This window comes from Hippopotamus amphibius, chromosome 3, assembly GCF_030028045.1.
Source record: "Hippopotamus amphibius kiboko isolate mHipAmp2 chromosome 3, mHipAmp2.hap2, whole genome shotgun sequence".
Lineage (NCBI taxonomy): Eukaryota > Metazoa > Chordata > Mammalia > Artiodactyla > Hippopotamidae > Hippopotamus > Hippopotamus amphibius.
Window position 1 is genome coordinate 139,205,166 of NC_080188.1, and position 107,970 is coordinate 139,313,135.

At 39.9% G+C, this 107,970-nt stretch overlaps 3 protein-coding genes across 8 annotated transcripts; 2 read left to right on the plus strand and 1 right to left on the minus strand.

The window, feature by feature from the left end:
- The first annotated feature begins 1,203 nt into the window (after positions 1–1,203).
- On the plus strand, positions 1,204–40,577 carry TIPRL (TOR signaling pathway regulator). 6 transcript variants are annotated; one of them, XR_009052641.1, is made up of 7 exons: positions 1,204–1,483; positions 9,149–9,328; positions 9,977–10,076; positions 17,252–17,383; positions 18,942–19,041; positions 34,607–34,702; positions 37,046–37,082. XR_009052641.1 is itself a non-coding variant. In XM_057727446.1 (7 exons), the coding sequence occupies exons 1-7, from the start codon at positions 1,380–1,382 to the stop codon at positions 38,378–38,380; spliced, it is 819 nt and encodes a 272-aa protein (XP_057583429.1). In that variant the 5' UTR covers positions 1,204–1,379; the 3' UTR covers positions 38,381–40,577. The 6 variants fall into 6 exon arrangements, 5 of the variants coding, with proteins under 5 accessions (XP_057583429.1, XP_057583430.1, XP_057583431.1 ...); XM_057727446.1 differs by lacking the exon at positions 18,942–19,041 and adding an exon at positions 38,237–40,577 and having other exon boundaries at positions 37,046–37,108; XM_057727447.1 differs by lacking the exons at positions 18,942–19,041; positions 34,607–34,702 and adding an exon at positions 38,237–40,577 and having other exon boundaries at positions 37,046–37,108.
- Positions 4,097–4,764, minus strand: LOC130848967 (RNA-binding protein 3-like). Its single transcript, XM_057727451.1, has one exon. It carries the CDS (start codon positions 4,753–4,755, stop codon positions 4,279–4,281), a length of 477 nt encoding a protein of 158 aa, XP_057583434.1. The 5' UTR covers positions 4,756–4,764; the 3' UTR covers positions 4,097–4,278.
- A 19,070-nt stretch (positions 40,578–59,647) lies between the features above and the next one.
- On the plus strand, positions 59,648–75,374 carry SFT2D2 (SFT2 domain containing 2). Its single transcript, XM_057726128.1, has 8 exons — positions 59,648–59,762; positions 64,785–64,871; positions 65,121–65,206; positions 68,862–68,943; positions 70,509–70,544; positions 70,632–70,690; positions 73,194–73,223; positions 75,032–75,374. Exons 1-8 carry the CDS (start codon positions 59,700–59,702, stop codon positions 75,069–75,071), a joined length of 483 nt encoding a protein of 160 aa, XP_057582111.1. The 5' UTR covers positions 59,648–59,699; the 3' UTR covers positions 75,072–75,374.
- The last annotated feature ends 32,596 nt before the right edge of the window (positions 75,375–107,970 follow it).

The following is a 107,970-nucleotide window of genomic DNA, read 5'->3' on the forward strand; positions in this document are numbered from 1 at the left end:
GAAACAACTGAAATTTTAAGTGAAATTGGAGAGATGGATAACACACATTTTGAGGCCCAGGTAGTCCTGCCTTTATCACTGAAAGCACGTCTTGGGATTCCGCTGTCAATCTCTGTTTAAAGAAAGGGTGTGAGTGCTGTTTTGCAGTAAAACGAACGCTTGGCAAATAGCAGGTACTCAAAATTTGACATTCACTTGGATGAATGAATAAACAGTGATAACTGGAATGAGTGAAGTTAACTTAAATCAACATGGTGCAGAGGAAGAAGTGACTATATCCAGTTCCAGGGATCAGGAGAAGCCTTTTGAAGATATACTGTTCCAAGGCAGATCATTCCAGTCTAGGGAAAGGCACCGGGGCTGGAGAATCTATATTTTTAAAAGGTGCCAGGTTGAGTCTGAAATGAGACAGGTTTGACTATGACAGTTTCAAGCAGATAGAACAGCAAGAGTAAAGGCTCAGAGGCAGGGCTGAGCGGGAGTTGCTGGAAACGTGGCCAGAAAGAGATCTGGGAGGTGCCCTAATATCAAAGGATATCCTTTTGAGGCAGCTGAAGTCAAATCATTAGTTGAGTGGTTTGCCAAGAATGCACAAAACAGCCTTGCAAAAGAGGATGTAGCACCAGATCTCCAGTGTTGTTTCCACTATAACAGGTGCTTAGGTAATATCTAAACCAGAAAAGTCTTGAAATGTCTGAAGGATGACATTTTTGATAGGAGTCTTCGTCAATAGTAGCTAGACGTCCACTTGTCATGCAGCACTTGATGCTGAACCTCCTAAACTTTAAGTGATTTTAACATTTTGTCCTCAACGGAAAAACGCAGGCATTTTCTCTCTACACCAATTCGCCAACACGCGAGGTAATTCATGCTTTGCAAGGTCTGCAAGGATCACGTTGGTTTATTTCTTATTTTTTAATTAACTTTCTTTTTTCTTATTATATTCTTCAGCAAGAATCACGTTGGGTTCGTCTTTTCCAACACTGGGCTTCCTTGAAATACCCCAACGACGTCAACCAATGGGTTCAGGGGGCAGTGCGCCCTTGACTACACCCCCTGCGGCCGGAGCCCCGCCCCTCAGCATTTTCTCCCCTCCTCTTTCCAGGAGCGTCGTGACGTAAGACGTGGGTTACACAACCTTGGCAACTAGTTCCGGAAGCAAAATCCAAGGGGCGGAGACGAAGGCGGAAAGGAGGGCCAGCGTCCGGGTCGGCCGGCAGGGGGCGGGGCGGGGCGGAGCCGGGCATGGTAACGGCTCTGAGGCCGAGCGGGCTGGGCAAGAGCGAGGCGGAGGGACCGGTGTCGGTCGCCGCTGCCGCCGCTGCCGCCGCCGCTGCTCGAGCCTGTTCCGTGTGGCCCACGCGGGCCCCGCCGCGGCCATGATGATCCACGGCTTCCAAAGCAGCCACCAGGACTTCTCCTTCGGGCCCTGGAAGCTGACAGCGTCCAAGACCCACATCATGAAGTCAGCGGATGTGGAGAAGTGAGGCTCCGGGGCTGGGATGTGGGCGCGGGCCAGGGAGCTGGGCCTGGGCGGGAGGCAGGGCGAGCTCCGCTCAGCCCTGATCCTCCTCTGGGGCGGAGGCTCGGGTCCCTCCGGACGGGAGGGACCTTTGAATTGACGACACCAGGAAATACTCCCATCCCCACCTCCTGTCCTTCGGTTCGGGCTCGCCAGGTGCTGCCTTCGTGAAACTGTCACTCCGCCTGGGCTTGCGCAGAGCATGACTGTTCCGGTGGACTTTCCCCTCCCGTAGGTCTATACCTGCCCCAGCCTGCGCCACCTTTAGACTGTTCCTTTCTGGGTGGCTCTGACCTGTTTTCTTGAGGGTTGATAACGGGGATGATGTATATGCTTGGTTTTTAGCATGTCAGGTGCTGTGCCAGACATTGGAGATACAAAAGATGAAAGACAGCCTCTGCCTTGAGGATTTCAGTCTTGTGAGAGAGACAGACGATTATAATACATCGTGAATTGATAGAGGTGTATATGCAGGGTTATTTGAGATTGTTTAAGGGAACAAGGCACCCGGGAAATTGGGATGCCTGAACTGAATCTTGTTAAAGTCGGTGGGATGACGTGGGGCTGGGGGCATGTGTAAAGCCGGAAGGCCAGGGAGAGTGACAGCTATGATGCGTTTGTGATGCCTGAACTGAATCTTGACATAGTTTGGGATTGTCCAGGGGCACGTGGAAAGCCAGGAGGTCAGAGAGAGTGGGAGCGGTGAAGAACTGTTTCTGTGTGATTGGAGCGTGAGGTATCAGAGGGGGGAGTACTGTAGTGAGAAGCCGGAGGCAGGTAGGCCCCTGGGCAGTGGAGATGCCACTGAGAGAACTTTTATACCAGACTAAGGAGTTTTGAATTTTATGTGACTACCACTGGGTGTCATTTTATACAAAGGAACGGCCTTATCAGATGTATACTCTGAAAGATTTCTCAGGAAGTGATGTGGAGGATTGATTGGAGGGCTAAAGTACTAGGTAAAGAGACCAGTTAGAAAGGGAGAGAGGAGAGGAGAGGTTTTGGAAGATTAAGTACCTGAATTTGATGACCACTTGATAGGAGGAGGAAGGAAAAAGGAGGAATCTATACCCTTGGCAAGATTTCTGGCCTGGAAGCACTGCCATTGGACAAGGTGAGAAACAGAGAAGGAAGAGCAGATTGGGGGCAGGTGTTGTATAGAGGATGAGTTTGGTTTGTTGAAATATGAGTTGTGTGTGGGTTATAAAGTGTAGATGTCTTAGGTGTTTATCTTGGAGCTTAAAAAAGATGACTTGTTCATGGATTTAGGTTTGGGAATCATCAGTTTATAGTTGATACCTGGAGCCTTGGGAGTGAATTAAGATCGTTTAGAAGTCATCCAGAAAAAAAGGAAAAGGTAATGAGATGGAATTCTAGGGAGCACTGACATTTTAAGATTTAGGCAGAGGAAAGTGACCAGGGAAGAGAGGAAAATCATGAAGGGATGTTTAGCTTCCTAATTTAAAAAAAAAGAAAAAAAAAAAGTAACATTCTTGTAGAGTCACCAAGAAAAATTGAGAAAATACAGAAAAGAAAGGGAAAAACTTCCCTTCATCCTACCACAGATTGATTTACTCTCTGAGTTTTCCTCTCCATAACTTTCTCTGTTGCATATTGCACCATATATATAATTGTGGTATATATAAAGCAATCAGCTTCAAATTGTGGTTACCCATATAATTTACTTGCAGACTCTCTAAGAGATGCTGGATGCATGGAGAGTTTTAAGAGAATCAAATTCCAGATCTTTAATCTCCTTGTTTATTATTTCTAAAACAGATCTGCCTGGGTATGCTTAGTCCTTTTTCCTTATGACAAAAGAAGGGCTTATCTGCTCCCATCCTAAATTTTTCTGTGATGCCTTGCCCTATGGTGTAGATACCTCTTGGATCCCATATAAATGAATTAGGGGAAATTTTGGATTAATGAAACTTCCTTTAATGAATTAAGGCACCTTAATCCCATAGAGGCTTCCTGTCTTCCTTGTCTTATGAATGGTCATACTTATTTGTTAAGAGTGAAGCTTGATGTTAGAAATGAGGTTAAGATACTCTGTGTTTAAGATACTCTGAATTTAGGACATATGAAGAAGTGTAAGTTAGTGGCAGTGATTCTTTTTTTTGTTTTGCTTTTTGTTTTTTGTTTGTTTTCCGGTTTCAACTTTTTAATCAACTCAGTGAAAGACATCCTAAACACTTCATGAAACACAACAGAATATTTTTTTCTTCCAGTATTAAAAAAAAATGACATACACAAATATCTTTAAGAAACTTCTATATAATCAAGGCAGAGATCTGGAGTAAAAAACACCTCTAAGTAATCATGTCCTTGAGTTCTTATAGTTACAGTCGGAAATTGCTTCTAATCACGATGAAACATTGTGTACAGGTTTTTAAAATGTTCCTAGATGGACATTATTAAAAAAAAAATTAGTCCGGCCATTTTTTGCCAGAACCAATAATCCCGAGAGCCTGAACTAAAAAACCGGTAAAAAAGGAAAAAATATTCAGACTCTACAAATGTCTCAGAATTTGCCTTTAAATGGAAGAAAAATTTAAAAAAAACACACGGAACTTTCTGAAAGGTCTTTAATAAGCTACCTTGGGAGCTCAATTCAAAAAGAGGTTGATATAACTAGAACAGATGTTTCAGTGCAGCTCCAAAAATCTTTATAAATACAGCCATTTGGAGGGATGGTCCTGGATCAGAAGAAGTTTTATTCCTTGTGTATCTGCATTTGGTGTGCATGCCTCATCTCAGTTGTCATAATTGTCCCTGTAATTTCCTCCTGAGTAGCGCTCATAACCACCCTGGCTTCTGCCGCCATAATCTCTGGACCTTCCATATCCATATCCATATCCATATCCTCCAGGTCGACTGTCATACCGGCCACTTCCATAGCCCTGGTCCCCACCACCTCTAGAGTAGCTGCGACCACGCCCATAGGACCCGAAGGCACCCCTTCTTGTTCCCCAGGCCGACTTGCCCGCGTGGTCTACACGGATCTGACGACCATCCAGAGACTCTCCATTCATGGCTCTCATGGCATCTGAGGCATGCTCTGGATTGGTGAAGGTGATGAAGCCAAAACCCCGGGATCGCTGAGTCTCCAGGTCCTTGACAACGACCACCTCAGAAATAGGTCCGAAGCTGCTGAAGTGGTCTTCCAGAGCCTGTTCATCAGTGTTGAAGTTGAGCCCTCCCACGAAGAGCTTCCCTTCTTCAGAGGACATGGCAGTAAATTCAAGTACTGGAAATTAAGAAGTAAAAAGGCTGAAGAGACAGCTACGGCCAAGAAGCCGAGCGACTGGGAAGGCCGGTGCAGGGGAAGACTGGCAGTGATTCTTTTACATGTATAACTGGAGTGTTTCATGGGGCTACCAGATTTTTCCAGATATGTTGGGGAAAACACACAGAATCACATCTTATATTAGTTCATATTTGGTATTCATTATCCAGTAAAGTAGTTAAAATGTATTTTTTAAAAAACATTTTTATTTTAATTTTTTAAAATTTTTTAAGTGTTTATTGGCTGCGTTGGGTCTTCGTTGCTGCGCACAGGCTTTCTCTAGTTGCAGTGAGCAGGGGCTACTCTGTTGATGCATGGGCTTCTCATTGCTGTGGCTTCCCTTGTTGCAGAGCACAGGCTCTAGGCACGTGGGCTTCAGTAGTTGTGGCACGTGGGCTCAATAGTTATGGCTCATGGGCTCTAGAGCACAGGCTCAGTAGTTGTGGCGCATGGGTTTAGTTGCTCTGTGGCTTGTGGGATCTTCCCGGCCCAGGGATTGAACCTGTGTCACCTGCATTGGCAGGCGGATTCTCAACCACTGTGCCACCAGGGAAGCCCCAAGACACATTTTTAATCTAATCTTTTCATGGACTGTTTATTCTAATTATAATCAATCTTATTTAATCTTTTAAGTATTTAATATTTTCCTTTTTTAAAATTGTGTTTTATTGTAGTAAGAACACTTAATATGAAAATTTGTAGGTGTACAAGACATTATTATTGGCTACAGGGACAGTGTTGTGCAGCAGATCTCTAGAGCTTATTCATCTTGCTTGACTGAAACTTTATACCTGTTGATTAGCAACTCATTTCCCTCTTCTCCTAGCCCTTGGCAACCACCATTTCACTCTTTGATTCTATGAATTTGACTGTTTTAGATACCTTGTATAAGCGGAATCACGTAGTATCTGTCTTTCTGTGACTGGTTTATTTTACTTAGCATTACGTCCTTAAGGTTCATCCACGTTGTCACATATTGCAGAATTTCCTTCTTTTTAAAGGCTGCATAGTATTCCATTGTATGTATAAACCACATTTTCTTTTTCTTTTTTTTTTTAAGCCACATTTTCTTTATCCATTCATGTGTCTATGGACATTTGCACAGGAGTGTTGATCTCTCTAATATTTAATATTTTCTATTTCCTAACAACACAAGAATAAATTTTATGTAAATTTATGATGAAAAACTAATGTTATTATTGATGGATATCATCCTAAAGATGTGCAACTTAAAATGTTAGATCACTGATGTGCACGTGTACTTAAACACAGAGATGTAATAAACATACAGTATGTCTGTTTTTTTTCCTTACTGTTGTATCATAAACATTTTTCTACATTATTATATTCTCCTTTTAAATATTTTTAATGATTCCATAATATTTTATCATATGGATATACTATAGTTTACATAACCATTTCTTTCCTTATGATTAGAGTATTTCTTTTTTTTCCTATTAAAAATAAGATGATTATGAGTATTAATGTGTATAGTTTTGTTTTGTTTTGTTTTTTCTGCATTGGGGATTATTTCTTTATTACAGATTTCCCAAAGCTGATATTTTGAGTCAAAGAATATAAATTTAAATAAGCTTGTGGTACTTTTTTCTTAATTTTTGCCTCAAGGAGGAACGTAAATTGACACAGTTCTGAAAATCCAGGTGAGCAAGTGCTGGTTTCCCTCAGTGGGTGCTTTTGCTTTTTCATCATCACCTTTTAAAGCTTGCAACGAGTTGAGAATTTTACTGGTGAAAGCGTTTTCCTACAAAAAACAAGATCTTTAATTGCTGTGTTTTCTTCATAGCCAAAATTGATAGAATTTTTGTGTAAAAACAGAAAGTTCACCAGAGATAGGACGCTTATGGAAACATGGGACTATGGTGCATTAAGTCCTTTCCTGGGCAGTCATGGTGGAATTAAAAGCCATCTTTATTCTTGAAAGTGGTGGGGCTTTGATGATCCAAGACTGAGGTAGATGTTTCTAATAAGAATCAGTATTTTTTCCATTTAAAGCTTAAATATTTTGATTTGTTTATGCAGGGCTTTTGCTTGTTTGTTTTTAATACATATACAAGGTTTGATTGGTGTGTCTGGAAAGAGATTTAAAACAATTGGAAAGAGGGTAATTGTGGTCTTGGGATATGCATAGATCCTTTGTTAGCTTTAGGTAAGAATATATTCTTTAATATAGTATTATTTTGCCTTACCTAACAAGTGTAGCTATGTAGCTGTTCAATAATCTGGAAGTCTTAAAAAAGAAAAAAGAAAAGAAAGCCTTCTGCTAAAGTAGCTATCATAGAACACTTGCACTAAAACCCTGTGCTTTGTTCAGCATCCCTTGGAACTTCATTCAAAGCATATGTAACCTTTTGTCTCTATTGCATATTTTATAATTATAACCATATTGGAAAGGTAAGGAAGGAAAAAAGTTCCCTACAGTCTCTTTGTTCTAATAAATGAATTGTTATTATTTTTCATGTCCTCTTTTTATTTGTTACTCAGTTTTAAGAAGTGTGATTGCTGCTTTACCTGCCTTTGATAGATTAGAAACCAAATAAAAAGGGGTGAGTGTGCTTCAGGGGAAGATACCTACATTTTAGAGCAGCTAGAGGTGTACACACTCAATTGAACTTCAGGGGCCGATACCTACATTTTAGAGCAGCTAAAGGTGTACACACTCAATTGAACTTGAGGACGTGGTCTTACAGGATTGTTGAATATGATGATCTCTGATCAGCAAGAAAAGGTAAAATAACATTTTATGTTTTTTGTTTAAGAACAAAGAGAAGTCTATAATACATTTTGGAAAATTTCCCCAAATAAATAAAATTTAGAAAATTGGTACATAAGATAACTAGAAAATCACTTCCATGGAACTTCTGTGTTAGTTATACTTTCAGGTTGCAAGGAACGTAGATCTACCCTCCACCCCTCAGGTTGCCTCAAGTGATGAGAATTTAATAGTACATGAGGAAATAAATAAACACAGGAATTAGCTTAGAAAATGAACGGCAGTCCTGGTGTCCCCAACAACTACAAATGTCTCTACTCTTCTTGTTACCCTTATTTCTCAGTCTCTGCTTTGCTATGTCTGCTTCTCTTGCTGTTGCTTAAAATTTTCTGTCTCCCCTCCTCTCTACCTCATGGCTTTGTGTCATGCCATGCCCCTTGGTCTGTGCTTCATTTAACTGTCATTTGGCCTTATGAAAAGAGGGATCAGAGTAAGTTTAATTGGCCATTACTCACTTCAGCATGAGTATATTGGGCAGAGTTCTCAGGCTAAAATTCAGGGGTACCTGCCAGCCCATAGATAATTGCCTTTGGTTGAGAAGGCGAACTTTCATCCCTAAATTGAAAGTGCTGGTTGTAACTGAGGTGATGGGCTCATAAGGCATGATAACTTATACATAGAGCTACTTTTTTCAGAAGTAACTAGTAACCACTTAAAAATCTTTATAACAGGGCTTACAAACTCAGCTTTCTAAAGGGCCAAGGGGACTGGTGAGCCAGAAAGCTCATGCCCCACTTAAAGGGGGCAGCCTCTACTTGATTCTAGCTAGTTGGTGTCATGTGGAAATACAGGTCCAGTGTTGCCAAGTCTATTTATTTATTTATTTATTTATTTATTTATTTATTTATTTATTTATAAAAAGAGAAACCAGAAGTCCAGATTTCTCAAAAATCTTTCAATTTTTATTGGCAACTCAATAATTTTGCTAGTTATTTCAAATATTAAAAAATACCTTGTGTAGGTTAATCAAAATAGGTCTTTGGGTTAATAATTTGTGATCCTGGCCTTATAGTATGTCTAACATAACTTTTTGTGTAATGAGGCTATCCAGATTAGGTCCAAGTATTTATAAAGCAGTTTAGTATAATGAAAAGAGGCCTGCTGTTACCACTTACCAGCTCTGTGATTTGAGTTAGCTGCTTAAACTCTCTGAGCCTTTCTTAGCTCACAGAGTAGTTTTGAGGCTTAAATTCAACTATCTCAAATGTGATCTCTGATCATCCTAGCTAAAATGGCACCCCCCTCCCCATTACCTTGCTTTAACTTTTGTATATCACTTAGTACTAGCTGACATTATATTATGTATTTATTTGTATATTTGTTTATTATCTGTCTCATTTAGCTTACTACCTAGTACAGTGCCAAAAAGATATACACAGAGAGAATGGGTGATGAAAGCATTTATAAACTTTACACATATATCATTTTATTAAATCATATGTTATTTAATTCATTTAGGAGTAGAAGGTATTCTTTGGGGATCAAAAGGAAACAAAAATACCAACAGCGATTTAAAATAATCCTGCTGACTTTTGGTTGTGCATAGGTTAGCTGATGAATTGCATATGCCATCTCTCCCTGAAATGATGTTTGGAGACAACGTTTTAAGAATCCAGCATGGCTCTGGCTTTGGGATTGAGTTCAATGCTACAGATGCATTAAGATGTGTGAACAACTACCAAGGAATGCTTAAGGTAGCCTGTGCTGAAGAGTGGCAGGAGAGCAGGTGAGAATCTGGGCAGTTGTGGGTTAAACAAAAAAGAAAAGGGTTGAAAAAATATTCACTGTGATATGTGTATTTTAATAGAGTAAAGGGCTAACATTATTAAATTTGATAGTTGAATCATTCTAGAGTTCATTTTCTCATCTGTAAAAGAGATTAATTACCTCACTCTTGAATACTTCTTGAGTTGAATTACAATTGGGCTGAGCTATGTGGGTTTACTTTTTTGAGCTTTCAGGGTTCTTTAGTGAAGAGGCGTTACACTGTGTACTTTAACGTACCTGTTTTTGAAGGAAAATGTTTACTTATGGTTTGCGTTGAAAATTTGAGGAGCATTGAAATTAAGAAAACTGTATTTTCTTTCATAATCAAATCAGCAGGTTCTTTGAAAAAAATATAAGCCTTTAAACCATGTCCTCAGGCAGTGTACAGATTAATTGGAGAGAATACATTATCAGTATGTAACAAGTTAAATAACAACAAATGTGCAGAAAAACTAAGAAAGACCTGGTATTAGTGAATTATGACAAGTATATATATTTAGTAGGATATTTTGTATTATCTGTAGAATGCAATTTGGTGTGATATATGAGTACAGATGATCTATATTCTACATCACTGAATCTGATCCTTCTCATTTTGGTATTTGAGGACGGAAGGTGAACACTCTAAGGAGGTTATTAAACCATATGATTGGACCTATACAACAGATTATAAGGGAACATTACTTGGAGAATCACTTAAATTAAAGGTAAACCTTATTGTTTGCTTTTATGAGTTGTTGATTCCCTTGGACAATCTCAACGTTAGAACTTTCTAGTAGTGGGTTATTTTATGCTGCTACTTTCAACTACTTACTTTCTATTGTGGGAAGTTTCAGAATCTAATGTGAAGGGATTTTGCTTGTTGATTATCAGCACAGAATAAAAGAAGGCCATGGTGGAACAATTTTTATTAAAAATGTGGTTGGTAGCAATGGCAGACTGCCTTAATGTTATCGTTGTCAAGAAGCATTAAAATGTATCTGTCCTTGGTGTAATGTATTAGGTGATTTAGACAGAACCTGCTAGCTAGTGGCTTACAATTTTACAAATGAACAGATATATGGGCAAATAGGAATTTTGGTCAGACAACTTGGGTTATTGTTCTGCCTACACTGTGTGAACCTGGTATAACTTGAGGCAAGTTATTTACTCTATCTGATTCTGTTTTATCAGTAAATTGGATAAACAGAAATATCTACCTTACAGCAGAGTTTTGATATAAGATAATCTATGGGAAAGCTCTCAATGAATTCTAAAGCTCTACATATATTGTTAAGTTGCTTCAGTGTAAGTCCTGCTTAAGAAGAGATTCACTTCATGGTAAGTGACACTAGGAAGGTGGAATTGGTAGCTTAGCTATGTGAAGCCACGGATACAGCAGAGAACAGACAGAAAAAATCCCTCCATTACAGTCTAATGGGGGAGGAAGGTTATTCTAGTCCATTAATACTTCATAGATTAATATTCTCTTTTCACTTCTGATTGAAAAACTTTGCAGAGTGTGTAGGCCGTTTGATATTTCATTGCAAGGGGTGAGGAAATGAGAGCTTGTATTAACCCTGTGCAATAATGATGATGACTTACTTTGTGGGCTGGCTTAAAAAAGCCTCCTGGAGGCTATGAAGCAGCATTAGCTGTGATCAAGGAGCAAGACCCACGGCAGTAGAGACAAGGAGTGTGAGAGTAGTAGGAGGTGAAAGGCATGTGGTCAGTACTCTTTATTGGCACTTCGCCCTGTCATGTGATTTGTTCTAAGGTGTTGCTGACAAATGTCAAAATGATCAACCACTTACTAGTGGTAAGGAGCTCAGGCTTTGGCAGACCTGAGTTCATATCCCAGCACCATCACTTAACAGCTTGGAAAAGCAATTTAATCCCTGCTAAGCCTTAGTTCTCACTTTGGTAAACTAGGGATAATAGCAGCTTTGAGGTAGTAAATAAGATTATATGTGTTAAGTGTTTATGGCACAGTGGCTGTTAATACAGTAAGATCTTAATAAATGGCAGCTGCTGCTGTTATGATAATATCTCATCTCAAATGTCAAGGCAACTAAGTTAATATTATTGAAATACCAAGAATAAAAGTAGATGTATTGTCTAAATAGTATTTACTCTTGCTTTATGGTCTAAACAGAGTTGATGAATGTGTTCCTTTATTGCCTTAAAAAATAGAGTGACTATTTTCCAGGTAAAATTGTCAGGACTTTGTTGCCTAATTCTCAAAATCTTGTAGGATAGGCATTATTATCCTTATTTTGTAGATGAAGAAATGGGTTCAAGATCTTAAAGTATGTGTTTCTTAGTATAACGCCGATGTTAGAGCTTACTGTTAAGAACATTTGTTATATATGGAAGATCACTTTCATAGGAATATTTTTTGCATTTAACTTTGTTTTAATACTTCAGGATTTTTTGACCTATGGTATTATTTGGGATTTTAAATTATTTAATCTTTCAGCTCTTCCTTAAAACACTATTCAGAAGCCCTGGTATGTATAGGAAGTGTATGCCTGTGTAGGAGAAGGTATTTTATATGTACAGTAAGAATATCAGAGAATGAGGCATTAGAATGAAGCCTTTCCTTTGCCCTTAAATTCTTGGTTTTTAGTTGCTGGGGGCTGCTGGGGTGTGTGTGTGTGCGTGTGTGTGGTTAATGTTTTCTCACTCTTTAGGTTGTGTAACCTATTACTCTGAGTTGTAGCATGGTTTAAGAGGAGAGAGCCAGTCACAGAGTTGTACTGACCTGGCTGGATTCATATCCAGCCTTGTCATTTGTTGTCTGGGCTACCATAAGCACTTCCCTTAGATTATGGTGTGAGAATGTTATGAAAAAAACAGGTCGAGTGCCTAATGTGTACCTGGCCTATGGTAACCTATCAATGTTTGGCTGTTTTCTTCTTTCCTATTAAATAAGTAAATTGGATATGCAGGAAAATATAAGTAGAAGACTACCTCTTCTATCGACAGTGCCTTTTAGGAATAAAACATGCTTAATGTCCATACATTTAAAAACCTTTTTTTTTAAAGCACATTGGAACATTTGCCCAACTTAGTGCAATTCAGTATCTTGAGCTTTTTCTTTTTTCCTCTTTCTTTCATTGTCATAAAAATACTTAACATAAAGTCTACTATCTTTGTTATTTCTAAGTGTATTAAATCGTATTAAGTATATTCATGTTATTGCACAACTAATCTCCAGAAGTTCTTCCTCTTGAAAAACTGGAACTCTATACCTATTGAACAGAAACTCCCCATTTCTTCCTTCTCCTAGCACCTAGTAGTTGCTATTCTACTTTCTATTTCTGTGAATTTGACTATTCTAGTTACCTCATATAAGTGGAATCATATATTATTTGTCTTTTTGTGACTGGTGTATATCACTTAGCATAATGTCCTCAAGGTTTAATCCATGTTGTGGCATGTATCAGACTTCCCATCCTTTTTAGTGCTGAGTAATATTCCATTGTATGTATATCCCACATTTTGTTTTTCCATTCATTTGTCAGTAAGCATTTGGGTTGCTTCTACCTCTTGGCTATTGTGAATAGCGCTGCTATGGACCTAGGTGTGCAAATATCTCTTCAGAATTCTGGCTTCATTTTTTGAGGGTATAATCCCAGAAGTGAAATTGCTGGATCATATGGTAATTCTATTTTTACTTTAGTGAGGAACCTCTGTACTGTTTTCCACAGTGGCTGTACCATTTTACATTCCCACCAGCCGCGTATGAGAGGTTTTGATTTGCATTTCCCTAATGACTAGTGATGTTGAGCATCACTATGCTTATTGGCCATTTATATATTATCTTTAATATCTTGAGCTTTTAAAAGTAAATTTGCGGGGTGGGGGTGGGGATGTGGTGACAGAAACATTGGAAATGAATGGAGTTTGTAAGACAAAAGGCAAAAAAGAACTATGTATGAGTGCTGTATGCTTGTTGATAGTTATTTTCCACAGAGGCATGAGTTAACAATTCTGGTATTGTTTTAGTTTTGCAAGATGAAAAAGTTTTAGAGATCTGTCTTACAACAGTGTGAATATAGTTAACACTACTGAACTGTACACTTAAAAATGGTTAAGATAGTAGATTTCTTGTTCTGCACTTTTTTTTTGCCAGCAATTAAAAAAAAAGTTAAACATGATTACCATGTAACCCAGGAATTCCAATCCTAGGTATATACGCAAGAGAATTGAAAACTGTATATCCACATAAAAACCTGTACATGAATGTTCATAGCTGCATTACTCATAATAGCTAAAATGTGAAAACTACCCAGATGTTCATCAGTGGATAAATAGAACTGGTATATCTAGACAGTGGAATATTATTTAGTCTTGAAGAAGGAATGAAACACTGATACATGCTACAACCTTGGAAACATTATGCTAAGTGAAAGAAGCCAGACACAAAGGGTACACGTATATGATTCCAGAATGATTTGGTGAACAGACAAATCTATAGAAACAAAAATTAGAGTAGTGGCTTTCAGGGACTGGGGGAATGGGAGAATGCAGAGTGACTGCTAATGGGTATGGCGGTTTCTTTTGGAGGTGATGATATGTTCTGGGTTAGATAATAGTGATGACTACATAGTCTTGTGAATATACTAAAAACCACTGAACTGTATACTTTGAAAGAGTGAATTGTATAGCGTTTGAGTTATATCTCCATTTTTTTTTTGAAAAGAAAGACATCATTATAAAACATACCAATTTCACTGTATGTTGCTGATGGGATGTACACACACACACACGCACACATGTACACTATTTTCAGTAGTTTTTAAAAAGGGAATTTAACATAGGGTTCTTAGCATTGCTGTTAATTAACTTTATATGATAAATTTAAAATATTTATGTTAAGTAATTTCCTTATTATAAGCCTCCATCTGATGTGATTCCACTTAAAGATGTGTCCAGGACTTATTTTTCTTGTAAGGTATCAAGAATATTTGTAGTACTCCATTTGTTTTTTAGCCTTTTAAAAATTGTGAAATAACTTAGAAAAGTCCATAAAACATGAAGGTACAGTTTAATGAATTGTAAAATATAACCACCGAGGAAAAGAAATAGAACGTTGTGAGTACCCCCTAGCAGGACTCTTCCTGATCATAGTTCTTTTAAAAACATATTTCCTAGTATCTTGTAAAATTTTCCACCTTAGCTTTTATTTCCTTGAAGCTAGTGTGCATTGTTGTTTTACAGCTTGGGCCTCATATTTTCAACATCGAAAGTCCCTAGTGTCTTTTATTGTCTTGTTATTTCTGTTGGTTCCAGCTTATGGTGTCTAGACTCCTAATATGCCTTCCTATTTTTCTTTGAATCCTAGGATGATGATGTTTTCCTCCACAGAGGATTTTTGTTTATTTCTGACAGGCAGCTGAGGGCATTCATAGTCAAGGGCATGGGTCTGCAAACTGTTTCTGTAAAGGACCAGATAGTAAATATTGCAGGCTTTGAGGACCATAGAGTTTATATTGCAGTTACTCAGCTGTGCTGTTGAAGTTGAAAGCAGCCATAGACAATATGCAAATGAATGGGCACGGCTGTGTTTCAGTAAAATTTTATTTATGGACATGGGAATTTGAATTTCACATAATTTTTGTATCATGAAATATTCTTTAAAAACAATTTCCCCCAATCACTTGAAAAATGTGAGAATGATTCTCAGCTTGCAGTTCATACAGAAATAGGTGGCAGGCCACATTGTCCTGAAAGTCTTAATTTGCTCACCTGCGGTATGGGGCCAGAGTCCGAGGTTTACTGGGTATATAATATAAGAAGCTTTCAAACCAGTGTAGCACTTTGAGATGTCATCCCAGAATTGGGAGCGGGGCAAGGAATTCTCCAAGGCCTCTGCCCTTTGTAAACACTGAGCAGTGATGGCGCCAGCAGGGCTCAACCTGTCCTCTGGTCCAGCCATTGCTGATGCCTCAAGGCCAAAGCCAGCCAACTGTAGGCTCACTTTCACTTTTCTGGGTTCCAGTCCTCTTCCACATCTCAGTCCAGTCATTCTTCACTGCATTCACCGTATAATGCTTTTAAGAAGCTTTTGTTTTTTCATCTAGCTTTTTAAATTGTCTTTGATAAGAGGGTTTGTCCAGGTTACTTATTTTGACAATGCTAGAAGCCAAAAATGTTCAATATGTCTTAAGTTCAGCTGTTTTACCTTTTATTTTCAGATGCTTGAGTTCAGGGAGGAGATAAGTAGAGTTGAGGAAGAGAAAAGGCTGAGAAATATAAAGTTTTACATACATATTTGTCCTTATGAATGAAGAAGATAGCATATAGATAAGTTAAATATAATGAATTTCCCTAATCCACGTGTTACCCAGTTATTTTTTGTCTTTCTCTTTCAAACATTTTATAAGAACAAATAAATGGCAAAACTGATGGATTCACATTCACCAGTTACTTACTGAAGGCATATATGAAATATTAGTAAAGTAGCCATTTACTAATGAGAAAATTCATGTAATGATTAATTTTTTGGAAGTCAGATGTATCTATAAGGAGGACCTTTCAAATGTGTTCCTTAGAACCAAAACTAAATAAAAAGTAAGGAATTTAGAAGTTGTGTTTATTTCATACTAACTAAAATTTTATGCTCTTAGGCAGGCCTAGAGGCACCAGCGTTTGTCTTAAATAGATCACAAACATGCAAGTGATGCAAAGGACTGGTTATATGCTGCCCCATCCCTACCCCTCACTTTCCTTCTCCCCTCCCAATTTCACCTTCACATGTGGTCTCATGCCTGCTCTAGACACATATTGGAATAAAATTGCAGAGGGCTGAAATGTTATGTGTAGGTAAACATGGAAGAACTATAGACATATATATATTTTTTTACCTCTTGGGAATCACATATGAACTGCTAGTTTCTTTCATAGCAATCTTTTCCCCCTCTGCATACTTAATACTCCCTAAGACCATTTTCCCACAAAATCTGTGTAATCTCTTGGACATCCATTTTCATAATTTTCTAATTCTTGTCCAGTTTTCTATAACTACTCTTCATTTCTTTATTCTATCCATGAGTCAAACAAATGACTTATTCACAGCTACTAAGTAAAGTAAAATAATAGCTACCATTTACTGAATACTTATGGTTTGACTAGCATTGTTGTGTTTATTTATGATACAGCTGTGTCAAAGAATTGAAAAGCTGGACATTTTGTAGTGAAATTGAATGTAGTTAAGAATGGTATCACAAGTCACACTTTCATGCTACTATTAGGAGACACTTGGATTTATTGAGCTACTGATATGACCATGTGACCCGCCTTGAGATTGTTGGTGCTTTTGTTGAGTTATGTATGTTTGTGTCTGGTGGCTGCAAAATAATACTTTGAAAAAATTGTCAGTATCTGCTAAAGCCCTTTAGAATGCTAGGAGTTTCCCTTAGAATTTCCCTAAATGTTCTCATTTGCCTCAGTATTTAAAACACTTTTGTTTGTACGTTTGGGGATCTAAAGCAGATAACATCATTCTAATGGGAAAAAAATGTTTTTCAGTTTCAAATAAATGTCTTAAAAGTAGACTTTTACAGCACAAAACTGCTTTGAACTTCTGTGATAGCAGTAGTTCCTCACATTGACTACGTTTCAGGTGGTTAGTTTTCTTGTAGTCACATTAGAGCACTTGATTTTAATGTGTTCTTTTTAATGATTTTAATATGAAAGATGATGAATTTTGACTCTCTGTGATATATGTGAATATCAGACATCTTAGATTTTTCAGGGACAAAGCATGTATCTCGTTTTTTGTGTCTACTGGTAACTTCCAAATTTAGAACCATGTGCTCTGGCTATGCAGAAAATACCAGTAGGAAAACTGCTAAAAATTTTTTTTGTGTGTCCCTTCTTAAATTTTTTCTTTCAGGTTGTACCTACAACAGATCATATAGATACAGAGAAATTGAAAGCCAGAGAACAGATTAAGTTTTTTGAAGAAGTTCTCCTGTTTGAGGATGAACTTCATGATCATGGAGTTTCAAGCCTGAGTGTGAAAATTGTGAGTATTGTGAATTTGTTTAAAGTTAACTTCTTCCATTTTTACCATTGGTCAGAAATACAAGACTAACTTTGAATCACACCATGTTAACATGATGTCATGTAAGGTTTCACTTGGGTCGAGAATACATCTTCTTAATGTCCATCATAAAAGTCACAAAATCTTAGTATATTGTTAAGACTTTAGCAAAGCATTTTTTGATAGACCTGTCTGGCTACTTTGTAGTTTATTATTTAATTTAAAGGAAAACTATGGCTTAATTTTCACATTTCTGAATTAAAAATGATATTGAAATGATCTGCAGACAGCACAGTAGATGTCATTGTTAAAAGTCACCCATGTGTCAGAATTTCAGTGCACCATTAAACTACACTTTAGTCTCCAGCATAGAAGTGGAAAACAGAAATGACAAGTGTTCATTCCCTTTTTTTTTTTTTTTTTTTGGTATTCTTTTCTGTCAGCGGAGGACAAACTACTTCCATTAACAGTGTTATTGGTGGAACATACTTAAAAAGAATAATAAATAGACCCCTATTTGTTTACTATTAGGTTATAATTGGGTTTCTAACACTTTCCAGAGAAACTTCAACTGAAACTTTTAACTGAATGCCTTATCCTTAAGATCCATCTAAAATGTCACCTCCTCTGTAAGGCCTTCCACAGCTCCAGTAGGCAGAGTCAAATATCCCTTTACCATACTCCTATAAGTACTTTTGTTTTAACCCCTCAATTATAGCACTTATCATGAGGACTGCCAAAGATAAGGGCCCCAGCATCAAACATTGTTCTTCGAGCATGATTATGGATATTGTGATTTAAATGATAATAAAGAATGAAAGCAATAAGTCAAAAGCAGCAATAAATGTGTTTTAAAGCTGAGTTTTTCTGTAGAATCATAGGATTTTGGAATTGTAGTGAATTTTTAGGGGATCATTTAGTCTAGCCTCTATAGATGAGGCCCAAAAAGTTTATCTAAGGTTGTGACACTAATTAATGACAGTTTTCTTTGTACGATCTATCTAACATATGTCATTATTCTAACATTGGGTAATTGTTCCATGTTCACCTGTAACTTCCCCCCAGTTTATCTCTTGTCATTTAGATTTGTTCATTCTCCAACTCATGCAGTCATGTACCTTTCCACTTGTCTACCTACCTATGGAATTGACTGTGTTGAATGTTCATTATGAATTTGCATATCTGGATGTGCATTTGTATCCAAGTGGGTAAATAGGATGTATACAAGTGGGTAGGTATGTGGGGAGCACTATGTGTTTTTTCCAGTTGAAGTTGGAGAGGGTATGGGCATAAATTTATTTGTGTACCAGAGTAAATAGTAAGTCTAAAATTGAAGAGTAGTGTCATCTTAAAATGTTTTCTTCTTACGTAGTGTAACTTTTTAAAAGTTATGTAATAGGATTTCATTTTAAGAATGCCTGGAAGGATTTCATTAGAATAGTGAATTTCCTTTCTGGGTTGGTTTCTGTAAATAAAATAAATGCCATAATTTCTGGCTTAGAGGCAATAGGGTATGGACAAATGAAATTCTCTTCTCTAGAAGCAAAGACTTGCCTGGTAAATATGGATGTAGGTGAGAAAGCAGGAACGTGATACCTGGAAAGTGAAGGAGTAGAACTTTTCAAGAAGTATGGATGGAGGTCAGTATCATGCTGAAAATAGACCTTAATAAGCTTAGAATGGAATGGTGTCCACTAGACTGAAACATTTGTTTACTGGTTTTAGCAATTAGGATATTGTTCACCTTGGCAAGATCAATGTAAGTTACACAGTTAGGGGGTAAATGAAAGATGTGGAGGTGAGACAAAGTGTAGATGTGGACCAAACTTTCCTAAAGCTTACTGGTATAGGAGGAGAAACAGACGTGGCTAGAGAGAACATGGGGTTGACAGAAGAGCGTGTGTGTGTGTGCGAGTGTGCGTGCACATGCTTAAATATGGGGAAGATTTTACCATGTTTAGGTACAGGAAGATGTCACTTGTAGACTTGTAGAGAAAGGGGTAAAAATAGATGGAATGAGGTTTCTGAGGATGAGTATGGGAGGAAGAGGAATGCTTTGAGCCTTTGCTGTATGTGAGACTGACTGGAAAAACTCCAGTCTTCTCCTGTGTTTCTTCTTTACTCTCACACTACTATCAAACTCACAATACTTCTGACACCAGATGTGTGAGTGTTTTCCCAACACCTAGCAATTCTGTGACACCAGCTGGATGTCCTACAATTTAACCCAGTTCTGACATTATCTACCTGGAAATAGCGTCAGGTCCTGCAGGTTAAGGGCTCAGTCCCATGAGACTGCCCACCTTCTTTCAGTTGTCAATAGCAGGTAGTAGGTCCCCAGGCTACCCACAGCCGCTGTGGGACTTGGCTACGAACTGAAAGTTCCCATGACATTTTCCTCCTTGGATTTGATTATTTGCTAGATCGTAGAACTCAGGAAAACACATATGTTTACCAGTTTATTAAAGGATTTGTTAGAGAATACAGATGAAGAGATACATAGGGTGAAGTCTGGGAGGGTCCTAAGCCTAGGAGCATCTGTCCCTGTGGAGTTGGGGTACATTGTCCTTCCAGTATGTGGGTGTTCACCAGCCTGGAAGCTTTCTGAATCCCATGCTGTTGGGAATTTATGGAGACTTCTTCACATTGGCATGATCAATTATTAATTCCATTTCCAGCCCCTCTCCCTTCTCTGAAAAATGGAGGTGGGTCTGGAAATTTCAAGCTCATAATCATGACTTGGCCTTTCTGGGGACCAGCTCCCATCCAGGAGCCCACCCAGAATCACCTCATTAGAACAAAAGCTTCTAGTGCTCTCATTGGTTAGGAATTTACAAGGGTTTCAGAAGTCCTGTGTTGGGAACCAGGGATAGAGACCAATGTATGATTCTCTGTTATCGCACAGATACCATGCCAGATAATTATCTATATTATCTCATTTAATCCTCATGAAAATTCTGTGTGGTGAATACTTATCTTTATTTTCAGAGATATTAAGTAACTTGCCCCACATCAGTCACACAATGGAGAAGTTTGTCTCTCTGCCTTTGTTCATAATCTTCTAGTATCTAGATCATGAGTAGAAGGACTAGCTTTAGGAGAGAGAGATGCTTCTTCCATAGTGATAGGAGGAAAGGGGAACAGGATGTAGATAAGTCAACCTCTATGCCAGTGATTCCTAAACCTGGAGTTTTATCAGAATACCTAGGCACATTAGAGATTTTTTTTTAACACTATAGGACAAAGAATATTTCTTATTTGACAATACATTGTACATTTGCTGTGTGTTTGTTGACTGGGTTTGATCTGAGTTTGAGGTGTATACGTTTCTCCAGCTAGACCAAAGAGGGGTCTGGTGGTAGAACACAGTGACATTGATGTATTTTCTTAGCTAATTGCTTCAGGCTGTCCTATTACTGGCTGCTACCAGAAAATGAAGTATGATGATCATTTCCAAAGTCCTTGCTAGGTTCTTTCCACTTAAAGCTCACTTAAGAAGGTTGTTTAATTGGCCTTTTTCTGTAGCGCTTTTCCTGACTTAAAATCTACATTTTTTTTCCCAATCATTTTCAAATAAAATGTGAACCATCACAGATTATTTTTAGTTTGGCAAAGCTTTCCAAAAAACTTCTAAGGACTACCTTATGTCTATTCTTATTGCCAAGTGTTTGATTGGGTATATGGAATATATAAATACCTCACTTTCAAAATATTCTTAGAATCATCTAGGGCAGTGGCAGTAGCATTCATTGCTTTTGTTTGGTGTTTTAACCTTGGCAGGAAAACTGCCAAAAAGTTATTCTTTTAGAATTGCGAAACTAGTTGATTATGAATGTTTGTTTTTCCAGTTTCCATAATAACTGTAAAACACTCTGAAAAGAAATGCTATTGAAATGTGGAAGATGCTTACATAAACAAAGTAACGTACTTTAGATTCTTGATATTTTTGGATTGAGCCTTTTAGATTGCTCTTAATTTAGTTGATTGTTTCAGGTTTTAAAGTGTGTTTTCCACTTTACATTTTCAACTCTAAACCTAGACAACTTTTATTGAAAAATAATCATAATTTCCTTGTGGTACAGTTCCCCAGTGAGAAAGAGTGGATTTAGAGCTCCGTGCACTGAGGCCTGAGATATTTTGGATTTGCTTCATTGAGTTTATTACAAGTTTTGATAACTTTGTGTGAATGGCATTACCTATATCTAATGAGGAGATAGTTGTTTCAGAAATTACTTTTCTTTTGTATTTCTAACCTAGCTTCTCTCAGCAATGTTTGTTTTTAAGTTAGGATTTTGTGTTTTAACCTACTTCCTTGTTAGGGCTTACAGCTTGTAGGACTGTGCTCTAACAGAGATCTGAAGAGAAGCTCTTTTCGTGCTAATATTAGTTTTTAACTTTCAAAGTAAATTAATTTTCTGTCTACCAGATACTGGCAGCGCTGTGATGTTCTGTAATGGCTTTTGCAGCTAATGGTTAGCTCCATTCTGAGTAGAGTCAAGAGTGAATGTTGTCTACCTTCTGCTCCTGTGTTTTATTTCGAATCCAAGTCTACTGGGCAGGGACATATCTTTCATTGCCGTGTACAAAGAATTCTAAAATGCCTGTGCAGGGGTAGCTTTTGTTGGACACATAGTCCCATAGAATTGTCATATTTTATAGACACAGGGCCCAAGAGACTGTTTCTTTACACCCCCTATTTTTGTAGGTGAAAGAGACGACTTTGCGTGGTTCAGTAACTTGCTCTGTGTTGGTAGTTCTCAACCTTATTGGACCCACTACTCCATTTTTTTTTTCTTTTTTACCAAATACTTTAAGCACGCTCTCCCTTTTACTATCCTGAAAGAAATTCATACATAGTATAAGCCACCTTCTTTCTAAAAAATCAACATAATGTCCTAATTATAAGATAAAAGGAAAATTTAAAAATTGATTTACAGTAAAATGATAGATATTTCAATATGTAAATGCATAGTAAGACTGCATAAGTAGTCAGATACTTAATTTGCATATTGAATCACTGTAAATGTGACAGCTACAAGTGTAGGCTGACAGAGATGCCAGGTATCATCAATCGGTGACTCAGGTAACCCAATCAAGACTGTCATCAGTGATGTGATTTTTCAAAATGGTGAACAACTCTTAGTGAAGTGTCAAATAAAACAAAGTGTAATCTTCTCTTGATTTACAAGGTAATTGCCTTCCTGAAGATTGAGTGAATTTTATATTTATATGTAAAATGGGATTAGGTTCAAATGTCAGATGATTATAAATCACTTTTTTTTCACCCACCTGAATGCCATGTGAGATACTTGGCAGTTTTGTGGGATGCAGGATTGGACTTTGTTGTAAAGGATCATCCCAGGCACTGTAGAACATCTAATGTCTCTGGTCTTTAATGGTTAAATGTTAGTATTGGCTGCTCATCTCTGTGACAAGGAAAAAATACCCTCGGAAATTTCCACACATCCCTTTGGAGAGAACTACTGCCTTAAAAATAGACAGCTGGACTTCCTAGGTGGCACAGTGGTTAAGAATCCGCCTGCCTATGCAGGAGACATGGGTTTGATCCTTGCCCTGGAAGGATACCACATGCCTTGGAGCAACTAAGCCCGTGTGCCACAACTGTTGAGCCTGCACTTTGGAGCTGGTGAGCCACAACTGTTGTGCTCATGTGCCGCAACTACTGAGGCCCATGCGCCTAGAGCCCGTGCTCTACAACGAGAAGCCACCACAGTGAGGAGCCTGCACACCACAATGAAGAGTAGCCCCTGCTTGCTGCAACTAGAGAAAGCCCATGTGCAGCAACAAAGACCCAACACTGCCAATAAATAAATAAATAAATAAATAAATAAATAAATTTATTTTAAAAAAATAGCTGAATTGTAGAATTGGGACTAGAACTCGGTCCCTTATTCTTAGTCTCACCACTGTGCCCGGATGAAATGATACATCAGCTTGCCTCATGTGTTGTGCCCAGTATGACTGTTAATAATTAATTTTGAAACTTGAAGAAATGTTGCAAATGTCTTTCCGATAATTACAAACAGCACTCTGTCAGGTAATGATGTGCTTCTCAATCAGTTTGTTGTGATACAAAGTTATAAGTCAGTTTCTTCCTCCAGCTCTTCATTACTGTAAGTCTTGCTCTTAAGTCTGTTGTTGTTACCCTGCAGAATACAGTTTGGCTCAGAGCCTTTTCTCCACCAGAGAGCTTCTGGCCTCTATTTCATTGAGCCAATAGTGAATGAGCACCTGCAGTGTGCTAGGGACTTTTTTAGGCAATAGGGACACAGTGATGAACAAAGCAGATATTCCTGCTGTTAGATCCTACAGCCAAGTGGAGGAGAGATAGGCTTTAAACAAGTAAACACATAAATGAATATAGTTACAGAACTGTTCATTTGTAATGGAGAACTATGAGAGAGACTAACAAGAGGAATTTCTATGATTATGGAACAGTAGGAAAGGCCTGTCTGTGGAAGTTACATTTGTTTTGAGGTCTGAACGACAAATAAGTGTTTGCCAGGAGAACCACTCCAGGTCAGGGAATAGGTTGAAAGGCCCTAGGGCAGGAGAGCTTGGCCTGTGGCTGGTGACTCTCCAGGCAATAAAGCTACTTTTGATGCTGGATTTTCTTGTTATTTTTTCTTTCTTCATTAACATTGCCCTGTGCTCATCTGGAATTACAGGCAGTTCTGTGACTGTTTCTTACCATTTCGTGCCTCAGTACTTTTTTTTTTCTTTTGTACATGCTATTTCCTCTTTCTAGAATTCTTCTTCCCACCCCAGCTTTTCTTTTCATGCTCAACTCAAAGACTGCCTCCTCTTTCTTCAGCAGGCTTCTCTGCTTCTTCTTTGAGTGCTTATTGAACCTTGTATATACCTCTGTTATAGCAGCTACCACTTAATTTTGTCTGTCTGAGTGTTTCCCTTTTTGATAAACTTCTTGAGAATTGAGATTGTATTTCATTTATATAAATCCAAGACCTGGTGGGGCGCCGCTGGAGGCCGAGGGAGTGTGACTGTGCTGCGCAGGGCGCTAGGAGGCGTTGTCGCCGTACAGGTCCTTTTATGAGCAGCAGACCAGCCTGGTGGCTGGCAGCAGGACAGTCACGTCTGCATGCTGAGGAAGATGGGTGAGGCCATGGCCAGAGTTGCAAGAAAGGTCAACGAGATGGTAGAGAGCGGCTCTGACACCCTGGGTAACAGTAAAACCACATCAGAGGGAGAAGAATCAAGATGGCGGAGTAGGAGGACGTGTGCTCACTCCCTCTTGCAAGAGCACCAGAGTTACAACTAACTGCTGAACAACCATCGACAGAAAGACACTGGAAGTCACCAAAAATAACCACCGCACATCCAGACAAAGGAGAAGCCTCAGTGAGACGGTAGGAGTGGTGCAATCGCGTTAAAATCAAATCCCATAAATTCTGGGTGGGTGACTCACAAGCTGGAGAACAGTTATACCACAGAAGTCCTGAGGGTTCTGAGCCCCACGTCAGGCTTCCTAACCTGGGGGTCCAGAAATGGGAGGAGGAATCCCCAGAGAATCAGACTTTGAAAGCCAGCGGGATTTGATTGCAGGACCTCCATAGGACTAGGGGAAATGGAGACTCCACTCTTGGAGGGCACACAAAAAAGTGTGATCACCAGCACCCAGGGGGAAGGAGCAGTGACCCCATAGGAGACTGAACCAGACCTACCTGCTGCTGTTGGAGGGTTGCCTGCAGAGGTGGGGGGCAGCTGTGGCTCACTGAGGAGACAGGGGCACTGGCAGCAGGGGTTCTGAGACGTGCTCGTTGGCGTGAGCCCTCCCAGAGTCCACCATTAGCTCCACTAAAGAGCCTGTAAGCTCCAGTGCTGGGTTGCCTCATGCCAAACGACCACCAGTGTGGGAACACAGCCCCACCCATTGGCAGACAAGCAGATTAAAGTGTCACTGAGCTCCACCCACCAAATCAGATTAAAGTTTTACTGAGCTCCACCCACCCAGTCCAACCCACCATGTCCCTCCCATCAGGAAGCACCCATGAGCCTCCTAGACAGCTTCCTCCACAAGAGGGCAGACAGCAGAATCAAGCAGTATCAGCAGTATTTCATCTTGTGGAAATGAAAATCACAGCCACAGAAAGGCAGAGAAAATGAAAAGGCAAAAGACTTTGTACCAGTTGAAGGGACAAGATAAAACACCAGAAAAACAACTAAATGAAGAGGAGATAGACACTCTTCCAGGAAAAGGACTCAGAATAATGATGGTGAAGATGATCCAGGACTTTGAAAAAAGATTGGATGCAAAGATCGAAAAGTTGCAAGAAAAGTTTACCAAAGACCTAGAAGAATTAAAGAACAAACAAACAGAGATATGCAACACAATAACTGAAATGAAAAACACACTAGAAGGAACCAATAGCAGATTAACTGAAGCAGAAGGATGAATAAGTGAGCTGGAAGACAGAATGGTGATAATCACTGATGCAGAAAAGAATAAAGAAAAAAGAATGCAAAGAACTGAAGACAGCCTAAGAGACTTCGGGGACAGTGTTAAATGCACCAACATTCACATTATAGGGGCCCCAGAAGGAGAAGAGAGAGAGAAAGGACCTGAGAAAATATTGGAAGAGATTAAAGTTGAAAACTTCCTTAACATGAGAAAGGAAATAGCTACCCAAGTGCAGGAAGCACAGAGAGTCCCAGGCAGGATAAACCCAAGGAGAAACACACCAAGACATATATTAGTCAAATTGACAAAAATTAAAGACAGAGAAAAGTTATTAAAAGCAACAAGGGAAAAATGACAAATAACATACAAGGGAACTCCCATAAGGGTAACAGCTGATTTCTCAGCAGAAACTATGCAAGCCAGAAGGGAGTGGCATGATATATTTAAAGTAATGACAGGGAAGAACCTACAACCTAGAATACTCTACCCAGCAAGGATCTCATTCAGATTCGATGGAGAAATCAAAAGCTTTACAGAACAAGCAAGAGCTAAGACAATTCAGCACCACCAAACCAGCCTTACAACAAATGCTAAAGGAACTTCTCTAAGTGGGAAACATAAGAGAAGAAAAGGACCTACAGAAACAAAAACAAAACAATTAAGAAAATGGGAATAGGAACATGCATATCGATAATTACCTTGAATGTAAATGGACTAAATGCACCAACCAGAAGACACAGACTGGCTGAATGGATACAAAAACAAGACCCATATATATGCTGTCTACAAGAGACCCACTTCAGTCCTAGGGACACATACAGACTGAAAGTGAGGGGATGGAAAAAGATATTCCATGCAAAGGGAAATCAAAAGAAAGCTGGAGTAGCAATACTCATATCAGATAAAATAGACTTTAAAATAAAAAATGTTACAAGAGACAAAAAAGGACACTACATAAAGATTGAGAGATGAATCCAAGAAGAAGAGATAACAATTATAAATATATATGCACCCAATACAGGAGCACCTCCATACATAAGGCAAATGCTAACAACTATAAAAGAGGAAATCGACAGTAACACAATCATAGTGAGGAACTTTAACACCCCACTTACACCAATGGACAGATCATCCACACAGAAAATTAATAAGGAAACACAAGCTTTAAATGACACAATAAATCAGCTTGATTTAATAGATATCTATAGGACATTACATCCAAAAAGAGCAGATTACACATTCTTCTCAAGTGCACATGGAACATTCTCCAGGATAGATCACATTTTGGGTCATAAATCAAGCCTTGGTAAATTCAAGAAAATTGAAATCGTATCAAGCATCTTTTCTGACCACAATGCTATGAGATTAGAAATCAATTACAGGAAAAAAAACTGTAAAAAACACAAACACATGGAGGCTAAACAACATGCTACTAAATAACCAACAGATTACTGAAGAAATCAAAGAGGAAATCAAAAAATACCTAGAGACAAATGACAATGAAAACACAACGATCCAAAACCTATGGGATACAGCAAAGACAGTTCTAAGAGGGAAGTTTATAGCCATACAATCCTACCTCAAGAAACAAAAATCCCAAATAAACAATCTAACCTTACACCTAAAGAAACTAGAGAAAGAAGAGCAAACAAAACCCAAAGTGGGTAGACAGAGAGAAATCATGAAGATCAGAGCAGAAATACATGAAATAGAAACAAAGAAGACAGTAGCAAAAATCAATAAAACTAAAAGCTGGTTCTTTGAGAAGATAAATAAAATTGATAAACCTCTAGCAAAACTCATCAAGAAAAAGAGGGAGAGGACTCAGATCAATAAAATTAGAAATGAAACAGGAGAACTTACAATGGACACCGCAGAAATAAAAAGCACCATAAGAGATTACTACAAGCAACTATATGCCAAAAAAATGGACCACCTGGATGAAATGGACAGATTCTTAGAAAGGTATAATCTTCCAAGACTGAATCAGGAAGACACAGAAAATATGAACAGACCAATCACAAGTAATGAAATTGAAACTGTGATTAAAAATCTCCCAACAAACAGAAGTCCAGGACCAGATGGATTCACAGGTGAATTTTATCAAACATTTAGAGAAGAGCTAACACCCATCCTTCTCAAACTCTTCCAAACAATTGCAGAGGAAGGAACACTCCCAAACTCATTTTATGAGGCCACCATCACCCTGATACCAAAACCGGACAAAGATACTAGAAAAAAAGAAAACTACACACCAATATCACTGATGAATTTAGATGCAAAAATCCTCAACAAAATACAAGCCAGCAGAATCCAACAACACATTAAAAGGATCATACACAATGATCAAGTGGGGTTTATCCCTGGAATGCAAGGATTCTTCAATATAAGCAAATCAATCAATGTGATACACCATATTAACAAACTGAAGGATAAAAACCACATGATCATCTCAATAGATGCAGAAAAAGCTTTTGACAAAGTTCAACACCCATTTATGATAAAAACTCTCCAGAAGGTGGGCATAGAGGGAACCTACCTCAACATAATAAAGGCCATATGTGACAAACCCACAGCAAACATCATTCTCAATGGTGAAAACCTGGAAGCATTCCCTCTAAGATCAGGAACAAGACAAGGATGTCCACTCTCGCCACTACTATTCAACATAGTTTTGGAAGTCCTTGCCACAGCAATCAGAGAAGAAAAAGAAATAAAAGGAATCCATATTGGAAAAGAAGATGTAAAACTGTCACTGTTTGCAGATGACATGATACTATACATAGAAAATCCTAAAGATGCCACCAGAAAACTATTCGAGCTAATCAATGAATTTGGTAAAGTTGCAGGATACAAAATTAACACACAGAAATCTCTTGCATTTCTATACACCAACAATGAAAGATCAGAAAGAGAAATTAAGGAAACAATCCCATTCACCATTGCAACAAAAAGAATAAAATACCTAGGAATAAACCTAACCAAGGAGGTAAAAGACCTGTACTCAGAAAACTATAAGGCACTAATGAAAGAAATCAAAGAAGACACAAACAGATGGAGGGACATACCATGTTCTTGGATTGGAAGAATCAACATAGTGAAAATGACTATATTACCGAAAGCAATTTACAGATTCAATGCAATCCCTATCAAATTACCAATGGCATTTTTCACAGAACTAGAACAAGAAATTTTACGATTTGTATGGAAACGCAAAAGACCCTGAATAGCCAAAGCAATCTTGAGAAGGAAAGACGGAGTTAGTGGAATCAGGCTTCCCGACTTCAGGCTATACTACAAGGCTACAGTGATCAAGACAGTATGGTACTGGCACAAACACAGAAATATAGATCAATGGAACACGATAGAAAGCCCAGAGATAAACTACGGTCAACTAATCTATGACAAAGGAGGCAAGGATATACAATGGAGAAAAGGCAGCCTCTTCAATAAGTGGTGCTGGGAAAACTGGACAGCTACATGTAAAAGAATGAAATGAGAACACTTCCTAACACCATACACAAAAATAAACTCAAAATGGATTAAAGACCTAAATGTAAGGCCAGAGACTATAAAACTCCTGGAGGAAAAGATAGGAAGAACACTCTTTGACGTAAATAACAGCAAGATCTTTTCTGATCCACCCCCTAGAATAATGGAAATAAAAACAAAAATAAATAAGTGGGACCTAATGAAACTTCAAAGCTTCTGCACAGCAAAGGAAATTATAAGCAAGACGAAAAGACAACCCTCAGAATGGGAAAAAATATTTGCAAACGAATCAACAAAGGATTAATCTCCAAAATATATAAAGAGTTTATCCAGCACAATATCAAAAAAACAAACAACCAAATCCAAAAATGGGCAGAAGACCTAAACAGGCATTTCTCCAAGGAAGACATATGGTTGGCCAAGAAGCACATGAAAAGCTGCTCAACAGCACTAATTATTAGAGAAATGCAAATCAAAACTACAGTGAGGTATCACCTCACACCAGTTAGAATGGGCATCATCAGAAAATCTACAAACATTAAATGCTGGAGAGGGTGTGGAGAAAAAGGAATGCTCTTACACATTGCTGCTGGGAATGTCAATTGATACAGCCACTGTGGAGAACAGTATGGCAGTTACTTGCAAAACTAAAAATAGAACTACCATATGACCCAGCAATCCCACTACTGGGCATATACCCAGAGAATGCCATAATTCAAAAAGACACATGCACTCCAATGTTCATTGCAGCACTATTTACAATAGCCAGGACATGGAAGCAACCTAAATGTCCATCAACAGATGAATGGATAAAGAAGATGTGGCATATACATATGATGGAATATTACTCAGCTGTAAAAAGCAATGAAACTGGGACATTTGTAGAGACATGGATGGACCTAGAGACTGTCATACAGAGTGAAGTGAGTCAGAAAGAGAAAAAAAAAATTGTATATTAACACATATATGTGGACTATAGAAAAATGGTACAAATCAACCAGTTTGCAAGGCAGAAATAGAGACACAGATGTAGAGAACAAACATATGGACACCAAGTTGGGAAAGCCAGGAACAGGGGGACGGTTGGGGGGGAATGAATTGGGAGATTGGGATTGCCGTATATACATTACTAATAAGAAAAAAATATCAAATTGTACACTTTAAATATATACAGTTTATTGTATGTATATCAATTCTATCTCAATAAAAGTTCTTAAAGGAAAAAAAATTTGTCTATTTCTTTTAGATATCCTATTAGTGTATAGCTGTTCATAATATTCTGTTATAGTCCTTTGTATTTCTGTGGTATCCATTGTTATTTCTCCTCTTTCATTTCTGATTTTATTTATCAGGGCCTTCTCTCTCTTTTTTTTTAGTGAGTCTAGCTAACAGTTTGTCACTTTTGTTTATCTTTTCAAAGAACCAGCTCTTAGTTTCATCGATCTTTTTTGTTGACTTTTTAGTTTTTATTTCGTTTATTTCTGCTCTGCTCTTTTTATTACTTCCTTCCTTCTACTAACTCTGGGCTTTGTTTTTCTTTATCCAGTTCCTTTACGTGTAAGGTTAAATTGCTGAGATTTTTCTTGTTTCTTGAGGTAGATCCATATTGCTATAAACTTCCCTCTTCCCAGCTACTTTTGCTGTATCCCAGAGATTTTGGTATGTTGTATTTTCATTTGTCTTCAGGTAATTTTTTATTTCTACTTTGATTTCTTCATTGACCTAGTATAATAGTTCACTAGTATGTTGTTCAATCTACACATTGTGATTTTTTCCAGTTTTTTTCATATAGTTGGTTTGTAGTTTCAGTTTGCTATGATTGGAAAAGATGCTTGGTATAATTTGCCTTTTTAAATTTATTGAGACTTGTTTTGTGTCCCAACATATGGTCTATGCTTGAGAAAATTTCATGCGCACTTGCGAAGAATGTGTATTCTGCTGCATTTGGATGGAATGTTCTGTATAATTCTATCAAATCTATACGGCCTAATGTTTTATTTAAGGCTGCTAATAGTAGGGGTGTTAAAGCCCCCTACTCTTATAGTGTTGCTGTCAATTTCTCCCTTTAGGGCTGTTAATTGTTTCATATATTTTGATACTTAGGTGCATATGTGTTAATCACTATTAAATCTTCTTGATGAATTGTCCCCTTTATGACTATATACTGTCCATTTTTGTCTCCTGTTACTTTTTTGGCTTGAAGTTTATTTTGTATGATATGAGTATGGCTATATCTACTTTCTTTTTGCTCCATTTGCATCGAGTATCTTCCATTCCTTTGCTTTTAGTCTGTTTCTCTTTAGAGCGAAGGTGTGTCTCCTGGAGGCAGCATATAGTTGGGTCTTGTTTTTTAATCCATCTAGCCACTTTTTGTCTTTCAATTGGTAAATTCAATCCATTTACATTTAGTGTGGTTATTGATAGATGAGGATATAGTCCTGCCACTTTATCTTTTGTGTTATGGTTGCTCTATATCACCATTGTTTTTCCTTGTGTTTCTGTTTGCCATTTTGGGTTGATGATTTTCTATGATATCTTTCTCAGTTTCCTCTTTTTTTGTTCTGTACCTCTGCTCAATGTTTATATTTTGCGGGTACCCCAAGGTTTTTATAAAACTTCTCATAGAGAAAAGAGTCCTTTTCCTGCTTATAGCATCTTATCCTCTTTTACCTGTATAAATTCTGCCCATTTCCTCTTTCCTCTTTATGTCTTTGTCTCAGATTATCCCTTTTTATGTTGTGAGTTTACCAAACTGAGGTAGCTATAGTTATTTTTCTGCTTTCTTTATTTCTCCCTTTAACCTTTGTGCTATAATAAAGTATTTAAAAATCTATTCTTATAAAGAGTTGCAATTCTCTGGTTCTGTCCATTTATCACCTTGCTCAAAGTTTTGTATATTTTTGCCATTTTGTTTCTAGTAAAAGAGCTCCTTTTAACATATCTTATAAGGCAGGTCTAGTGTTGATGAACTCCCTCATCATTTGTTTGTCTGGGAAAGTATTTCTCCTTCATATCTGAATGATAACTTTGCTGAGTAGAGTATTCTTGGGTGACAGTTTTTATCTTTCAGTATTTTGAGAGTGTCATTCCACTCCCTGCTGGCATGTAGTGTTTCTGCTGAGAGATCTGCTGATAGCCTAATAGGGGATCATTTGTAGTTACTATCCTCTTTTCCATGGCTGTCTTTAAAAGTGTTTCTTTGTCATTGACTTTCAACAGTTTTAATATTACGTATTGAATAAGGTCTTTTGCATTGAGGTGATTAGGTGTTCTCTGAGCCTCATGAACTTGTATGTCCAATACCTTCTCCAGATTTGGGAAGTTCTCTGCTGTTATTTCTTTAAATAATCTCTCTGCTCCCTTCTCCCTCTCCTCTTCTTTTAAGATACCCATTATCCTAATGTTGCCCTTTGTAAAAGAGTTACATAGCTCTTGTAGAATTTTCTCATTTTTTAAAATATCTTATTTCTCTTTCCTCTTCTACTTGTATCATCTCTAGATTTCTACCATTGAGCTCACCAATACCCTCTTTCACATGTTCTACTCTATTTCCAGTGTCTTCTAATGCATTCTTCATCTTGTTTATTGAGTTCTTCAGCTCCAGAATTTCTGTTTGATTCTTTAGAGTTTCAGTCTCTTTGGTAAAGTGTTCTTTCTGCTCATTAATTTTTTTCAGAGCTCCTTAAACTGCTTTTCTGAGTTTTCTTGTATCTTGTTAAGTTTCTTCATGATAGCTACTTTGAATTCTCTATCATTTAGATTGAAATATTTTGTGACTTTAAGTTTGGTTTCTGGAGATTTGTCATTTTCCTTTTGTAGTATTGTATTACTCTGGTTCTTCACAGTGCTTGATGAAATGTTCCTCTGCTGGTACATTTGAAATTAAATGACAGGTTAGAAGTGAGAGTGCTTTCTTTTGTTTTCTGGTAGGTGGCGCTATAACACAAGTTTTTGGTTTCTCTTATCTGCTGCCTCTGGTTCTATTTGAGAATTGGCATTTTTCAGTCTCTGCTGTCTTTGTAAGAAGTGTGGCTTTGTGCCTTCTTTGTCACTTCATGTGCCTCTGGGGTAGTTGCTGCTTTGCTTCTGCCAGAGCTGCTGTATCATGGGGATGGTGGGCTCTTCCCTTGTGTCTGGGATCCCCTGAGACACAGGCTATGCTGTAGGGAGAGGAGGATAATTGGAGGGGGGAGCAGGGTTGTGCAGGTGCCTCCACCATGTTGGGTGTTGGGCTCTGCTATTGCAGATGGGGGCACATGGCTGTAGGTGCCTCAGCAACTGGAGGGACAGGGTCCCAGGTCCTACTGCCATTATTTCCCTGTGGCCATGGGTACTCCCACAGTCAGGAGATCAAAGTCATAAGTGCTGCTTCTCCTGCTGCTACTGGTTTTTCTGAAGCTGTGGGCTCAGCTGCCTCGGACATAGTGCAGGGATTACAGGCACTGATTCCACTGTTCCCTTGGTTCTGCCTCCTCCATGGGTTCCAGTACACTCACCCTTAGATGTAGAGATGTGTGGAGTTCTCCAGTGTACTACTGAGTTGGGCAGAGGTATACCTTTGTTGAGTTGTGGATGTTTTGCTGGCTGTAGATTGAAGGGGAGAGACAAAGGTAGCCACGTTTCTGATGGCACTTCCATGAGGTATATTCTTTTGCAAGACCCGAAGACCCCATACCTCATCCGTACCCTCCCTCCCTGCCACCAGGACCTACTCTCCATTAACTCTGACTTTCTTCAGTGGTAGTACTTGGGAAACAGAAATGTGTAGGTGTGACATAGACCAAAGATATTAAGAACGTGTTATAATGATCTCATAAACCAGACTTTGGCAGTATGAAATAGTACTTAATTGGTTGCACAGAATTAGAACATACCATTAAAGGCCGCTTGTCTTTATGTAAATTGAATAAAAGATGAGTAGCGACAAAGAACTAGGGTGTTCTTTCATTTAAATAGTACTGGTATTGACATTTACTATAAGTACTATTATTTTTTTCACATTATTTAGGTACGTTTTAAGTCTTTTTAACCTCATTGTCGTCTGACCTAGAAAAAAATATTTTTCTGTTGTAGGAAAGTGAAACCAGTGTGTTACATAATATAAACAAAGTTTTGAGCCTTGATTGGAGCTAGGTCAAAAACCTCTAGTTCACAGATTTTTATGTAGTGCCAATTCAGCCTTCCTCCAATGCCTTAAAAAATTTTTTTCTTTTAGCAAAGTAATAAAATATTTAATTTTCATTAAAAATTGGTGTACTTTTTTTCTTTTCCAGAGAGTAATGCCTTCTAGTTTTTTCTTGCTGTTGCGGTTTTTCTTGAGAATTGATGGGGTACTTATTAGAATGAATGACACAAGACTTTACCATGAGGTATCTATTCTCATTTAATGAATATGCTAATTGATATTGGGCTTGTTAATGTTGTTACATTGTCAATCTGAGAGTTTGAAATTCAATAATGGTTTATATTATATGGCTATCTTATGTAACCTTTACGATTGGGTGTTTTACTGTTGATTGCACAGTTATCAAAACATTACATCTTTTCCAAAAGTTCTAGTAGCTGAAAATGTTTTCTAAAAGACACTCCCCAATAAAGGAGAGTCTGATGCTTTTCTAAAAATGTCGTGTGTACTCAATCTGTTTAAGAAAATTGTCCCTTAACTTTTACTTTTTTTATAGTATGTGTTGTTTATGTAATGCCCTGGTATTAGAAATACCAATCACATGGGGTCCAGAAATTTGTATGGAACAGTTATTTTGATAGTTGTTTTAATGTTTGAAAGCTCTGTGCTCCATTTCAAGGAACTGTTAACATACAAAATTTTTAAAAAATAGGTGAAAAGAGTAGCGGTGGGGAGGCTTAAATTGAGTCATGAAAATTCTTCCAGTAGCTTTATAGCAGCGTATCCTTTTTGAGTGAATATTTAACGTCATATTTGTGATCATACAGAATAACGAATGAGAGAAGAGACCACCAGTATCAGTCAGTAATAGTTAACTCTCCTAACAACCCTTTGAAATAAATGCTGTTATTATCTCTGTTTTATAGTTAAGGCAACTGAGGCAAAGAGTGATTAAGTAACTTGCCCAAGTTATACAGACATTTGGCAGAACTGGAATATGAGCCCAGTAAGATGTGATTGAATTGGTATTTTCCTAAATCCTGCAGTTTTTTTTCCTTTGAAATAACATGGTCACTGTGATGGATCTTTTTCTTTTTAAAAAATGATAGTAAAGTACTAGAAATAAGCTGCATTTTACTCCCTCAGAAAAAAAAATGAAATCTAAATTTTTAGAAATGTTTTAACTCAACAATATTGATTTTTTTCAGAATTTATCCTCAAAAGATTCTTACATACAGTAACCCACAAATATTAACCAGGCAGCTGTATAGAGTTGTATATATATAAATATTTGTGGAAATGCTATTGTTTATAATAGCTAAAAGGAAAGAAAGAAGGTGCTTTAATGCCCATTGAATGAGCATTGATTTAAATGGCCATTTATATCCTGTTGACCTACAACAAATAGACTGCCAGATATTTCTCCAGCAAAATTGGATTTATTCAGGATCAGCAGAAAATTGCAGTTTGGGGTCTGTAACCATGGTGAGCCATGTGCAGGTCCCCACGTGGCAAGGGAAGGAGAGTGCTTTTATAGAGAGGAAAAGGAAGGTGGCAGGGCTGCAGTAAACAGGGAATCCATGGCTCTCCATTGACTGAGTCCCTGCCAGGAAATAAGAGGAGTCTTTCTTTTTTCTCTTGGGCTCTGCTACGGTTGCAGTGTGTGAGAGCTCCCTGCTCTAGTCTCCCAACTCTATTTAATTGAGGTTTCTGTTTATTAATTTTTTACATTCCATATAGTAGAAAACCATGCAACCATTAAAATTAATGGCAGAAAGTTATTTAACTGATTTGGAAAGATGTGCATATTAATGTTGACTTTTAAAATGCAAGTATGAATCTATATAAGATTTTATGTAGAGAGTTCTAAATGTTAAGGATAGTGTTATCCGTAGACACTGTGATGCTGATGATTTATACTCTTCTATACATCTTTATTATTTGATTGTCTTTTACAATGAGCATTAATCTGTTTTTGTTGATATAAAAGATTGAAACTTTAAGGGAGCATAATCTTGTGATTCGTCTTTTATTAAATAATGTTTTACCAAAAAAACAAATTGTAATAAATTGCTTTCTAAAACCTCACTTTAAAAAGTCTTAAATGGGAAAACTGAAGTACCAAAAAAGCGGCTGTAAATAAGCAATTTGACAGGAATTTTTTAGAAATGGGAAAGAATACAATTTGTTTAAACTTTTTTTCTGGAACATAAGAACAGCCACAATTACGTAGGTAGATGGTAATTAAGATGTAGTTCCAAACTTGAAGTAATATTAAAATCTCTTGCATATCTCATTTACTAACATACACATTTTCTTTCAAAGTAAAAACCTTTGTTTGTGTTTCTCTTACATGATAATTATTAAATCTGTTTACATATGTGTATCTGATATTACTGTGATTTGTAGAGATTGGAATTAATTCAGAACTCTTAAATTTGTTATCTCACTTTAGAATTAGATGTTCTTATCTGACAATGCTACTTTTACAATCTGTTTTAAGATGTAGGCAGTTCTGTTTAATAGAAAGGATTTTGTAAATCAATATAAATAAATTTATTGCAATTTAAAAAATTTTTAAACACAGGCTGACAAGACCTACATGTTGCGAGAATATACATCACGAGAGAGCAAAATTGCTAATTTAATGGTACAGTACTAATTTATTTATTTGTTTATTTTTAAGCTCTTTATTGGAATATAATTGCTTTACACTGTTGTGCCAGTTTTTGCTGTACACCATAGTGAATCAGCTGTATTTATACATATATCCCCATATCCCCTCCCTCCCGCGACTCTTCCCACCTTCCCTATCCCAGCCATCTAAGTCGTCACCCATCATCGAGTTGAACTCCTTGTGTTATGTAGCAGCTTCCCACTAGCTATCTGTTTTACATTTGGTAGTGTATATATGTCAGTGCTACTATGGTGCAGTATTTAAATATCAGTTTTTAGAAGTTAAATTTTAATGTTTTAAGTATGGTATCCCCCTCCTGCCCCACCCATCCACCAAATCTACATCCCTAAATCCATTCATTTACCTAATAGGGCTCAATAGGATAAATCCTACTGGAGCCTATTTTTTCTGGAACTTACCTCAATTATAGTTACAATTGTTAGATTCCTTAGCCATCATCTGGTTCAATTGTCACATTTTATTCTGGAAAAACTGAGATCCAGAGATGTGACTTACTCCAAGTCACACAGCTGGTTGGTGGTAGAGCTGCAATAGGATGTTCTTTCCATGACTTATTTTTGGGGGGCATAATTTCCCCCGCTTCTTTTTTTTCTCCCCTGGGACCTGTAAAGGGCTTCTACAAGTCTATAGGATTCAATAATGGGTGTTTAAAAAGTGATACCTTCCTGCTAACTTGGTATTTTTTTTTTCACCCTTATTGCTTATTTCTGTCTATATATAGGATATACATGGGTTAGAAAACTTATTTAGAGTCTATTTTAGAGCACATATTGGTGTTTAACTGATGGCTAGTGCTTTCAAGGTACAAAAATAATAGGAAAGGGGGATTGGATTAAGATGTATTAAATTCTTAGGACATTTATGGGAGCATTATAAATGACATATCCCTATGATCTTGAAGGAAACTAGTAACAGAGCTGAATGAGTCAGTAACAAGAGATCCTGTTATTATTAGGAATACCTAATGATGCTCCTTATATTTATATATGGTACCTCATTTTAAAATTGTCATGCTTTAGGAATGCAAAACTATCAGTGCAGTAACTTAATATATGCTAATGTGATTTATGTATTTCCTAGCATGTTTCACCTTCTCTCTTCACGGAACCTAATGAAATATCACAGTATTTACCAATAAAGGAGGCAGTTTGTGAGAAGCTAGTATTTCCAGAAAGAATTGATCCTAACCCTGCAGATTCAAAAGAACGTACACCTGTGGAATAGAATGTGTTACAACATATACTCACCTTGGAATCTGACTGGAGACCTTGGGGCTATTTGGAGGGGGGTATTTTTATTATGAGAATTAATTGCCTTGTCTGTGTGCAGATTTTCTGTAGCATTAAAGGAAAAAATGAAATAAAAGATTGTTGCAGGCAGGTTCCACTCAACTGCTGTTTGTACTCTGTGTCTTCAAATTCATATTCCAGAAATTTATATTTCTGGAGTTAAATTCAAATTTCTAAATTGTCACAAAGTGGGGTCTCACCAGTAGGGGGTGATGTGTGTACAGCTCAGAAACAGTGGGCATAATCTGCATCTATCATGAAACACTGTCTTCTACCATGAGGAAGTTCTTTTAAATGACTGAATCGTAACACCTTGTGACTTTCATAGGATTCCTAATTGTGCACATTGGTATAGTGGCTCTTTACCTTGGGTTTTTGATGTTTACTCACTCTTCTGGAGAATCATGACTTGCCTCCTAGGAAATTGATCTCAAATGATCTGTACCCAGAAATAAAAAAAAAAATTACCTCCCTAAATTTTAATTGGCTTTTGAAGTTTAAAGAAAGTTTCAGACATAGAATCAAATAAACTAGGTTTTTGGAGAACTTTAAGTGTTATGTCCGTGGAAACACAAGAACATGGTTTGCCACTGATGGTCAGAGCTGTCTCTCCTCCATCTTTAGGTGCTTTTTCTTATGTGTGGTTCTATTTGTACTGACATTTTTTTACTTCCATCCTCCATGCACCCTCAAAGTGAATAAATCCATTGGATATTGAACTTGATATTGGTCCTAAAAAGTTTTGAAGAATTAATATGGATTGTTTTAAGCAAAAATTACATCAACTCCTAAAGTAACCAGATTAATTTTTTGCTTAAAATATTTGAAGGGTAGCTGTGGAGGAGGAGGGGGCCTATTTTAAAATCTAAAAGCCAGTTTTTCTTTAAGATTAATGTTTTTGGGAATTCCCTGGCAGTCCAGTGGTTAGGACTCCAAGCTTTCACTGCCAAGGGCGTGGGTTTAGTCCCTGGTCGGGGAACTAAGATCCTGCAAGCCATGCAGCATGGCCAGAAAAAAAAAAAGATTCATGTTTTTAACATTACAGGGGATCCAATAAAGTGTAATTAATTAGTGCAAGACCTAGGTAGTACAGAAAGTTTACAAAAGTAAATTTAAAATCCATTTGGTTACTTTGATGACGACCCTTTAAACATTTTATATTCTGCCTTTTTAAATGGTCTCCATAAAGTAGAAAGTGGTTATAAAGCACCAAGTAAGAAATTACTTTAAATAGATTTAAAAATATATTTTATTTATAGGGCAGGGGAAAAGAATTACTCCCATTTTTTCTGGTTTGAAACAGCTATTGTACATATTCCCACTTGCATAAATCATTAAAGAAGAATATTTAATTGTAAGTATTAGCAAAACTCTTCAGGTATTAGCCTGAAGATAAATTTTAGTGAAACAAATACAATTGGATATTCATCATTGTGCAGACTCTGGTGTGTTGTTATATGTATTTTTTTTTTTTTAGCTAATTTTATTGCTAAATTTGGTTGCAAATGATTTGGGTATTTGCCTTCTGCTGCTTATCTGCAAGGTGTAGGAAATAAGGATTTTGTTGGCTGTAAGAAAATACATGGCATGTTCACTGTATGATAAATATACCTGTACTTAATGTTTTCTCTTAGGACAGAAAAGTGTATATATTGTACTCTGCTTTCTGTTTATTTTATTTCCCATGCAGATTTGAACAGAACAGACTCTTTAGTCATACAAATTATAAAAAATGAAAAACTTGTAAGAATATTCATTAGTTGAATTAGTTGGGGTTTCTGGGCAGCATCATATTATACATATCTGTTAACTTGATTCAGATGTCTTAGCCCCTGAATCAGTCTTAGATTACTTATTTTGAGAATCCATTGTTAAAACTGTAGAATTGACCATTTTATAGAAGGTGGAAGGTGAATAGAATGAGGGTACTTCTGAAGACTTCATCAGTTTATTCCTGTGGAGAATACCGAGAAAACTTGTATTTGCCCATTGCTAAACAAGACATACACCATTTTGTATTTATTTGTTCCAAGTGTCTTTTTGTAAGAGGAGAATAAATAAGTAATTACTGATCTGTGTTTTGCTATTTCATTTAATTTCGTTTTTCTTGAAGCTTAATTAAAAAAAGGTTTGGTATACCTTTCTTGTTTGTGCTTTATGTTTTGATTTTGGCCAACATTATAGCCAGGTTCTCCAGGCAGTTATAAATGAAAATCTAATGGATAGTCCAGAATGTAATCCTCCAGTTTAGCTACTGGGCTCTTGTTCTTCCTCTCCCTCTTGTCCCCTAGTGTGGGTTGGCCATAAAGTTCATTTGGGGTTTTCCATAACATCTTACGGAAAATACTTCTGTGGATGTTTTAATTAGCCATTGTTTTATGTATGATAGGGTAAGCTTTCTGTTTTTGAAAATACAAACACTTGTGGTATATCATCCCATTTAGTTTTTTTTGTTTGTTTGTTTGTTTGTTTGTTTTTTTTGGCACACGGGCTTAGTTGCTCCACGGCATGTGGGATCTTCCTGGAGCTGGGATCAAACCCATGACCTCTGTATTGGCAGGCGGATTCTTAACTACTGCGCCACCTAGGAAGCCCCATCCCATTTAGTTTTAAGTACTGTGTGTCCAGTATGGTGCTAGGTACACGGATTACGTTAATGAAGAGTTTATTCAATCGGCCCTCCACATCCGCGGGTTCTGCATCTGTGGGTTCAACCAATCATGGATGGAAAATATTGAAAAACAAATTCTGTGGGACTTCCCTGGTGGTCCAGTGGTTAAGACTTCGTGCTCTCAAAGCAGAGGGCATGGATTTGATCCCTGGTCAGGGAACTAAGATCCTGGCATGCCTCTCGGCATGACCAAAAAAAATATCCAAAAAGCAAAACTTGAATTTGCTGTGTACCTGGCAGCTATTTACATAGCATTTACATTCTATTTACAACTATCTACATAGCCTTTACAGTGTATTAAGTATTATAAGTAGTTTAGAGGTGATTTAAAGTATATGGGAGGATATGTGTAGGTTATATGCAAATATACCATTTTATATGAGGGACATGACCATCGTTAGATTTTGGTGGGGGGAGGGGACTGGAATTAATCCTCTGTGGATACTGAAGGATGACTTTACTATCTGTCTTTGTGGAGTTAAAGTCTTCGTGGAGGCAAAGTAAAAATAATTATAAATTTTAGTAATTGCAGTGATGGAAATAATACTGACTTAAGAGAATTAAAAAATCACCTTTGGTAGGGGTAGTCAGAGTTCTACCTGGAGAAGGATGTAGAAAGCCTCAAGAGAATGTCACTCCTAACTTAACCAGGAGGAAAAGCTGGGTAATCTATACAATTATAGCTTTTCTATATCAGAGAGTGGAGGTTGCAAAGCAAAGTAAACTGAATCCCAAAGAGTGATAAGCCCTCCAGCAAGAGGTGGGACCTACCAATTGTTTCATCTTAGAGCATGAGAGAAAGAGATGGCCACTGTACAAGCAGGTAAGAAAAAAAGCAACTAAAATTTTAACAAATCCTGAAAGGCTCAGTATGGGCTAGTGTGTCAGTTTGGAAGAGGTGAGAGTCTCAAATAAGAGGACTTCATACACTCACACACGTGTTTTCCCAAGGGCCCATGCCAGTGCTCATAAGAAACATGGGCAGGTGGAGCAGTTAAGCCCGTGAGCCACAACTACTGAGCCCACGTGCTGCAACTACTGAAGCCTGTGCACCTAGAGCCCGTGCTCCGCAACAAGAGAAACCACTGCAATGAGAAGCCCGTGCACCACAAGAAAGAGTAGCCCCTGCTCTCCACAACTAGAGAAAGCCTGCACACAGCAACAAAGACCCAACACAGCCAATAAAAATAAATAAATAAATAATAAATAAATATTAAAAAAAAGAAAGAAACACGGGCAAGGGCAGGAGACCAGAAGGTCCCTGTCAGTGGTTCAGGCAGGCAGGAGGTAACTGTCCAGTGCTGAGGGATTGGTATGAAACCCTGCCCATTTACCTTAGACCCTTCTTTTGAAGGATGCAAAAACTTAAGCTGCTGGGGGAAGAACAACAAATCATACACCTTCAGGGCCCCAGCAAAAGCCATTATTTTCTTTTTCTTTTTAGAACTTTTATTGAGATACAGTTAACATACAATAAACTGCATATATTTAGAGTGTACAATTTGGTATTTTTTTTCTTATTAGTAATGTGTGGCAATCCAAATCTCCCAATAAGAGCCATTATTTCTGGGGGAGGAATAAAAGCAAAACCCATCTGCTTCTGGGAGAAGAAATAGGAAATACTCTGTCTTCCGGACACAAAGGACCATTACTGCTGGAGAAGGAGTATAAGCAAGTAATCTCTGATCTTGGAGGAGGAACAGAAAAACCTGGGCCCAGTGTACTACATGGAAAGCAAAAAGAGAAGTCTGCTACCACTGGGAGAAGGACATGAAATTCACACAACAGTATAATGCACGTTGTTTTCAAGTACATCTAGAACGTTCACCAAGATAGAGAATATTCTAGGCCATAAAACCAACCTCAACAAAGAAAACGCTTGACATTATGTGTATTATGTTCTCTGACCATAACAGAATTAAACTAGTAAAAACCAGTTACAGAAGATATCTGGGAAATACCCAAATAACCTCTGGTGAGAGAAGGACATACAGGGAGACAAATACCAGGCTCATAGAATGAAAGACTCAAGATGTTAATATGCTGGTTCTCCGCAGGTGATCTACAGAAGCAACGTAATCCCATTCAAAATCCTAGCAGACTTTTTCGTTAGACATGTATAAGATGATTCTAAAATGTGTGGAAATCCAAAGAATCTAGAATAGCCAAAACGATTTTGAAAAACAATAAAGTTGGAGGACTCAAATTCCCTGATTTCAAAACTTATTCTAGAGCCACAGTGGTCAAGACTATATGACAATTGTTTTAGGATAGACATATAGATCAATGGAACAGAATAGTAAATCAAGAAAGAGACCTACAGGAACTTCCCTGGTGGCGCAGTAGTTAAAGAATCCACTTGCCAATGCAGGGGGCACGGGTTTGAGCCCTAGTCCAGGAAGATCCCACGTGCTGTGGAGCAACTAATCCCCTGCACCACAACTACTGAGACTGCACTCTAGAGCCCACAAGCCACAACTACTGAGCGCGCATGCCTGGAGCTTGTGCTCTGCAGCAAGAGAAGCCACCGTACTCAGAAGCCCGCATACCATAATGAAGAGTAGCCCCCGCTGACCACAAATAGAGAAAGCCCAAGTTCAACAATGAAGACCCAATGCATCTGATAAATAAAGAAATAAATTTATTAAAAAAAAAAAGAAAGAAAAGAAATAGACCTACAGATCTACCTTGAACAAAAATGCAAAGGTAATTCAACAGGGAAACGATAGTGTTTTTTTGACATTAAAAAAAATTTATTGAAGTATAGTTGATTTACTATGTTGTGTTAGTTGCAGGTGTACAGCAAAGTGATTCAGTTATATGTATACTTTTTCAGGTTCTTTTCCCTTACAGATTATTACAAAATATTGAGTATATAGTTCCCTGTGCTATACAGTAGGTCCTTGTTCTTTATTTTATAGGAAATGGTAGTCTTTTCAACAAATGATACTGGAACAATTAGACATTCACATGCAAAAAAAAAAATTGAACCTTATCTCACATCATGCACAAAAATTAAAATAAATCATAGACCTGAATGTAAAACCTAAAATTTTGAAAGTTGTGGAAATAAACAAAAATCTTAGTGACTTTAGGTAGGCAAAGATTTCTTCAATAAAACAAAAAGCATTGAACTTAAAGAGAAAAAAATGATAAATTGGCCCTCATTAAAATGAGAAACTACTCTTTGAAAGATATTGTTAAGGATATCAATAGATAACCCACATTCTGGGAGAAAATATTTATAAGATACATATGTGATAAAGGACTTATACCCAGAATATATAAAGAAGTAAACTCAATAACAGAAATAATCCAATTAAAAAAGTTGTGGATGGTAAATAAGCATATAAAGAGATGCTCAAAAATCATTGGTTATTAGGCAAATACAAATGGAAACTTTAATGAGATATCACTACACCTATTATAAGAGCTAAAATTTAAAATCTGACAGTACCAATTGGCAGTGAAGATATGAAACAGCTGCAGTCTCACACATTGCCAGGGAGAATGTGAAATGGTTCAATCACTTTGGAAAACAGTTTGGCAGTTTCTGAAAAACTTTCACTTACCAGTCAACCCAACAATCCTACTCCTAGAGAAATAAAACCTGTCAGCACAAAGGCCTGCATACAAATATTTGTAACAACTGTATTCACGATTGCTAAAAACGGAAAACAATCCGAATGTCCAGATAAACAAATTGTGGTACATCTTTACTACTCACCACTAAAATGGAACTAACTACTAATATATGTAACCACATGGGTAAATCTCAAAACCATCATGCTAAGTGAAAGCAGCCAGGCATGAAAGACTATTCACTGCATAATTTCATTTATACAGCTGTGTCAGGGCTCTCCAGAGAAACAGAACCAATAGGAGATATATACATATATAAAAGAGATTTATTATACGAAATTGGTTCACGCAATGATGGAGGCTGAAAACTCCCAAGATCTATAGTCAGCAAGCTGGAGACCCAGGAGACCCAATGGTGCAAATTCCAGTCTGAAAGCCACCCCCAAGAAGAGCCTATGTTTCAGTTTGTGTCCAAAGGTAGGAAAAGACCTTTGTCCCAGCTCAAGGTAGTCAAGGAGGAGGAGTCCATTTTTACTCAGCCTTTTTGTTCCTTTCAGGTCTTCAACTGACTGAATGAGGCCCACCAACATTAGGAGGACAATGGGCTTTACTCAGTCTACCAATTCACATGTTAATCTCTTCCAGAAACATCCTCACAGACATACCCAGGGTAATGTCTAAACAAATGTCTGGGCACCCTTCTGGCTCATAGAAGTCAATATGTAGAATTAACCGTCACGATGGCATTCTGGAAAAGGCAAACGTATTGGGCAGGAATCAGATCAGTGGTTGCAAGAGGAGGGGAGATTACTGAACACAGAGGGATGTGAGGGGAATTTGGGGGAGGTGATGGAATATGCCATATTCTTATGTGGTGGTAGTTACATGACCACATAGGTCTGTCAGAACTCATTGACTTGTACACATAAAAAGGGTGAATTTTCTTATATGTAATTATACCTCTTAAATAAACACGAGTTTAAAAACAAAAAGAATTTGAGGAGCAATTTAAAAACCAAGAGGAAGTTGGCTGGGAACTATTCTGAGGACATGACATTTAAACAAAACCTGAAGGATGAAAATAATTAGCCATACGATTTGTTTGGGGGTGGAAAGAGCTTTCTAAGAGAGGAACAGTATGAGAAAAGTCCTCGAGGTAGGAGAGACTGGCAAATTCATGGAAGTGGAGAGACCTGGGTTGCTTGAACACAAAGTGAGGTTGAAGAAACTAGTTAAGGCCAGATAATTTAGGGTTTTATAGTTCATGTTTAAGGAGGATAGATTTTGGTGCGATGGAAACAATGAGAAGTATGGAGGCAAGTGATCTGACTTATATGTTACATTCACTGTAGCTGTGACGTGGGGATGGATTGAAGGTAGGACGAGGCAAAGCAGAGACTCAATTAAGGAGGCTGTAGCAGGAGGCCAGGTGAGGGGTGATGCCATTTGAACTAAGGATGCAGCAGTGCATATGAAGAAAACTGGACTCAAAGTATACTTTTAAAGTTGAATGTATTGTGTTTTCTGATAAATTCAACATGAAGAATGGAGGAAATGGAGGAATGAAGGAGGATGTTTAAGTTTTTTCTTGACCAAGGAGGGAGATATTGACGCTGTGCAAGGTGATGGGGACAGAAAGGAGAGACAAACTTAGAGGAATGAAAGTTCTGTTTGACCACGTGAGGTCTGGAATGCCTCTGAGAGGTCCAAATGGAAATGTTTAATGTGTAGCGTGATGGGTAATGAAATCCGTAGCTCAAAAGATGTCTTGAGCTAAAAATTGGGGTTATCGCCAATATAGATAACATTTAAAGTCATAGCAATGAATGAGATCACTTTGAAAATTTTTTAAGGAAATGAAGAAGGCCTTGGAGGGATCCCTGAGCAACACTTGGACATCAGAGAGGGGAGAAAGAACAGCCAGCGAGTAGATAGAAACCAGGGGAGAGTAGTAGAAGCCAAGGGAAGAGCAGAATGTTCAAAGGAAGGAGTTGTCATCTGTGGGGAGTGCTGCAACAGAACTAGTGAGGGGACTGGGGTTTCTAAGGGCAACATGGAGGTATAGCTAGTTTTGATACAGTTTGGGGGCAGTGGTGATGGCAGTAGTGCCAGACTGGACTATGAGATTCAAATATAGAGATGATAGAGCTTTCAGCAAAACTGCTTTCACAGAAATAGGCTGGGAGCTGCGGTGTTGTGGGGACAGTCACGTCTGTGGGAATAGTCGGTAATCAGAATGGTGATTCAGGAGAGGGTATAACCAATGGAGCAATCGGTATTATTGTAAATGAGGCGATTGAAAGCTTCATGGTTTATACTTGTTTATCATCCATTTCTCATAGTAACTTCGTGAAGAATTATTATTAAGTCAATCAAAATAAGGTTCCAGATAACACTGGTTCCAGAAACCAGAAAGCATCTAGTTTCTTTCCTTACATGGTTAACCACATAGCTTCCCTCAGGCATTTACAGAACATCAAAGGCTTTCCTTAATCTTTCCTAGGAGCACACACTTAGCAGTCCCTAGGATGTAATTCTCCTGTAAACATGAGGCCTGGTCTTGCTTTGGGGCTTTACTGAGTTGCTTTGTCACTATTAGGCTAGATAGTGCTTATGGGAAGTCTGTCTGCACTGGTATCACTTCCAGTAAACATCTTTAGGTGGGTGGGTTTTTCCTACTCAGCGTGTATTTAGGGCATTGGCAGAGAAACACCTGTGAGGTTTTGAAGGCTGGACTAGTGTTGTGTGAGTATGAGATCTGATTCTGTCAGAGACAGAAATAAAAGCTCATTACAGCAAATATCACCCCACTCTTGGTTTGGGTTTTCTCCAAAGCATAGCCTGAGACCAGCACTAAGATGGGGGTAAGTTGGGAGGTGATCTCAGGAAGAACAAACAAGCGAGAACGTGGAGAAAGGGAGATAATGGCGGCAAGGCAAAATGGAGTGTAAGGAATGCGCAGGTTACCTCTTGCTGGAGACTTCTGAGATGCTTTGTGGAACGTGCCTTGGATTGTCCCAGCAGAGGAGGAGGGCCTGGCTCCAAGTGATAGCTCCCCTAACTCCCACACGCCAGTGCACACATGCGTGCATGCACACACACACACACACAGTCTCACACACTCACTCACACACACACACACACACACACAAATGCAAGAAAGGGCTTGGGGAGAGATGCTATCTGCATGCCAGGATGTCTGCCACGGGTGCAGGAGGATTCAGGTGGGTGAAGGAATATGGGGGGGGGCATCCACAACCTTTGCTAAAACCCCCCAATTTCAGGTATTGCAAACTTACTCCCCTGCAGTGATGATGAGAAGTCTTGTTCTAATTGTCCCCACTTCTGTGCACTCCTGAACTGAAGTGGTTTCTTTGGCCTCTGCCCCCATAACTGTTCCTTTACCAGCCCGGTTTGTAATTGATCAAGGGGCTGCTGGGTGGTGAGAATCCCTGAGGAGTGATGATAAGATGTCAAACAATTTCGCTTCGTTCTTTTTCCTCCTTTAAACGATCATGCCTCTCCCCAAAGGGACTTTGAAAAAATATATCTGAACTCTCACACCACCATTAAAATCAATCTAGGACTTGTAGAAAAAGAAAGCTGGTGTCTGTTTCCCTGCTAAGCCTGGGTTCTTAACCAGGTACCCACAGGCAACGGCTGAACTTCTGCTCCACATAACTTTTCTGCACATGGGCCTGTAGAGAGAGGCTCTATGACAATTATATTCTCAGAAAGGTCTATGACACCAAAATAGAATAAGAACCACTATCCTCATTGGCTCATCAAGGCTCCTTTTCTACTTCACTTATTTACCTTATGTGAAGGATTCAAGAAGGGGCAAGAATACCCATTGCATGGAGAGAGGAAGTCTGGCTGCCCAGGCAAATCCTCAAAGGGTGCCATGACCCTGAAGAGGTCTCCCTAGTCCAGCCTTTTGGCTTCACAGGTTCAAGGTCTGACTTGTGACCACACAGAGGGCTGATGTTCTGCTGGGAGCAGCAGGTTATAATGGAGAAGGCTGCTTGGTAAGCAAGCAATCAGAGAAAAAGAATAAAGTTCAGGATTTGCACAGTCAGCGGTCCCAGGTTCTCACAAATATGATGGGGATGTCCCTGGTTTGGGCAGAATTCATGCACCAGAACCACACCGTACCTGCCCTGTGAGTAAATGGACTTTGCCAGCGTTGGCTTAGACTCTTCTTTCTTTAGCCTCTAGGATGAATCAGTCTGAGGAATCGGCTTTCCTTCCCCTTTATCCTCTCCAGATATATGACATTCAATCTCGATATCCTAATATCTTTTAGGTCTTTTTCTTTAAGATCACCAGGCATGCATATCTCAGCTCCGATGGTCCCTGTCTTAATCTCATGCATTAATGCTCAGAGGTCTGTCTTGTTTTCTATTTCCTCAGGGCTACCTCCGTAGAGAGCACTGAACACAGATTTCTTGGACACTCTCTGAAAGCTGTTTTCTTTTTAGCTCTTGCTGAGGGGAGGATGAAATTCAACAAGGCATATGTAAACTTTCACCTGAAAGCTGCTTGCTTGTCCACCCTGGCAAGACAGACGTACAGAGAGGCTGTGCAGCAGGAGGGTACCACGCAGTCTGGAGGAGCTGGTTGCCTCCGCATTGTGCAGTGGGGAGTAAGGAGAATGGCCAATAGAAAGCCAAATGGGCAGTGGTGCAGTAGGTTCCTTAACACCTACTCTGGTGCTAAACTTATTCATTCGTTTAGCACTTACTGTGTGTCCCCGCACTGTGCTTGGCGCTGGAGATGCGAAGGCAAACAAGACAGGGTCCGTGCCCTGTAAGGACCCTTATGTGAGTGCGAGAAATAGCGTATGGACAACTAGAGCATATTGTGGTAAGTGTTAAGACAGAGGTAAGAATCAGGTGACTTGGGAGCACTGTATGTTGGGAGAGAGAAGGGGACAAGGATGGGAAAGAGAGCAGGTATTTTCCCGGAGGACAAGGTGGGGAACTCAACGAGCTCAGGAACTTCTGTCCCTTATGTTTGGGGCCCGGGTATGTCAGAGAAAGGGGAGAAATGAGTCCATAAAGGAAGGTGTGTGCTACTGAGTCAGCCATAGTTTACTTGTAGGTGGTGGGGACCCATGTGCATTAGTTCCCTGGGGAATGCTGCAACAAATTAGTACAAATGTGATGGCTTAAAACAGCAGAAATTTATTCTCTCACACTTCTGGAGGCCAGAAAGGCGCCAGTCAAGGTGTTAGCAGGGCTTTGCTCCCTCTGGAGGCTCGAGGGGAGAATCCTTTCTTTGCCTCTTCCAGGTTCAGGTGGCCTCTGGCATTCCTTGGCTTGCGGCTCTGTCCCTCCAATCTTTGGTCGCTCTGCCTTCTCCTCTTCCATCTGTGTCAAATCATCTGCCTTCCTTTTCCGGGGATACATATGACTGCATTTAGGGCCCACCTGGATAAACGAGGATAATCTATCTCAATATTCTTAAAATAATTGCATCTGCATAATACACTCTGCCCCTGCCCACACACACACTTTTTTTGCCATATAAGATAACATTCCCAGATTGTAGCAATTCAGACATGGATATCTCGTAGGGGACATTTTTCAGTTTACCACACTGTGGGAGATTTTAAGCAAGGCAGCACCTAAGTCAGAGTTAGGTTTACAAAGATCCTTCAGGGGATGGTGTGACCCAGTCAGAGAGAACCCTCTGAAGACATTTATTAAACCTAACATGAAATAGCATGGTGGAACAGTGGGTTGAAGGAAGTTACAGCAAATTCACTGTACCTACCCTGGGTAGCATCCTGGAGGTTGGTTAGAAAAGGGGCTTAGGACTTAGGCTGGTTTATATGGAACTCAGAAACCCAGAGGTAGTTATTTAACCTTTCTAAGCCTCAATTTTCTCATCTGTGAAAACTGGATTATAATAATAGTATCTACCTTTTGGGGTTGTGGAGAGGAGTAAACTAAATCTGATACATGCAAGGGGACTGGCTCATGAGTAGGACTCAACAAAGCACATCCTGGTGATGACTAATGTTCAGGAATCGGGTTCCTGAGCAGAGATGGCTGGAAACCCATGAGATGGGGCACAGTTCACCCAATGGCCTCTGACCAACTTGTTGAACCAGTCCACTAAAAGATATCGTCTGTGTGCAGCACTGAAAGAATTCCTGGTTCTTAGTGGAATGGTTTAGCCGTATTTAAATGCAGAAATCACCTGCAAGTAATAATGTTCTCCTAGCCTATCAGAGTCTGCCCGTGACTGGACACCCTACATCTGATAAACATTTAGCAGGAATAGTGCATTTTTAATCTTAATGTGTAGTGTTTAAAGTCAGTCAGTATATATTGTGCAGAGCATGAGGCTTAAATCGCTGTGTTTGGAGACCAGTCTGGAAAGTCAGTTTGGGGCCATTTAAAGGGGCCCTGAATGGTGGGTAAGACCTTCAACTTGATGGTGAAAATAGGGGGAAGCAGGTGCAGGCCTTGGAGTAAGAGGCATGACCTGATGTAAAAGGTACACGAAGGTGATAAAACGTGCTTTGATGGCAGGAGGGATGTGAGACAGAAGCAAGGAAAAGACAAGGAGCCCATCGGAAGCTAGTGCAGTTTCCCACATGTGAGGTGACTGGGACCCGACTGGGAGGGAAGCAGGGGGAATGGAGGGGAGAGGAAAACTTGAAGGACGTCCTCCTTCAAATAATTGTGTTGATAAGGATAGGTTCAAATGACAGGTAGTAGATAGAGTAGTAACAATACAAGGGCAGGGATAGAGAGATTAGCAGGTATGCAGAGTGATAACTGTGCAGTGGGAAACAGATTTTTTTAAAAAATAAATTTATTTATTTATTGGCTGCACTGAGTCTTTGTTGCTGCACGCGTGGCAAGCGGGGGCTCCTCTCCATTGCAGTACACAGGCTTCTCAGGGCAATGGCTTCTCTTGTTGCGGAGCACGGGCTCTAGGTGTGCAGACTTCAGTAGTTGTGGCGCACAGGCTTAGTTGTTCCACCGCATGTGGGATCCTCCCACACCAGGGATCAACCTCGTGTCCCCTGCATTGGTAGGCAGATCCTTAACCACTGCACCACCAGGGAAGTCCCAGCCACTGAGATTTTTTGCTTGAGCTCTTGGGGAGGTGTCGGAACTGCTTTGCTCACCTTGGGAAGAGTGGATCACCACTGAGGAGGACAGAATGAAGTTTGTATGGAGGGGAAGTTCTGGGAGGCCTTGGAGAGGATCAGACTCTACCCCTACTATCCTGGGAGAATCCGCTGTTTGTATGAAATTTTAAAAGGAGACGTTGCCTGGCCATGATGGGGGCCACAGCCATCTAGGCAACCAGATGGGAGTGGCCCTACGTGCAGAGAGGCTGGAAGTGGGTGGTTCTGACGAGGTGGGGGAGGGGGTGGCAAGCAGGAGCATCCGGTTCTCTGGGTCCTCACGATGGTGGGTGGGTGGTGGGGGCCGGAGCAGATTTCAACTGCTGTGTGGGTAGTTAAAAGACACACCCTGAACAGCATGGTGGAGGGCCCAGCAGGCAGAAGGAAGCGTGCCCGGCTGTGCTCTGGCGCTGATCCCACGGCCTGATCCTCTCACGGGTACCTCCCTGGTCTCTGTGTCAATTGTTTCCTCCCTCGTTTCCCTTCTTAGTTCTGACAACTCCATGCCAGGCTGTTTGCTCAACCCCTCTTCAAGTCCGTTGCCTCAGTTTCATGATGGAACTTCTGCACCCTCCCCTTCCTCTCTCCTTCCTTTTCTCTCTTTCTCTCTCTTTCCCTTCCCTCTCCATCTTTCTTGCTTTTAAAAAATAATTTATTGAGGTGAAATTTGCATTAACAACTTCAAACTGAACAATTCAGTTGCATTTAGCGTGTTCTCAGTATTAGGCAGCCACCTCCTCTGTTGAGTTTCCAAATCTTTTCATCACTCTGAGGTAAAACCCTTTATCCAGGAAGCAGTTTCTCCCCAGCCTCCACCCCTCCCCCCAGCTCCTAGCAACCACCACCCTGCTTTCTGTCTCTGTGGATTTATCTATTCTGGATATTTCGTGTAAGTGGAATCATACAATCTGTGACCTTTTGTGTCTATATTTTTGAATAGCAGGCACATTCACAAGGTTCATAATTGAAAAGTCAGTGAAAGATATATAGTGATGTGGTCTCTGGCCCATGGTCACTTAATTCCTTCCCTGGAGGTAAAGAATAATCTCAGTATTTTTTGTTTTTTATTGTTTTAGTCCTTCCAGATATATTTCATGCATATAAAAGCAAATATACATATATATATGTATACACATACATATGTCTATCATCTATCTATGTAGTCATCATCTATTTATCTTCTCCTACACTGTTTGGACCTGATTTTTTCTTTTTCTCCTAACAGTGTATCTTGGAAACAGTTTCATATCGGCATATTAAAAACTCCCTCATTCTTCTTTTAATAGTCTTTTAGTGACTATTTTGTATTCTTGTGACTGAGTATATCATAATTTATTTAACCATTCCCCACATAAAGGACTTTCAGGTTGTTTCCAATCTTTTGCTATTGTAGACAATGCCACAATGAATTACCTTCTACACAGTCCATTTTGCACATGTGCGCATGTATCTGCAGATAAATTAGTTCAATATTCTGAGTTCAAACTTGGACACATTTAGGGCAAGATAAGGGTGGACACCTGTTACATTGCAGAATAAATAACATTCATGGATTGGGAAACATGTACTAGGCACTGTACTAAGCATTTTTTAAGCAAATTTATTGCAGTGTAATTCGTATCCCATAAAACTCACTCAGAGTACACTTCAATAGTTTTTAAATTTTAGTATACTCACAGTTTGTGCAACCATCACCACAACTGATTTTAGAACATTTTCACCCCAAAAGACCCCTGTACCTGTTAGCCATCACTCTCCATTCCCCTCTGCCCCAACTCCTGGCAACAACTAATCTACTTTTTGTCTCTTTGAATTTGCCCATTCTGGACATTTCATATGAATTGTCATATAACATGTGATCTTTTATGTCTGGCTTCTTTCACTTAGCATATTTTCAAGGTTCATCCATTTTGTAGCATGTATCATTTTTCAATTCCCTTTTTATTGCAGAATAATATTCCATTGTGTGGATATATCACAGTTTATTTATTTAGAGTTGTTTCCACTTTTTGGTAACTATGAATAATGCTGCTGTGGACATTTGTGTACAAGTGTCTGTGTAAACATATGGTTTCATTTTTCTTGGGTATATGCCTGGGAGTAGAATTGCTAGGTCAGGTGGTAACTTTATTTTTAAACTTTTGAGGAAATGCCAAACTGTTTTCCAAGGTAGCTGCCCTGTTGTATATTCTGGACCAGCAATGAATGAGGATTCCAATTTTTCCACATCTTCAACAATACTTGTTATTATTATCCTTCTTTCTCATCATACCTATCCTAGTCAGTGTGAAGTTTTATCTCATGGTGGTTTTGACTTGCACTTCTCTGATGACTAATGATTGCTTATTGGCCATCTGTGGCTCTTTCGGGGAGAAATGTCTACACAGAGCCTTTGTCCATTTAAAAGAGCCTTTGTCCATTTAAAAGAGCCTTTGTCCTTTGTCTTTTTATTATTGAGTTGTAATAGTTCTTTCCACCTTTTAGATACAAGTCCCTTATTAGATAGATGATTTGCAAATCTTTTCTCCCATTCTGTGGCTTTTTTCGCCCCACTTTCTTGGTGTCCTTTGAGCACAAATGCTTTTAGCTCTGATCAAGTCCAATTTTTCTATTTTTTTTCTGTGTCATTTGTGCTTTTGATGTCAAATCTAAGAAGGCTTTGCCTAACCCAAGATCATGAAGATTTATTTCTATATTTTCTTCCAAGAATTGTAGAGTTTTGTTGCCAATTGCAAATTCATGTGCCTGGCACACAGTGAGGCCAAACAAACTGAAACACAGGAGTTTGAAGCAGAGAGAAGTTTATTGCAGGGTCAAGCAAGGAGAATGGGTGGCTTGTGCTTGAAAAACCTGAACTCCCTGATGGGTTTCGGGGAAGAATTTTATAGGCAAAATTGGGGTGAAGGAGGGGTGCCTTTTTAGCTCTTATATTTAAGTCTATGATTTATTTTCACTTAATTTATGCATATGGTTTGAGAAAAGGGTCCAAATTCATTCTTTTGTATGTCAATATCTAATTGTCCTGGTACCTTTTGTTGAAAGATATGGTGAGCATTTTATACTGATTATCTCATTCACTCCCCATAAAACCCTGGCAGTAGGTATTATTATTATCTCCTTTTACAAATGAAGAAACCAAGTCTTAGAAAGATTGAATAACTTGCCCATGTGAAACTGAGTAGGACCCTGTGGGGCCCTTCTGGGTATAAATCCTTTCCATGTTTATAGAAAAGAGACTTCAGGCTCCTAGACCTTCCCTGAACTCCAAGGGGGAGATTCAAAAGTTGCTAATCAGAAAAGTGAGGGGATGCATAAACAAAGGAGGAGCAGTCAAGAAACAATAGTGCAGTAATAAAGGAGAGTCCTAGTTCCTCCTCAAGGAATATATCTTTGAGCTCTTTTGCAGGAACTGAGTCCCCCACCCAGGTGGAGGATGGTAACTTCGGGCTGAGCACCAGATTCCTGGAGCACCACCCTGTTACTTCACCACCATCCAATCAGAAGAAAGTCTGCACACTGTGGAAGATAATGCAGACTCTGACCCCCTCCCCAAATGATGAACTGCGATGAACTTCCCCTTTCTCCCTTTAAAAAGTTTCATGGTCGAGCAGAATCTTCAAAGTTGGTTCTTGGAGACAAGTCCACCTTCTCCCCAGGTTGTCAGACTCCTGAATAAAGCAAGCTTTCCTTTCCAACCAACACTTGTCTCTTGACTATTGGCTTTCAAGTGATGAACAGCCAAACCTGAGTTTGGTCACACATGATCACAAAACTAATAGATGGAGGCATCTAGATTTAAACCTGTATCCTTTTGACACTAGGGACTACTTTACACTGTAAAAGAACTTTATAAATTGTAAAGCACTGTAGAAATGTGTTGTTGAAACCCTGAAAGGAATAAACTTTCCAAAGGTGAATATGTAAAGAGAGAAAACAGAGAGCAGACAACACAGCCTGGTGAAACACCCATTTTATGGTTGGAAAAAAGAAATGAAGGTAGAGAAGAACTAGTTATTCATGGATCCATGAGACCAGTGGTTCTCAGACTTACAGATTTCACAGACATGCTTTGCACAGTATGACAACTGATATCTTGACCATTTTACCATATCATGTATACAACTCCCATAAGCATCAGGTCAAGGTACTATGAACAGAGTTGTAGAAGACCACAGATATTTAATCTTGCTAAGAATATTTTTAAAACACCTACCTTTTCCTATCATTATCATTTCAGAAAATTATCAGTAATTACAGAAAAAAGAACAATTCTTCCCAAGAAGTATACCACGCACACGTGACGCGTTGTATACTGCATAGTAAATACATCGTAAGTGCTAACACATGTCCTGTGGGTACTGTTTTGTCTTTTTTCATTTCCCTGCTAAAATTTTCCCTGCTAAAATGGCCAAAACCTCATTTCCCTGCTAAAATGGTCAAAAACTCATCATTTGTAACTTTATCCTTTTTGAAAATAGGAACTGCATGTTTCTTCATTGGCACATAGCACTCAATAAATGTTTTTTTAGGTGAATAACAGACCAATTAAAAAATGAATCAGCAACCTTGAGAACAAGGCTGGGGGAGGAAGTTAGTTTTAGAATATTTTAAGATATATTTTAAGAGAGTATTCCTCAGGCATTACATAACTACTTGCATAGTGATATCACTAGTAACATTGGGCTCCAGTGTAGATGCTAATATTCTGCCTCCTTCCCTCTTTCTTACTGGTCCTGCAATTAACTCAGAGTGCTTCCTTCTTCTTTCCAGCAGGAGAGGTGGTTGATTTCTAAAGTTCTTTGAAATCAGGGATAATGCCTCTTTAGTTTTGTATTTGAATATCAAGCATCTGGCCTTGTATATGGTATGTAGTAGGTGCTCAGTAAATGTGAAAGGACTGAAGGACTCTGTGAGGCTAAGTCAATGGGGGACAGGGATGCTGTCCTCGAGAAAGTAGAGAGACCTTCGAGAGAAAGGAGACCGACCAGGCTTTCCCTGAGGTAAGATCCCATGTTCCAATCCTGCTGGCTGCAGATACCTCGCCCTTCTGCCTCAGGCTGAGATACTGTTTTGCTGTAGATGGGGCTGTCTGGATCTCAAGATTTATAATCTCCTGCTTCAGGTAATTTCATCACCACTTGAACATAAAGCTTGTACACTGATGCTTTGTTAGCAGGCTTATTTTTCTCCCATTTTAAAACAGAAAATCCTTGTCCTATTACATCTGAACCCATCTAGCATTTCCCTTTAGGCAACCCAAGTCCTTTGACTGGACCACTTACAGGCACGTGTGCCCCTAAGATTTGTAGGATCTGGGAAATAGTACAAATGGAAGTCAATATGTCTAAATATGTGAAAGCTGTAAATCAAGCTAAACAATTGTTAAATTACGTTTGTCTCCTACACTGACGGATACACGTGGAGCTATAGTTTTATTGTTGGTGGTGTTGCGGCTGTTGTTGTGTGGCTGTGCCGCACGGCTTGTGTTCTTTAATGCATTTGTGTACGTTTGTGATTTGCAGACTCCCCTGCCAGCATGGGCCAAGAGCAGAGTCTATCCCTACCCAGCCCTAAGGGAAATTCTGATCTTAGTCATGGGGTGAGATTACAGATATGGTCTTTCTGATCAAAATCTCATTTACTGTGATGAATGCAGAGTGGAGGTGGAGGGCAGCCCAGTGTTCTCACTTTGCTGACAAAAATAGGCTTTCCCTGCTGACTTGGGTACCATGGTCATTTAAGTGTTGCCCTATCTGCCCGTCTGTCTGGCTGTTACAATTCACTAAATTGCAAAAGGCAAACACAAAGTTTCTCATTCATTCATTCATTGACTCACTCAATGAAGATTTACTGAGCACCTATTTTGTGGGTGCTTTTCTGGGTTCAGGGAGTAAAGAACTGAATGACACTGTGAGGTTCTCACAATGTAAAGGAGACAGACTTGAACATGAATAAAGATAATACTGTGAGATGAGTATTTACAGGTGTGTTTAAGGTGTTTTGGGAACACAGAGGAAAGTGCAACTGCCACATCAGTGTGGGTTGGCCCAGAGGATACGGCAGAGTAAAACTAGCTTCCATGAGTTGCTAACTGAGTGCCTGCCATGTTCCAGGCTCTGTACATATAGTCATGTTTACTTCCCACAATAACTTGCATAGGTAGTCATTTATGTCCATTTCACAGATGAGAAAATTGAGGACCAGAAGGGTTAAGTAACTTGCTCAATGCCACACATTTAGTACATGATAGCGCTAGAGTTGTAACTCCTGGATCTTCCTGAATCCAGCATGGATGAACTTTCTACTCTGTCCTGATACTTGAAGAGTCTTGAAATGTGTGTACGCATTTTCTTGAGTGAAACAAGAGGGTAAAGAGCATCCAGGCAAGAGCAACAGCATTTGTTATTCAAGATTTCAGGTGCGGGACTTCCCTGGTGGCACAGTAGTTAAGAATCTACCTGCCAATGCAGGGGACATGGGTTTGAACCCTGGTCTGGGAAGACCCCATCTGTCACGTAGCAACTAAGCCTGTGAGCCGCAACTACTAAGCCTGCGCTCCAGAGCCTGCCAGCCACAATTAGAAAAGCCACTGCAATGAGAAACCCGCTCCCCTCAATGAAGAGTAACCTCCTCTCGCCCCTAAAGAAAGCCTGTCCGCAGCAACAAAGACCCAAAGCAGCCAATAAATAAATAAATAAGTAAATTTATTAAAAAAAAAAGATTTCAGGTGTAAATTAAGATTATAAAGCATAGCACATTTGCCTAACCATAAAGATGAAGTCACATGGGGTGCAATTACAGCCATTTGACTTGTATAGGGCCCAGTGCAAATCCCTTTGCTTGGTTAATTTATAATACTTTCTAACAAGTTTTTGGTAACATCTAAATTCTTTCCATTCAGACACAGTATTCCTACTCTTTCATGTGTGTGTGTGGGGGGGGTGGGGTGGTGAGAGAGTGTGCAGTAAGATTCTCTAGTGGGTGCTCCTGGTAACCTCTCTGTGGATTTGTTTTTTGTAAGCCTATTTAATCTTGAAGTCAGTTTTCCAGACATTCTCCAGCAAGCAGTTTGAGATGTGAGCTCACATCCTCTCTCTGGCACCGTCCTGAGAACTACATGGATTCTCCAACATAGAGTCATCAGCGCTGGAGTCCAGTTTGAGGTCAGTAAGACAAACCATCCAAGAAAGACAAAACAATCTAATATACCTCTCCCCACTCCCTCAAGCAAGTTCTACCCATTCCTCAAGTTTTTGCCCAAATCATTCCTCTCGATGCATTTCCAGTTGGAATTACAGTAGTGTTTATCTTGCGAACGTTTCCACAAACTTCTTATAGATTGAATTTACTCCAGTTGGCCTTAAGTGATTTTTAAACAGTTGTTTTCAGTGTAATTACAACCAGAGAGCGGATTCCTCAGAGCATTTGTTTCCAAGTCTGCATCCACACCAGAGGGCGCGTGGGGCGGGAGGAGAGGGGGGTCCAGGCTTCACCGTCTTTGTTTCCGCAGTGCCTGGCACGTGCTAGGGACTCGGCGTTTGGCGGCTGAACCTACGAGGGCCCCGGGAGTGCGGTCGGCTGGGGCACGGAGGGCGGCGCCGGACGCAGAACTACGCTTTAGCCGCGCTCGGTCGACCTTAAATCCAGCGCCTCCCGCCCGCTCCTCCTTCCGGGACCGAAACCAGAGCGTAGGCGCGGGGCTGGCGGGGCGCCTGCGCGGGCGGCCGCCCGGTGGGCAGGTACCTGGGCGGGGCGCGCCGCGGTTGGAGGCGGCGGGGGCCGAGCGCCCGGAAGAGCGCGCGCCGCAGCCAGCGCGACAGGCGGCCGGAGCCGGGGTGGACCGAGCCCGCCATGGACAAGCTGAAGAAGGTGCTGAGCGGGCAGGACGCCGAGGACCGCGGCGGCCTGTCCGAGGTGAGTGCGCCGCGGCGCCCCGCCCGCCCGCGCGGTCCCGCGCTCCCCGCCTCGGTGGAGGGTCCGCGGAGGGCCTGGGGGCGCGCCGGGGCCCGGGGTCCGGGTGACACCGGAGCCCCTCCCCCAGCTCCGCCGGGGCCGGCTGGTAGGACCGGCAAGCAGGACTTCCAGGATTTCTTGGAAAGCAGCTCTGCCCCTGCTCTTTCGTCGTTCCCTCCGGGGCTCCGGACCCCCGCGCTCTCCCCGCTCCTCATGCCGGGTGCCAGCAGGGCCCAGACACTTTGCACAGGCCGGTGGGCATCTGTTTACGGTTTGGTCCGGTGCCCTCTCCGCCTTCCGCGCCCCATCCCCCCACAGAGGGGGGGCCGCGCTGGAGCAAAACCTAGAAACATCTGCGAAGAGGAGGACGGACGTGCCCGGCCGGCGGCCCCAGCCCTGCAGGCCAGGGCAAGGGCTTTAGGGCCGAGCTAGGCAGGGGCCTCTGAGAGCTTGGCGGAGGGAGTCCTCGTAGGGTAGGTGGCCTGGGCCGGGGGCCTGAGTGGCCGGCCCCGCTCGCTGCCCACCGCTGCTCCCTGCTGCGTTCCTGCCCAGCTTAGGTTGTGGGGTGTGACAGTCGCACCCGACCCCGTGCGCAGTGTTGCTGCAGACTGTCTTCAGGAAAACCGTGAACTCCTGGAGGGCTGGGAACACCTCTTGTCTCTCTGCACACACTCCCTGTAGGGAGACTCCGTAGACGCCCAGGACCTCGTGAGGCCGTCTGCATGCTTGTTTGTTTTATTAGAAAGGTTTGGTCCAACTGAAACCTGGGCACTAATGCCCTTCGTTCTAGAGACACACACAATGTTTATTTCCTGTTTCTAGTGCTTTGAGTTTTGTTATTTTGTTTCCCCTTGTGAATGCCAGAATAACATTTTTCATTATTCTTTGGCATATTCTGTGGGCCTCACTTTCCTCATCTGTAAAATGAAGGTGTTGCACAAGATGATATGGCTTCTTTCAACTCGGAACCTAAGTTTTTCTTCTGATTTTCATCAATGTCTCTAGCGGTTATCTCAGCAATGCTTCTGTCACTCACTTTTGCGGTTGCTGATTTTATTCTGAGTTTTGTGGGACGCTGATACCTCCACCCCCTCCCTCCATGAAATCTCAGTACCCTGAAATTTGGTTTGTGAATCTTCACCTTGAAGAAGTAACACCACAGACATTGAGTGTTATAGGAATTGGGGTTTAAAAGCCTGTGGCTTCTTTTAAATCTGTTGCCTTTATCAATCGGTCAAGACTCGGGAATAATTTCCTGAGCTCCTTGTTCTTGATTTCTGGCTTCTGTTATGAACTGACAAGCCAGTCCTGACTGGTCCTAAGAAAACTTAGGTGGTTGACAGTCATGCTTACCTAAAGCTTTATGTTGCACAGACGGTCAGTAAGGTTTTAGAGCAGCTGGAGTTCAAGGGGGAGATGTTTTCTCTTCCTGTGGACTCTTGGGGTGACAGCGGGGATGATGCAGATATTATGATTTAGAAAATCATCATGAAGTGGTGGACAGACCTCCAAGAGTGAACGATGTGGTACAGATTGAAAACATAAATGCCGAGTTTGTTTTTACCTAAAATAGTGAATGCCTGTGTTGGACACAATGAAGGGCTTTAAAGAGTTGTAAGTGCAGACACGTAAAATCTATTTTAGAAAGACTAGGCGGTTCTCTTTTGTTCCAAAACACTGCTGTCAGTTTCCTCTCTCTGAGTGTGAGATTCCTGTTTATATCACTGTGGCACTTCCTGAGTCCCCAACTCCCAGGAAGCATTTTGCGTCCAGCTGAATTCACTCTCAGGGTTGTTTTTGGCTTGGTTTTTACTTATTAGGTCAGGGCCTCCTTGAAAATGTTGGTACTGACTTGATTGTCTCACATTTCCCGTGGTTTCGAGGCTGGCAAGCCTGGAGGATGCTGATGAAATTTCTGTTTTGTGTGGGAAGTGGACTCTGTGGCCTTAAAGTCCCTTCACATTCAGTTATAAAAGTGGTCAGACGTCACCAGAAGTGAGGGCTTTAAAATTGTTATTCTTTTATTTTTTATTTATTTATTTTTAAATTTTTTTATTTTTTTATTTTTTTTTTTTTCTTTTTTGGCACACGGGCTTAGTTGCTCCGCGGCATGTGGGATCTTCCTGGAGCTGGGATCGAACCCATGACCTCTGCATTGGCAGGCAGATTCTTAACCACTGCGCCACCTAGGAAGCCCTAAATTTTTTTATTTTTTACAATAAACTGCCTATATTTAAAGTGTACAATTTGATATCCCAATCTCCCAATTCATTCCCCCCCCAACCCTCCCCACTTTCCCCACTTGGGGTCCATATGTTTGTTCTCTACATCTGTGTCTCTATTTCTGCCTTGCAAACCAGTTGATTTGCACCATTAAAAATTGTTATTCTTTTAATGCAAACAATAAAAGTATGGCTAGTTCTGCTTCTCCTACATATGAAACTGGGGAATTATAGAACTTGTCTGGCGATGTCTAGTCGCAGATGGCCTCTTGATGAGTTTTCTGATTGATACTCGGTCTTTGTAAATCCACCTTCAATCTTTAGTTTCTATGGGCTTCTTTCTGAAAGTACGGGCTTTATTTTTTCTCTACAGGATTGCAGGGACAAGGAAGGTCTGAATGGTACCTGGTTTGAAAGCACAGGAATGAGGCACTGTTCCTTTCTCACCTTCTTCTGGTTACCAACCCTGTTTCCCTGAACAGTTCTCAGCTTTTCTTCTTTTTGGCAAGCGCCCCTCTTCTTCTCTCCACATCCCAGAGTCAAAGGGACCTTTGTGCATAACTGCCAGTCAGACAGACTTTATCCAGGTACTATTCCAGTTACTCTAATTTCCAAAAAGTGCACTAGCACAGTTTCCAGAAACCATAAATTTAGGGACTTACTTTACACCAGCAGAGTTGATTTTCACAAATTGGCAAAAAGAAGTGTTTAGCTTTCACTGGGTCCAGTTGGAAGTGGAGCAAGAGCTTCCTCTCTCCTGTGACCAAGCATGGGTGTGAAAGAACTTGCAACCATGTAGATGAAAAGTTACCCCCCCACCCATTTTGGCTAATAGGGTGACATTTGGGTGGGAGTCAGCTTGAGAAATGTGTAGAACCACCTTGTTACTTTCTTCCTGAAGGAGAAACCAGAACTGCTTCCTATCATGAGTGATTTTAGTTTTTGTAAGAGCTGGCATCTCACTGTCCTGTTGAAACTATTTTGTGGTCTGAATGCCAAGGCCAGATCAAATTGATACTTAACCTTGTGGCTTATCCTCTTTAAAAAAACAGGTGAATCTTTTAAAATGTCTATTGATGCCAAGTAATGCTCACGCAAGGAATCCAATCCAATCCCACTACCACACTTTTCTTCCTCCATGTAGCTCTGTGCTTTTTTCCGCCTTGGCAAGGTAAGTTCTTTGATATTTGCATAAGTAGGAAGAGTGGTGACTTTTGATTTTCTTCTGTCCTTGGTGGGAGGTTGAACAGAAGGGGTCTAACCTGATTGTCCGGGGTGCCAGTGAAGCCTAGTAACAGTATCACAAAGCTTACCTTGGGGGAGAGGTTTTCCGAGCGTGGAACCAGACGGCTCCTCTATCAGCTCCTAACACCCTACTCACTGTGCGTGTCAGCATCCTTGAGTGTGCCATTCTGTGCAGGGTTATATATTGCCATGTGTTTCTGCAAGTGCTGTGTGTGTGTATGTGTGTGTGAGAGAGAGGGGATTTGTGGTGTCGTGAGCCCATTTTCAATATGTGTGAACGTATAGGGCAGGAGAAACCCTTTTGATAAACTGCCCTAAATACCTTTCTCCTGAGTAGGGAGGAAGCCATGCTGTAGCAAAGCCTGCCACACCGTGGGGAACTTCTGGTCCTGCTCTTCCAGCTTCTGGTTTGACAGGAAGTTTGGAGACAGGGTTGAGAACAGGTCCCTGAGCTGGGAGCAGTCAAGCCTGAGGGAGGTACTGGTCTAGTGACCCTGGCAGCTTCTGCCACCACTGCCTTCTTCCATCAGCTGGGGGGATGTGTGGTTGGTAGCTTTCACCACATTGCCAGATGGAGACCTTGCTGGCCACGCAGGGTGAGCTCTGGGTGAATGAATACGTGGGGCCTGGCTGCCCTGCCTTAGCTGGGCAGGAGGAAAGGCCTTTGGTCTCCCTGGCAGCTAGCTGCCTGTGCACCTTGGAGCCACTGTGCATGAGGTGGACAGACTGGGAAGGTCTCTGGTGCAGACACTTGACTGTCATCTTTGATGTGGGGAAAAAATCCTCGGGAGCTACTCACAGGCTCCCTTGTTTTAGCAAAGTTTTTCTGGGAATCTTGGCCTCCTCTGAACTTTGCTCTTGGGAAAGATTAATCATGGTGACAGAAAGAGATGAGTAGGGCAGTCCGTAATTAACTAGGCTCTGTCTCCCGTGTGCGTGACTTGGCTGATGCCGGCACCTTGAAGAACAGCTTCTGCATCAAGAGTGGACAGACTTGGATGAGAGCCTGAGCCCTCCCGGGTCCCAGAAAGGTCAGCAGGAGCAGCGAGTGCTGAAGCTTGACTGGTTAAATTAGGAGATGTTGCCCTGTGGATCCAGCTGCCTGAGTGCCACCCCGTCCTTTCCCCTTTTCCTGGGCCCCTGCCTGGAGGAGCTCCTGCCTTTCCAGTTGTGGTCCTCATCCTGCCTGGGCTGCTGTCAGGTCTCAGGCTGCTCTAGGGTCTGCTGTCTCGCCTTCCTGTTTGTGAAGTGCCTTGTGCTTGAGGCAGAGAGTTTTCACCTCTGGAGGTGTCCAGCCAGAGGCTTTGTGGCCTCTACTCAGCTGCTGGAGAAGAGAATCGTGGATGGATGAGGAGCTGCATTCAGTGACTCACGAGGGCTCTCGTAACTAGGAGCCAGGAGGATTCCGTGCTCCTGCCTTTCTCAGTACAAATTCTAAATTTGATTATGTGCGTCTTTTGTTTTGGTGATGAAATATGCATACACATATATGTAATTAGTTTTTAAAATATTTCAGGTGGTGGAGGCAACGTCATTAAGCTCGGGCACCAGAATAAAAGGCTTCATTGCCTGTTTTGCTATAGGAATCCTCTGCTCACTGCTGGTAAGACCCCTCTCCCCTCCTCCATCTTTTCCCCCTGCCTTCCTTCCCTCTATCTTTCCACTTTCATCTACCTCCTCCTCTCTTTTGCTTTTCAGTGAAATGCATCGAAAGAGGAGGGGAACGTAAAGGGAGGTGGACAGGGAGCCAAGGGGGTTGGGGAGGGGAAGAGGTTCCTCTGTGCGGTCCTGGTTCTGTGGCTGTGGTAGGAGAGGTTCCTCACACGCAAATACTCTGTGCCTTATCTTCCAGGGGACTCTTCTGCTCTGGGTGCCCACGAAGGGACTATACCTCTTCGCAGTGTTTTATACCTTTGGTAACATCGCATCTCTTGGGAGGTAACAGTTTTTTAAATCTAACCTTAGCCAATTATTGGATGGGAAAATCGCTGTGGGTTGTGTTTGGAGGGAAATGAAGGAGGATGCTTCAATAGTTTTAAGGATTTGGAGAGGAAAGGTGAAGTTAAAATACATCACTTTCATATCCTATCCCTTCAACATGTATGTGTGTATACATATATTTATGTGTGTATATTATATAGATATATATTTTTTAACTTCAGCATATTTATATCTCTTAGTTCATCTTTGAAGTATCCCTGGAGAAGGCAGGAACTGTACCACCATTGTGATTTCATATGGCACAGAGCAGTTGAACGATTTCTTTAAAGTTTACAACACCACCATTTCCATTGCTCTAGTCTTACTGCTTCTGCCCCTCACTGATTGACTCGTATGTTCACACCCTGTGCTGGGCTCTGAGGATTCAAGGACAAGCAGGGTTTGGTTCCCGCTGTGATGGAGCTCACTGGTTGGCCAGGCCGACAGACATATAAACTGGTAACATAATAGGGTATGGAGAGAGTGGTGCTCGGGAGGGGCAGGTGAGCGGGTCTGACCTACCTGGGGAACCCCGAGCGCTTCCCGGAGAAGGTGATATCTGAGCTGCTCTCAGCTCTGGCCTCTCTCACTGCTCATCTGAAGACTACAGGAGTCCCCTGTTGGGCTTCTCTGCCTCCTTTATGGACCCTCGCCAGGCCATTTTCCACAGAGCTGTGCAGCCACGCATTTACAGCCCTGCTTAGCCCCCTGGTGGCTTCCGTTCCCTCTTGACGGGTGAAGTCCAAACCCCTCAGCATGTGTGCAGAGCAGGCCCTCCGCGTCCTCCTCCTCAGTCAGGCTGAACTTGCATTTCCCCAGATGTCTTTGTGCTTTGCTTGGGCTGTTTTCTCTGCCAGGGGTGCTGTCCCATCTGTATCCCCCATTTGATGGGTACCTGCTCATTTGTCAAGACCTGACTCAAAAGTCACCTCTTCTATGAAACCTCTTAATTCCCTCCAGAATCAATGACCTTGTCCTTTATATGGGCTCTGTCTATCCCATATATATTTATGTGGCAACACAGATAGCATTTTATTACACTGACTTGTCACAAGTCTGTAAACCACTTGACAAAGGCTGCACTTCTGTCTTACTTGTCCCTAATTGTCCCCAAACCTAGGTTTTTTTCCTGCCTGGAAATGTTAACCAGCTGATTAAGTGCAATGCACTGGCCACCTACTTGAAGCTTAATTTATTAATTCTTTTTTTTTTTGCAGGTTTTTTTTAAAGTTTAATTTTTACATTGGAGTATAGTTGGTTTACAATGCTGTGTTAGTTTTAGGTGTACAGCTAAGTGATTCAGTTATACGTATACATACATCTTCTTTTTCAGACCTTTTCCCATATGGGTATTACAGAATATCGCGCAGAGTTCCCTGTGCTATACAGCAGGTCCTTGTTGGTTACCTTTTTTATATGTAGTCGTGTGTGTGTGTTCATCCTAAGCTCCTGATTTATCCCTCCCCACCATCTTTCCCCTTTGTTAACCATGTTTGTTTTTGAAGTCTGGGAGTCTGTTTCTGTTTTGTAAGTTCATTTGTATCATTTTTTTTCTTTCGATTCCACATATAAGTGATAATCATATGATATTTGTCTTTCTCTGTCTGACTTCACTTAGTATGATCATCTAAATTTATTAATTCTTGTGACGGTATAATGCTGGGTGTTGGAGATGTCTAATCTTGCCTCTACGGCTCTCTCAGATACTGACTTTTGGGGGGTTTTGCTTTGGGCAGACATCATAGGTTATAATGTAGAGTCTAGACTGAGCATAAATATATAGGTGTGTTGGTTAGTCCAAAAACACTATGTAGCAAATCCTAATGGGACCAGCTCTTCAAAGCATCGCCCAGGGAGATAGAAAGGGAGCGAACTCTTTTTATTTATTTACTTAATTTCAATTTTAATTTTGTTTTTTGTTTTGTTTTTTTCCCCTTGCTGTTAGAAGTGGGACTGTTAGTAGTATTTGTTTAGTAATATTTATGCCATTTTCTGATTGTAAAAGTAATGTTTTGAAAGGTAATTGACTTCAGACTGTTTCTGCTTGCTGCTCAGATCTCTGAGGCTAAGAATGACAAAATCTGCCTTCTTATTAAAAATGGGGAGAAGGAAAAATTATAGGGAGAAAAACAAATTACTATTTCAAGGAACTAACCTACAGCAAAAAAAAAAAAATTTGTTTACATGGGTGAGATTAAGCTGTGTGGATGCCACAAATATTTTCACTTCAGTAAAAATTTCCAAAGAACATTTTTTTTTTTTGACCTACAATAAACTGGATATATTTAAAGCATACAATTTGATATTTTTTATTAGTCATCTATTTTATACATGTTAGTGTATATACATCAGTCCCAATCTCCCAATTCATCCCACCCCCGCAAAGGGAGCGAATTGTAATTCCAGGGGGTGTCTAGGAGTTTTATGTGGCTTCACCTGTAACCTTTTATATTTTTGTATATATGCTGCATTTAATTTTTAAGGCCACCCTTGGCTATTACTTCTTGTTCAGTATAGGCTCCACAGTTCACTCAACTCAAACACAACCTGGGAGTGCAGCTTTGAATTCAAATGGACACTTAATGGCACTTCAAAGAGAGGTAGACTTATTTAAAAAAATTTTTGTGTTTAGAACACTCAGTAGCTAATGTCATCTGCTGGTTGGCTTGTGTTAAACGCCGGCTGTAACTGGCTACCCCTGCGTTGATGCCACACGGGGCATTTCCGTCAGGAGTCAGGAAGCATGCGCTATGGCTGGTCCTGGCACTTGATGTGTTAGGCGTGAGTGTCTGCCTTGTTTGTGTTTACATTCTCTCACCAGCCCGCTCTCGGGAGGGCGTGCTGGGGCTGTCTTTTGAAGCTTGGGAATCCAGTGGATGTGGGTTGGAACGCGAGCTCTTTTAAGTGCCTCCCTGTGTGATCTTGGATAAGTAAATTAACTTTTCTGAGCTTCATTTTTTCAGCTCTAAAATAAGTGTAATAATACCTAACTCACAGAGTTGTTGAGGGGATGAAATGAGATCATGTATGTGATATCTAGCACTTAGCTCATGTTCCACACATCAGAGATGATACTCCTATCATCATTAGAATTATTCTCTGGAGATTACAAAAGAAGATGAAATGCTCTACTTTTTAACATAAACTACCTAAGCCTGTAAGATGCAATTTTTCTTTTTTTAGGTTACCTGAGTCTTTTGGTTTGTTTGTTTCCATGGGTAGGTTGTTAAGGCGGCGAGGTAGCACCTGAAAGAGAGGGGTCCTCTATGTTAGTGGTTATGGATGTGGTTCTGGAGTCAGATCTACAGGCATCTACAGCTTCACTCCACCATTTCCTACTTGGGTGGCTTGGATAAGTAACAGGTGCTCTGGGCTTAAGTTTCTTCATCTGCAAAATAACTATGATCAACTTCATAAATTGGTGATAGATTAAATGAGAATAAGGCACAAAGGCCTTTACGCGCAGTGCCTGGCACAGTCAGAGCTTTTCAAGTGTCAGCTATTATTACTGCTATTATTGCCACAGGTGAGCTGGGCGAGGCGATGGGGAGGTGATGAGGTGGCACCTTGGTTCTGTTCTGGGCTGAACAGCTTGTGTGTGTTTGCCTCTTAGCACTGTTTTCCTCATGGGACCAATGAAACAGCTGAAGCGAATGTTCGAGCCTACGCGCTTGATTGCAACTATCTTGGTGCTGGTAAGGTCTGCCTGTTACCTGAATGTCTAAAATAGGAGTGTTTGTTTCTGCTGTTTGGAATATTTTTCCTCTTAAACCTAAAGACTCCTACCCTTTTCCCTTTCATGTTGACTTATGACCCGATGCCTGTAACCACTGTGGCAGAAGGGATTTCAGTTGGTGTCAAGGTACTGCCAGTTCTATAACGCCCCTCCGGAAGGTGCTGCATGTCAAATCAGCCAAACTCATGTGGTACTAAGAGAGCTCTGACACCCTCCTGGTAATGGGTGATGCTACGTACAAGCAGAGCTTAGCAGGGATAACTCGGGAACACAGGGCTCATTCTCTCGGGTGGGTGTCCGGTCTCCTAGCCTGGGCTTTTTTTTTCCTTGTCATCATCTGACTTTGGGATTCTGTTTGTTTTCATCGGTTTTCCTGAAGCGGGTCTGGTCTCCTGTGGCCCAGCACCCCTGCTCCCTGCTCTCACCACCGTGCCTTCAGTCTTGTCCTATCTTCCTGTCCCATTAACCCAGAATGTCTCCCTTTCTTGGGCCATTTCCCTCCATGGGGCCATCCCATCATTCCAGACCATGTTCTCTGGACTTCTGTTATAATTGTTAGTGTTGTAATGTCTGGAACTTGATCCACATACTTTTATTTTTAGTTTCACTTGTGTACATCTCATTTGTTCAGATAGGTAAATTAATTCTCTAAGGCCGTGTCCACACTTGCTACTGTTTTGTGCCCTTTCAGAACATCGGGCACAATGCTGAACACCAAGAAGTTATTTTGGTCGTATTTATTGAGTAGTTACTGATACAGCAGGATGGAGCAGACAGGCATGACTAAAAGCTGGACTACTAATTGTTCTAGGCCAGCCCTGGATGTAGCTGGTCTGGACAAGTCTCTTGCAGAAAGGACTTTCTAAGAAAGGACTTGGGGGAATTCCCTGGCGGTCCAGTGGTTAGGACGCTGTGCATTCACTGCTGTGGCCCAGGTTCAATCCCTGGTCAGGGAACTAAGATTAAGATCCCACAAGCTGTGTGGCACAGTTGGGAAAAAAAAAAAAAAAAAAAAAGGAGTCAGGGAAAGTGTTAGATGTAAACAAATAACTGACTCACTGGCTGTGAGATGGCCATCTCATGTTAACCTTTGTCCTCACATGTACTTTCCACTCCAGACACTGGTGTTTGGCAGGAGTTAAAATAAAGAGCTGTGTGTTAAACCTACTTGAGTATATTAGAATGGAAAGATGGATTGATGGGTGGACCAGAAATGTGCTTGTGTTTGCTGGGCAGAGATTTTGGGAAAATTTGAAAGTAGAAAAGGATCCTTCTCTTTTTAATCTACACGAATCCTTATTGGCCAGTTTTATTTCACTGGGATTTAAACTCTTCTGCCAAACATGGGTGCTCAGGTAGGTTAAATGCTTTGAAATGAAGGATGCATTTGGTTGTTGTGATAACCACAGAATCTGATTACTGCAGTTTGATGTGTTGTTGTAAGTTTATCAAGAATGATGTCTTTATAGTTTTTTCCCCTCCCTTTTATCACTGTCATATTAATTGTTTCCTTTCTCTCTCTAGTTGTGTTTTGCACTTACCCTGTGTTCTGCCTTTTGGGTAAGTATGTATTTTGATTTTCCTTAACCTTTTTGGTGTGTGCCTCTTGTCACACACATTCCTGTAACCATGTCATTTTTCTTCCAGTGGCACAACAAAGGGCTTGCTCTCATCTTCTGCATTTTGCAGTCTCTGGCCCTGACGTGGTAAGTAACCTTTTCAGCAGTCCCCTCCCACATCGATCTCTGACTAATGCAGCTGAAGGAGATAAAATCCCACATGGTGTGGGTAGGAGGATTAGGAAAACAGAAGCTTTTCAATTTAAGAATCCTCAGTGATACAAGTCAAGTCACACCACAGAGCCAAAGCCTGTCGACTCAGTCCACTGCCAATAGGTGGCATTAGTGGTCTTGAGTGGTCCCGGGAGGCTGTTTGCTTACTGTGGCATTTTTGTTAGGCTCAGCGTTGATTTTGAGATGTTCCAAACGTTATTCAACCACTCACATCCGGTAAGGGTAAGGACAATGAAGTATTGTAGGGGCTGATCAAAAGAGGCTTGTGAGTCAAATAGACAATAAAAAAAAAAAGGGAAACTGGTAAGAAAATCATGAGTTACATTTGTGATGGGATGAATCATTTAACAGAAGGACAAAGAGTGACTTGTCAGCAGGAGATGAGGAACAGTGACTGATGAAATGGAAGACCGTGTGGCTGGGGGGCTGTAGCAAGACCAGGGAATTGTGGCCCAGGGGCCAAGCATAGTGAAAGGACCACTGGAGACATTATTATTCAAAACCACGGAAGGGACTATAGGTTCATGGCTCTTTCAAACCTGTTGAACATCAAGGAAAGGGCTTGGCGGCACATATGGAATCAGTAGCTTCTGAAGTGTTTCTGTAGCATGTTCACAGTTGATCAAGGGATGATATCTGCTGGAACAGTTTCATAAAATTGTGTCTTGATCTACTTTGGAAAATAATGTTGGCTCTAATGCAAAGAAAGGAGGACTGTGAAAGGTTTAAAGCTTCCGAGGATCAAATATTGTCTTATTTGATAGAAATGGATCTTGACTGCAAGCTTAACACCCATCCTTCCTTTTAGTAATTTTGGACTTTTGAATGAATGTACTTTCAAAATGCCCTTTGAAATTTACTGTGTTCCAAGTAAGTGAGCTTCTCTACGTGGCGAGTGTCAGATATGGAGAAGAAGGATGACCTGCTTTTTTGGTTTTTTTTTTCATAAATTTATTTATTTATTTAGTTATTTTATTGGCTGTGTTGGGTCTTCGTTGCTGCACACGGGCTTTCTCTAGTTGCGGCGAGTGGGGGCTGCTCTTCATTGTGGTGCATGGGCTTCTCATTGCGGTGGCCTCTCGTTGCAGAGCACGGGCTCTAGGCGCGTGGGCTTCAGTAGTTGCAGCACATGGGCTCAATAGTTGTGGCTCATGGGCTTAGTTGTTCTGCGGCATGTGGTGTCTTCCTGGAGCAGGGATCGAACCCATGTCCCCTGCACTGGCAGGCGGATTCTTACCCAGTGCGCCACCTAGGAAGTCCTGAAGGATGGCCTGATTTTAATAGGACGCATACAGTGTGGTAGTAGGTACTGAAAAGACCCGGTATGATGGCTTATGTTTATATTTTGGTTTTCTTCTGGGGGCAGAAATTAGTCCCTATGTACACATGCCTTTCTTTGCTTACAGACTGATTCTAAAGCCAGTTTTTTTGTTTGTTTTGTTTTGTTTTGTTTTGGCATTTTGTGATCAAATTTATTTTTTGTTTAAATTTCATTTACTTTCTGAAGCCAGTTTTTAAAGGCTCAGTGTTCATATGGGCACAGGGAGATGGCCCTGTTCCAACACTGATGTGTTCCAACTGTATGTGCCTTCTTAGAGCTGACTGGCTTCCAGCCTTCCTGACACCCAGGCCTGGTCCTTTGGGGGTGTGGCCAGCTTCCTTCTCGTGTGGTTCCCTTCTGGGCGAGGGGCCTGAGCTAACTAGGACCACCAAGATAACTCAGGGCTCGGGTACTTTTTTTTTTTTTTTTTTTTTTTTTTAAATATCTTGGTACTTTATTTTTTTATTTTTTATTTTTTTAATTTATTTATTTATTTTTTTGGGGGGTACACCAGGTTCAATCATCCGTTTTTATACACATATCCCCGTCTTCCCTCCCTTGCTTGTACTTTCATCCATAGAGCATTTGGTAGTGGGTTTTTTTTCTTTTTTCCCTTCCTTTTCCAGTTCTCTTTTCTCTTCTTTTAAAATTAATAGGCACAGAGCAGAAAATTTATCCCAATTGGGTACAAATTGTATCTTGTTGAAGATTTGTAAACTATCAGAGGACAGTTGTTCTGGATTTTATTTGGAGTTCTTTTAGAACAGGGCTTCTAGGTCATGCAGATATCTGGAATCTGCCTGTTGTAGGTGATGGTGCTGGCTCATTTGGTTAAAGCAGTAACCCCGCAAGGCTGAGGTGACAGAGGTGTCTCCACAGGGGCCTTTTGCCCTCTTGTTTTGGCAGTGACACCCCCTTCCCTGTTAGACACATGGCACAGTGTGTGTGCTTGTGCATGTGTGTGTGCGTGCACCCTCCACACCGAGGGGGGAGAGGGTCTGGATACATCACCACAGGTGCTCTTGCAGCTCAGAAGCCCAATCCCCTTCCACTCCCTTCATCTGATTTGATGTTTTTTTTCGTTTTTCATTGTAGGTATAGCCTTTCCTACATACCGTTTGCAAGGTAAGACTGACTGTCTTTAGGACTGTAACGTCTGTCCTTTGGGAATGATGTTAGTTTGCAGGGGGCCTTTTAGCTTAGGGTGCTTTCAGGGAGTTCATGCTATTCTAGCTTTACTAAAATCCTTTGAGACCAACAGGCAGATGTTATACACCCATTTTATAGATTAGTAAGCTAATCCCCACCCCCTCCCATAAGACAACCAGTGATGGCCATTGACCCAGGTCTGCCATTTCCTGGCGCTGGGAACATCCTGCTGGGATGGACAGTACGTATGTGCCCACTATCACTCTCTTAACCTGCAGGTCAGGGCAGGTTTTCCTAAAGGTGGATATCACTTTAATATCACTGAGCAAGGATGGAGGGAGGGTCTCAGTGCATCCTTGTTTTCTTGCACTATCCCACTGATGGGAACATTTCAGAAAAGAATTCATAAAGGGAAAGTAAGCAGGGCCAGGACTCTGGAGGACAGGGTTTCCTAATTAGCAGTGTGACCTTGGGCAACTCGACCCCCCAGCCTGAAAGGACTCATGATAACTAGAGTGGGTTGGCCCCTTCTCACTTTGAGCTTCTGACCTCCAAACCTTTATTAAATAGCACTTTCAGTGCTCTTTGCCTCTGCCTCTGTTCTCATGTCACTATTTAATTTCCATTCTTCTCTTTCATGACCTGTTAACTAAAAAGAGGCTTTACCTTAACTATGTGGAGGAAATGAGAAATGTGTGTGAGCTGGGAAGGAGAAAGAGCAGGCTTAGGTCTTAACGCCTTCCAAGGCTGTGGCTGACGGTGATCGGAAGATGCTGGGGAGCGATCGATTAGATGAGGAGTTAACCAGCCCATCACGTTACAGGCGGCTGGGTGGCTCTGTGAATAGGCTTTCCAGGTCCTTTAGTATGTGTATTGTGAGCTGCCACGAGGAATCTTATTTGGCCATAAAACCCTTTCTTGTGCAGAGCATATCTTAAGAAATGCAGTCCTGGAATTATCCTGATAATGCAGTACCTGCCCATGCATTCTCTAATGCTCCCTCCCTCCCTTGTGTGACTCCAATGTCCTTGGCACAAATGCAGCTGAGAACACAAGGAATAGAACTGGGGTGAGAAGCCCTAGAATGTGGCCAGATGTGGGGTGGGATGGGTATACCTGCTTGAATAGAATAGTAATTTGCTGAGCTTTTCTTGCACTCTTTCCATGCATGCTCTACACTGAGTTCCAAGGAGTAAGTACCTGGGGTAGGGCTCATATATCAGGGTAACAAGTGCTCAGTACTTATAGAGAGCTCCCTGTGCTAGGGAACTCCTGCAAGATGTCCCTTAATAAGCTTCTGCTGCCTACTTAGAAGCAAGAAAGGCCCTAGTGCCTATTTGACTTAATGCTTTCAGTGCATTCTGTGATTCTGGTTGATATTAAAATGTACAGTCCTGACTAAATTTCTTGGTTTCAGATAGTTTCCTCTTTCTTCCTAGCTTTCCCTCCGATTGTCATGGTAGCTATTCTTTATTAAATACCTACTCTGTTCAATGCACTAATTTCCAAACTAGTCTATAGGGTAAGTGGGAATGTGCCCTTTTGCAGATGAGGAATTTGACACTCAAATAAGGCCAGTAACTTGCCCAGGATCATATCACTAGTAGATGTTGAGGTTTGATGCCACATAGATCTGACCCACTGCAGAGCAGATAGTCTAGGTGCTTTCTGCTCTGCAGTGGGCTACTCTTGGTGCCCAGGAAATCTCAAAGAGGGTCTTTACCACTTCCAGAAGCCTTTAGGATGATGATCTCCCATTTATCTTTGTTGTTTTTTCTTCCTAGGGATGCTGTGAAGAAGTGTTTTGCTGTGTGTCTTGCATAACATTTGGCCGGTTTTGCAAAGCTTTGGAAGGCACAGTGGATGAAGTTGGTGGACCACGTTGTAAATATCTTCTAAACTTCCGTCTCACAGACACGTGCCTTTGATCTTGCAGCAACGTGTTCCTTGCGTTCTGAACATTTGACGGTTGCTTTTGGAGGCAACAGTGTGTTCCCAAACCCAAATGTCTGTAGCACGATATGAGAGGTGGGTTCTGAATCGGACAGAGTGGAATCTTCCTCGTGCACCTTTGGATGGTGTTCCACTGAGTTCTCATAAATAAAAAAAACCTTGTTAGCAGCAGCAGATAAACCTTGGGAGCCAGTGATTCCCAGGTGGTGACAGGCAGCCTTGTTGGAGACGGCAAGGGTACACAACAGGAAGGAATAGAGTTTGGGGGTCAACAGGGACTTTGTAGATTTGTCCCTCAGCGTGGCGTCTGTCACCCCTGCCCCACACAGTGTGGACACGCTTCTGGTGTCTGGGAACAAATGCTTCTGCCCTACTGACAGCTGCACACGAGCCCCTGGAGAGTCTGGCCTTGGAGTGAAGTAGAAAAGGAGCACTTTTTGGTGATGTGTGCTGTTTTTAGACCTGAGCCGCAGCTCTCTTGCTTTTCTGATTCCACACCTGACCATGGAATGTATTTTCTAACACTCAGTGCACACTCTTTTTCTCTTGGGTTTTTCTTTTTTTTCTCCCTCCCCTCCCTCACATATGTTTATTCTTGACCTCCTACACCGAGATTGAGAGAGAACAAAGCAGCAGCAGCAAAGACTGCTGCTTCCTTTTGGACAAGAGCCAGTAGAAGGTGGAAACTCCTGCTGCTCTCTGCTGTACTTTTCCCCCCCATTATTTATAAATGTTTGCTTTTAAACTGATTTTATTTTCCATTCTCCCCTGGAACGGGGCCAGGGGAGAGTAGGTGGGATGGCAGAGCCCCACGGTGCAGTCAGCAGGAAGTAGACACACCTGCCCAGTGACCTTTAAGCAGTCCCAGTGTTTGCACTGGAGCCCTTGCTGGACACAGTGGGAGAAAACACCAGGGGCTGCAGGGTGGCCACGTTGCAGGCCGATGCCTGGCCACAAAGTGCTTTCGTGTCCCTGATTTTGTCTAGTCCTCGTAAGAGCCTTGTGAGGAAGCAGGGATTGTTATCCCACTAGGCAGTCAAGGAATTCAAGGCTCAGAGAAGTTACAAGATGTGCCCAAAGCCACAGTCAATGGCAGAACTGAGCCGCCCCGAGCCTGGGTGCCCCAGCTGCACAGCTTCAGTCTCCTTCATGATACTGCATTTCCGGGTGTGGCTCTGGTGTTAGCTCCTGTTAACTATTTTCCCTCTTTTCATCAGCCAAGCCTGTGCCTTTTCTGGTCTCAATCTCTCTAAGTGATTGTATCTTTTTCCACTCAGTCTCCCTTTGGGAAGCTTCCTCTTGGGTCTGTAGGATCTCCATCAGTCCTTTTGTGCCCTTTTGCTCCTCTTTGCTGCCTGACCATCAGAATGCCCTATTTTTGATTGTTGGAGTTCTTGACATTGCAGGACTTGCAGAGTCACCTCCAAAGAAGTCTATTTGGGTTTGCCCTTCTGTTCTTCTCCCACGTCTGGCTGGTCCACTCAGGCTTGCTCTGGGAACCTCCAAACCAAAGGCAGTGGTCCACTGCTTGTCTGCTTGCTTGTGGCTAATTGCAGAATTCTTTCTCCTGCTGCAGCCGAGACCTCAGATCAGCGAGGCTTTTCTTCTTCTGAACTGGGGAGGTGTGAACAGGCCTGATGGGGCCAGAGTGAGGAGCCAGTGTTACTGGGTCCTTTCTGAAAGGCTCTTTAGGGCATTCTGTCTTCTGCTGAGGCCCCTGACCTGCCTTCAGCCAGGAGTGGAAAGTATACACTACCATCCGGCTTGTGTGGGGTTCCTTCACATCCCAGATGCTTCTAGGAGATGGCTCAGATCTCAGAAGGGCTCTGGGAAGGGGCCTAAAGGAGGTCAGAAGTCTTCATTGCTTCTTCTCTTTAGAGATGATGCAAGGCTAACCTGGTCACTATGAGCTTCAAACAGCCTAGAGTAACATATCTAAAAGGCTGACTCCTCTGGGCCCTTTTCAGAGGCTGGACTTGACTTTGTGAGGTTAAGGTGTCACCAGGCCTATATAATGTGGTGGCGAACATGGGCTGTGAAGTCAAACAGGTCTGGGTGTGAGTTGTGGCTCAGTCACATGCTAGGGTCATGTTGAACAAGCTCCTTAACCTCTGGTCCTCATATCGCTCATCTGTTTAAAAATAATGGGGATAATAATTTCTGCTGGATCATTGCAGGATGTCAGTGAGAAACGTGTTAAGTGCTTGACATGGGGCCCAGCATAGGTAAATGACATCTCAGTAAAAGGTGGGTATTATTATTTAATCCCGGAAATAATGGATGACCATTGAAGGTGATAGGCTGACTGGCCATTAATTTATCTAAAAAAATTTATTTGGTAGTGTGTGTCTGGCACTGTAGACATTGCCATGCACTGTCTCACTGAATATTCACAATAACTTTGCCAGGCTAGCGGTCTTGTCTCCATTATTAGAGAAGGAACAAGCCTCAGAGAGGGTAAGGGGTCTGTACCAGATCTCACCAGCAGAGGGTGCTAGCTCTTGCATAAAAGCTTCTGCTTTGCCTTAACTCTGGAGGCCTGTGGCCAGTTTGTTCAGACAGCTCCAGTCTGGGCACCCCGGCAGCTTGTGGGTGATCCCACCTTCCAGGATCTTCCAGACTCTGAAATTTTTCCTTCTGCTGCCTTACCCTTTGGTTGCTTCCTGACTTGTTTTTGTCTGCCGGGCTGTAGGAGGAAGAAATCCATTTTCAAATGTGCTGAAAGCTGTTACCAAGCAACAGTGCTGGTTAAAAGCAACCTTGTGGGTGAGACAAGGAGTGGAGAGTTCGGATTTTAGATCCTGTGGTTGGGTGTGGCCTTTGTTTCCCTGCTCCCCTGCCTTCCATCCTACCTGTGCATTGCTAGGTGAAGGAGAGATCCTTGTGTTTTGAAATGAAGGGAACCATTAAGGTGGCTCTTTTGTAGACGAGAAATGTGTTCGTGCAAGGCTGTGCTTGCAGCAGCTGGGTGGGAGCGCTGGCCTGCACGCTCTTCCCTGGGAGTGTGGGTCTGTGACCACGGTGTTGGGAGCGGCACTGCTCTCCAGACCTGGAGGGCCAACTTCCAGTGCTCTTGGCCTTCTCTGCCTTCTCCCCGCCCCTTAGAGACTGCTTGTCTGATGCGGGGTGGGTCTGTCTACTAACTCGCTGCCTCCTGTCTCCTCCTGTCTCACGTCGCCCCTTTTGCCTGATGCGCTCGGGGAACCTCTGGCCCTCCAGCTCCTCTGCATGGCTGTGCCCGTGGCTGCTGCTGCTGAAACCTGGCCGGAGGTTCCCTCTCTCCCTCCCACGGTTGGGGTGTCTTGTCCCTGGGAAGGACCAAACGCTCTCCCCAGCGAGCATGCTCACGGCTTCCGTATCTCAGTGCTTGGAGCTTCTGTGCATCACTCCTGTATGGTGACTGTGGGCTGTCCACCTGAGTGCTGCCTGCCGTCCACCCTAATCATTATAGGCTCAGGGAGCAAGAAATACAATCATGAAATGCATCTAAGTAAAATTACTTTTGGATACTTCTGTTAGAAAAGATAATTAAGAAGTGGGTCATACCTTAAAAAAAGAAAGGGTGTGGGGTTGCTGGTTTGGCTGCTTCTGCTTTTGATAGCTCCACGAGAGTGACACGTGTTGTAACACATGTGATGAGACGTGGTGGAATGAATTAGGAAGTGGAGCTGCAGCCCTGTGGCTGTGCAGCTCTTTATCTATGGGGCCGCCTACACCAGGCTTGCCTTCTTGTCTCTTTCCTCAGATAACTCCTGACTCGAGTCTGCTGTAGGATTACACATACTTCAGAATTCACAGCCTATTCTTAAACTTCATTTTCAGCAAATAAACAATGACAAAAATCAGTGTTTAAGGTTTATAGAGCCAATTCGCTGGATTATAGGCATCGCTCTTTTGATTTTAAAATCCAAGATTTTTTTAAGATAGGTTTTAAGATGTACAGTAGTTTCCTTGTAGATAGCATTTTTAAAAAAGCGAGTAGACCTTCACCTGAGGTTTTAAATAGACATATCTGTGTAGCTCTCGATAAGATTAACAAAAGAATTAACATTTAGAAGTCTAAATTTTTTTAGCAATTTATATTTAAAAAGTTGAAGGGGTTACATCGTGTGACTGTAAAGTCTTCTAATGCATAATTTTATGAAATTCTGAGATCTTGAGGGTTTTTTGTCAAGGGAGGAGGAGAGTGCCGTGCCGCGTCCTTGCCCCCAGTTTACTTGAGGTAGGGCGTTGAGTCCCACTTGTTGGTTCTTTCTAGTTCTACCCTGAGTGCATAGGTGACACTGCTAAGCGCCTGGTACACTTAAGCTTTGCTGTTGGTGGCTCAGATTTCTGTGCCTTGGCCTCACAGAAGGCCTCACAGAGCGCTGGCAGAGATCTCACCGCAGGGCTTGTGAGCAGAGCCCATGGACCGTCAGAGCCTTTGTTCATGTAAATTTGAATAAAATTATGTCCTTCTTAGCAGAAGCTGATACACTGATGATGGGCCTGGAAATGTACAGGACATTTTCTATGGACAGGATGAGCTGAAAGCAGGGAAGAGTGTGTTCCCTAGACAGGAGGAACGTGACCATTTGAAGTGAAAGGTCCATCCACAGCATCGTAATAAACAATTACTACTGACGTGTATATTCACAACAAAGTAATGACACAGCACTTAATGAACAGCACCAAAAAACAGACGTAGCATGGACAAAAGTTCCCTGATATCAATGGCTGCCTGGACTTAATATCCTTGTGGGGCATCCTTTGAGACCAAACTGAGACTTGTCAGAGAATGTTGCTCTCTGCCTGTTGAATTTCCAAACTGCAAGAAGAGGTGATGAGCCTTAAGTACACATGCACCTTGTCCTTGTGTAATGGCTTAAAGGAGAACCATAGTTTACGTGCAATCTTGTGGTCTTTCTGCTATGAAGAGTGCTTATTTTGCCCTTTTCCATATATTTGCTTGACTTAGCCACTTTGAACAAGAAAAAAAAATTGAAACCTCTGAACTCTGATCTTTCATTGCTTTTGTGCATTCTGACTGTGCAGTTGAGGGTAAGGATGTTCAAACACCCGTGGGGAATTTTTATGCCTTCAGAACATTGTGCCTGTTTTCATATGATGAGCTTTTAAAACACTTTGTGAAAACATCAGGTTTTGTAATTGTATAGATACTCAGCTAATTTTGAATGCTAATGGCATACCTAAATTTTTACATCCAAAAATATACTCTTGTGTGCTGCTTTTCCTACCTTGAGATGCTATTTCATACAATGAAAATTGTTTTCTTTTTACTAACTCATTTCAGAGAAAGAATTTTACTGTTAAGTAAGCTGTTTTTTTTCCTCCAAATATCACAAAACAATTCTATTTTTTTTTTTTTTGCTTTTTTTCCTCCAATAAATGATAGCATTATGTTCTTTAATAAATCTAGTGTTGTCTCTTATTCATGTTTGTTTCTCCAGGAGTCACTGAGCCAAATGAAGTTTGTATTAATATGAGAAAAGACCATGTCTTTAATGTGAATCCTTAATGATAGCATACATCTTAGGCACTTGAGGTTTTGAGATAAATTGATATGTTTATCCTCCCTTTCAAATGACTTCAGGATAAACACAGGTCTGAGGACAGTTTTGAAGGTTTTTGAAAGGTAAGAAATTTCAGGTGTTTATTGTGGAATATTCCCACACACCTAGCTGGTTTAGTCACTTAATGTAAACTAGGTTGTCAAATTAATTACTATAAGGTTTTTTAATAATATTTCCTTATTCTTTTAATGTCTGTAGTACTTGTAGTTCTGCCAGTTCTTTCGTTGCTGACACTGGTTATTTGTGTCTTCATCTTGATGCGTTTAGCCTGAGGTTTATCAATTGTATTGATAGTTTCAAAGATAACTTAGTTAAAAAGATCTGAATAGACATTTAACTAAAGAAGATATGTGAATGGCAAGCAAACACATCCAATACATAGTGTGTTACCATTATATGAAGTTTAATAAAAATAGGTAAAACTCAATTCTAGACTTTAAAGACGCATTCTTAGGTAGTAAAATTATAATGAAAGCAAGGAAGTTGTTTGCAGAAAACTTTGCACAGTGATTACTTTGAGAGGGATGGAGAGGTTCATGATTAAGGTTAAGGATGTGGAGGGAGATCCTGGGTATTGGTTGTGTTCTCTTTCTTGATCAACGGTACTTACAAGGTGTTCACTGACAAATCATTGCACTGTGTGTTTTTTGGGTGTGTGCACTTCTGTGATCTGTTATATTTTATAATGAAAGAACCAGCTTTGGTTTCATTGATTTCCACTATTGGTCGTCTGTTTTCTATTTAATTGCTTTCTTTCTTTTTTTTTTTTTCTTTTGTCCAATAACTGTTTATTGTGCTTGCTTTTACAATAATCGATTTCTTTCTTGTATTATTTTTTTCTCATATTTATTTATTTTTAATTTTGTGTTTGGAAATGATTTCAAGCTGCAGAAAAGTAGGCAAAAATTGTGTAAAGAACATCCATATGCCCTTTATCCAGATCCACCTATTGTGAACATTTTGTCCTATTTTCTTTATCATTTTCTCCCTCTTCCTCTCTCTCCACACACACACACACACACACTCACTCACTCACTCTCTCACTCACTCACTCACTCACTCACTTCATTTTTAAACCATATGAGAGTAAGTTGCATGTATTCCTTGTATTATTTCTTATATTTACTTTGGGTTTATCTTACTTTTCCAGCTTTTTATTTCTTTGTTTACATTTTTCCTGTTTATTCTTATACATCCAGGATTCAAGTTATAAAAATTTTAAACTCAACATATTAAAAAACTGGGGGCTTTTGGGATAAAACCCAATGGACTAAGGCTTAGGCTCATTTTTTTCCTTGTTGGTTGTTTATTTTAAATACAGCAGTGTGTACATGTCAATCCCAAACTCCCTAACTCTCCCTCCCCCCACCCTTCCCCCTGGTAACCATAAGTTCATTCTCTAAGTCTTTGAGTCTGTTTCTGTTTTGTGAATAAGTTCATTTGTATCATTTTTTTAAAAGATTCCGCATATAAGTGATATCATATGATATTTTTCTCTCTCTGTCTGACTTACTTCACTCAGTATGACAGTCTCTAAGTCCATCCATGTTGCTGCAAATGGCATTATTTCATTCTTTTTAATGGCCTAGTAATACTCCATTGTATATATGTACCACAATTTCTTTATCCATTGCTCTGTCCATGGACATTTAGGTTGCTTCCATGTCTTGGTTACTGTAGACAGTGCTGCAGTGAACATTGGGGTGCATGTGTCCTTTTGAACCATGTTTTTCTGGATCTATGCCTAGAGGTGGTATTGCAGGATCATATGGTAGCTCTATTTTTATTTTTTTAAGGAATCTCCTTACTGTTCTCCACAATGGCCATACCAATTTACATTCCCACCAACAGTGTAGGAGGGTTCCCTTCTCTTCACACCCTCTCCAGCACTTATTGTTTGTGGATTTTTGATGACTGGTATGAGGTGATATCTCATTGTAGTTTTGATTTACATTTCTCTAATAATTAGTGATGTTGAACATCTTTTCATGTGTCTCTTGGACATCTGTATGTCTCCTTGGAGAGATGTCTATTTAGGTCCCTTGCCCATTTTTTGACTGGGTTGTTTGTTCTGATGATATTAAGCTGCATGAGCTGTTTGTAAATTTTGGAGAGTAATCCCTTGTCAATCACATCATTTGTAAATATTTTCTCCCCCTCTATGGGTTGTCTTTTCATTTTGTTTATGGTTTGCTTTGCTGTGCAAAAGCTTTTGAATTTAGGCCCCATTTGTTTAGTTTAGTTTTTATTTCCATTACTCTGGGAGATAGGTCGAAAAAGATTGCTGTGATTTATATCAGAAAGTGTTCTGCCTGTGTTTTCCTCTAAGAGTTTTATAGTGTCTGGTCTCACATTTAGATATTTAATCCATTTTGAATTTATTTTTGTGCATGGTGTTAAGAGTGTTTTTTTTTTAAAGGTATGACTTTATTTTTATATATTTATTTATTTATTTATTGGCTGTGTTGGGTCTTCGTTGCTGCACGTGGGCTTTCTCTGGTTGCAGAAATGGGCTATTTGTTGCAGTGCATGGGATTCTCATTGTGGTGGCTTCTCTTGTGGAGCACAGGCTCTAGGCATGCAGGCTTCAGTAGTTGTGGCACATGGGCTCAATAGTTGTGACTTGTGGGCTTTAGAGCACAGGCTCAGTAGTTGTGGTGCACTGGCTTAGTTGCTCTGTGCCAATATCATACTGTTTTGATGACTGTACCTTTGTAGTATAGTCTGAAGTCAGGAAGCCTGATTCCTCCAGCTCCATTTTTCTTTCTCAAGATTGCTTTGGCTATTTGGGGTCTTTTGTGTCTCCATACAAATTTTAAGATTTTTTATTCTAGTTCTATGACAAATGCCACTGGTAATTTGATAGGGATTGCATTGAATCTGTAGATTGCCTTGGGTAGTATAGTCATCTTGACAATATTGATTCTTCCAGTCCAAGAACATGGTATATCTTTCCATCTGTTTATGTCTTTAATTTTTTTCATCAGTGTCTTATAGTTTTTGGAGTACAGGTCTTTTGTCTCCTTAGGTGGGTTTATTCCTGGGTATTTTATTCTTTTTGGTGTGATGGTAAATGGGATTGTTTCTTGTATTTTTCTTTCCAACCTTTTGCTGTTAGTGTATAGAAATGCAACAGATTTCTGTGTATAAATTTTGTATCCTGCAACTTTCCCAAATTCATTGATGAGCTCTAGCAGTTTTCTGGTAGTGTCTTTAGGATTTTCTGTGTATAGTATCATGTCATTTGCAAACAGTGACAGTTTAACTTCTTCTTTGACAATTTGGATTCTTTTTATTTCTTTTTCTTCTCTGATTGCCATAGCTAGGACTTCCAAAACTATGTTGAATACGAGTGGCAAGAGTGGACATCCTTGTCCTGTTTCTGTTCTTAGAGGAAATGCTTTCAGCTTTTTACTGTTGAGTATGATGTTAGCTGTATGTTTGTCATAATGACCTTTATTATGTTGAGGTATGTTCCCTCTAGGCCCACTTTCTCAGCAGTTTTTATCATAAATCATTGTTGAATTTTGTCAAAAGATTTTTCTGCATCTATTGAGATGATCATATGGTTTTTATTCTTCAGTTTGTTGATGTGCTGTGTCACATTGATGGATTTGCAGATATTGAAAAATCCTTGCATCCCTGGGATAAATCCCACTTGATCATGTGTATGATCTTTTTAAAGTATTGTTGGATTCAGATTGGTAGTATTTTGTTGAGGATTTTTCATGTTCATCAGTGATACTGGCCTGTAATTTTCTTTTTTTGTGATATCTTTGTTTTGGTATCAGGGTGATGGTGGCCTCATAGAATGAGTTTGGGAGTTTTCCTTCCTCTGCAATTTTTTGGAAGAGTTTGAGAAGGATAAGTGTTAGTTCTTCTCTAAATATTTGATAGAATTCTCATGTGAAGCCATCTGGTCCTGGGCTTTTGTTTGTTTGGAGTTTTAAAATCACAGTTTCAATTTCAGTACTTGTGATTGGTCTGTTCATATTTTCTACTTCTTCCAGGTTCAATCTTGGGAGAGTGTACCCTTCTAAGAATTTGTCCATTTTATTGGCTTGTAGCATTTGCTTGTAGTAGTCTCTTATGATGCTTTCTATTTCTGTGGTGTCAGTTGTAACTTCTTTTTCATTTCTAATTTTATTGATTTGAGTCTGCTCCTTTCTTTTCTTGATGAGTCTGGCTAAAGGTTTATCAATTTTGTTTATCATTTCAAAAAGAACCAGCTTTTAGTTTCATTGATCATTGCTAATGTTTTCTTTGTCTCTATTTCATTTATTTCTGCTCTGATCTTTATGATTTCTTTCCTTCTACTAACTTTAGGTTTTGTTTGTTCTTCTTTCTCTAGTTGCTTTAGGTGTAAGGTTAGGTTGTTTATTTGAGATTTTTCTTGTTTCTTGAGGTAGGATTGTGTTGCTATAAACTTCCCTCTTAGAACTGCTTTTGCTGCATCACATAGGTTTTGGATCATTGTGCTTTTGTTTTCATTTGTCTCTAGGTATTTATGAATTTCCTTTTTTATTTCTTCAGTGACCCATTGGTTGTTTAGTAGCATATTGTTTAGCCTCCACGTGTTTGTATTTTTTTACAGTTTTTTTCTTGTAGTTTATTTTTAATCTCATAGCATTGTGGTCAGAAAAGATGCTTGATTTGATTTCAGTTTTCTTAAATTTACTGACATTTGCTTTGTCATGTTGTCAATCCTGGAGAATGTTCTATGTGCACAAGAGAAGACTGTGTATTCTGCTGCTTTTGGATGGAATTCTCTACAAATATTAATTAAGTCTGTCTGATCTAAAGTGTCATTTAAGGCCTGTGTTTCCTTATTGATTTTCTGTCTGGATGATCTCTCCATTGATAAAAGTGGGATGTTATAGTCCCACGCTATTATTGTGTTACTGTCAATTTCTTCCTATATGGCTTTTTAGTATTTGTCTTATATATTTGAGGTGATCCTATGTTGGGTGCATATATGTTTACAATTGTTATATCTTCTTCTTGGATTGATCCCTTGATCATTATGTAGTATCCTTTTTTGTCTCTTATGACAGTCTTTATTTTAAAGTCTATTTTGTCTGATATGAGTATTGCTTTTCTAGCTTTCTTTTGATTTCCATTTGCATGGAATACCTTTTTCCATCCCCTCACTTTCAGTCTATATGTGTCCCTAGGTCTGAAGTGGGTCTCTTGTGGACAGCATATATATGGGTCTTGCTTTTATATCCATTCAGCCAGTCTATGTCTTTTCGTTGGAGCATTTAATCCATTTTACTTTAAGGTAATTGTCAGTATGTATGTTCGTATTGCCATATTCTTAATTGTTTGGGTTTGTTTTTGTAGGTCTTTTTTCTTGCCTTCTTTTGTTCTCTTGTTGTTCAATGACTATCTTCAGTGTTGCGTTAGGGTTGCTTTTTCTTTTTTACATGTGTATCTCTTGTTTTTGGGTTTGCTGTACCCATGAGGTTTTGATATAGCAGTCTGTATATGTAGAAGTTTCTTTTAAGTTGCTGGTCTTTCTCCCATCTAGAGAAGTTCCTTTAGCATTTGTTGCAAAGCTGGTCTGGTGGTGCTGAATTGTCTTCGTTTTTGCTTGTATGTGAAGCTTTTTATTTCTCTGTCAAATCTAAATGAGAGCCTTACTGGATAGAGTATTCTTGGTTTTAGGTTCTTCCCTTTCATCACTTTAAATATATCATGCCAATCCCTTCTGGCCTGCAGAGTTTCTGCTGAGAAATCAGCTGATAACCTTATGGGAGTTTCCTTGTATGTTATTTTTTGTTTTTCCCTTGTAGCTTTTAATATTTTTTCTTTGTCTTTGATTTTTGTCAGTTTGATTACTGTGTGTCTTGGCATGTTCCTCCTTGGGTTTATCCTGCCTGGGATTCTCTGTGCTTCTTGGACTTGGGTGACTGTTTCCTTTCCCATGTTAAGGATGTTTTCAGCAATTACCTCTTCAAATATTTTCTCAGATTCTTTCTCTTTCTCTTCTCCTCTGGGACACCTATACTGTGAATGTTGATGCGTTTAATGTTGTCTCAGAGATCTCTTAGACTGTCTTCATTTCTTTTCATTCTTTTTTCTGTTCTGTGACAGTGATTTCCACCATTCTCTCTTCCAGCTCACTTATCCATTATTCTGCCTCAGTTATTCTGCTGTTGATTCCTTCTAGCGTATTTTTAATTTCAGTTACTGTATTGTTCATCTGTTTGTTTTTTAGTTTTTCTAGGTCTTTGTTAAACATTTCTTGCATCTTCTTGATCCTGCCTCCATTCTTTTTCTGAGATCCAGGATCATCTTCACTATCATTCTATGGGGATATTTTTGATTACTGATTCAACCTCCTTACTAGTTATAGGTCTATTCAGATTTTCTGTTTCTTTGTGATTTAGTCTTGGTAGAGGACTACCAAGTGTTGTGTTTCTAGAAATTTGTCCTTTTAAACTAGGTTATGCAATTTTTGGGCATATAATTGTTCATAGTACTCTTTTATCCTTTTTTATTTCTGTATGATTGGTAGTAATGCCCCCACTTTCATATCTGATTTCAGTAATTCCTGTTATCTCTTTTTTTTTTTTCATAGTTCATCTAGGTAAAGTTTTATTGATCTTATTGATCTTTTTTTGTTGTTGATCTTTCTTGCTCTTTTGTAGGTCTTGTTGATCTGTTTCATTGATATTTTCCATTGTTTTCTATTCCCTATTTTATTTACCTCTGCTTTAACATTTATTATTATTACTTTCCTACTGCTAGCTTTGGGTTTAGTTCTTTTTTTCCCCTAGTTCCTTAAGTCATAAAGTTAGGTTGTTGGTTTTATATCTTTCTATTTATTTAATTATTTAAAAAATATTTATTTTGGGGGCTGTATCAGTTATTAGTTGTGGCATGCAAGATCTTTCCTTGCTGTGTGCAAGGCTCTTTGTTGTGGCATGTGGGCTTCTCTCTAGTTGTGGCGTCTGGACTCTGTAGTTGTGGCGAGTGGGTTCTGTAATTGTGGTATTTATGTTCCAGAGCACACAGGCTCCGTAGTTGTGGCATGTGGGCTCTGTAGTTGCAGTGTGTGGGCTTAGTTGCCCTGCGGCATGTGGGATCTTAGTTCCTCAACCAGGGATTGAACCCACATCCCCTGCATTGGAAGGCAGATTCTTAACCACTGGACCACCAGGGAAGTCCCATTTCTTGTTTTATAATGCAGGCATTTATAGCTGTAAATTTTCCCCAGGACTGCTTTTGCTACATCTCATAACCTTTGGTATGTTATGGTTTCATTTTCATTCATCTCTAAATATTTTCTAATTTCCCTTGTGATTTGTTCTTTAAAAAAAAAAAATTTGTGTATATATGTATTGGCTGCATTTAGTCTTTGTTGCTGCATACAGGCTTTCTTTAGTTGTGGCAGGCGGGGGCTACTCTTCGTTGCGTTGCTTGGGTTTCTCTTTGCGGTGGCTTCTGTTGTGGAGCACAGGCTCTAGGTGCACGGGCTTCAATAGCTGTGGTACGTGGGCTCAGTAGTTGTGGCTCCTGGGCTCTAGAGCTCAGGCTCAGTAGTTGTGGCACGCAGGCTTAGTTGCTCTGTGGCTTGTGGGATCTTCTTGGACCAGGGACCAAACCCATGTCCCCTGCATTGGCCGGCAGTTTCTCAACCACTGTGCCACCAGGGAAGTCCATGATTTCTTCTTTAATTCATTGGTTGTTTAACAGTGTGTTGCTTAATTTCCATAATTTAAAAAATTTTCCAGTTTCTTTATGTTATTGATTTCTAACTTAATCCTGTTGTGGTCAGAGAATATACTCTGTATGATATCTGTCTTTTAAAAATCTGTTGAGACGTAATTCATGGCCTAAGATATGGTCTACCTTGAAAAATGTTTCATGTGCATTTGAGAAGAACGTTGATGCTGTTGTTGGTTGCAGTGTTCTGTATATGTCTGTTAGATCTCATTTGTTTATTGTGTTAAGTCCTCTATTTTCTTATTTATCTTCTGTTTGGTTGTTCTCTTCATTATTGTGAGTGGGGTATTAAAGTCTCCAACTGTAGAACTGTCTATTCCTCCTTTCAATTCTATCAGTTTTTGCTTTGTATATTTTGATGTTCTGTCAGTGTGCATAAATGTTTTTAAATTGTTATATCTCTTGCTGTATTGAAGCTTTCATTAATATATAATGCACTTCTTAAATTTTTTGCATTAAAATCTGTTTTGTCTGATATTAGTATAGCCATTCCTCCTCTCTTTTTATTACCATTTGCATGAAATATCTTTTTCCATCCTTTTACTTTCAACCTGTTTGTGTCTTTGGCTCTCGAGTGAGTCTCTTATAGACAGCATGTAGTTGGATGATACTTGTTTACCCATTCTGCCAATTTTTGTCTTTTGATTGGAGAGTTTAATCTATTTACATTTAAAGTAATTACTGATTAGGAAGGACTTATTTTTGTCATTGTGCTATTTGTTTTCTATATGCCCTACAACTTTTTTGCCTCTCATTTCCTGCATTTTTGTCTTTTGTGTTCGGTTGATTTTTTTTTTTTTTGGTAGTGAAATATTTAAATACCTTAATTTTCTTTGGTGCTTTTCTATAGCTGTTTTCTTTGTGGTTACCATGGGGATTATGTTTAACATCCTAAATTGAATGCATAGCAGTTTACCTTCAATAGTATATAAAAACTATGTTCCTTTACAGCTCTTGTCCTTACCTCTTTTGGTTGTTGATGCCATAAAATTACACCTTTATACATTGTGTGCCTGAGAACATAAACTAATAATTCTTTTAAATGCATCAGTCTCCTTAAGTCTTGTAGAAAACAAAATTTGGAGTTACAAACCAAAGTTATAATAATAAAAGCTTTTATACTAATAATTACTTTTTTCTTTAAATGTATTAGTCTCTGAAATCATGTAGAAAACAAAAGTACAATTACAAACCATTGTTACAATAAAACTAACTTTTATAGTTGCCTAGGTATTTACCTTTATTGAGATCTTTGTTTTTCCATATGTGTTTGAGGTATTGAATATCTTTTCATGTTACCTTGCAGGACTCCCTTGAGCATTTTTTTATAAGGCAGGTCTAGTAGTCATGAACTCCCTTAGCTTTTGTTTATCTGTGGGTGTTTTGATTTATTCCTCTCTTTTGAAGGACAGTTTTGCTGAATATGATTCTTGTCTGGTAGTTTTTTTTCTTTTAGCACTTGGAATATATTGGCCTACTGTCTTCTGGCCTTCAGAGTTTCTGATGAGAAATCTCATTGAGGATATTATTGAGAATCCCTTATAAGTGATGATTAGCTTTTCTCTTGCTGCTTTCAATATTTGCTTTTTGTTTTTGGCTTTTGAAAGTGTGGTGTGGGTTTCTTTGAATTCACTTTACTTGGAGTTTGTTGGGCTTCTTGAATGTTTATAATCATGTATTTCATGAAATTTGGGAAGTTTTTTCAACCATTATTTTTTCAAATATTCTCTTTCCCTTTCTCTCTTTTTTCCTTCTGGGATACCCACAATGCATATGTTGGTTTACTTGCTAGTATCCTGAAGATTCCTTAGATTCTGTTCACTTTTCTTCCATCTTTTTTTCTTTCTGTTTCCCAGTCTTGATAATTTCCACTGTCCTATATTCAAATTCATCAGTTCTTTATTCTATCTGCTCAAATCCACCTATGAATCCTTTTTTACTACCCTAGCTCCTGTAAGCTTTGTGCAGGATGCTCCAGGAACACTCCACAGCTGCCTTCCAAGTGGCTGGAGATGGGTGATGGGTAGCCACTACTGTGCTGAGAGCTGAAATTGACTAAAATCAACCACAATTTATTGTCTAAGCATTCTCCTCAAAGTTGCAAGCCTTCAACAGACCCCAGAGTTCCAAAATAGTTATATCAGACAGATTCTGCCAGTGCAGTTATTGTCTAGGTGAGGAAACAAATTCCTGGTGCTTTCTACTCTGCCACCTTCTCAGAATTTTCCTTACTTTTTCCTTTCATTGTTTCTGTTAAGAAGTCAGTTTTATGATAACCGGTGCACCTTTGAAGACAGTCTATTTTTTTTTCACGTAGCTCTTTGTACTAGTATTTTACTGTGATGTACTTAGATGTCCATTTCTTTTTATTATCATTTTAGAATTTTTAGGGCTTCATGAACCTTTAGCTCATCAGTGTTTTCCGTTAGTTTTGGAAAGATCTTAGCCATTAATCTCTTCCATTATTTTTCTCTTTTCCTTCTGGGACTCTAATTAATATGATAGGCAGTCTCACTTTATACTTTATATCTCTTACCCTATTTTCTATATGCTTTAGTTCTTTTATTTCTTCACATTTAATTCTAAATATTATCTTCTGGCTTCTTCCAGTTCATTTGCTCTTCAGCTGTGTCTTATATAGTGTTGAACTTATGCACATTGGATTCTTAATTTCAGTTGTATTTTTAGTTTTAGAATTTCCATTTAGTACTTTAAAAAAGTTTCCAGTTTTCTGCTGCAAAATCCCTGTATAATCTTTTATCTCCCTGAAAATGGTCAGCATGTGTCTGTTAAATCCATTATCTGAAGGCCCTGATAGTTCTGTTTCTTGTGTCTTTTGGTTTTTCTGGTTTTCATTCATGTTGTCTTATTCCCTTGTTTGTCTGACTATTTTTATTGTGTGCTGTGTTGCATTTTAAGAAAGCTCTGTTGAAATAATTTGAAGCCTAGAATCTTCCATAGATATATTTGCTTCTGGCAAGTGGTTGGGAATACCAGTACTCAGGGTGATTTCAGGGTGAGTGGTAGCTAAGTTACTCCTGGTTTACTCTATCTCCTCTTCAAGGCCAGCTCTTCAAGGCCAAACCCAAAGATAAGGAGGATCCATCATTTGTTCCTCTCCTTGTGTCCTAGTCTCCTTGCTCCCACCTAGATTCAGGAAGCCTTCAGAAGTGCTTGCTAGATCCTGAGGCTCTTCTTTGGAATCAGCAAAACCTTCCCAGAAAAAGCACTCCAAACACCCAGATCACTTCCCCAGACTCTGTCTTCCTCCCTATCCTGACTTTATAAGTTCTTGCCATTTTGTTGGCTCTCTAAGTCTTTCAAATAGATAATTATGTTTTGTCCAGATTTTCTGTTTGTCCTCAGGATGAGGGTTGGTTCAGATTATTTGGCTTGCTGTTAATGGAAGCAAAAATGCCCTCTTATCAACTTTTACAATTCTATCATAGTCACAAATGACCTTTTCATGCTTTTTATGGTGCTTTAAGCTTTTGACTAATAACAGTAATGACCTTATTTAGCCTCCTTCCCTGCCTTTTTTTTTTTTTTTTCTTTTCCATTTTTTGCTCAGCTCTCACATTTTCTTTTTTTATTTGGAATTTTTTTCTCAAGTTATATATCAAAGCTGAATGCAAAAGAAAAAAATTGTTGTGAATATATCTATATATGCAGGGTGAAATTTGTTTTCATTCTTCCTGTGTTCCTTATAAAAAGAGGAGTTTGTTGGGCCTCAGAAATTTTTTGCTTGGGGATTTAGTATTAGAAGATACTAAATATTTAGTAATTTAGGTAAAATGCTTGTACTGTACATTTTAAAAAACCTTATCTTTTGGTTATTCATATATATGAGGGTGAGTCAAAAATTATCTGCACTCTAGCTGTAGAAATGCTACAGCCAGAGTATGGATAATTTTTGACACCCTCGTGTATGTGTGTGTATGTGTATAATTAAAAAATTCTCGTTAGACATATATACATAGTGGGTGATTAATAAAAATCTACTTTTAATTTATTTTCTTCTGAACTATTTCATGGAACTCATGATTCTGTTTTCTGGAGTTATGTTTATCCTAAAGCTAACTTAGGAAGAAGGAAAAAAATGTTGGCCTCTAAGAAGAATATCAGAGAACTTGGTTTAAGGTAGATAAGCCAATCAACCAATGGACAATATCTCCAAAAATCACTAATAAGTTTCTACATAGAAATGTTTTATTTTCTAAACAAGCAAGTAAAATTCTACTAAATTATTGTGGGATCAAGGGAATTAAAGTAAGAAATAAGGGAATATGTCAAATAGTGAAGTCCATTGAGGATCAAAATTCTATTTTAACATTTTCATAAATATTCCTCAAGAGTAATTACAGGTGAAATTGAGAAATTTGTAAATGATGCAAAGTCCACCTGAGAAGTAAAAATTCTGAGGTGATGGAAAAATGTAGGAAAATCCAGCCAAACCTTATGAATGGTCACAAAAGTGGTAGATGACTAAGCATATAGTAAAAAGCAACCAAAATTGTGTTTATGATCATGGGCTCCAACTTGCCATTACCCACTTTGAGAGGCACTTTGGAATGTTTGTGGGTACTGTAAACAGGAGAAAATCTTCACATGGAGTTTTTATACCAGAACACTGGGTACAATTCCGACAGCCCACTTCAAGAAAGCTGTGATATAGCTAGAAATGGTTCACAAAATCCTAGAGCTTCTGAATAAAGTCAGAATAAAAATGTTTGAGGTCCTTAGGATAGAAAAATGAAGCCAGCTAACTGACTATAAATGGAGACTATGATTATGGGAAGAATGGGAGTCACTGAAAGCAAATACAAGTTGGTGTCACCAAATTCATGAGTTCAAGAACTGGAGGTACTTCTTGAAGATTAAAGGAGGCCATTTTAGATTCAAATTATCACTGTATAGCAGGGGAGTAAATGTGATATTTGTGATTCTGAGAGGTAATATGTGTAGTCCAAGTTAGAACCATCACTTGCTGGGGCTAATGAAGCTGTCTGCTAATTTGTCTATCTACATCTATTCTAGCACTCTTCCAATATATTCTCTTCATTATAACCAGACGCATTTTTCCATTACTTTTAGTATTAGGCAATGTTTCATACTTTGACCTACAGGACTCTTTATGGCCTCATATGGTCTGGCCTCTACTTACCATTTCATTTTCATTTTGCTTTCATTTGTTTCTCTTTTTGTCATGTTCTCTCTTCTTGTATGGTCTTTACACATGCTGTTTCATCTGCCTGTATTTATCTTGTTTGCCAAGTTACTTCCTCTTTACCCTCTAGATTTCAGAGCAAGCCTTGCTTCCCAGGGGAGCCCTGCCCTGACGTCCCTGATTCAGTGCCATTGGCCTTAGAAGACTAAATTCCATGAGAACGTAGGCTGTGTCTATTTTAGCTAACTGCCCTTTCCCTAGCACTTAGCATACCACCTAACAGAGAATAGACACTTAAGAAATATTTGCTGAATGAGTAAAAATATAAATAGGCACAGGAGGTCACAAACGGGTGGGCAGACTTTGGCCTGCAGACATACTTTATCCCCACACAAGGTTTAAAATGTTTTTCGATTCCTCTGGATTGGTACGTGCCTTTACATTTCCCCAGTCTCTGACAGGCCTAGCCTTCGCCCGTATTGTTAGAGTGTTTGCATCCCCTGGTTTAGCTGCATGAGGGCATGGCAGATGTACAGTGGGTATTTCTGGGGAAGTCAAGGATCTTTTCACTTTGTCCACATAAGAAGACAGTCATATTCCTACCCCTATGCTGTTCCTTCTCATTAGTGTTAGAAACTTAATTGGGAATTTAGAATGACATTCTCATGGACACCTAGAAACTCAGGGCCAAATTAATTTTTGAGTGAGGTTTCTGGTGAAAAATCACAGATATTTGACAAATAGGTTGCCAGTGGCTTTGTAAAATCCAACCTTTCAGGCGTGGAAAAGGGATGAGCTGTTGACATGGAGGGTATCTTTAAAGGCTCTTATGACATTGATTTGGAACTGACCCCAGACACTAATGAAAGAGTAATCCTCCCTAAATCACCCCAAAGCTAGTAATCCCTAGGGCTGCATGTTGGTGATTAAAAAAGAAAAGTAGGAGCAGCTGTCTTTTTGTTCAGTTTAATTATGACCCAATACCTGGCTGAGTGTTAATTTCCTGGTGGCACTGGAGGTGGGTGGAGAAAGGTGTTAGGTTTCTGCACGCTGCAAGGACTGAATGTGCAGACATGGATTCTGCCTGGTGTGTACCCAGGGATGCAGACACTGTTCAGGGGAGCTCAAGCTCATGAGCTCAGGTTACGTGGCATTCAGTTTCTGCCCTTTATGTCCAAGACGTGGGCCGCTGTGTGCCAGAGGACACAGCAGTGCTATCAGGTGTCAGCTAGACTGCACACCTTAATTAGTAGCCCCCCACCTGCAGCAGGGCAGCTGCTGGGCCTGTGAGATAGAACTCCATTAAGTCATCAGGAAGAAGAGGAACATTTGGCTCTCTTAATCCCTTTTAGCAGCATTCAAGGCCAGGGGTCACAGACTGGGCATCTGCTTTCCCAAGTTGCCAGTTCTGAATATTCAAGTTGGTGTCTAAGGGTGTGTTCACAGACAGCCTGTGAACTACAGACTGTTCTTGGAAATTAATGCCCCTGCTTGTGGTGAATGTGGAACACTATTCCTTCCAACTCTTCTCCTCTTGTGTTTTCTCTATTTGAGAATGGTCCTGTTGTGTGCCTAGTCATCCAGCTGGATGCTTGATATCATCACATATGCCTTCTACCTTCTAAATCGCTCTTGCATCTACTGTGTCCTCTTCTTCTCCATTGCACCTGCCTTATTCTCCTTCACCACCCCTCTTGAGGGTTTCTGCATCATTCTCCCTGCCTGCCTGCAATCCCATCACTTTCCTGCCCAGCTTCCACATTGCCACCAAAGCACTCTTCCTAAAGTGTCAATCTCATCAGTTTGTCTACTTGCTTAAAGTTACCCAGTGGCTCCTAATCACCTATAGCAGCTTTTGCTAATCTTCAGTCATCTTCTTACCACCTTTGTGATGTTCAAATTTTACCTTCACTATTGCTTTATTATTATTTTAATTTAAACCACATCCCTCCTTTTAGTTTTACTTTTTACTTGTCCTCGGAAATACTATCCTTAAAGGCATGAGTTTTGCATGTTAGTTACAGTTCTATCCTGTAACTACTATAATAATCAGTGTTAGGCTGTGTGCCACCTAAAATAGTTTCCTTGTGGGAAGTACTGAACATCCAAAACCCTTTATCATTTTCTCTCTAGTATAATATTCCACGGGCTTGATTCTTTGATAGTGTTTGAATATATACAACCTGCCAAAACTGAGTCAAGAAGAAACAGTTTGAAAAGACCAATCATTAGTAATGAAATTGAATTTGTAATTAAAAACTCCCAGCAAACAAAAGTCCAGGAATGGATGGTTTCACAGGGGAATAATACCAAACATATAAAGAACTAATACCTATCCTTCTCAAACTATTTCAAAAAACTTAAAAGGAGGGAACACTCCCAAAGTCATTCTATGAGACCACCAATACCATGATACCAAAACTAAACAGACACTACAAAAAAAGAAAATTATAGGTCAATATCTTTGATGAATATAGGTGTAAAAGTCCTCAACAAAATATTAGCAAACTAAATTTAGCAATATATAAAAGGGATCATACACCATGATCAAGGATTTATTCTAGGGACGCAAGGATGGTTCAATATTGGCAAGTCAGTTAATATGATACACCACATTAATAAAGGGAAGAATTAAAATCATATCATTTCAATAGATGCAGAAAAACATTTGACAGGATTTAACATCCATGATAAAAATTCTCAAGAAAGTGAGTATAGAAGGAACATATCTCAACATAATAAAGGCCATTTATGGCAAACCCACAGCTAATATCGTAGCGATGAAAAGCTGAAAGCCTTTCCTCTAAATTCAGGAACAGGACAAGGATGCCTACTCTCACCAATTCTATTTCACATAGCATTGGAAATCCTAGCTACAGCAATCAGACAAGAAAAAGAAATAAAAGGCATCCAAATTGGAAAGGAAGAAGTAAAACTGTCACTATTCACAGATGATTTGATACTTTATATAGAAAACCCTAATTAAGGTGGACTAAGTCTCCACCCCAAAACGATTAGAATAAATGAATTCAGCAAAGTTTCAGGGTATAGGATTAATATACAGAAATCTGTTGCTTTTCTATACACTAATAATGAACAATCAGAAAGAGAATGTAAAGGAAAAAAAATCCCATTTAAAGTCACATCAAAACAAATACCTAGGAATAAAAATTTAACCAAGGAGATAGAAGACCTATATTCTAAAAACTATAAAAAACTGATGAAGGAAATTGAAGATGATAGAGAAAAATGGAACGATATCTTGTGCTCTTCAATTGGAAGAATTAATATTGTTAAAATTGCTATACTGCCCAAAGCACTCTATAGACTTAATGCAATCCCTATCAAAATACCCATGACATTTTTCACAGAAGTAGACATATAATCCTAAAATTCATATGGAAACACACACACACACACACACACACACACACACACACACACACACACACACACACACACACAAGCTGGAGATATAACCCTCCCAGACTTCAGACTATACTATAAAGCTATAGTAATCAAAACAGCAAGGAGCCAAAACAGACACATAGAATCAATGGAAGAGAATAGAGAACCCAGAAATAAACCCATGCACCTAAGGCCAATTAATCTATGACAGAGGAGGCAAGAATGGAGAAAAGACAGTCTCTTCAATAAATGATGCTGGGAAAATTAGATAGCTACATGTAAAACAATGAGATTAGAACATTTCCTCACACCATATACAAAAATAAACTCAAAATGGTTTGAAGACCTAAATGTAAGACCTGAAACTATAAAACTCCCAGAGGAGAACATAGAACACTCTTTGGCATAAGTCATAGCAATATCTTTTGCAATCTGTTTCCAAGGCGAAAGAAATAAAAGCAAAAGTAACAAACGAGACCTAATTATACCTAAAAGCTTTTGCATAGCAAAGGAAGCCATCAACAAAACAAAAAGACAACCTACAGAATGGGAGAAAATATTTGCAAATGATGTGACTGACAAAGGATTAATATCCAAAATATATAGGCAGCTTATATAATTCAACATCAAGAAAATTACCCAATCAAAAAAAATGGGCAGAAGAGCTGAGTAGACATTTTCCCAAAGAAGACATGCACATGGCCAATAGGCACATGAAAAGGTGCTCAATATTGTGAATCATCAGAGAAAAGCAAATCAAAACAAAAATGAGATATCACCTCACATCTGTCAGGATGGCTATTATCAAAAAGCCTATAAATAAATGTTGGCAAGAATGTGGAGAAAAGGGAAACCTTGAATGCTACTGATGGGAATATAAATTGGTGCAGCCATGATGGAAAACAGTAGGGGAGTTCCTCAAAAAATGGAAAATAGAGCTACCATATGATCCAGCAATCCCATCCTGTGGCATATACCCAGGAAAATAGGGAATGCTAATTTGAAAAGATATATGCATCTCAATATTCATAGCATCACTATAGATAATAGTCAAGATATGGAAGCAACCTAAGTGTCCATCAACAGGTGAATGGATAAAGAAGGTACATATACAATGGAATATTACTCAGCCATAAAAAGAAGGAAATTCTGACATTTGCAGTAACATGGATGGACCTAGAGAATATTATACTAGTGAAATAAATCAGACAAATACTGTATGATATCACTTATATGTGGAATCTAAAAATAATAGAAATGAATGTATATAGCAAAACAGAAACAGACTTACAGATATAAAAAACAAACTAGTGGTTACCAGTGGGGAGGGGGAGGGGGAGGGGGCACATTATGGGTATAGGATTAAGAAATACAAACTACTGTGTATAAAATAGATAAGCAACAAAGATATATTGTATAGCATAGGAGAGTATAGCCATTATCTTGTGATAACTGTTAATGGAGTATAATCTGTAAAAATACTGAATCACTATGCTGTATACCTGAAACTAGTATAATATTGTAAATCAACTATACTTATTAAAAATATATTATGATGCCTCTAAAAGTATGTCATTAAATAAACAGTTTTTTCTTAATAAATATGAATTTTTATTTCATTGCATCTTAACATATAAACAATAAATTAAGCACTAATTATAGAGGACCTACTGTGTGCTAGCTACTAGACTTTATGGTTAAAAGTAGTAAGGGCTTATGATATTGGAGGCAAAACAATTTAATAATTTAATCCTAAAATATAGATATGAAACTATTTTAAACTATTGAAGATATGATTCTAAATCATATATTGTCTAAGATTTAACTCTACACTTCAGGAAAGCATCGTGCTATAAAGACACCCGAAGAGAGAAAAAAAATGAGTGATTTGCTTTCTAAGAAGCTTAACCAGAACCCCTACTTATAAAATATGCCAGGGGCTCAAATGTGAGGCTCTTAGAAAATAATTCAGAAAGCAGTAACCCACTGTCATGGAAAGCCAGAATAGCATATTATATCCAAGGAAGACAAGACTTCCTTGAGGGGTTTTGAGCTTTTTTTTAAAAAAATATAAAACAATTGGTCCTTGCTAGTAGGTAAATAACAACGATTATAGTAATACCAGCAATATATATCAGAAGGAATGCTAGATTGCTAGAGCTGGGAAACACCTTTGACAGCATTTAGTCCGGGATTTTGGAACTTATTTTTAAAGTTTACATATCTACTTTTTAAATATGAGACTTTCCCACCTTTTTTTTTTTTTTTTTTTTTTATAACAAAAAGTTGCATGGCAGCCCATTACCTAATGTAGAAAAAGAACTTCTGTGATTGAAGGATGTTCAGTGGAGCAAGGGGAGGATAGGATGGGGAGTTCCACCTGCTAGTTCCTTGTTAACCGTCCAGCCCAGCAAGGGAATAGAGGACCACTCGTGAAGTCTTTCTTCCTCAATCCCTCAAAGTGCACTTATTTGTGCACTGGGATGCTCTGTACTCAGGTGGAGATTCACTGGGGGTGGGAGGGTCATTTCTTTTCATAATTCTTCCCCTGATTCACTTCTTATTGGACAAATCATCTTTCCTCTCTTATCTAGTTTTTTCATCTCCTATAATATGGAGATGATTAGGATATCCTGATTTTATCATTAAGTTGCTGAATGAATGAATTCCTGGAGATAGATGGGTTAAAATAAAGTCTATCTATTTGGACTATAAATTGGTACTCAGCCTTCAGAATGAGAATGACCCAGACTGAAATGGCTTTGCCATTTACTTGTTATGTGACATGGGCAGAATATGCAATCTCTCAGAGGCAGAGTGCCCTCCTCATTTTTAAAAAAGGGGATGACAATGATCCTTTACAAGGTTATGAATATATATGAGGTCACACATATAAACATATAATACAATGCCTGGTCCATAGTAAGTGATCAGAGTAACATAATGATTAAGAGAATAAGCTATTCTAGGACTTACTTGGTGGCACAGTGGTTAAGAATCCACCTGCCAATGCAGGGGACATGGTTTTGAGCTCTGGTCTGAGAAGATCCCACATGCTGTGGAGCAACTGTGCCCGTGCACCACAACTATTGAGACAGTGCGCCACAACCACTGAAACCCACGTGCCTAGAGCCTGTGCCCTGCAACAAGAGAAGCCACTGCAATGAGAAGCCTGCACACCAAGCAGAGAGTAGCGCCTGCTAACCACAACTAGAGAAAGCCTGCGCACAGCAGGGAGACTCAATGCAGCCCCCACCACCCCCTCCCCCGCCAAAAAAAAAAAAAAAGAGAATAAGCTATCCTTAGGCTCAAATACTGGTCTTACTACTCATTGACTAGATGCCCATGGGCAAGTTAGTTCACCATTCTGAGTTTCAACTTTTCTCACCTAAAAAATGGATGTAATCATAACACTTACCTTATAAAATTGTTATATGGATTAAATGATATAATGCATATAGAGTACTTAGCATATTTTGTTCTTGTCAATTAGCACTGCTTCTAAAATTACAGTGTAAGAAAATAATCATTATGTTTTCCCAAATATTTGCTGCCTGGAATTGTTATCTAATTATTTAAAATTATATAAAAAAAGGAGCAATAGCAAATATATAAGAATAAATGATTGGTTAGATAAAGCATGACCCATTCATAAGGTGGAATAAGTTGCAAACATTAAAATAACAATGTAGAAAGTTATTTGATGATATGGGAAAATATTCTTTATACATTGTTAAAAATAATAAATCTTAGTATTTTATTTACTCTTATGTTTTTAAAAATATTTATTTATTTATTTATTTATTTTGGCTGCACCAGGTCTTAGTTGCGGCAGGCAGGATCTTCATTGCAGCATGTAGGATCTGTTTTTTTTTAAGTTGCAACATGTGGGCTTCTTAGTTGTGGCATGAGAACTCTTAGTTGTGGGATGCATGTGGGATCTAGTTCCCGGACCAGGGATTGAACCCTGGCCCCCTGCATTGGGAGTGTGGAGTCTTTTATTTGCTTGTTTGTTTGTTTGTTTGTTTATTGGCTGCATTGTGTCTTTGTTGCTGCACACAGGCTTTCTCTAGTTGCAGAGAGCAGGGGCTACTCTTCATTGTGGTGCGCGGGCTTCTCATTACAGCAGCCTCTCCTGTTGCAGGGCACAGGCTCTAGGCATGTGGTCTTCAGTAGTTGCAGCACATGGGCTCAGTAATTGTGGCTCACAGGCTCTAGAGTGCAGTCTCAGCAGTTGTGGCACACGGGCCTAGCCACTGCAAGACATGTGGGATCCTCCCCGACCAGGAACTGAACCCATGTGCCCCGCATTGGCAGATGGATTCTTAACCATTGCACCACCAGGGAAGTCTGGGAGTGTGGAGCCTTACCCACAGACCACCAGGGCATTCCCTATTTAGTCATATGTTTAAAAACTTATTTTAAGGAAAAAACCAGCATTCGTCTGTCCCTCTCTCCAAAAGCAGTCATTTTCCTTTCTTTTACTATTACTTCAGCCATTTATCTCCAGATTTTTAAATGTTATATTTATACGGCTCTTTCTTGTTTTTTCAATTTTAGATGATATTTACTGTCTTCCTACCATAAAATATGAGAATTTAGCATCCCCTTCCTCCCATAATACAAGCTTCCCCTTCTTTCATCATTCAACCATCATCATTCTAATACATCAACATTTAATATTTACTTTTTTACAATTCTATTTCCAGTTGAGCTGTTGTATACTGTGATTACATTTCCTTTCTTGGACAGTTTTTTTCCCTTGTAGTTCATAGTTGCTTCAGTTTATTTTATTTGTTTTCTTGCTTGTTTGTTTTTAATGGACTCTGTTAGGTAGGATTCGAAGATGGCTCCCTGGTGGATATGCCCTGTGCAATCCCTTCCCCTTGGGTGTTGGCAGGACCTCTGAATATGAGAAGATATCACTCCTGTGATTATGTTAATTATATGGCAAAAAGGACTTTGCAAATGTAATTAAGATTCTTAACCAGTTTAGTCTAAGTTAACATAAGGGAGACCATCTTGGGTGGGTCTGGCCTAATCAGGTGAACACTTGAAAGAGAAAAGAAGCAGCAGATGCTCTCCTGATGGCCTGCAAAAAGAATGCAAACAGCCAAGTTCTGAACTGATAATGAAGAGGGGTGGCCTGTAGGAGCTGAGGGTCTCAGTCCTACAACCAGAAGGAACAGAACTGTGTCAGTAACCTGAATGAGGTTGGAAAAGGGCCCCAAGCCTCAGACAAGATCACAGACCCAGCTGACATATTAATTGTAGGCATGTGAGGCTGAGAGCAGGGAGCCTAGCTATGCTGTGCCTGGACTTCTGACACATTGAAACTGTGAGATAGGAAATGTAAGTTGTTTTAAATGTAAGTTGCTAAGTTGGTGGTAATTTCTTAGGCAATTTTTTTTTTTTTTGAGGTACACCAAGTTCAATCATCTGTATTTATACACATATTCCCATATTCCCTCCCTCCCTCGACTCCCCTTAGGCAATGTTAACACATGTACCTATCATTAATTCAACTGCAAACCGTCTACCAAACCTATAAGTGCCCCTTGATAAAGTCATACCCAGCAGGTAATTGACCCACTCCCTTTTAAAAAGAGATAACCCTTCACTCAGCTTTCTAGGTTCCCACTTCAATCTGGGCTGGTCACTTTCCAGGTATGCTGCATACTTGTAGAATGGGGCCTAGAACAGGTCTTGGGGCTGGTTCGTATGACCCTTTGAGATGTCTGGGGAGCCAAACCTGGTTCTAGTTCCACAGTGCAGAGCTGAGAAATGTGCTTGGATCAGGCTTTGTTGGTCTGGGGATGCTGAGGGCACTAAAGGAGGATTCTGTCTTCATAGTGAGTGTGTGGCACTGAGCTAGGCTTGGTGATCACACACTCAATTGTAACATTGCTCAACTTAAAGTGTTCTGGGGTTCCTGGCCCCTGCTGGTGGTTCTCAAATGTACATGTGTAGCACGTCTCCACATTTAGATGTATAAGTGGGAACACTTAGGCTGGGAGCAGATCTGTTGGGATGCAAGCTCACTCAAACTCATCAATCAACAACTATGTCTATGGTGACTTTTTGGGACATAGAAGCTTACACTCTGTCTACTGTGGGGAATGTTGCTGATGTCTCTGCTTTGTGTGCTCACTACTATCTGTACTAATAGGTACATAAACCTTGTTTGATTTACCCAAATGGTCTCAGTTTCTGGTCTTTTCATAAATCCCAGCCTACCACTGACATTTGTCTGTACAATGGTTATGCACCTGTCATTCCAGGGGCTTTCCTTTGCTTTTATCTTGTGTTGGGTCCCCCGTTTCCAAGGTTTCATGTTTTGTTCTCTTTTCTTGTTTCACTCATTTGTTTCACTTAAGGACATTCTCTAGTAACTTCTGAGCAAAAGTGCATGGCAGGTATTGTAAAATTTTTGATACCTTATAGGTCTGAAAATGTCTTTAGTCTCACACTGGATAGTTTGAATGGGTATAGAATTCTGAATGAGTAATAATTTTCCATCACAATTCTGAGAGCATTAATTAACTTTCTCATAGCTTTCAGGTTGTTATTGAGAAGGCTGATGGCATTATAATGTATGATTTATTGTATATGATCTGTTTTTTTCTCTAAAAGATTTTTATGTTTTTTTTCTCTTTATCACCAATGTTTAAAATTTCATAATGATGTATGTGTTTTGGAGCAGATGTATACCTTTTATTCATTGTGCTGGGCACTCCATGGACTTTTCAATCTGGAAACTTATGTTCTTCAATTTTGGGAACTTTTCCTGTATTATTTCTTGGAGAATTTCTGCTCCTTTATCTTCTCTGTTCTTTATTTTGGAACTCATTGTTACTTTGTTTTATCTTCTTTGAGATTTCATCAACTCTATATTCCAAGCTCTTATTGAGTTTTAAATTCATGTTTTGATGCCTTTAATTTTCAAGAGCTCTATTTTGTTCTCCAGTTCTTCCTTCCCTTCCTTTCTGCCCTCCTTGTCTTTTCCTTCCTTTGTTCTCTACTGTCCTCCTTCCTTTTTCCCTCCCTCCTTCCCTCTCTCCCTCCTTCCTTCCTTGCGTCCTTCCTTCCTTCCTCTTTGTCTTATTTCATGAATCCAAGACTTTCTTTTATGTTTAAGTGGAAAATAATTATAGTTTTCTTTTTTTTATATTTTTCTCCTTGCATGGTCTCTGGTTACTCAGAATTCCTTTTTAAATTTATTTATTTTCTACTTTGGCCTCTGACTTCCATGTCTGATGTCTGATGGTCTCTTACTGTGGTCATATTTAAGGATGAGGCACATACAGGAATACCTAGTTTATTGCACTTCACTTTATTGCACCTCACAGATATTGTGTTTTTTTTTTTTTACAAATTGAAGGTTTGTGGCAACCCTGCATTGAGTGAGTCTATCAGTGCCACTTTTCCAAAAGCATTTGCTCACTTCACGTTTCTGTGTTACATTTTGGTAATTCTAATAATATTTCAAGCTTTTTCATTATTATTATATTTGTATGGTGATCTGTGATCAGTGATCTTTGATGTAACTACTGCAAAAATATTATTACTTTCTGAAGGCTAGCATTTTCTGATGATTAACATTTTTAAGCAATAAAGTTTTTTTTCAGCAATAAAGCATTTTTTAGCAATAAAGTATTTTTTAGTTAGGGTATGTACATTGTTTTTTAGACATAATGCTATTGCACACTTAATAGACTACAGTATAGTATAAATATAACTTTTATATGCACTGGGAAACCAAAAACATTTATGTGACTCACTTTATTGCAATATTTGCTTTGTCGTGGTGCTTTAGAACTGAACCCACAATATCTCTGAGGTGTGCCTGTAAATGCTGGTGGGATGCCTAGTGCACGTGCAGAGTTTTACAAAGGTTGGCTTTTCCCATTTGATTGGGGTTGGTGATAATTGGGGATGGGTCATTTCACTGACGAATCACCAAGTCTCTTACCTAAAGAGTGTGTCATAATACTCTCTTTTCAGTATGTTCCTCACCCCTACCCTCACCAGCGACTGCTGTCTTTGAGTACAAATCCTCTCAAATTCCCTCTCTTCTGAAATTCATTCTCTTGTTTTCTACTGCAATGGGGAGGCACAATTGCCTGGCTGATGGGTAAAGCTCTCAAAAGTTAACTCTTTCTTAAATAAAATTTCAAGATATTTTCCTATTTGGTCCTAGCCAGAACTACCTGCCCACCTTTCCTTTCGGAGGTATGTGAAGCATCAAATCCTGGAGATATTTCAGAGTTTTGTGGCACAACTGGAGTGCTTCTTATTGGCTTCTCCCCCTGAAGCTTAGATTACAATGTTCTCTGATCTGCCTCATTGGTTACCACTCAGCCATTTGTTATGTCAGTTTCCAAAATTTTGTTGACATCTCTCATCTGCTGCTGTTTCCTCTCCTGTACTCCTCAACTTTGTGGGTTTACATTTCATATTACCTTAGTGCCATTTTAGAGCTGTTTGGGGAACAGATATAAAAGAATGTGTTCAATCTGCCACGCCTAATTAGAAGCATATAAAAATCCCTTTTTTAAAGGAAAAAGTATGCATATATTGTAAATAAAAATATCTACACCAAACTTGTTAGCAGAGGTCATTTCTGGGTGTTGAGATTATGGATAGTTTTTCTTTACTTGCTTGTGTTTTTCAAAATTATCTATAGCAAGATACTTATTAGTATCTGTTCTTTTTATTGTCTTCATAGTTTTGCCTTTTCCATAGTGTTATGGTTGGAATTATACAGTATGTGGCCTTTTGGGATTGGCTTTTTTTTTACTTAGCAATGTACATTTAAATTTCCTCCACGGAGCTTCCCTGGTGGTGCAGTGGTTAAGAATCCACCTGCCAATGCAGCAGACACAGGTTTGAGCCCTGGTCTGGGAAGATCCCACATGCTGTGGAGCAGCTAAGCCTGTGCGCCACAACTACTGAGCCTGGGCTCTAGAGCCCACAAGCCACGTCTGTTGAACTCACGTGCCACAACTACTGAAGCCCATGTGCCTAGAGCCCATGCTCCGCAACAACAGAAGCCACCACAATGAGAAGCCCGTGCACCGCAATGAAGAGTAGCCCCCCTCGCTGCAACTAGAGAAAATCCGTGCGCAGCAACAAAGGCCCAACACAGCTAATAAATAAATAAATAAATATTAAAAAAATTTCCTCCATGTGTTGTCATGGCTTGATAGCTCATTTCTTTTTAGAGCTGAATAATATTCCATTGTTGGGATGTACCACAGTTTATTAATCCATTCACCTACTGAAGGACTTCTTGGTTGCTTCCAAGTTTTGGCAGTTATAAATAAAGCTGCTGTTAACAGCTGTGTGCAGGTTTTTGTATAGATATAAGTTTTCAACTTATTTGAGTAAATACCATGGAGTGTGATTGTTGGATTGTGTGGTAAGAGTATGTTTAGTTTTGTGAGAAACCACCAAACTGTCTTCTGAAGTGGCTGTACCATTTTGCAATCCCATCAGTGGTGAATGAGTATTCCTATTGCTCTGCATCCTCGCAGCACTTGGTGTGGTCAGTGTTTTGGGTTTCGGTCATTCTAACAGGCACGTAATGTTAGCTCATTACTGGTTTAACCTGTATTTCCCTGATGACACATGATGTTGAGCAGCAGAATTCCTTTGTATCATGTGAGGTAACCTACTCACAGGTTCTGGGGATTAGGGCATGGACATCTTATTCAGACTAGCACAATCTTCTCAGTATTAATTCTGTGAAAATGAAAATTTTGGTTCCCTGAACGAAAGCCATACCTTTGCAAACTTCTCTCCGCACATCCTGCTCCATCTCAGTAAGTGGCCCTCCCATCTACTAATCATTCACTGCAGACACTCCCTCCTTCACCCCACATCCAGTCCCTCATGTGGTTCTTCCATATCTAATTCTAAGATGCATCTAGAATCCAATCATGTGTCTTTGTGGCCACTGCCAGCATCCTAGGCTAAGCCACCACCATCTCTTGCCTGGACCACTATATAGCCCTCTAATTTTTCCCTTTACCTCAACACTTGCCTTTTACTATATTCTCTATAAATCATCCAGGTTAAAAAAAAAAAAACCCACAAAGCAAAACATGCTATCTTCCTGCTTTAATACACACTAATACAGTAGCTTCCTATCTCATGTGGAATAAAATCCAAATTCCTTCCTATAGCTTATAAGGCCCCTCTTAAAGCACATCTCACCCTGCTCCCTGTACCACCATGTCCTGGCCACGCTGGCCTCTTCATGATTCTCTAGCTAGCCCAAGCCATGCTTCTCATGTGTGGTTCCTCTGCCTGAACACTTCCCCCAACTCCTTCCTGATGAAATCCTTGTCATGTTTTTGGTCTCAGCTGAAATGGCTCCTCCTCAGAGAAGACTCTCCATACAACCCCACCTAATTAGGATCCTCCCCGCGTTGCTTTGCACACATCTCTCTCCACCTCCTCACCCCTTTACATAGTCTGCATAGACTTGTCTCTGTTGGTAATGACCCAGTTGTTGTTTACGTTCTTCTTCTTCTCTATCAGGTTGTTAATTCCACGAAGGCAGGGCCATTTCTCTTTCATCCCTGGATGCTTCATCAGTATTTGGCACTTAGTAGCCACTGAATGCATTTTGTATATATCCTTACCTTGACTTTACCTTACCTTTTTGCTTTTATTTTCCTTAAAAAAAAAAAAAACTTATTGGAGTATAGTTGATTTACAATGTTGTGTTAGATTCTGCTGTACAGCAAAGTGAGTCATTTATACTATTTTCCTTTTGTTTTAATCTTCTACAACTTTCTGTTGCAGCAAGAGGAAAAACTCACAAGTCCCAGGACCTACTCAGAGTTGGGGAGATAGAGCTATCTCTGCCGTTCACCCCCTCCCC

Excerpts from the sequence above, each read along its gene's own strand:
- TIPRL (XM_057727446.1), top strand. The coding sequence starts at position 1,380 with ATGATGATCCACGGCTTCCAAAGCAGCCACCAGGACTTCTCCTTCGGG. Across the intron at positions 1,484-9,148 it reads AAGTCAGCGGATGTGGAGAA|GTTAGCTGATGAATTGCATA; the intron begins GTGAGGCTCCGG and ends GGTTGTGCATAG. Across the intron at positions 37,109-38,236 it reads GCAAAATTGCTAATTTAATG|CATGTTTCACCTTCTCTCTT; the intron begins GTACAGTACTAA and ends TGTATTTCCTAG.
- LOC130848967 (XM_057727451.1), bottom strand. The coding sequence starts at position 4,755 with ATGTCCTCTGAAGAAGGGAAGCTCTTCGTGGGAGGGCTCAACTTCAAC.
- SFT2D2 (XM_057726128.1), top strand. The coding sequence starts at position 59,700 with ATGGACAAGCTGAAGAAGGTGCTGAGCGGGCAGGACGCCGAGGACCGC. Across the intron at positions 65,207-68,861 it reads AACATCGCATCTCTTGGGAG|CACTGTTTTCCTCATGGGAC; the intron begins GTAACAGTTTTT and ends TTTGCCTCTTAG. Across the intron at positions 73,224-75,031 it reads TCCTACATACCGTTTGCAAG|GGATGCTGTGAAGAAGTGTT; the intron begins GTAAGACTGACT and ends TTTTCTTCCTAG.